Source organism: Cupressus sempervirens, chromosome 2 (genome assembly GCF_028749045.1).
Source record: "Cupressus sempervirens isolate cs-2001-9-10 chromosome 2, ASM2874904v1, whole genome shotgun sequence".
Taxonomy (NCBI): Eukaryota; Viridiplantae; Streptophyta; class Pinopsida; order Cupressales; family Cupressaceae; genus Cupressus; species Cupressus sempervirens.
In genome coordinates this window covers 262,822,663-262,966,841 of record NC_143119.1, presented here as the reverse complement: position 1 = coordinate 262,966,841, position 144,179 = coordinate 262,822,663, and the positions used below count along the sequence as shown (strand labels likewise).

Genomic DNA, 144,179 nt, shown 5'->3' with positions numbered 1-144,179 from the left:
CTATCTATAAATTTGAACCTTTCTACCCAATAGACTATGACAAGCACTCAAACCACATCATACAATACTTCATCTATGAAAGGACTAATATTGAAGTTTTTAAAACATTGTTATTTCACCTCCACCATATGAAAATCTTGAAACCAACTTATCCTATTAGGACTATGATGTTTAAGCCTTTTTAAACAATGACATTGTACCACTTCTTCTAATATTAATTTATCAATAGTTCCAACATCCACAATAACCTTACAACACTTACCTTCTAATTTGAATATATTCTTAAAAATATTTCTCACTTTTGAACATTCAACATCCTTCTTTTTCTACTCCAATAGAACTCTCCTAAGCATAAGAGATTCTCCCATCTTAGGGCTTAACATGATCTCATCCCATGCTCCAAGCCTTTGCTCCTCATGTGCCATATAACTCATTTCACCCATTCTTTTTATAAATCTCTAAGGACATTTAAAAGCTATATGTTTGATCTCTCCACACTTGAAACAAGTACCTAAAAAATCCTTGATGTAATTACATCTTTTAGATGACATCTAATAAGTTTAATTGATCCACGTAGGTTTTATCTCATCTTCAATTGCCTACTTCTCTTTTCCATTTCTACTCACCAACTTTTACTTCCCTATAGGGTCTGTATGTTTCCTTCTCTTTACCTTGTCTTATACCCTCAGGGTGTATTGATAAGCATCTCCCACTACATTAATCCTCATATACTCATCTCATCTATCAACCTTCTCCCTATTATTCTCTCAGTGTCCAATCTTGATTGTTATCTTGTAAAAATCCTTAGTATATTCTTGCACACTAATATTCTTTTTCTTCAAGTTCTACAATTTCTTGAGCAATTCCAATTCATACTCCTCACGAATAAATTTGGTCTTTAACCTTACAACCATTATTCTCCACCTAGTGATATTAATTTCACCATTATCTTCTCTATCTTTATATAAACCTTTCTACCATAAGGTAGACTGGCCCTTCAATTTAGTGTGTGCTAACATTACCCTCTCTAGATCTCTAATATCCTCAAGCTCAAAGTAATTTCCCAACTTTACAATCTAGTTTGTAAAATCCTTAGGATGCAATGAGGAAGAAAATTTAGAAACCTCTCTTTTATGATTTTTACTAGCTTGTATCATATCTCTCAAAAATATCTCTTCATCAATAGGTGCCTCAGTACTTATAGTATTAAGATCTTCAGTAGCATCTTGACATTCCTCCTCTAGCTCAAAATTCCTCCTCGATCTAGCTAATGCATTTTTAAGTTTAGCCCTCCATCATTTTTTCTAGTCTTTTTGGGTCCATTCTTATTGGAATAAATTCTCTTGGTACTTTTGTGTAACTAACTATGCTCTATGATTTGGTTATAATGCTTCATTACCTCTCATACAATGATCTATTGAATGCACTTGTAATCTGCCTCTAATATGGTGATCTATCCACCAAGGGGACACCTCAATAACTCAAATATCAATAAAAAATAATATCCTAACCACTTAATGTAAGTCCTTAATTACTGCAAGCCAAATTCATAATCTACCACCCCATAACTAATAATACCAGGGCTTCACAATCTTAGGAACATAGATCTGCAATCACAAGAGTAAATATTGCTATGATACCACCTCATGTAATCATGGTAGGATTTTTCCCAATGGAGATGGTCCAAAAAATTCTTTCTAAGTCAACATAATGAAATTAACAACATAAGATCAACAAAAACTTGTCAATGAATAAAAAGCATGCAATATCATACCTTCACATTATATAATATTCACAAAATTTACAATAGATTGGCTTGCAACTTGCAATGGTTGATATAAGATTGTTTTAAAGTGAAGAGCCTATAATGGATCAATCATTATTTTGTCAATGATGTCAAACCTACTATCTACTGGTGAGACAATTTATTTTTGGTTTAAAAGCTATCATTTAGTTGATTAATGAAGAGGATTTGAAAAGAGGAGATAATAATAACACCTAGAGAAAGGTTGAGTTATTTGGTATGTAAAAGAAGCACTAATACCAAGTAAGACATTAATATTTTAGTGAATTGTTTATCTACTTAAAGCCTAAAATTAAATATTACTCAAGTGAAGACTGGAAGAAGATCAAGTATGAGAAGTGTCTATTGAGCCTAGCTAAGCAATCAGTGCAAGCCAAGTAGAAATCAATGAAAGCCGAGTGAAAAACAAGAGGTGTCGAGCAAAGATGAAAAACAATACAAGTCAAGTGATTATCAGTATATGCCAAGTAAATTTTAGTTGGTGCTAAGCATCAATAAACTTTAGTGTTCACCAAGTAAACTAGTGTTAGCCTAGTAGAAGAATAGTATAGAAGCTGAGTGACAACATATTGATGTCGAGTGCCAGTATTTATGTTACATCAAAGATTTGATGAACCTAAGTTGACTATTTTGTTTTCTTGAATTGTGTGAAGAATTTTCTAAAGGAACCAAATGGAAAAGTGGGTAGATTCATTGTATCTTACCTAATCCTAACTAACCCTAAAATGAATGATTGTGGTAAAATGAAAAAAGATCTTAATTCTCTATTTAAAGAGAGAGCTAGTCAAAAGAAAAGGTTGTCATGTGCAAGAACCTAAGGAAGACAAGGAGTCTAGGGTATTGCTTCATTTAGTGGCCAAACATGAGAGATTTCAATTCACATGCAAAGAAAGAAGGCCTAAGAGTATGAATGCTTGAACGGTGAACAAGCTATCAGAGTTGAAGTGTGTGAATGCCAAGTAGAATGGAGGACTGAAATAAAGATATGTAATCTACAAGTAAGTTGTGATTTGTTATCAAATCAAGCCTTACTATAACTTTATAATCATTGTTTCAGTCTAGGGTAAATCTTTTGGATTAAGGTTGACCTAAAAGTCATTTTTAAATCCTTTAACTGGGTGACATTCTAATGGAATGATTTTAAGTCCTCTAACAAGGCTCACTCCTAACAAGGTGATTGAAATCATTTAACAGTGTGTATTGTAACTTTTAACAAGGTTGGCCTTTCACCGAGCATTACTTTAGAAGAGTAAGAATTAGTAGCATGCTAGTGGTGGTTTTTCCCAAATTGGGTTTCCACATAAAACCCTTGTGTCAAATTTGTTATTCAATATGTTATGTTTCATGTTTACATTTTTGCAAAGTTGTTTTGACCTAGGATAGTAACCTGCACAGTTTAAGATTTGTATGATCTAATGGATGCATGCATAATAAGGTTTTATGGATATCAGTCTAATAAGCCTTCAAAAGTTTTATTTGTACAACTAGACCTTGGATAACTAATTCACACCCCCCCCCCCCCCCCCCCCCCACCCCCACCCTGAGTTTTTTTAAAGAATTCTAACAATTGGTATCAGAGCCATAGTGCTTAAGAGGACTAGTTTGAAGGTACTAGAAGCAAAAGATCAAGATGTCTAAAAGAGAGGTGCCCAAGCTTAACAAGGAGAACTTCCTTGCATGGAAATTTGTGATGAAGCTACACCTAGGAGGTCTTAAGACTATGCACAATCTACCATCACCACTAAGCATGCCAACCCTACTAGAGCCCTAACTATTAATGATCTAAAAAATAAGAAAGAACACAATCTGACAATTTGAAGATTGCCTCTACCCTAAGTTATTCTAAGTTTGATGACGTGAAGGGTTGTGATACTACAAAGAAGATGTGGGATGCTCTTCACACCATTTATTGAGGTGATGAAAATATTTTGAGGGCCACATCTAAAAGTCTCATAGTTAAGTTTGATAACATGAGGATGCAAGAAGGTGAGAATGTTGCTCAATATTGCTCTAGAATAAAAGATGTTGTTAATGCTATAAGAAGAGATACTATTAAAATTGATGATGAGACTATATTAAGAAAAATATTGAGAACACTATTGCCTATCTATGCTATTAGAGTTTCTATCATACAAGAATTAAGATGTATACCATGTTCTAGTCTGACTCTTGAAGGTTTGGTAGGTAGGCTCACTGCCTTTGAGCTCTCTAATTTTGATAATTTTAAATATGAGAATGTTGGATCTAATTTTAAAGCTAAACTATCATTAAAAGAACCTAAAGAGAAGAAGAAAAAGGCAAAACATGTTTCTAGTGTTAGTGATATAGATGAGGAGGATGTAGAACAACTTGAAGCACTACTAGCAAGGATATTTCATAGAGAAAATGACAAATTATAAGGTAAGTTACCTATCATGTGTTTTAATTTCAATGAGGTTGTTGCTACTATATGTCTAGAGAAGAAGAACAATAGAAATGGAGACAAATACAAAAGTAAAAGAGATGAGGACACCAAAGATTACAAAGACAAAGGCAAGAAGTCTTGCTACATTGCAAAAGAGGAAACCAAAGATGGATTTGATGACCATGATGATGAAGTGGTGTATGTTGCAATGAAGGATGATTCTAATGAGGATGAGGCAACTACACTCACGTCTTATGTGAACAAGAGTGATAGATGGATCATTGATAGTGGGTGTTCACATCACATGACTGGAGATAAAAGTAAGTTCATTGCCCTAAATTATTATGATGGAAATAGTGTAAGGTTTGCTAATGATGCACCTTGTCTGATAAAAGGAAAAGGATCTATCAAACTCGTAGAAAAGATTATACGTGATAATGTTTATTATGTTGAAGGACTTAACTATAATTTGTTGAGTGTGTCACAACTGAATAGTTTAGATTGCAAAGTTGAGTTTGAGAACAAGATAGCTAAGATCTATGACATTGACGAGAAACTAATTACGAAAGGTGATTAGACTAGAGATAATCTATTTTATTTTTGACATGAATGATGCTACTTGTCTTGTTGTAGAATTTGATGATGTGTGGCTATGGCACAAGAGGTTATGTCATGTTAACTTTGATAACTTGGTCAATATCAGTAACATGAAAAGAGTTAGAGGTTTTCCTAAACTTAAGAAACTTGAAAATATAATTTGTAAATAATGTTAGTTAAGAAAGATGACAAAATCTAGTTTTAAAAGTAAGACTCACACCTATAAAGAAATTCTTGAGATTGTTCATACTGACCTGTGTAGCCAATTAATGTGTAAAGCTACAAGGGTGACAAGTACATTATCCTATTAATTGATGATTATTCTAGGATGATGACAGTTATATTTCTGAAACATAAATATGATGCTTTCCAAATGTTTCGGTGGTACTTAGCTAGAGTTGAAAAGGAGACATGCAAAAGCTTGAAATATTTTAGATCTGACAGAGGTGGAGAATTTACATAAAATGGGTTTAAGATGTTCTATAATGACAAAGGAATCAAAAGAAAGATATCTACACCTAGAACCCCTCCACAAAATGGGTTTGTTGAAAGGAGGAAAATATATGTAATGGACTATGCTAGGACACTCGTGATGGAGAAGAATGTTGCTTTGAAATACTAGAGAGAGGTTGTAAGTACAACTATCTATACCTTGAACCATGTACAAGTCAAGAAAGGTACTCATTCAACACCTTTTGAATTATGGTATAGATACTCACCCAATGTAAAATATTTTAAGGTATTTGGAAGCAAGTGTTATATTCTTAAGGATTTTAGGAGTAGTAAATTAGATGCTAAAAGTGAACAAGGTATATTCCATGGCTATTTCACAAGAAGTAAAGCATATAAGTGTTTAAATACTAACACTAACAAAGTTGTGAAAAGTGCAAATGTGAAGTTTGATGAATATACAGAGGTACATGAAGCTAAACCTATGAAGGAACTTGAGGAGTACAAATCTTTTGTATACTTTTATGAGGGTATGCCTGCTGATGAAGATGTTGTAAATCAAATTTAAAATCAACAACAAGTTTCAATGACTGTCGAGTCACATACAATGAATGTCAACTTGTATTCAGGAATTGGGCTATAGTCAGGAGCCAAGTTGCAGATAGAAGTTGGGACTCATTCTAATTTTGAGATAATTGTACATGAAAGAGATGTTGAATTACCTAATAGAGAAGTGCATAATGATTCAAAAGTTGGCAGAAAGTGCACAAGTAGTGGAGCATTTTTGTTAGGAAAGAATTTAATGGTTACCTAGACTAGTAAGAAACAAAATTGCATATCTTAATCTACTGTTGAAGCTGAATATGTGGCTACTATAGTAAATTGTACAAACATTGTATGGATCAAACAACTACTCAAAGGTATGAAGGAGGAAACCACTGAATCCATATTACTTTATTATGATAATACAAGTGATATAAATATATCAAAAAACCCTATGATGCATAGAAAGACTAAGCACATTGCAATTAGGTATCATTACTTGAGAGAGTTAGTTCAAGACAAAGAAGTGAGGATGGAATATGTGAATAAAAAAGAGTAGATAGCTGATATCTTCACAAAATATTTACCTAAGGATGCACATGGGTATCTAAGAGGTAAATAGGGGGGATACCCCTATCCAAAGCTACTTAAGAAGCATAAGTAGTGCTCGACATCAACCCAGCTGAATGTTGTATCTTACAACTTGATGAAGTGGATATTACTTTAGGAGCTGCCTAAAGTAATGAAGGGACTAAATTAGAAGATTTATAGTTACATGTAAGGTGATAAAGGGATAATTTGGAATTTATTATATTTGCATATAGAGATCTCAAGTCTTTGGCATTATTTTCAAAGAGGGAGAATGACCTATTGAGGGAGATAGAAAACTGAAAAAATACATCTACCCAATAAGAGGGAGAAAGTACTAAGGGAGATATAAGATTAGAGCGGACAGAGATAGATACCTAAAAATTAGAAAGAGGGAGATATAAGTTAGAGGGAGAAGATATAGTAAACAGTAAAGGAATTTGACAAAGCTCACATTACCCTAAATAGAGGAAGGACATATACTACACTGATAGAGAGAGAAATTGCAAAGATTTATTTTCTTTTTGATGTTGTTGTTGGTATTGGTTTGCCATCAATGTCAAAGAGGAGGATTGTTGATATAAGATTGTTTTGAAGTGAAGAACCTATAATGGAACAATCATTATTTTGTCAATGATGTCAAACCTACTACCTACTAGTGAGACAATTGCTTTTTGGTTTGAAAGCTATCGTGTAATTGATTGATGAAGATGATTTGAAAAGAGGAGATAACAATAGCAACTAGAGAAAGGTTGAGTAATATGGTATGTAAAAGAAGCACTAAGACCAAGTAAGACATTGATATTTTAGTATTTTTTTTATCTACTTAAAGTTTGAAATGAAAGATTATTCAAGTTAAGATTGCAAGAAGATCAAGTATGAAAAGTGTTTGTCGAGCCTTGCTAAGTAATTAGTGTAAGCCAAGCAGAAATTAGTGTAAGCCGAGTGAAAAACAAGAGGTGTCGAGAAAAGATGAAAAATAGTGCAAGCTGAGTGATTGTCAGTATATGCTAAGTAAATTTTAGTTGATGCCAAGCATCAATAAACTTTAGTGTTTGCTGAGTAAACTAGTGTTGGCTGAGTGGAAGAATAATATGGAAGTCAAGTGCCAACATATTGATGTTGTGTGCCAGTATTTATGTTGAATCAAAAATTTGACGAACTTGAGTCGACTATTTTGTTTTCTTGAATTGTGTGAAGCGTGTGGAAGATAACTATGATGAGCTGGTGGCATAGAATTCAAGGTAAACCATTTTGAGGTGTATTCAAGGAAGATTGTAGAAGAGGTTTCTAAAGGAACCAAATGGAAAAATGGGTAGATTCATTATATCTTACCTAATTCTACCTAACCCTAAAATGGATGATTGTGGTTAAATGACAAAAGATCTTAATTCTCTATTTATAGAGAGAGTTGGTCAAAAGAAAAGGTTGTCATGTGCAAGAACCTAATGAAGACAAGGAGTCTAGGGTATTGCTCCATTCAATGACCGAACATGAGAGACTTCAATTTGCATGCAAAGAAAGAAGGCTTAAGAGTAGGAATGCTTGAAGGGTGAACAAGCTATTAGAATTGAAGTGTGTGAATGCCAAGTAGAATGGAGGACTGAAATAGAGATCTGTAATCTACAAGTGAGCTATAATTTGTTATCAGATCAAGCCTTACTATAACTTTCTAATCATTGTATCAATTTGGGGTAAGTCCTTTGGATTAAGGTTGACCTAAAAGTCATTTGTAAATCATTTAACTAGGTGACATTCTAATGGAATGGTCTAAAGTCCTCTAACAAGGCTCACTCCTAATAGGGTGATTGAAATCCTTTAACTAGGTCACATTTAACAGTGTGTATTGTAACCTTTAACAGGGTCAGTCTTTCACAAGGCATCACTTTAGAAGAGAGAGAATTAGTAGCATGTTATTGGTGGTTTTTCCCAAATTGGGTTTCCATGTAAAATCCTTGTGTCAAATGCGTTATTGAATTTGTTATGTTTCATGTTTACATTTCTACACATTTGTTTTGACCTAGGACAATAACCTACAAAGTTTAATATTTGTATGATCTAATGGATGCATGCATAATAAGGTTTTATGGATATGGATCTACTAAGCATTGAAAAGCTTTATTTGTACATCTAGACCTTGGATAATTGATTCACCCCCCTCTCAATTATTCTAAATAATTCCAACAACAACTTATATTCTTAGGCTTTTGTGCCCATATCAAAAAAATATAGATCTAAACCTTAGATATAACCTTCCAAAGGTTATTCTTACAATCTCTACTAAGTCCCCTAAACAAAGATCAAATGCCTCGATATATTGAGCCTTCACAATTAAACAAGTTGACCAAATTAATTGCATCTTCCATGAATAAGAAAACATAACATATAAATATAGTTCGAGACCCAAATCATAAGGATGTCAATGCAAAAGTTATTAAAATAAAGTGTGATCCAAGAGAGACATCATCCAAAGACCAAGGAACATCGTTATGAGCCACAAATCTTCATCAATAAATAAATTACTTTAAAAAAATGAAAAAATCCAACTAATTGTTAGAATGCCATTAAGAGTACACAAAATCAAAGAAGAATCTAGAATATATCCACCACAAACATAAGTGCAACATGATGATCCTACTGCGAGGTTCATGATAAAAATGATCCAAAAAAAGGAGTGCCCCTAAAAGTAAATAAATTGGCCAAAGAGAATAAATTGAAAAGAAAATATTTTTGGTTGATGAAATAATGTAAGGATTATCCTACATCAAAGTTGGTGTTGATACTCAACTTGATGATAGATAGGCTACAAGTTTATTTGTCGAAAATGCATGTTCAAATTTGCAAGGACATATAGATGAGGTGGTAGATGTTATTTTAAATGAAGGTGATTGTTCTCATGCATGGGGAGAGAAAACCCATTAAAGGGCCTCCATATTGGTAGTTGGAATATGAAGGTGCAACCAACTATGCAATTAAATTGATCAAGAATATCGGTAAACAAGAATACGAGGGGCCTAATTTATAATAAGGGATTTTATGTTTTTTTTTGCAAGAGTGGTGCAATAGGATGTTTAAATATAAGCATGATACTAGTCAAAAAATCAATTAGATGGAAGGATAAGTAGATAAAAAGAAAGGACATGAAATGATTTTTTTAAGACATCAAACTTATTAAGGGATGAGCCAAGATTCAAGATGAGGTAGGTCATGTAAGGCAATAAGGTAGATGGGAACCAAGTTTTCTTTAATAAGTTAGAGATATTTCTAAGAGGATAAGAGATAGTCCACAGAAAACATCAGGGGGGATTTTACAAAAGATGAAGACATATTTCTACCTTCAGTGTAAGGCGGCTTAGAGTTTCTTTTGGTTGGAAGTGTGATGCAAGGGCATCAAGTTCATCTTGTGGAAATATGGTCAAATAAGGTCTAGTGATAGGATTTTGGTATTTTTTAGTTTTTTTTTTTAATAAGGTCATAATAGACCATATTTAATGTGATAATTTACTATGGGTTAGTTTGTGTTGAAGTTGTCATGATTTTCCAAATCTTGAAAAATATATCTTGTAGCATGCAAATAAATGCATAATATGGGGACCCAAGGGTTATGAGAGTTTAAAAGTTAGTATTCTCAGTTTGGTAGTTTGTTTAAGTTTATAAATTATTTTAGAACCTCATGGAGGGTGTATGGTCATATGGAAGATGTTGTACATTAAGAAAATTAATAAAATATTTGATTATTTCCAAAATAATTTGATTTATTGTTGTTTTAGCATTTGGCACAATTATGTATTGATTCCAAACAATCTAAAATGAATTGGAATATGTGGGATATGAGTTAGCTTTACTTTGAATCTGGTGCCATGTATTTTGGTAGAGACACAAGTGAAGTCATGCTTGTAGTTATTTCCACCAATGCCAATTCCTCTAAATTGGTAATTTGAATATTTGGGGAATTTATTTAATGATTTTGAAGTTATTAGGTATAGAGGATGGTATCTTTGGTCAATGATGATGCCCTAGGCAGGTAACAATGTATTTTGTGCAAGAAAAAAAATCTAATTAGTGAAGTACACATAGTATTTAAGAGGTTTGGTAAAAAAAAAATCTATCTTGATATTTATTTATGTTGTATAAAGTCTAAATGGGTATCCAAAAATGGTTGAGTATCCTCTATTTCAATCCTATATGGAAGTTACTTTATTTTTTGCTTCAATTAGGCCTTCATAACAACATTAGCAATCTATTTTTTAATAAGATGTTCGACCAAAACAACATATGTTTGTTTTCAAAATATTCTAAATATTCCAAAAGGGTATTACTTCTTGGATTGAAACTGTTTGTGGGAAGCTATGAGCAATTTATTCATTTTGCAGGGTGAACTGGGGCTCATGATCATATTATCAGTTAGGTTTTGGGTGATATGTTCCAAAGTAACAATACCTATTTTTACATATATTATAGAGCCCCCAAAAGGGTACCCATAATTTTTTTTTGTCTTGAAATGGTTTACACAAAGAGTTATGTGTCAAAAATCCTCAAAGCGGGGCTACTAGAGTTTAGGATGAATTATGTGAAGGGTTTAGTAGTTGATATTTTTTGGAGTTGCCAAGGGCTTCAAAGTGATGTTTTTGATTGATCTAAGATATCTCTAAATTAATTTTAGCCTTGTGGGCTTGGAGCCCCTATTTGGTATTTGTAGCCTCTAAAGCAATGGGCCTTATGAAGGGAAGGCATAGAGTTTGTGAAGTGTCATGATGATGGGGTGTTTTAAAACAAACCTTATGAGAAACCTTGTTTATTCTAAGATATTCAAGTGTTAAGAAGGTTGTCTTGAAATGAGAAGTAATATACGTAGTTGAATTCTTGAGTCATTGATCCCTTTTGTTGTAAAATGTGTGCACTTATTATTGAGATGCCTACATGTTGTTGATAGTGAACCCTATCCTCTACACCAGTGTACAATCATAATTCAATGTCAATCAAAGAATTTTATGTCAAATCCTTACATTGATAAACTTTATGATTCTAAGAAAGTACTTGAAGATAACATTCACAAGTATACTAATGATATTATTCTAATATGATGCATTCCTTATAAGCTCTAAATATAAATGATCTTGGAATGATTTCTCCTTGTTCAACTATACAAGCTAAATATTCTATGAATGCTTCTAAATGCCAACACACAATAACATAAAAAAAAATATAGAAAGTTGAATAAATGTGCACTAGGTTAGTGCATAATTACTAGTTAAACAAGAAAAAAGTTTAGATTTTGTATTTGATCTCAAATATCTCAAATTCAATCTTAAATAATATAAAATTAAACCTAAATCAAAAAATTGATGGAACTATTTGGATATTGGAAAAGATTCCAGATGGAATTGTTGTCATTTACTTTAGTTCATGGTTTGGTATTAATGCTTTTTCATTGATGTCACTATATATATATATTTATTTATTTTTGTTTTTTTTTTTGCATAGACAATATTCATGAGTTGATCTCTACACTTGATCATTTCACTGAAGGCACAAGTTTGAGAATGCAATCATACATAGATAGGATTATATTCTTGGATATTTCAAGATGATAAATATGTCATCTCAAGAATTGAAGTTGTTATTTACAAATGTTATAGTGAATCTATCAGAGATTGATCACATATAGTTTATATGTAAACTGTTATGTATAGTGTGTTATAATTAGTTAGACAAAAAATAACAGTTACATGTAAGTATAATCAATATCACAAAATAATAGAGCACACATAAATGGATAGAAGACACAAAGATTTAATGTGGTTCTCCTAATTCCCAAGCTACATTGACCAAACAATGAGTCCAATATTACTATCCAATAAATTCAACTGGTTATAACCTTCAATCTCCCTTGTAGCTCAATACTGCTACAACAAGTTGTATATCCACTTTTGAGAAGCCTGACCCTAAGCTAATATCACTTGATTTATGTCATCTTAACAAGCTACATTAAACATACTTGATGAGTCAACCCTGGGAAATAGTTAAAAAGTGCATTACTTTCCTAATTATTCACCCCAAATCAACACAATGTCACATTATTTTCTTAGGAAAGCTTCAATGAAGTTGAATCTTGGTATGCAAAGCTAGCGATTTTATATATATATATATATATATATATATGTATTTAGTGATAGAATTATTTGCAGAATGAAGACATAGAAGACAAATGTTTCTTTAGACAAAAGATGATGAAATGTTTCATGGTAGACTTAGTCAAGAAACATGTTACTTTGATTAATGAGCTTAATTATTGTTGTGGTAGCATGTTGATTAATGTTTTTATTACATGATGTGATTTATTTTAAATTAATGATTCTTATTAGGCCAACCTAATGAAGAGTTATGAACTTTTATTAGAGAAAGTAAATGTTGGTGAATTAAGGGTATGTGATGGGTAAGTATGCTATGATGATGATGTGGAGTTGAGATTGCAAATGTGAATCTAATGAAAGGTTGTAATACATATAAAAGTCAATGATCAAATCTCAGAGAACTTGAGAAGATGTATGAGTGAAATCTAATAGAGTTGATGCACTTCATTAGATACTAGCATAGATGAGTATATTAGCCAATTCAATTTTTTAGTGGATTGGTGTCCATAGTGGATTGCATTCCACCTTTCTGGTTGCTGTCTAGATCAAGATTATTACCCTCATTATAATTAGATTGATGTCCAAATCAAGGTTGTGTCCCTTGTTGTATTTGAGCAATGAACTCCAAGCAAGTGCTTGAATGCATGCGCATCCCCCATCAACCTTTAACAAGGTTTTATATGTGCTAACACATAATCTAGCGGGTTTGATCCCCACCATAGTTTTTCCATAACAAGGTTTCCATACCAAAAAATATGATGTTATGCGTTATATTGCTATTTCTTGTTAGTTGCACTTAATTATTTAGATCTATGTGTTATGGTGAATGGTTAAAGGTTTTGAGGTTACCACCTCCCCCATCAATTATATATTTTGCATTTTTATTCCCAACAAAAAGTTCCTTACAATATGCCTATTATATCATTTGAATGAGGTGATTATTTAGTCCAAGAACTAAGTGGTGATAATTGCAACTCTTAGAAACAATTTATTAAACAAAGATCCTATTCATGATTATTCTCTTTGAAAGTTCATTTTAAGAAGTGAGTTATAAATGAATACATATATAATTTATGGCACAAACACAACATTTTTTATGTTGTTATAAACTATGACCTTAATATAGAAATGGAAGATATAACTAGAGGATTAGCAAAATGGAAGTATGAAATACTTATGATATTAGAGGATGCTTGAGGTTATTTTCTACATAAGTATCAAAGTGTAATATGGATAACTTTTCCACTTGGAATCATTCAAATTATCTCTCTACTAATCAATATAGTTATTTAATGCACCTAGGGAGCAACTCCTACATTTGATGCAGAATAACAATTGACACAAACAATTAATTTAGATCAAATTCTCTAATCAATTAACTTCATAGTTCTAAGTAAATATAAAGATAACATTCATATGCATACAAATGACTTTACATATATTTTCTAAAATGAATGCCCCTTATTGAATTATAAGAATCAATTATACACTAATACCTTTAGATTAAAAAAAAACTATAATAAACAATATAACAAATCCCTCTGGAGTACATAAGGTATAATGAAGTACATAACTCAATCCCTCTGCAACTCAACTGCCTTTTACGGATCCTTTTCAAATTTTGAATCTAGCTTCATGGCGGGCCCTAAGCCTCTTGCCCCTCCACCGTGCTCGAACTTGTAGATGGTGTTAGCCCTGCATAGGGATCTAGACACCCTAATAGAATGGTGTGGGGCAGTAGATGTGGAGATGAAGACAAGCTCTAGCCCTAGCCCCTTGGGAAATGGAAAACTTATTGGTGATCCTGTAGAAGCCAGAAAAAAGTTGACATTTGGTACCCCTCATGGGTGGAAGAATGTACTAGTGGGTACCAAAGGGGCTAGTGATTCGATGGAGGATCCCAAGATTGCGCACAATGATAATGGAAAAATGATCTCCCTTCCAGATACTTTGGTGGACAACGTCACTTCTGGCCTCAAACTATGTGTTGTTGGTAGATTTGTTGCCTTCAGACCGATGATAGAGATGGTCTGAAAGTGGGTAGGCCAAAAATGGAAGATTAAGGGAAGTGTTGGTATTTCTGCAATGCCAAGCGACCTTTTTTGTTTCAAATTCACTACGGAGGAGGATATCAATTTAATACTCTCGAGAACTTGGTATTATGGAAAGCACTACCTTGCCTTAACAAGGTGGTATCTAGGCTTTGATGCGAGGGTAGAACTCAACAAGCTAGCCCCTGTTTGGGTATGACTACCTAGATTACCCCTTGAATTCTGGGATGAGAAGAGTCTAAGGTGGATAGGGAATTCCTTCGGTCATTTTGTTACTATGGACACAGTGATAATGCAAAAATCTAGATTGGTGTATGCCAGATTTTGTCTGAATGTGGCATTAAATCAGGCCCTTCCGACTATGGTCACTCTAAAAACTAAATGGGGAGAGAAATACCAACCTATAGAGTATGAGAATGTGGGACTTTTATGTTAGAAGTGTGGACAATTCATGCATGTCATAGTGGACTGTAAAGCCCAGCTACAGAAGGAGAAAGAAAAGGAGGGATCCTCAAGAATCGTAAAAGAAACAATTGGGGAATCCTTGGAAGCTCCACGACTGGACGAGGTTGTTGCTAGCACTCAACACCTAGTGGCTAACAAGGTGTAGGATACCCCTATAACAGGGTCTGGGGGGCTAAGTGAACCTGAAGTGGAGGAAGCTTTAGATGAAAAGAAGAAAATGGAAGAGTTGGAAGAGTATCCATTGACACAAGAGATAGAGGAATTAATAAGGTCACCTTTGGGAGGACCTAAGGAAGGTGAAATAGTGGTACACCACTCACCCTCCTAGTTATCCAACAAGTTTGAGAAGCAAGGGATTATAGAAACAAAAGTCTATAAATTGTGTTACCCATGAGAGGGTATGCGCCCCTATAAAAATTATGAAGACCTCTCCAACAGAGATAGCAACAAAAGTGATGGCAAGTTTAGATAAAGCGGGAGCTAAAAAGGAACTAAGCCCCACTTCCCCACAGACAGGTGATAATGAGGAATGGGAGGTTCAGAAAAGGAAGAAAAGGGGGGAAGAAACCAGATGTAGGAACATGTGGTACAACTAGAAGACCAAGTAGTAGAGCAACTAGGATAAAACAAGCAATAAGGGACGTGGCCAGTGGTAAGCAGCTTACACTAGAGACTATAATAAGAGGTAAGAAATGAAATTTCTTTCTTGGACTTTAAGGGGGCTAAATAACCCTCAGAAACAATATGCTTTGCAGTAGTGTATATTCCAAGAAAAGGTTGACTATGTGTTAATCCAAGAAACCAAAATGTCTAGTGCTAATTTTGGTAGGCTAGTGTGACATGTTTTGCCTGGGGCTGCCTTCATGCATGTGGATGCTGATGGAGCCTCAGGGGGTATTACTACCATGTGGAACCCGTGTTCTATGACTGGATTTGAGTTATGGAAAGACAAATTTTTTCTAATAACTGAGTTTCAAACTAGTAATCAAAGATGAGGGCTTATCAATATCTATGCTTCTAATAATAAGATAGGGAGAAAAGAAACCTATGGAAATATGGGAAGGGCAATGGACACTATTAAGGAAAAATAGATAATGCATATGGGAGATTTCAATACTCCCCTCTACCACTCAAAAAAGTTAGGGGGAAATAGAGACTACTCTGAAATCTTGCAAGATCTTCATGATTTTATGGGAAAAATGGATTTAATAAATGTAGACTTGAGAAGGAGCCCATTCACATAGACTAATAATAGAAAAGGAAGTGATCTCATTCAAGTAAGACTAGATAGACTATTGGTGACAGGGAACTGGAATCGACTGAGTGATTCCTTTCTGGAGAACCTCACTAGAACTGCTTATGACCATTCCCCTTTAATCTATCACTGGGAGGATGGTATAAAAGGAGGTCCAAAACCTTTTAGGTATGAAATAATGTGGGAATCCCACCTAGAATTCAAGGATCAAATCCAAGAATGGTGGAACATAAGGATAGACGGTATTGCAATGTATATACTAACTCAAAAATTAAATAATATAAGGAGAAATGTTAAGGGCTGGGCTAAGAGTTCCTTTGGAGATTTGTTCAAAGTCAAAATAGAAGTGGAGGAGAAACTTTAAAAATTGCAGGGGAAATTGCTGAGGGTAATAATTCAGAAGAAGCTATGCAAAAAGAAGAAGAGTACAATAAAAAATGGAAGGATATCATTTTGAGAGAGGAAATATTTTGGAAGCAAAGATTGAGAGTTGAATGGTTAACTGAAGGTGACAGGAACACTACCTTTTTCCATAGGTTAGCCTCGAAACATAAAAGAAGAAACACGATCAACAGGTTGGAAGGAGAAGGGGGAGGAGATGGGAAGACATGTTGTGGAGTACTTTAGCAAGGCTTATAAAAAGGAAAATACAATAGGAAATTAGGTAATAAGAAGAAGTTTGATAAACACAATCCCACAAGTGGTTGGAGAAGAGGAAAATAATAGAATTCTATGGAACATCACGAAGGAGGAAGTGAAATGGGAAGTGTTTTCTGTGAAAGCTTACAAAGCCCCAAGGCCTGATGGTTTCCCCCTAGTGTTTTTCCAGCAATTCTAGGAGGTTATTAAAAATGAGCTGATTTGGGCAACCAAGGATTCCTCTAAAATGGGGAAGATACTAAAAATGATAAATAAAACTTTTATTGCTTTGGTCCTTAAGACTCCAACACCTATAAGGAGTCTCCTTGATTTTAAACCTATAAGCCTTTGTAACACGGTTTATAAGGTTTTTGCCAAAGTAATGGTCAATAGGATTAAGCCCTTCCTAGATAACATTATAGGAACACCACAAAAGGGGTTTATGCTAGGAAGACAAATCTTGGATGTTGTGATAACCACTCATGAGATCATACATTCAATGGAGAGAAATAAAAAACTTGGTATGGCCTTTGAACTGGATATCTCTAAGGTGTATGATAAGGTAAGATGAGGTTTCCTTTATGATGTTCTTAAAAGAGTGGGGTTTAATGACAAGGTCATAAACCTTATTAGGACGATGGTGAGTACTGTCCAGTATGCGGTCCTACTAAACAACTCTCCTTGGGGTAACTTTGAAGTGGGGAGAAGATTAAGGCAAGGAGACCCACTATCTCCCTACCTCTTCATTATGGTGGCAGAGGTATAGGGGAGATCATTCTCCAAACTAGTAAATATGGGTTGTGTTCAAGGTATTAAATCTGCCACTGCTGTTGAAACTGAAGTGTTACAACAATTTGTTGATGAAAATTTTCTTTTTGGAGAATCCTCTATAATGGAAGTCGAAGCATGAGAGAGTATCCTTAGAAACTACGAAGATAGCTCAGGTCGGAAATGAACTACTCTAAAAGTAAACTTTATTTTTTTAACACTGATGTTGTTATGTAGAGGAAGATCAGGGACATTTTAGGCTATCAATTTGCTAACCTTCCAAATACTTATCTTGGTTTGCCTTTAACCACCAAGGAGGTAACAAATGACTTCTGGAATACCATTGTTGAAAGAATCCAAAAAAAATTGGCAAGATGGAAAGGGAAATTTCTTAGTAATGCAGGAAAACTATAGCTACTCTCTGTGGCTCTCTAGGGCATTCCAATTTACTTTTTATCCCTTCTTAAAATAAACCAAAACATGGCAGACAAAATTGAGAGAATACAGAGGAACTTTCTTTGGTCAGGAATGGAGGAAAAGAACAAATTGAATCTTGTCAACTGGGAGGATGTTTGCAAACCAAAGGAGGGTGGGGGGGGGGGGTTTGGGAGTGAGAAGATTCAGAGATTTGAATAAAGCCCTTCTCGCTAAAATTGGATGGAGTTGGGGAGAAAATAACATGGATTGGAGAAATATCATGAATGCTAAATACCTATCTAACTCCCTTTTTACTCATAATCTCTTTAATAATGACCTCTCGAGAGGATCCAAAATATGGATGAATATTGTTAAAAGTAGAAGTATACTGAGGGAAGGGGTGAGGTGGATTATAAGCAGTGGGCATAGCATTAGGTTTTGGGAGGATAATTGGATGGGGGGGGGAAACCGCTGGTCTACAACAAATTTAGAAGACTAATGGAAACATTGAAGGTAGAGATGGGGATGAGAGTAGCAGATTATTTGACCCTAGAAGGAAGTGGAAGAAATTATGAAAAGATACATATCCTAAGAGGATATTCAACTACTTAAAGAACTTGAGGAGTTGATAGAAGCTCAAAGAATCCCAATGTTAATGCAGGAGGATAAAGTGGTGTGGGAGATAACTTCTAGTGGCCATTATATTGTCAAATCTGCTTACAAACTCCTCTTTTTGTAAGGACCTTTGTCCCACAATATGGTGTAAAGTCTGGATCACTAATCTTCTACCCAAAATCAACTTCTTCTGGTGGACTGTTCAACATGATAAGATACTATCGTTGGAGAAACCTAAAAAAAATGGGTTTTTTTTTTATCACAAATAGATGTTATCTTTATAAAGAAATAGAGGAGAGTATCTCCCACCTTTTCCTTGAATGCTTGTATACACTAAAGATCTGGTCATTGGTTTGGAAGAAATTTGGACTATGTTGGGTGCTGAAGGAAAATTTGATTTAATTTGTGGAAAATTGGGATTGTCCATTTTATCACCCCAGGCTAGTATTCCTATGGAGAATTGTCCCACCATACATTTGCTAGCACATATGGAAGGAAAGAAATAATAGAATTTTCTAGGAAGAGGAAAGCCTATGGAAGTAGCTATGGGAATTATGGAGAAACTACTGAAAGAAAATATAATGATTACCAAATGTAAGGTACCGAAAGAAGAGCCAGGAAGGAAAGAATGCCAAATAGCATAAAGATGGGGCGTCCACTAGAACTTTAATCATTTTGATAACTCTAAGGTAATAAGGAGGCAAAAAACAAGATGGAAACCACCATTAATAACATAGCTTAAATTAAACTTTAATGTTGCTACAAGAAAGGGTGTTGGGGCTGTCGGTGGAGTGCTAAGGAATGGAAATGGTGAAGCACTACTAGCCTTCCGATAAAGTTGGTGGAGGAAGTAATAACATGATGGAAGCGATGCCTCTACTTTGGGGCCTACAATTGGTTAGGGATATGCAAATAAAGGAAATAACTATAGAAGGTGATTCTAAATTAATAATTGATATGGCAAAGGGAGTCTCCTAGCTAGGTTGGAATATCCAAAATATTATCACAGATATTAGACATATCCTAAATGAGATGGAAAAAGTCTAGTTACAACACATATATAGGGAAGGTAATATGGTGGCAGATGCTGCAGTTGCCATGGGGTTTGAATTAAAGGAAACGATGTGTTGGAGAAGCATGGATATCCTAAAGGAGGAAATTAAGGCCCTGATTTGCAAGGAAAGGGGGAGAGTAAAAATTGAGAATGACTAGACAAATAAAGATCAATGCCAAATTTGGCAATAACATATTTAGGAAGGCGAAGCTTGCTAAATTTAATAATAAATATAAGGGAAAGATGATAAGACATTGTTGTACAGATTGGATAATAAATTGATGCAATTTGAGGCAAGAGTTACTTTATAATTATGGTAACATAATGCAAAATTTAAAATATTTTCTTTTTCAAAGTACGAAAAATATCATTACAAATATTGTTAAAGATTTTAGGGATGTTAGAGTTATGATGCAAAGTACACACGAATCCCATAATGAGAAGGGATGGGATTTTGAAGCGCCTCAAAAAATTGCTTGTAGGATGTTTTGTTAGAGTTGAGGAAAGCCAACTCCGAAGACGCCCAAGATCACCTACATGCGAGAACTTGTCAAAGAGAAGCCAAAGAGAGGAAGAGCATGGAGCAAGGGAAAAACCCTAAATGGACATGAGAGACAATATGTGCAAACACAAGAAGAATATGTATTTACAATATGCACAATGTGTTGTTATGAAAATACAATGAGAGAGAGGGCGCTTATAAAGACCTCATGGAAGCTTGTAGAACAAGCTAGAAGGTGGTAGAAGATAAGGATGACAACTCAGCACATATCCACAAAAGGTGGAACATGCTAGAAGGGAACAAACTCCCGTGTTGTCAACAACTAACCACTACATGCATTAAATACAAAATATTAAATAAATGCATTTACCTAAGTAAGCTTAAGTAAATAGAATAAATAATTAATACTTAATTAATCATTTACTCTAACACCCCCCCTTAAGTGCAACTTAGGGAAATGCCTTAAGCTCACAAAACTAAGATGAATGCAAAATGGGTCCCGGCAACAAGGCCATTTTAGGTACCCAAGTACAATGCAACAAAAGATGCAACCTCTGTGAATGGGGAAAGAGAGAGAACCATGTGGGAAAAACCCTCCCCCAAAAAGAGGTAAGAACCTAGTGAAGAACTGAAGAAGCCTCCAACTAGGGAAATGTCCCCTAAAACAAGAACAAAGAGTGATCATGAAGAGCATCACTGAAGCATGAAGAAGCTGCAAATCTGTCAAACTGTTGATATGAAGAACCTCCATGGAAGAAGAAGGCACGAACCAAGCATGTCTATATGGTAGATGATCCATCTCACCAAAATGCATAGGTAGCCAGCCACTGCAATCGCCTTGTATATAGGATCAACCACTGAATACATAGTTCACACTATCGAACCATCAAACCATGAATGCATTAGAAAAACAACATAACTCCCCCTTAATGCAGACAGGGTGTGATGACAGGCAACTGAGAAGGTGGGCCAAAGTTTCCTGCAGACGAACCAAGAACGAGGAGAGAGGAAAAGAGGTACAGACACCTATAAAGACACAGTCTAACTGACTTTGCATGGGGCTAATGTTGTGGAAGGGACACTCACTTGACAAAGGGAGAATGCCTAAAACAGCAAACAATAATCCCCCCCATGGTGCTTTATGAAAATAGTGCAAGTACAACTAACTCAAAACAACTTTCATGACCCCCAGAATGCAAAAGTGGCACTTTATCTCAGTGCAATAGAAAAAAGTGCTTCAAAATGATAGCTACAATGATCAAAATTGAAAAAGAGCTACAACAAAAGAAAGTACAGCAAAAAACAAGAGAATCCATGCCAGGAAAACGATCCTCGGGCCTAAAACACTCAAGATATCTACCATAGAGAAAAAATGCTAAAACTATGATAGAAAGAGTAGAGGCCAAAAACTAAGGACAAGGACTACATTTCTGAAAAGGTGACAGAACCAGCTTTCCAAAAATATAAAGTTTTCAAAAAACAGGCATGGGATGCAAAAGATATGCTTGCCGGAGTCAAAAATAAGACTTCGAACTTCAACTGAAAAAATGGGCAATGAAAAAGTATCAAAACCTAAAAATACCTGCACCAAAATTTCCGTCTCAAAACCAACTTTTTGACGCTTCTTTCGGATTGGAAAAATACCTCCGTATGCAAAAGTTATGGCCAAAAAACCACAAGTAGGTTCAAAATAGAACTTGGAGAGGTGCATGCAAGGTCTTGGATGCCGATGACATCATCAAGTCGCGTGATTAAATTTGACGGCTAGACATCCGTCACTGCAAAAAAGGATGCCACGTGGTGGCATGTACGGATGATGATGTGGTAGGGGCCACGTGGCAAACCTGCCACGTGTCAGTCTAAAAATTGCTGACTGTGCTTAAAATGTTGCAGAGCTGGCACTGACTGGAGGCGGAGCTGTCGGAGCGGCGCTGGCGGAGGAGACTGGGCGCTGCACCGGTCGAAAGTGGCGAAGACTGAGCGGCGGCCGAAAAAACCACTAGCGGAGGTCTGCGAGAGAGCGGCGCCGGGGTGGCCCGCGGGCGGCCGAGGAGATGAGGAGTCGGGCGCAGGTGTGGCGCGGGTGGCCCCGCGGTGGCCGCTGGGCGGTGCTGTGGTGGAGCGGCCCTGTGCCCCCTTTTTTTAATTTTTTAAATCGCCGTGCATTCGTACGATCCGTATGGAAGGCCCTGATGTAAAAAAAAATTTGCCTCTCGGAGCTCTGTCTCCAAATTCGACAAATTTTATATGAATCCTGACTGCAAACGGCCTTTCGGATCCAATGGTGATGTCCGTTTGGGATGAAAGTGCTCCGAAAAAATGTTGATCTCCCGATTTGAAGAAAAAATGCATAAACAAACTAGGGTTTGTGACTTCAAATCACGGCTTCAAAATTCTTCAACGAAGCAGTAGCAGGAAGGCTCTGGTACCATGTTAGAGTTGAGAAAAGCCAACTCCGAAGACGCCCAAGATCACCTACATGCGAGAACCTATCAAAGAGAAGCCAAAGAGAGGAAGAGCATGGAGCAAGGGAAAAACCCTAAACGGACATGAGAGACAATATGTGCAAACACAATAAGAATATGTATTTACAATATGCACAATGTGTTGTTATGAAAATACAATGAGAGAGAGGTCACTTATAAAGACCTCACGGAAGCTTGTAGAACAAGCTGGAAGGTGGTAGAAGATAAGGATGACAACTCAACACATATCCACAAAAGGTGGAACATGCTAGAAGGGAACAAACTCCCGTGTTGTCAACAACTAACCACTACATGCATTAAATACAAAATATTAAATAAATGCATTTACCTAAGTAAGCTTAAGTAAATAGAATAAATAATTAATTATTTACTCTAACATGTTTAACGGCCCTAAAGATGTTATTTTCAACATCACAATGTTGTTATTGATGAAAAATAACCCCACTGTCAACAAGCTTGAGGGTAAGAAGGTTCAGATGCAAATTATTGAGGTTGGGGGGTCAGGAATTAGTGAGGAAGAAATGGGTGGGGATTTGAATCAATTACAGCCAACAAAGATTGAAAATTTTAAGGATAGAATGACAACTTGGTTCCTGTTAAAAGAAGGGGGATTTCTTCTGTATATGTAGGCAATGACGGCTTATGAAAAAAATTGTGCTCTTCAGTTTGTGAATGGTTGGAATGATCACAGAGTTACCATAAATGGTATCACATTCCAAGTTAATGAGGAGGTTATTGCGATGGCCACTGGGTTGTCCCTAAAAGGGAAAAATGGAAGAAGGTTACAAAAACTGTAGACGAGGCCAACATGAATAGTTTTTTTGCTGAGGATGAAGAACCTATCTACTATAGGGGAGGCTTTTAGAGGGATAAGCTACCAACTCCTTGGGATGATGTTTATCTGGTGATCATGAAGTACCTCACGCTCAAAGGCAGGTTTGGAGTCTATTATTATTATCACTTCCCTCTCCTGAACCATTTTAGAAATAAAAAATTTATTTCTATTTTGTTCTTTTTGTTACACTCCCTTGAGGACATGATAAGTGATGTTAGGGAGAAAAGAAGTAAGGGTCATAATTTCACTATCATTCACCAAGGTCCGATTTTTAGACTTTACCAGTTTCATCTTGCCCTCTATCCCCCTAGGGTTGTTATTGTTGATAATCAATGCCATCACCAAAATTCTCCTCTAAGTTCTAGCACTGGAACTAGAATCCACACATTGCACCCTTCCCCTAGTAGGGATAATAAGAAAAAGAAAAACCCAGATCCGATGTTGGAACAAAAGGGTAGTAAAAAAATCAAAATTGAAAAGCCAGTTGGGGTGGACAGGGAAGTCAGAGGAGGAAGAGGGAGGAAATGGTAGGAGAAGGTCGAGAAGGTTAGCCAAAACACAAGCAAGGTATAAACAAAAGGCAAATAGATTTAGGGTCGAGGAGGCAGAAGAGGAAAATTCTGACAATAATGAATGAGAATTGGAGGAGGAGAAAAATTCTAACTCCAAAAGAGAAAAGGGGAATGAGGAGAAAGAAAAAAGTGAAAACTCTGTTGATAACACCCGAGTGTCTACTGGTAATGTCAATACCACTGAAACGACGCATGTGTTAGCTAGTTTTACCTTGTAGCCCATTACCTTCTGTAAGGACAACAATAAAGTGGATACCTCCCCTATCGCCATCTCTTCCCCGACAGAGGAAAAAACCAATGTTTTTATTAACCCCCAGGTTTTGCAGGATGAAAACTAGCCATTGACAAAGACTAAGGAGGCACATAAGAATGTTGAAAAATGAATCAAGGAGAAAGAGGAGGAATAAAATGAGAACAATGCACAGAAAGAGAAAAGGGTCAAATCTTTAAAAGATGGATTTTATTCCTCCTCTAAATTTGCCTTGAAGGTTACCCATGCTGCTACTACTACCCTCCAATTATTGCCGCAGGGGAAGGACGAGACGGGGCTGGACATGGAGGACAACAAGCTCCTCTATAAGTTTCTTGCTAGGGATTGGGCTAGAGTGCTTTTGGCTGGGAAAGGAAAAGATAAAGATTAAAATTAATGTGGTGGTTTCTAGGGTTTTTTTTAGCCCTAGTTGTTTATTTGTTTTCGGTTGCTACCTGGTTTGCTGGTCTACAACTTATTCTCAAACTTGGGTTGGCTTGTTTATGCCAATAGTTTTATATTCTAAACTTTAATAGTATGTTTAGTACTATAGTATTTAGAATTAGTATAGATGATACTTTGGTAGATGTAAATGATTGTGTGCTGTTTTTTGACTGGGTTGGTTTGTTTATACCAACAGTTCATGTTTTGAACAATCATAGTATGCTTAGTACTATAGTTTATGATTTAGTATAGTTGACACTCTGTTAGCTATGTTTTTCATATGGTGTTTTTTGGTTGATAGTTGTAGTTCTCTGTAGTAAGTCACTGTCATCTGCTTGTTTTACTGGCAGTGTGCTGGTTGACAACTTTTTGGATGTAAGGACTGACCCCCTTATTTTGATCACTTTTTATTTCAAAAACATATCAAATCAATGTATATTACATCTACTTCAACAATCTATAATAAAGATGAAAACTGTAAAATTAAATTTATAGTTATATGAAGATATATTTAAAATAAATTAACTCTACATAGAAATGAAAATATAAAAAAACAATTATATAAAAATGAGTCCAATTGAAAACACCATAATACAGATTAAATTAATAATAATAATAATAATGATAAACAAAATCTTAGAACAGAAGTGTGTTTGAGACCTCCAATAACAAAGAACACAAACTAATGGAAATCGGCATAAACTTATAGGGAGTGCAATCCGAAGATGCTTCGGGTATTTACCAATTTGAATTCAACTTGAGAACGTTACACTCGATATAGTAAACCCCGACGAGGGGAAAATCTGTACATAAATCCGGACTTCCATGGAGTTGAGTGAACCCAACTCGCCACGACATAATGAACTCTGGGAAGAAATCGAACAATCTGAACGGTTTGTGAACTAGAGAGAAAATTGGAATGCTTTTTTTGTTGCCCAATTTCATTCTCATTTGGTTTTGGTATTGTTAGAATTTCTCTATATCATAATCCTTTAGGATTCTGATAAACAAGGGTATGCGAAGTCTCATCTTATTGATATTCGCTGCCGTGTGGGTTATTTTGTGTTCAGTTATTTGGTGAGTTGTATGTATGAAGATGCGGCGTCATCATCATCATCTGTGCTTCGGAAGCTGTGGGGAATAACATCCATTGAACTTGAATGTTCAAGACATGAACCCACTTTAGAGATTGGCTTTGAGAAAGAATATGATATGGATAATGACATCAAGGAAGAAGATAATATGGAGGTGTACGCCATGTTAGAGGCTGCTGCGATGGTGTTTATCCAAGCTTACAAGCACACAAACAGGTCACAATTTTGCTCTTTAATAATTTTACGGGTTTTCCTCAAAATTAATTCTGGATGCATCATGATGTGTTCTCTAAACTCGTTCAAAATTTGGTTTTACCTGATATTTAAGTGAACACGGGGACCACTTTGTGCAGAATGCTTCTTATCAGGGCTTCCAAGAAACATTTCTTATTGTCTGAGAGCTCAATTGGAAATTATATAAAGGCTTAAATCATACTAAAAACTAAGGTCGTAATGTTGATTGTGATTTTTTTAAGATAAGGATGATGCTAGTGGAGCATTTGCTTCGAGGGGCAAAATATGCGTTTGTTGGCTTCTAAGAATTGTAATTAGACTAGGGATATGCATTCTTTTCCAGTGGCGGCCATCCTTACGTTTTCTATTTTCAATTTGCATTGCCAAGGTGCCCTTGCCCAACTGTTAGCAGACTGCTATTAAAGACACTCAATTCAGTGACTAAGCGATTCTTCTGGGCAGGCAGAGAGACAACCGGATTTTTACTCTTTGCAGATATGGGTGTTTTCTCAAATGATCGGGTGTAATCATCGGGCCACTGGGATAAACTGTTTTCTGTTGAACAGTACATAGCACCTATTGAAAAATTTATCTGCAGCTGAGCATTGAACTTGAGAGTCTTAAACTACAGTTAGCATTTGAGCACCAAGTCTTAACAGGGCCAAAATTAAAAATAATTTTTTGTAATTATCTCCTGCTAGGGATGGATAAATATTGCTGAAGTGATGACTTTAAACAGTACAAATGTAAAGATGGGGAATTAGAAAACCAAGAAGATGCTTTTTGGCTTGTTGGTCAACCCGGTGATACTTTACGTATGTCAGGTTTGAGGCAGCTGCATGTGAGAATAGAAATGGAGAAAGATAGAAAGATTTTAAAAATATCTTATCATTAGCCGTCTCAAAGTTATAACTGCTGTTTCTTATGATATCTTATGGAAGAAACAGGTATTTAAACAATTAGAGGCTTCGTCAGTTCTTAATCTATTTAAAGAACATACAAAACATGAAACAATATTGCTGGCCTAAATTGATTACAGAGGAAAAACTAGATACAAGAAAGATCACATGGATGGAGCAAAACGACAAATGAATTAAAAAATGGGATGTTAACATACAAAAATGTCTGGAAACCAATGAGGAAATAAAAAAAAATTGTGGGGGAAAATTCAGGAATATCATGTGGTCAAAGCAACATGGATGGAAAAAACCCTTCAATAACAAAGAATATAATCCCATGGGAGACCATGAGGAAAAAACATACATAGGAGCAAATATCAAATGAAGATTAAAAATGACCATAGCTCAAATTAGGACCAGTTCTCATCATTTGTGGTGTGAAACAAGTAGATGGTTGAAATGCCAAGGAAAAATGGGAAGAAAGATATGCATATCTTGCAACAGAGGTGTCAACTTTTTAACACAGATTTCCTAGCATACAATGACATCCATTCCAGCTATGTGGATATCTTAGAAGTGAACAATTTATGTACCCTATTTGAAGGAGCACAACTAGACAAGACAACAAACCTTGTGATTAAAATACATTGTCAAATAAGAGATCTAAAAAAAAGGTTTCAAAGTGCTAAGACCTCGGCATCCCATTTTTAGGGCGTTTGCTACTTAGAAAGTCCCATAAGCTGCTTTGGCCTTGTGGACATCATTAAAATCATTGAATTATTCTAATTAATTCTTTAAATCAATAATGAAGGAAATACTTGTTGTATTGGACAAAACTTGGGAGTGTGCTACTTGAAGAGGGTTCTTAGTTTGTGAGCTAGTTTCCTGAAAAATAGATCATAATTTGAATGATAGATCAATCTTGAAAGCAATTCTATGAGGGGATCTTGAGACTCATTTGTAAAAATATTATTTTCATAGTTCAAAGTACGAACCAAAATATTATTATCAAGGTTGCACGGGGATAGGGGTATTTGGGTACTTAGGGTATGGGTACAACTATTTTTCAAAATAGACGACGAGGGTACATGGGTACATCAATTTTTTTTAATATAATTTAGAAGATCTGAAAATTTAAGTTATAACAATGATTTTAAAAATAAGAATAGCGATAAAGTTTGCAGATGTAATGTATGGTTTTTAGTTTCAGAGTTGCAATATGTTTGCAATAGTAATATATGCTAAATATTTAGATGCCTAACAAAGAAGGCAAACTTTAAACCTGAACAAGGAGATCATAAATCATATAACAATGATATTGCAAATGATAAACTTTTGACTTGAACAATGATATAGTTTACTTGTAATCAATATTGTATCAAAGTTTCAAACCTATGTTCCCCTGAGTTTCCGAGATGGGGACGGCGGGATGGGTTTCCGGGATGGGAATTTTTTTTTTGGCGATTTTGAGGATGTGGTGGGTGGGTGGGGGTGGACAGCAAACGGGGACAGCTATATATGTAGGGAAATTTTGAAATATACACTGAAATTTGCAAATATACATGTCATTCATATGAAACTAAGCACAAAGCATGTCATTTAAACGTTATAGAACATTAACATACACCATTTGAATGCCATCTAGGAAATAATAATCGATTTCAGTACTTAATTGTCAATATGCATATCAATATGTGAACAAAAATATTTAAATATAAGTTTAGTAATGAACAATATCATAAAAATCTGGAAATCTAAATACGCCCAAATGTTAGAGGGCTGCCATAAAGTTTCATCATCATGTTCAAGTTCAACATAGAAAACAAAATATAGAAAAATGAAGCAGATTGCTGCTCAAGCTCTTGGAAGCAAAAAAATACCTCTTCTTGCAAAATGAAATCCCCAGCCAGCTGCAACACACTCCAACTTGACATACAAAACCAAACAAATGACAAAACAACCACAATGTGGCATTTTTTGATCTTTTAGGGCATTTGGAGGGCCAAAGCTCATTGGACGACCAAGTAGGGACAAACAAAGTTAAGTTTTTTGTTTAATTTCTTCTTTAAGCTTCACCAAAAACAGGGACGGCTGGCCGTCCTCGGTACGGTTAGGGGACTTCTTGACGTCCTAGAAGTCCCCAAGTTCTAGGGATGTCCCTTGCATGTTTTGCCTAATTGGGGATGGTAGGGGGATGTCCCATACCTGCCCCCCTGTCCCAGGGATGTCCTCATCTCAGAAACTTTGGCTTTCTGGGAGTGGATGCATCCCCAGGCTACATAGTTTCAAACTGATTATGTATTGAATTAAGCTTGACAAACAACAAGTTGATACACAAACAAAAAAGCAAAATAAAAATAAGAAATCGTAACCAAGATCCTTAGCTACAATGCTCTCCATTGAGTACCTGTTACTAGGGTATGAGTACTCGGTACTTGGGTATGTGGGTACGCATCCTAGGGGCGTGTCATGTCCCTTTTTCAAATAATTAAAAATAATAATCTTTGCTAAGGTAGGCAAGCTCAAAAAGGTGAAGTTTCGGCAAAAGGGGCTAATCTTTAGAAACCAATGGACTAATAAATAAAAATTATTATTAAAATATGTTTTATTAACCCCTCTTGGACGTGAGTTAGGGTTATGCCCTCTTTTAAGGGATTTGGAGGCATTTTGGGCTCATTCCAAAATTTGATTTTTGCTCATTACTTTGTTGTTCTTCAGAGGCTGCCAAACCTGTGGAGAGGGAGACCCAAGGACGGGAGTTTGCAGGTTTCCAGGAAGGCTAAGGACGGTAGTTTAAAGCCATTCCATGTGCAAGCTCATGCAGAGTTTGCCCTTGTGCTGAACAGTGCAAATTTGTGAGTTTTCGGGTGTGTTTTTTGTAAGAGTTTGGTGTTTCCAGTTGAGCATTTCATATTAGTTTGGGTTGCTGCTATATTTCAGACTTTTAGATGTTAAAATAGAGCTGAATATATGTATTGGGTCGTGGTTAAACTTCTGTGATAGTTTATTAGTGTTTTGTGGTGTTTCCGGGCTATTTTGTGTTATTTTCAGGAGCCCGATGAGCATTGTTTTTGCCCTCCGTTTGAGAGCTGTTGTGTAAATGTTATACAGATCTGGAAATGTCATTTTTTAGGTTGTTATGTTGCTTAAATTTTTGTAAAAATGTCCACTTTCAGCTCTATTAATAATATGTGAAGCTATGAAGTTTTTGGCACTATTTCGGGCATACCCGATTTGGGGTTTATTGAGAAATTGGTGGATCTTTGAAATATTGGTTGTTTGATTTTAAAAATCTCATTAGAGGCTTGAAATATCATATAAAATCAGAGGAAGGGACATTTCAATGGTATCAGAGCCATGATCTTGCCAGCCTGAGGGTTTGTAGAAATTTGCATGCAACCAAGTGAAAGAGAAAAGAGATATTTGCAGTGAGAAAAGAATAAAGAAATTTTGATCAAACCTCTAGTTAAAAGTAAAAGTACAAAATCCAAGGAAGGAAAAAGTATGGCTGATCAAGATGAGATGGCAAAGAAATTTTTCCAAGACATCCAAAATACTCATAAGCAAACAGTGGATAGTTTGGCAGAAACTAGAGAGGCTTTGCGGATATTGACAGAAAAATTGCAAGGAGTTGCATCTATTAATGAGAAAGGGAGCACTTCAGAGGAGCCAAGAAATATGAAACCCACACCCTCTAAATCAACAAAAACTATTTTCCTGCCTGCAGATGAGCCACCAGTACCAAATTCAGCCCTTAATCCCATGGAAGAGGTTACAGGTAACTTGATTGCATTAAGAGCTACTTACAATGGCTTAGATGATGACTTTCGCAGTTCAGTTCTTTTTAGAGAATATGTGTATATGATGAACACTTTGATGCCCAAGAAAGAGTACATGAGGGAGCATGACATAAGTGGAAGAGAGCTCAAAAATAAAATAAGCAAGTTTACAGCACCTACTTTTGATGGAACAAATAAAATTTCAGCTAGAGCATGGCTACAAAAATTACAGACCTTCTTCACACTTAACCCCACGAAGGAGAGTGATGCTGTTCAATTTGCAAGTTTACACTTGGAAGATGCAGCCTATGATTGGTGGTATCATGGAATGACTACTCAAGATCATGACCACGTAACTACATTTGATGATTTCAGTCAAAGAGTGATAGATAGATTTGACCTCAAGGATGATGAAGAGTACTTTAAAGAATTGTCAAAGTTGAAGCAAACCAAATCAGTTAATGAGTATATAGAAGAGTTTCAAAAAGTGGCTGTTATGGTACCTGATATGAGTGAAAAGAGGATTGTTTATCTTTTTCTTGATGGTTTGGAAGATTCTGTTAAGGGTTTGGTTACGGCTTTCTCACCCTCAATCTTACAGGAAGCTATCAAAAGAAGCTTGCAACTTGAAACTTGCGTGCCTATGAAACCAGTCACTAATCAAAAATTCCCAAATCTTGGGCAACATAAGGGGAATTTTCAGAAAAAGACTTTTCCAACACTACCACCAAAAGATGTGATAAATGTGGCAAAAAAGAAGGTAGATGAAGAGACTAGGAGTGAATTACGAAGGAAAAAGCTTTGTTTCACTTGTAGAGAACCATGGGTTCCGGGACACAGATGTTTGGGGAAAGGTCAAGTGCACTATATTGAAGTTGCTTCAGAATCTGATTCAGATGAGCATGAGGAATTTCATGACACTAAGGAGGAGGAAGAAGAAGAGAAAGAAAAAGAAATTAGCAAAGATGACACTTTAGCAGCATTATCAGGAGTCCCAAGATACCATCCCTTTCGAATTCGAGGGGTACTAGCAAGGCAAAGGTTGACAGTTCTTCTTGATAGTGGGGCAACTCACAATTTTATTGATGAGGGATTTGTCATGAAAAGAGGGCTTAAAGCAGAAGATTTTGAGGGATTCAATGTTATTGTAGCTGATGGATTCACTATGCCTTGCACACGGGTGGTGAAACAACTCAACATGACCTTAGGAGATTATGAGTTATATGATGACTTCTATGTGGTTGGTATTGGGGAGATAGATCTTGTATTGAGTGTTCAATGGTTGCACTTTATTGGAGGCTATTGCATGAACCATCAAACTATGGAGTTTAAATTTCATTCCAATGGGAAAGAAGTCATATTGAGAGGCCTATTGAATGGAGCACCTAAGGCGGTCTCTTCAAAGAGGATGGAGAGGACTTTTCGAAGAGGATAAGTAGCATGGGCAGTAGGAGTCATAATCCATCCAACAAGCTCTCCAAAGAATCAAGGTAATTTCCATTTTGAAATTCAAAATATTCTTGATAAGCATAGTATAGTTTTCAATGACTTGCCTCCAGGATTACCACCAGATAGAGGTTTTGAGCATGTTATAGAGTTAGAACAGGGTGCCAAATCAGTTATAACAACCCCATACCACCATCCAAGAGGTTATAAAGAAGAAATTGAAAAAACTATTAAAGAACTCCTGGACATGAGATTCATAAGGCCTAGCTCTAGTCCATTTGCATCATCTGTGGTACTTGTCAAGAAAAAGGATGGTACAATGAGAATGTGTATAGACTACAGGGCTCTAAAAAAGAAGACCATAAAAAATAGGTATCCCATACCACACATAGATGATCTCATTGATGAGTTACATGGTGCTGTATACTTCTCAAAAATTGACTTAAGATCAGGGTACCATCAAATCCGAATGAGGAGTGAAGATGTGGAAAAGACTGCTTTCAGATGTCACTATGGGCACTTTGAATTTTTTGTTATGCCATTTGGCCTCACTAATGCACTTGTAACATTCCAATCTTGTATGAATAAGGTATTCAGCCAGCATCTTCGAAAATTTGTTTTGGCATTTTTTGATGATATCTTGATTTACAGTAAAACATGGGAAGAGCATCTAAAACACATAGACACTGTTTTGGGAATCTTGGAGCAGCAATCCTTCTATGCTAAGCTATCTAAATGTGAGTTTGGTTTGACAGAGATCCTATATTTGGGACATATTATAAGTTCTAAAGGAGTACAAGTTGATCAACAAAAAATCCAGGCAATTTTGGATTGGCCTCCACCCACTAATCTTACACAGTTGAGAGGTTTCTTTGGGTTGTGTAGCTACTATAGGAGATTTGTCAGGGGATTTTCGCAGCTTGCTGCCCCCTTGACTGATTTGACAAAGAAAGGAGCTTTTGTTTGGACAGAAGAGGCACAAAAAACATTTGATAAGCTTAAGGAGGTAATAAGTTCATGCCCTGTGCTTGCAATTCCAGATTTCTCTTTACCTTTTGTTGTTGAATGTGATGCTTCTGGAGAAGGTATAGGGGCTGTCTTAACTCAAAGGGGACATCCAATAGCATTTGAGAGTAGAAAATTAAATCAATCAGAAAAAGGTTACTCTATCTATGATAAGGAAATGTTGGCAATCATGCATGCACTTCATAAGTTTAGACAATATTTAGTATGTGAGAGATTCATTGTAAAGACAGACCATAATAGCCTCAGGTTCTTCTTGAACCAAAGGGATTTGAATGATCGTCAACAAAAATGGGTAAACAAATTGCAAATTTATAATTTTGATATTGAATACATGAAAGGAAAGAATAATGTGGTTGCTGATGCTCTCTCAAGAAAGCCCACTTTGTGTTCCTTAACATCTATCTCTGCTGATTGGAAAGTCTCCATAATTTCAGAGTATGCTAAAGATTCCTTTGCCACCAAGATTTTGGATAAGTTAGTGGATGATAACAGGTACAAGGTTGTTGATGAATTGATTTATTACAAGAATAGGATCTTCTTAGTGCCAGGATCAAAAACTAAGGAGAGGATATTGAGGGCCTTTCATGACACACCTTTGGCTGGTCATCAGGAATACTTCAAGACATACAAGAAAATTCGAGAGCGGTTTTCATGGAAGGGTATGAAGGAGGATGTCCTTAAACACATTAAGGAATGTATGGTATGCCAACAAAGCAAGAGTGAGCAAAATTTTCCTGCAGGGTTGTTGCAACCACTTCCTATTCTTGAACAAAAATGGGAAAATATTTCCATGGACTTCATCACTGGGTTGCCCAAGGTTCGAGGTAAGGATTGCATATATGTGGTGGTAGATAGACTAACTAAGTATGCACATTTCTTTCCTATCACATCTGATTTCAAGGCATCACAACTGGCCGAATTGTTCTTTAAGGAAATTTTTAGATTACATGGCTTGCCTAGAAACATTGTCAGTGACCGGGACAGTAGATTCTTCAGCTCTTTTTGGAAGGAGCTCTTTCATTTGGCAGGAACTGAACTCACTCCCAGTACTAGCTATCACCCTCAAACAGAGATAGTTAATAAATAGATAGAGGGATATTTGAGGAACTATGTTTCAAATCAACAACATGCTTGGGTGAAATGGTTGCACCTAGGGGAGTATTGTTACAATACATCTCATCACATGTCTATTGGTATGCCTCTTTTTCGTGCTCTTTATGGTTATGATGCCCTTTCCTTTGTTGATCTAGTATTTTCAGATAGCAGAGTACCTGCAGCAAGTGATTTCGTCAAGCAAAGCCAAGACATAATAAGGTTCCTCAAGGATAATCTACAACATGCATAGAACCAACAGAAGTTGTATGTTGATAGGAAAAGGATTGAAAGATCTTTTGAGGTGGGAGATTTGGTATTTGTTAGGTTGCAGCCATATAAGCAAAGCACCTTGAAGAGGAGTGGGGCAGAGAAACTCAAGCCAAGGTTCTATGGGCCTTATAAGATCATCAAGAAGGTAGGAGAGGTAGCTTATGAATTGGAGCTCCCACCAAACAGCAAAATACATAATATTTTCCATGTATCTTGTTTGAAGAACGTTCTAGGCCAGCAAACCATAGTATTTATAGAATTACCACCTCTTGATGATGAAGGGAAATTAGTTTTGATAACAGAAGAGATTTTGGATACAAGAGAGAAAAGATTGAGAAATAGGAGCATCATAGAGCATTTGGTCAAATGGAAAGGATTACCACTGAAGGATGCAACTTGGGAAGGAGCACATATTCTTGAGAATTCCAACCTTCATTGCTTGAGGACAAGCAATATTTGGAAGGGGAGGACTTGTTATGTCCCCTTTTCAAATAATTAAAAATAATAATCTTTGCTAAGGTAGGCAGGCTAAAAAAGGTGAAGTTTCAGCAAAATGGGCTAATCTTTGGAAACCAATGGACTAATAAATAAAAATTATTATTAAAATATGTTTTATTAACCCCTCTTGGATGTGAGTTAGGGTTATGCCCTCTTTTAAGGGATTTGGAGGCATTTTGGGCTCATTCCAGAACTTGATTTTTGCTCATTACTTTGTTGTTCTTCAGAGCCTGCCAAACCTGTGGAGAAGGAGACCGAAGGACGGGAGTTTGCAGGTTTCTAGGAAGGCTAAGGACGGGAGTTTAAAGCCATTCCATGTGCAAGCTCATGCAGAGTTTGCCTTTGTGCTGAACAGTGCAAATTTGTGGGTTTTCGGGTGTGTTTTTTGTAAGAGTTTGGTGTTTCCGGTTGAATATTTCATATCAGTTTGGGTTGCTGCTATATTTCAGACTTTTAGATGTTAAAATAGAGCTGAATATATGTATTGGGTCGTGGTTAAACTTCTGTGATAGTTTATTAGTGTTTTGTGGTGTTGCCGGGCTATTTTGTGTTATTTTCGGGACCCTGATAAGCATTGTTTTTGCCCTTCGTTTGGGAGCTGTTGTGTAAATGTTATACAGATCTGGAAATGTCATTTTTTAGATTGTTATGTTGCTGAAATTTTTGTAAAAATGTCCACTTTCAGATCTATTAATAATATGTGAAGCTGTGAAGTTTTTGACACTATTTCGGGCATACCCGATTTGGGGTTTATTGAGAAATTGGTGGATCTTTGAAATATTGGTTGTTTGATTTTAAAAATCTGATTAGAGGCTTGACATATCATATAAAATCAGAGGAAGGGACATTTCAGGGTGTGGGTACATGTACCCATGCAACCTTGATTATTATGGAGTAGAATTGAGAGTTTTTACATGGCTAAAATTTCAATAAATTATCTACATGAAGAGATAGTTGCATAGTTTTCAAACGAAGGTACAAAAATTGCTCACCATTTAAATGTTTTCAATACTCTTATTTGGTAATAATTTATTATTAGTGTAAAATTGAGGATGAAGACAAGATAGTTACATCTATCGTGTTCATTGCCTAAATCTTGGAGTCATAGTCATTATGTTCCCCAAGTTTTTGGGAAGAGGGGATGGGTAAATAGGTTTTTGGGATTTTTTTTGGCTGGAGCAGGTCTATATATATATATTCAAACATTTCACGAATTTCAGACTTACATAACATTGTCACATTCATCATAGCAATATAATTTAAAATTATTAATTCCATTCATCAAGTCAGTATAGAAAATAGCATGATAGCATCAAATCAAATAATTTTAGAAGATAGTGCCAAATCAAATCATCATTTATGAATACTAAAGTCTAAGAATAGGCATATAGGATGGCATCAAGTGAATCAAATGAGAGAATCAATCTACTTCTGGGTATTGAAAAATCAATCTGCCATAGTTGGGCGATAGATTTGGATTCTAGAGTCCTTGCGTGAGGTTTTTGGAGAGGAATTAAATTTATTGTGCCAAATCATTCCTAGACAGGTAGAAACCGTCTTGTTTGAGCAGTAATCAGCTACAACAATGTATTTTTGGGCGCTTATTGCTACTGTGAGAGTATTACGAAAGATGGAACCGATGAGTATTTCTCCACCGAGTGGTAGTCATTTCTAGGTCTGCGATATGAATATTTAACAGAAGTCTAATTTACAATCATTTTCAGGTCCAATTTGTTGAGTAGAAGTTTGAATTTTCAGTCAGATTTGGATGCCAAGTATGTAATGGCTTCCAAAAAAATAAACTGTCAACATTTGTTATGCTAAACATAACATATTTTTTATTTCAATGATTTCCAGTGCGCGGGGGCTGTGAATGGGCAAAAAATCACCATTTATAATTATTTTTGAATTAAATTTTATTTTGAAATCGAAAATGGCTACACGGTCCCCGAGATGGTTAATGCCATCTAGAAATGTGTTGACCATTTATGGAGTTTTTGGGATGCATTTTCAATTTTCTTGCTTGGGTGGGGATGGCTTGGAAATGTTTTTGACTGTCCCCAAGTCCTCGAAATAGAGATGGGCTAAGGGTTGGGAATGCATCCCTAGGTAACATAGCTTAGTCACTTCTATTGGCTCTAATACAATTGAGACCTTTGTATTTGATTATGCTGTGGGAGCTTTGTTGTCTAAAGAGGTGCCAAAAAAAAATCTAATACATAAACCTTCACACGAGAAGCAATGGTGGCTAGAGGTCGATCCATATAAAAAGTGAAGGAATCAAGAGGTACATCGAGATTTTAGCCAAAATGCAAAAATAGTTGTGTTCCATGCTGTTTTAGGGATGAGATGGGGGGATGATAGGGGAAATTTCAGGGATGATAGTGTGAGGGCCATTTTTTAAGAAATGATAATACATGTATCTATGTATACGTGATGTAGGAGCTTCCATGGGTGTATGCCAATCTTTTATTACCAAATTTTATTTTATTTTATGCTTCTTTTTCTTTGTGGTTTTCAGCCATAGGCATTTTTTCTGGGAACTTGATTTGGGCACACTTGAAGCATAAGAAAACTTGGTTATTCTTTTGGTTGGGTATGGTATTAATGGTATCATAAGATGAAAAATGGGGCTAAATTATTATATTTGATATTTTATTTATTGGCCCAAATTCTACAGTTTAGTGATTAACATTGAAATGTTATTTAATTATATTGTAAAATGTTACCATTTCCCACATATGTTGAGGGTTGAATCGGGAATTAGAGAAGTTACTTGAATGATTACAAGAGCTATCATAGAGCCCAAGAGTTAGAAAAATTGAATGCAATTGTCGAGATACATTTTCAGGTATGATTATTTGCAGGAACTGGATGCCAGGAGGAATCCAAAGGTTCATTTGGGCTATTTGGTACATTTATTTATAGCCAAGAACAATAAAATCTAATTGCGAGGCATGGAGAAAGAAATGTTTATAAAGGGTTTCAGCAATGAAGTCGCAAAGGAAGATCCCAATGCCAAATCCGAGGGTTGCAAAGGACTTGAAGGTGTATTTGCAGGTGTTTCAGGCTGATTAATTCTAGTTTTGATTTGTTTTGCAAGAAAATATAGTTTGTAATGAATTTTTTCAGTTTATCAAGATATGGTTTTCAGAATGTGGGCTTTTAGAACTGTTTGAAAGAAATTTGAGTTGTTGAACTAAATTTCAATTCCAAAAGCTTGCAATTTGAGTTAGGAGGGTTTATGTTGATTCTTGACTACAAAGATCAATGCTCCTTGGAGCATTGGTCTTTGATATGCATCAATATGCATGCATGTATACACATATGATGTATGTACATATACACACATATACATACATATGTATAGATACACATATATACAAAGACATGCATAAATACACCTACATAAAATATAATTTTATATATTCATGTTACATAGGAATATGTGCCCAATCAAATTCTTGTCCCCGTCCCCTGAGCTGTTTCGGGGAGGGTGGGATGTGAGGGGATGACCCCTTTCCATCCCCTTTGATTTGGCTTTTTTAGGAAACATCTTGTAACATGTATGCAAAATTGGAGATGCTTAAGAATACAAAGGGGATGTTTGGTTGTCCTTGGGATGGCTGGCCATTCCTTGTGAAAAAGTAAAAAGCTATACTGATTTAAGCTTTTGGATTGGAAATGGGTGTGGTGGTGCCACATAACCTGCCATGCTTGTTATACTCCCTCAAATCACATTTTGAATGCAAAACAAATAAAACCTTGATTGCTGCAACATTGTTGGGGACCTCCATTGTTGCAACACCATTGTTATTCATTGTTTGGTAGTACAAGTTACATGTGAGATGATTCGAGGGGTTGGGACTTCTTGTTTGGTCCTTACACCATCGCCTTGTTGCAAATGGGGACCCCCTCTTTTTTGCTTTAATAAGTAGGGGTCGTTATCGTTGGTGGTTTTAGTTGGCAATATTTTCAAATCTCCAAGTCCGGGGTGAGTTTGAGCAATTTTGGCTCGTTGGGAAGCAAGTTTTGTTGCAAGTTTGTGCAAACACTTTGGTGCCACTTGGACGAATTTTCGTAGCCCAATTCCAAGTGGAGAGTGGAACTTTAGTTCGGGAGAGAAGGGTTTGCGTGTTTGACGAAGTTTGTAAGAGAACTAGGTCTTGGGGAAATTTCTCATCTTCTCCCTCCTGGGGAAATTTCCCCACTTCCCCAAGAAATTTTCCATCTTCAAAAATTTCCCTAGCTCCTCATTTCTCTCAAAAATCTCAAGACTCCCTCGTTAGGCAAGATGAAGTGCAAATGCTTTAGGAGGTCTATATTTGATTCAATATTAGATTGATGAGGGGAAGAAATTGACATTTTTCCAAAGGATTCTCCTCCAAGGGAAATTTCCCATCTTCGGAAATTTCATCACATTGAGTCTCCCAAGTTTTCCCATCTTCTAAGGCATTAGAAGGTTGATTTATGGCATGAGGGCAACACCATGAACAAGAATAGAGCAAGGAGTCGCCAAGGAACGCTCAAGTGAGGAAATTTTAGGAACATAATTTCCTAGGGAAATTTTCCATCTTCGGAAATTTCCGTATTCTCAGGATTTTCCCCAGCCAACTATCTGAAAAACAAGGAAATGCTGAGAGGGGGAGGGTACGAATCAGTATTTCAAAACATTAAACAGTAAGAAAATCAAAATAAAACATGATAGACATAGGTTTATCTCATGGAAACCCCTTTGGGTAAAAACCACAGTAACATTAAACTCAAAGAAAATGGGCTGCAACCCAATATAACAAGAGCTTCAACTCTTTGGCTTAACCAGACACACTTAAGGCTCCAACCTGAACGAACATAAACAATCATCTTTCAATAGGTTCCAACCCACGACAAATAGAAAATAGACAACAAGATTACAAATTGTTTAAAACACTGTTTCATGAGATGATGAAACACCCAATGAGCTGATATACAAATCCTTCAAAATCTGCAACATTGAACACTCTCCTGCATATAAGTTCCCTTTACTGGATTTGCAGAAAAACTCCGGTTAAGATTCCTATTCAGTGACTTAACTAAGATCCAAGTGCAACTATCATACTGCTGTCAGCATAACATGAACACAGAAAAAAGTCCTTAAGCTCACACTCTTTATCGTATGACATCCGACCTCCTTAGCATAAAGTGGATAGCTCGCCACATTACGGCAGAACTTCATCGATTTTCAGGCTGTTAAAATCTGAATGATTGTTGTAGATGAAATAACATTGTTTGTGATTTCTCTATCTTTTCAAATATCACAATCTCTGGTCATTTATATTTAGAATAAGCCTATGAAGAGACATGTTCCTTCAAGGACATGTCTAATCACTAATTATATAATTAATGTAATAACATATATATATATAATGTATATATCTCATAAACACATTATATCTCATATATAGTTATTCATAGGTTTATCCAACTAAAGATAAAACTTTAACACTCCCTCTTAGCTAGGAAGGATAAACATATGATAAATATTACACCATTGGTAGTATTAGGAAATCACATCAAGGAAATCTTTGATGAGGAGACTTTCATTATATAATATCATTTGGGTATTGGCCTATCAGAATATCAACACATGATGTTTACCAAATACTCTTTTGATATCTTATAATGTAACATGAGTATTGGCCTACTAGAACATCAATCAAATGATATTCACCAAGTACTCTGAGTAATGGCCTATTAGAACATCAACTAAATTATATTCATCAAGTACTCAATGCGGTGATGGCCTATCAGAATGTCAAGACAAGATATTCACCAAATACCTATCATATTTCTATACAAACAACTTATAGACAGTCAATTTAATGACGTCTAACACTTAGTTGTTGATTTACAAGATAAAGCCTTTCATGATCTATTTCAACATTTACTCAAAATGTATATCATGATATAAGTTATTGTAAGGTCGTCACCTTCCAATAACTTCTACAAGTACAAGTGATAATCATTTGGAAGTCATCACTTTCTCATGATGTGCATAGGAGGGTTCCCATACATGTGAAGTCACTACGGATACTATCATGTAGTGTTGTCATGACATCTACCATGAATCATATCAGAGAGTAAGGTTTTCACATCAAACTTATCTCTCATAGACAAGAATGTAATACAAAGGATTGCACTTGGAAATTCTTTTTCATGAAGAAACACTAACCTTTTGACTCCTTGTCAAGGTTACTAATAAAGTGTCAAAACTTCCTCTAAGTCTATATCAACTTTTTTTTTGGACCTCTTGGTACAAAATTCTCTCCAAAGTAATGAGATTCGGACCCAGCTCAGACTTGGCAAGGGTAACTCGACTCGTGGCCCGGCTCGAACTCACCTGTGACTCGACAAAGTGATAAAACCCTTGAAATTTAGAGATTTTTTTGGATTTAAATTAATTCCATGCACCCATTATTGAATAAAGAGTAAAGACACAATAACATCATAAAATAGAAGGTAATTTGATCACATACATAACATACATCAATTACGTAACTACAAAGGCAAAAAAAATAAAAATAAGCCGAGTCAGATGAGTCAGGCGAGCCAGGCGAACTAGGCGAGTCAGCTCAATTGACCCGCCGAGCTCGGGTCACAGGTCATTTTGACCCGGTTGAGGCAACTTGACTCGCCGACTCGGATGACTCGCCCGACTTGTGGCGAGTCTCATTTCTATGGTTCTCTCTGATGAAGTGTCAGACTCCCTCTGAATCTATTATCATCCTTCTAACCCACTAGCAACAAGTCATGTCATGCTTCCCTAGTTTAATATCTTGATAGCATAAGGCCTTCCAACTTGCTTGAAACTTTATCCCAAGAATCCTAGTACTCTAACTGCCATAATTTCTAATCACTGAAGAATCCATCTTGACATGGTCTACTCCCTCAAAATTAACACATCCAAGATCATCAAAAATTTGACTGAAGCATATTTTCTATCTGCTCCCTCTCTTTGGTCTAAGGTTGCCTCTACTGAACTGTTAGACTCCCTCTTAATATAGAAGGATACTTCATAGCCTTAATCATCAAAGATATCCAGCATGATCGTCAAACTAACAAATTCGAGATCAAAACTTCTTTGGAGCTACTGTCATAAGATTAAGTTTTGTACAATATTTAGTAGCATGTGTAAAGTACCAATCTTCTTTTCCTGCAAGAACATCTCCAAAGAAAAAGAAAAAGATCAAGCTAAATAGCTCTTACAGTATGTATAGAAAAGAGAGAATATAGTGAGTAGATAAATGCAATACTTCAAGGCTAAAGAATATTCATCTATGCATTCTTGATACAAATTGTTCCAATGAGGATCCAACAATGTGAATGGAACATTGATTGTTATTCCCTCCTACAATGTGAAATTCCCAATCTTATATCTTAGAACAACATATTTTTCTAGCAACTAGGACAACTACGATAGGAAAGAAATTTAAATCCATCAGTATAAATATTTCACCCTCTCAATACCACTATGATGTCCCCAATCGGGACTATCAAATTTGCAATGTTCTGATGTTAGTTGTAATGTTTTTGTTCGAATCCACAATGACTTGCATTGACTAAACTCCAAGTTCTTATTTTGAAGCTTTAGACAATTTCTCAAAGTCTGAAAACCCACACTAAAGTCACACTTAAGCCCTTCATTATACAAATTTATTAAGTGGTTCAGGCTGTATAGATATTGCCTAATTTGACTGCTTCCATATTTTGCATATATTTGTATTAGTATATAACATCTATTGTCTCTTCTATTATCTCTTCCTACACAAGCATGTCTGTTAGAATAATTTATTAATTTGATGTCCTTAATTTCTTCAATGTATATGTTATGATAAATATCTCTAATACATTAATGGCGTGCCATGGATAGGACATGAGTGACACCTGTGATTCACATGGAGGCTGCCATTATACATGGGCATGAACCATATTGTTATTTGGTAGCGTACCCAATGTTTCATGTGCAACATGCATCGACATAGCAAACAACTACCATTTCCTTCGAAGAAATTCTATCAAAATATTACAGCACTTGCTGATATGTTTGAAGTTCTCAAGGAAATCTGATATGTGTTGTATTCTAATGTCTTGCTCATAGAAACTCCATATCCATATTAATCATAGACCATCAAATTTATAAGAAGATGTTTTCTTATAACTCTTGTATGACATAATCTGATTGCAAGTAGATTTAACTGATATTGCAGACTTATATGGTTGTGAAGGAAATTACAAGTTCTTGACTTTTGCTTAATTTTTCCTAATAACTGACCATGACAATATATGAAACCCTTTTTTAGCAGGGCTAATTATCTGCCTATCGCAAAACTCTTTGTCAAACATTAGTGATCACCTGTGCATCACTCAATTCATCTCGATGATAGTGAACTTGTGAAACTTCTTTTTCTTATTTATCACTAAATGTAATCTCCTCAAGGTTTGTCGATATAGTCAAAGACTAGAAGTTTACATATATTCAGTTTGGACGTACTGTCCCATATCATATCATGCAGATGTATATATCCTCTCTTTGCTGGTTTGAATGTCTGAGTGCATGGATAAATATAAATGGCTGTTGGAAGCTATCTTAGGGTCAAACTTGACATATCTGGGATCGGTGGATTTACACCAAGAAATACCATGAGTATTGAAATTAACAGCTTGATGAAACCTTATTTAATCTCTCTGACGTTGTGACATTACAAGGGACCCAATAATATGTCTATTATTTTCACCACAAAAAAAAACTTAACTGGAGGCATTGATTCTCCCCATCAAAGAAGTATATAATTTCTTATACTCGTATAGTCTGGAGATTACTTTATCTGAACCTTCCACCAAAGATTACGACCGAATCTGCTAGTGGGGTAATTTGCTAGAGACACAAATTAAATTGAAGATCAAAGATTCGTTTGCTATATTATAATCCTTCGATTGTATTGATAACTTGATTATTAAAATAGTCTTCAGGTATCAGTCAATATGTATTGATAGATAATATTCATTCGTTCCTTTATCATTGGGAAGTGTTAAAATTGCTAATATGATTCCAGGATATATCCTCTGCTGATTGCTAGTCGATTAAGACCGTCCCTTAATTACTTGCTGATACTATTTCAGTGATCTTCTGAAGTAATTCCTTCTTAATTGAGTATAGTTTTCTGCTGGTTGAGAATTTGAGATTTCTGATTAGATCTGATAATGTATTGACTGTCTATGCTAGAATTATAAGTGGTCCCAATCTGATGCCCTTTTAGAACTTGAAATGTGGAGAGTCTACATGAAGTTTCACAGGTAGACTTGGCTTGTAATATATTCTTTCTCCTTCGATAAAGCCTATATTCTTTATATATGACCCCTTAATCTGGGGATGTTGACGCCTCCTCCAAATTGAAGGGTCTGCAAGTAAATGATGTCAAATTGTTTTTATAATCCCTACTTTTTCGATTTTCCTTCACACCTTGACCTTCCATGTAGATCGTGGAATACGATGGTGTGTTGATGTCACAGTTATCAGTTATGACAAGGAACTTTTCAAACATTGCTTAGAAGATCAACACAGGACATTGGCAGTTATCTGCTCCACTTTTTATATGGAATGATTGTTATTTATCTATGTCTATGTTCATCCTTTTGTTGACTTGTATGCGGTCCTATAGTGTACGTTTTAAGCGTGGGGTAAGTCACCTGCTCTTCTTATTACTAGTGCACACTCCTTTAGTGTTTGGTCTTAAAGTCTTAATCCTGCGTGCTTCTCAATTGAGTATAATACTTGGTGTAGGCAGCACCAAGTATCCTCCACAGCTTATCCCTTACGTTGCCTTCGTGGTTGTGTCAGATCCAATGTTATTATATACTGATATTCTCAGCTTTTGTCCATTGATGATGTCATTACTGTTCATTTTCATGCAGATTGCATGCTGCTCATACATCAGTCTTACAACTGTGACATATCGACTTTAGCATTCATGGACATAACTGGTGGTTATTACATTTTCTGCGGTTGTCATACCAGTTCCGAAGACACCTTTCTCACTGCCAATATATGATTGTTCACATGCTGCTAATCAACCATAATGCAGATCGACAACCACTACACAGATTCCATAACTGGGAGTTGTCATCATTGAGATGATAATATGCCTATAACAAATATCTGTTCAGATTGTACCAAGCATAAATTTCTGACGACAAACATATAATGCTTTTTCTTTTTCTGGACTGTAACAATTTGACTCATGGTGTTTACATATTGGAGTACTTGTGACAGGTAAAGTTATTAACGACTAGCACAATGATGTATGCAACCTGGTCACAACTTAGGAGAAAGAGGCTTAATATGCTCTAAAATTCTCTAATTTTCCAGTGTACATAGAAGGAAGACAATGGATGAATTGAAGTAGCAATCAATCACGGACAATCAACAAGAGTCACAATTTTATCAGATGGAACCACGCCTCAATGCTCAAATCAACCAGAAGATGAATTGTACCAAATTAATATGCTTCCTTTTCAGAAATAACTTTGCATAATAGTTCTGAAACCTCATAGGCCTTGGAGGGAACCTGCTCTGATACCATGTTAAATTCTGAGTGATTGTTGTAGATGAAATAACATTGATTGTGATTTCTATATCTTTTCAAATATCACAATCTCTCGTCATTTACATTGAGAATAAGCCTATGAAGAGACACGTCCCTTCAAGGGATATGTCTATTCATTATTTATATAATTAATATAATAACACACACACACACACACACACACACACACACACACATATATATATCATAAACACATTATCTCTCATATTTAATTATTCATAGGTTTATCCAACTAAATTTTAACACAGGCCAGCCAACTGCTCCTTTATCAGTTCTAGAATATTCTTAAAACTTCTTCTGTTGTATGTTGAAATACTTGGCTAATCAGTAAGAGTTCAGTCAGCAAGACCCTCAGTCTGCAAGTCACACTCAGAGCTGTTTGTACTCTACTATATACCCATACGCCTCTGCTCATGCTTTTTCTCAACATGCTTCAGTATCGTTACTCAACACCAGAACTTATACATATTTTCATGTATCTATGCTTTTTGTTCCACTCGCAATCAGTTTTCAAGACACCTGATTTTCTCTGTCTCGTCCCCCCTTTTGAGCGCACACCTGCACCTTTTGTGTTTTATCAGAAAATGTCTTTTTGCCTTATGTCCCTATCAAAGAGGACATAAATATTGTCTTTTTAAACTGACTTCTTTTCTTGCAATCGATTCAATCTTACCTTTTAAAACGAATACTCATTATGTGTAACAACCACTTTTCCCGGGTCTTAATTAACAACTAACATATTAAAGAAATACAATTATTACTTCATTTTCATAGGAAGATAGTTCTATTAGTTATGTTCATGTGAATGAGATTAACAGTTACAATTACTTAAACGGAAAACTCATAACTAACATCTGAAAACACTATCAATGAATTTAGTAAGGAAATTAAAATCTACATACTATGAAATTTGAACCGAAAATCAATGTAGGGATGCTTCTGCAATCACCCAGATTAGTCCACATATATCACTTAGGATCAATTGACGATTACCATCAAATACCACTATATCAAAATCAAATGACGATTACTATCAAATACCACTATATCAATATCAAATGACGATTATCATCACATACCACTATATCAATTAGGGCATCACATACCACTATATCAATTAGGGCATTAATTACCATTGGATCATTTAGGGCATCAGATACCACTATATCATTTAGGGCTTCAGATACCACTGAATCATTTGGGCTTCAGATACCATTGTATTATTTAGGGCTTCAGATACCACTGTATCATTTAGGGCATCAATTACCATTGGATCATTTAGGGTATTAGATACCACTGTATCATTTGGGGCACCAATACCACTGTATTATTCCTTTCTTTCCGATTGCTTAATTGTGGCAACAGCATAAGATTAGAAGATATGCTCATAATCATTATTCTTATAAATGAAAGATTGAAATAACAATTCATCAGATAAATCTATCTCTCACAAATAAATATATTTCACAATTAGTTAGAAGATCAACCGATCTAATTGGTTGCCAATTATATTGTCGATAAGAGTTGCTTTCATTTAAAGAAATAATTGTAACGATGATACAACTTAATTAATCTTACCTTCTACTTGCATATACATCATAAAAGTAAAAATGTCGGTTTTCGACAAATGTTTGAATGCATAGCTTATTTTTATCTATTGCACGTCTGACAACTTGTGGAGAGGGGAAACATTATCAAGGGCTTAACCACCCAACCTCGGACCATAACTTATCCCCACACTATCTCTAACGAGAAAAACCCTCCCTACCCAGAATAGACATGGAACACCTTGTCAGCCATTGAGCATCCTAGTATCTAATCACAACACTCAGCTTGACAACAGGAGAATACAATAAACATGATCATGCATGAACTATTAAATGATTCATTTTAAAAATGATAAACATTGTTATGTCACATCTGATTCTGTTTCATGTTATTGCAGATTCCTTTCTCTCACCTCTTCACCCTTTTCCTTGGTTATACAGTCGGGTGAGTCCCAGGTGTTTGAATTTCAGAGCAACCGGCTTTTTCTATTGATCCTTAATTGATAAAAGAATATTATATGTTTCCAGCTTATCACAATCTGTGATTTGAAAAAGATGTTCTTAAAGATTTGCAGAGATTATTGTTTAACTCTATTGTCCAATGACATAATGATACATGAATTCATAACATGGTTAGTTGGCTTTTATTCTTCTTAACTGATGATATTATAAACAAGGGTGATTTGCTTCATAATCTGGATTTGTATCTAACTGCTATAAAAATCAGATTGCAGTAATAACTGTTATAAAACATATTGCAATGTTGGATTTGGATATTCCACATGACCTAGATAAATCTGGAAATGAAGTCTGGAGTCTTGCTAGACACTTGTATATCGGCTCTTCTTCAAATTGATTACCGGGCGTAATCATAGTGTGTAAATGAAACCATCAACTTCAGTACACTATCAACTTCAGCAAGGAAGAACAATATACGACAGACTTGTAACAAGAAAGGCGTTGCTATAAACTGCAGAGATTTCAAATGGAGTTTGTAGAGATTCGAAAGGCAAGTGAAGCCTAAACTATGAGCAAAGGAAAGACGGAAATAATGGAGAAGTCGAAAATGATAAAGGAAGCTGATCTTGAGAAAGGTAGTTGGGTGCTTGGAAAAAGATATCCACCTCTCACTCATGACTTCTATTAAAAGGGAAAAATGTGATTCCTTAGCTTCTGTAACATAAAGAATATCTTGACTCTTTGAACGCCAATTAAAAATGCCAAGTGTTAAATCGGTTTTTAAAAGAAAAGAAAGAATAAAGGTTGGAAGAAGATTTGAAGATTATAAATCGAAAATATTATAGTTTATATCTATCTACATACACGTAGATATATTTGTGAGGTGGCATCATTATATTATGGTGTCACTTTGTATTTAACTCTATGTGTACGTACTTAAGTATATATTAAAATAATATTGTGGAAGATCATCAAAACTTTTGAGATACACATTATGTTTAATTATATAATTAATGTTTTAAACGTTTATTTAATAGCTCATGCGGTTCCATCGATTGTATCTCGATGTTCAAGTTGCTAGGTTCTCAATCATGGTGATTCACGATTCATACCCATTTGCCTAGTGATGGTGATGCTCCTATGCCTAATTCTTTTCTGACAATGCTTCCACCCCTTCGACATGCTTCTTACAAGAAAATTCTCCGCAGTTAAATCATATTACCATAACAAGTTATTTAATCATAAATAATCATAACGGCTAACCGCCTTTTCAATTTCATGAATTCATGATAAATAATCAACTACCATGTTATCTTCACATGAAATTATAACGACTAACCATCTTACCATTTCCCAGGATTATAACAAATTTAATTGTCAACTGACTTCATGTGAACCTCAAGGGCTATACGAACATTTTAAATTAGGTCAAAAATTGGGATGTAACATTATGAGTTTAGCATTAGTTTCTTGTAGACGCCTTGCGTAATCATTAGAGCATCACACTAAGGAAGGGCCAAGGGGCTTATCATAGCTGAAAGGCGTTAAACAAATTCCTGAGCATAGGACGAGCACATCACATATGTCCACACTTAAGAAAACTTTTTTACTCCATACATGCTTTTCAAACAGAATGCAACTGCACATGAAAGAAGACAGTTTCACACCCATTATTCCCATCGTTTTTGACATATGATAAACACCCATACTTCATGTAGTTGAAACGCATATAGCACACAGGATTCTTGTAGGGCCAGCAGAGAATATTCATCATCAAATTGAAACACTTGCGTTCCCAGGAAATTATCAATCCACAACCATGCTTCTAAAAACGATTCCTTTCAGGTATGCTAGCAATAGAAAGATGACTGACGGACAGAATGAAATGCATAGACATGTAATGTAGTCTGATAGCCATTACAATTACAGAATAGCTCCTGCGTACTGAAATGCAAAGATTTTTCATTATGACTCTTCAAGTATCAGTTGAACAAAACCTTAAGGTCCAAACAAGACTCGAACATCTCATGATGACAAAAAAATGCCTGGAATAAACACACATGCTACGTTCCACAGATTGAGCAATATGCTAATTAAGAATCGCTAGCAGAGAAACTAGCTGGTACAGGAAAACCGTGAGCAAAATTGAAAGTTGTAAACATGACACTTGGCAACAAACAAAGCTGTGCGAGATCTGATCACAAAGAGATGCCAGCATAAATGTGAGCAAATAACATAGAAGCATATCACACGCTAGCTCAAATTGTTTTCCAAACTGTTTAACCTTGATCACTATGCAATTGACATCAATGACGAAAATACTAACACTATCATCTTTTGTTAATCATCAAAACCATCCTACCTCTCCTAAAAAGAAATCCAATAGAAAAATTGAGGAGAGAGAAAGTGATGAAAATTAGAATTAAAAACAATTTAAAAATAATAATAATAAATGGTTTTGGATTCTGATGAGATTAAAATTTGCCTCGACTTTGCCAATTGGTTGGTTTTAAGTTGGGATAGATTTTGTTTATTATTGATGTGATTTTATTTTCAAAAATTTTCACATGTTTTAATGCTTTTCTCCTTTGCTTGGCAAGGTGAATTCAAGAAGGAGAAGCTAGAGGGCAAGTTGATGATGAAGGCCTTAAAATTTTACATGGTTACTACAAGGAGATGGCTCAAGCCCAAGGACTCAAGTGAGAAGGAAGGATTCATGTTCAGGCTATCAACCTGCAAACTCAAGTCGGAATCAAGAGGAAATTCATGAAAGCATAGAGGATCCAACTACACGAGGATATATTCAAGGAGAAACAAGAAAGATCAAGTTCATGACTCCAAGCACAACATAAGGATGCGAGGTGGCAATTGTTTGCCTCCTTCAATTAGAAAATTTCAGTTTCAAGCACAACCAATCGAATCATGCCAAGTGGCCTATTTTCTCATTGGCTATCAAAAATTATTGTAAATTTTCTATTGGCCCGTGAATTGGTGCCTTCATGTGATTGGTTGCAAATTTGGCAACCCTAATTGCGGTTTGTGGGAAGAAACCTCGATCCTTGATCTTGAATCAACCTTGGCCCTTCATTGTCATTGAACTTTTATAAAAGGCCAAGACCTTTTCATTTGTAAGGCATTGATTTTAGAGATTAGAGGAGAGTAGCTTAGAGATTGGAAGTAGTAGAGAGCTAGGAGATTAGAGTAGGATAGCTAAGGGAAAGACTTGATTAAATTGTTGCTATAATTCTTGTCGAAGTATTTGATAATTCATTGTTGTTTCTTCATGGTGGGTTACTTAATATTGCTTTGTAGTATTGCATGGTTTCCTCGATCTTTCACTTGGAGTAGATTTATTTTCAGATTGAAGTTGTTTAGTTGAATGGAAGTTATTATGGATGTTTTATTGTTTAACTTGAACAAATTGAGGCCACTAGCCTCTTGTTGATGGTAAGGGTGCCTTGTGTGGTAAGCCGATGAAAACACTTAACTTCTATTGATGTTCAAGCTTTGGTTTGCATCTAGATGAGGGGATTGGAGAGAGGATATTGATTTGAAAATCATTCATGTATTCCTTAGAAGCTTGCACTAGGTGAGTGGAGCCACTGGTGAGATTACATCTAGTAGAGTCCAAGTCTGTCCATGATTCCTTGCATTCCTATTTAGAGGTAGAAGTAGTAGTAGAAGTTATGTTTAATCTTAAGTGGAGGGGTTGGAAAATCAAACTACATTTTTGTTGCACATTGTAGACCCAGATCTATAGAAGTGCAAGAGTCGATATCCATTGGCTGAATAACGCAAGTCCCTTTGTGATAACCAACATATCACATCATAAAACTGAGTGAAGTCCATATTTAAGAAGGAACCTTGAAGTCATTTCATGATCCTCCTTTGCTAGCTTAGCATTAGAGATGACCTTATATCAAGAGAGAATTGAGTATTTGGTGTTTTTCCTCGAAACAATAAGTATTTGATTCTGCATGTTGTAGTGGAACAAAACTCCCATTAACAAAAAATGGCACTAGAAGGAGGGCATGAATAAAGTTAATTCATGGAATTGTCAACAAGTGAACTTTCATGTTGTATTTGAGATTAGAGATCTCTTGAAAAGTGAAAAATCCAAAAAAGTGAAAAGTTGAAAAACCAACAAAATTGAAAATTTGAAAAATCAAAAAATAAAATAAGAATAGGTTTCTCAATGGATAGGTAGGTGGATGTTCTTCCCATTTGGTTTGATTTGGACAAGGGGTTTCATCCATGTGATTTGACTAAACTTGTAGAAATAGGGTAATGTAGGATACATGACACCACCGAACATGAGGAGATGCACTATTTGATATTTCTCTTGAGGGTGGACTTGACACTATGAGGTAGAATCTCTTTTTCACAATTATATGAGCATATGGTACTTGTCGATTCCGAAGAAGAGTTCCTTGAGTTAAAAGAAGATATCAATAGGAAACCAAGAAGTGGATATGGAGAAAATACTTGGTGTAGTGTGCATAGCCTTTTACATTTAGAATCTACTTGTTCATCTTGTCAAGACACTATTGACTTGATCAAGTTTCAAATGGGTTGGTATGGGGAAATATCTGTGGTGGGTGACAAGGATTTCTTCCAGCTCCAGAGTTGGATGCCAAGGAAGGTAGTAGTCATCACTCAATTTGGGAACCAAAGGTTGAAGAAAGAAATTAGTTGCATCAAGGAGGCATAGATGGCTATAATGACAATGATAATCAAGAGCAAGAATTTTCACACATCATGTCACTACAAGGATTGGAAAACAAAATCAAGGACATAATCAATTTCAACGAAGGAAGAGGAGACAAAAGAAAAACATCTTGAAGAACTAGAGCGTAATCAACACAAGTTTGAGGAGGTGATCCTTGGTGAACTTTCCCTCATGCTACAAGGACAAATTCTTGAAGATGAATTGCAAGAAACTTTGTGTATCCTTGAACTTGGAAGGCAGTCAAATGGATGAGTTAAACAAGGAGTTACAAGATATCACATGGGAATCTAAATATGGAGAACAATTAGACAGAGCATTTCTAGACATCATCACCACCAAGTTCTTTGGGCGGTGCTAAAGGATATCATGAAGGAATTTATTTCATTGCCAAAGCTATCTCAAGATGATCAAGTTATTGCAATGTTCACCATCAACTTTGACCTCCAGAGACTTCACCACTTGAGATTGAATTTGATGAACTTATGAGGATGTTTGGTGAGAAGATTCCTTCCGGGCTAAGATTGATAAGACTCTACATGAAGAATTGCAAGATGTTTGTAAAGAGAAATCTACATGCAACACCATGGGGGAAGATGATGAAAAAGAATTTGGATTGGTGTTACTGTGGGACTTTTCATTTGAACAATTTGGGGGGATGTTTGAAGGAGAAATTATTAGGGAATCCTTGATTTTTGAGGATGCACTTAGCTATACACACAAGGATGCATGGTTCATGCTATACAAGGACAAGCCTCCCAATGCAATATATCACGGATTTGATTATAATGTTGATCCTTGAACACCCAACAATTTGATGCTGACACTAGAGGGGGAATCAACTACCAACTGCGACCTCCTGAAGCTGTGGATGATCAACAAGGATTTCAACATGAATTATCGTTGGAGACATACCAGGTTGTTTCTTTCTTTGCTTCTAATGTTGAAAATTTTGAAAGTTATTATTTTGATTATGGAGGTTTAGGAAAGAAAACTTGCATTTGGATTGACCACAAACCGCACGAATTGCATCAACTGTTGATTCTACATGATAATTTTCTTGAGTTTGAAAATGGGGTAATAATATTAATTAGAGTACAAAGATAAAAATGCCAAATTGAGAATCCTTACCCAAGCATTGCCACTCTTGAACATCTTGAGAAACCATGTTAGATTGAGTGTATATATTAGTTTGGTTTGCGTCATTCCTTCGGGATTCTTGTACATAGTTAGAGTAGGTTTGTCTTGGACCACTTGGTTCAAGAGGATTAGAGTAGGTTTCCTTTTCATTGGTTAGAATAATTGTTACCGTGTTGAGTCGGGAAGTTAACTTGCCCAAAGTTATTTGACTTGAGATTTCTTTGAGTGGCTTGGTTAGTTGCTTGTCTTAGTTTGCTTTAGAGAGTTAGTCTGTAGGTTTGCTTTGAGTCATTTGATCCAAGTAGTTTAGTAGTTGTTCCCTTTAGTTGTCTAGCCTTCTTTAATTTAGTTGTTTGCTTGGTTAGTTTAGCTAAAGGGATCCAAATTTGTGAGAAAGGCGAGGTGTTAGACTTAACACTCTGGTATTTCTCCCAGTGGATTTGTTCGGTATATTTCTTGGATATCTCTTTGTGAGGTTTACTTAATTGGACATTCGACTCCTACTAACCTTATCTTGCGAAAAGGATTTGTAGTAATTTTGGATTGAATTCATTCATTGGGTTTGAGGCATCTAACTCTTTTGGTTACAAAGTTTTGCTCACACTTAATTGCTCTGAGTTCTTTGGGAGTGTCAAGGTGAAGTTGGAATTAGTAAAAATCATACACTTGCTTTAGCGCTACTGTGGCTTTCCAAACCCTCTACAAGCTTTACTGCTTGTAAGACAAAACAAAAGATTGAGAAGAAAGAAATGCAATATCAAAAGAGAAAAGAGAAAAGAAAAAAGAAAAGAAAACAGAAAAAAGAAATGGCTTGGCTTTGGGTGTGCGAATATCTCTACTAGTGCTATAAAAATAATCACTAAAGGTAGAACAATGTTCGTGATTGAACACAATGATAACCTTGTCGGGGCTATGGATGCTTGACTAACAGCGAGGCTCTATCTAGGATGCTTTTGGCATAAGGATATCAAAATTGCTAAGTCTAATAGATTTGTGAGGCTTTCTAGGTTCTTGTTAAGCAGGGAATGGATACACTTGCACACGTGTGTAAATTGAGGATGAAGGCACTCAACCCAATTCGTGGTTTCTTTCTAATGCATTTCCTAGTTGTTGGATAGATAGAAGTGAAGTCGATCAAAGGTTCTTGGTTTCACACAAGTTTTATTCTTGAAATGTTCAGGAATATTGCTTTGGGTGAGTGCTAGATGTTGTGCGGTCCTGATACCATCGTCCAATTGCAAATGGGGACACCTTCTTTTTTGCTTTAGCAAGTAGGGGACATTGTCGTAGGTGGTTTTAGTTGGCAACATTTTCAAGTCTCTAAGTTCGGAGTGAGTTTGAGCAATTTGGCTCGTAGGGAAGCAATTTTTGTCTTAGGTTTTTGCAGGCATTTTGGTGCCACTTGGAGGAATTTTCATAGCCTAAGTCCAAGTTGAGAGTGGAATTTTACTCTAGGAGAGAAGGGTTTGCGTGATTGACAAAGTTTGTGAGAGAACTAGGTCTTGGGGAAATTTCCCATCTTTGGAAATCTCCCTCCTGGGGAAATTTCCCTTCGGGAATTTCACTACCTCTTCATTTCTCCCTAAAGTCTCAAGACGTAGAGCCCTTTGGGAAAAATTAGTGTTACATCGGTGCGGGGGTGCAAAGGGATGTTGGGACGAGTTTTGGGTGCGGGAAAAAAGGGCCTTAATTTGGGGACGGGCGGGGGTGCGGCAGCAGGAGTGCAAAGGGGGGGGGAGGGGGTTGCATAGTATATATAATAATATATATGACTAAAAATGCTAATTATGAAATGATACTTCAATATATATTATATTATATAACATACCAAATATAGTTGAATAAAGAAAATTGAAATGCGATTCACAAATCATAAGTTCAAGCTTGAAACTTGAAACTTCATAACCATTACCAATGACCATTTAACAAATTAACTTTAGTTCAAGATGCAAGATTCAAAATTCATTGTTCAAATATGAATATCATATATCATAAAGATGCTCATGATGAAAATGAGCTGAGTAGCATGAAATAGTGAAATGAAATAATGTATCATAGCCATATCAAAGTGAGTACAATCAACAAAATGACAAAATGTCAATAATGAGAATGGAATCATCCCAAGTGCTCTATAATCATCCGCTATACTGAAATCTTCATTGCTGGAACTACTAGAGTTCTTGTGGGTAAGATCTTGATCCTCTAAAGGAACACCAACTAGCCCTACATTGGCTTCTGCTACATTGTCATCCTCATCAATCTAAGCTAGATCCTTTGGCTCCACATCCCATTGTGTTGCAAGGCTGTCTTTGTACTCGCGTGTCTTGCGATCTTTGAGCCGCAAGAAACCATGTACAACAATAAACTTCTCCTCTCTCTTAGAGGTAAGTCTATTCCTCTTAACTAAGTGAATGAAGTTATAGGTGGACCAATTCCTCTCTGCGGTTGAGGAGCTAGACACCTGAGATAATAAGGTTGAAAGTTACAACTTACAAGTTACAAACAAACGTTCGTACAATTTGTAACAAATGATAAATGGTAAATCAATGATCATTGAATCAATGAATCATAAATTAAAATCAATAAAGTAGTACTCTTAAAGTTAAAATTATAAAGGGGTGGAATTAGTAATTAGTATTACAAACCTGAGAAAGCAGTTGGATGGCTAGTGAGGTGATCTTTGACTTCTGTGACCCATGACATTTCCACCACAAAATGGGATTCTTTTGTGCCATAGTTTTGAGATCCACATTTGCAATATTTGAGTATCCTACAAGTTTACAACATAATATTAAAATAACTTAAATAATAATAAAGTTATAAGTAAAGTAACAATTAAAAGAACTTATAATTGTAAAGTGTTTAGAGCATTGAATCAAGATTTAAGGATTACCTGAAAGACTAGCAAATTTGGACCACTCGGTGCAAATCTCACCAGCAGTCTCAATATCATACATCCTGGCAATGCATCGAAAGAACCCATTCTTCACCTCAGCATCCTGAAGTGGTGTGACTCTACCAAACCTAGGTATGTACCACTTCAGGTTCAATGCATAGGCAGCCATGTGCAAAGGAGTGTTCAGCTTCTCCAACCTGCGGTGAATGATAGGCTCAATGTGCTCTGTATAGAATGCTAGAGTGGGATCTCTCTCATGCACAACAACCTTCATCTACCCAAGCATGGAATCAATGCACTCATAAACCTCTCCAAGGCTAGGTGAATCTGCATCTCCATATTTGATCACCTAAACACTGGAGTAATGATGGAGACTATGTATTTTGCGTCACTCTAAAACTAATCACTTTTCACTATCTCCTTTACCCTCTTCCCCTGCTCTGTTCTAGACTCAAGCCATTGATTCCATTCTTGTGTCATAACCATGAGTTGCATGGCTCTTGCAACTCAATCATTCTCTCCAAGAGAATATAATATGATGCATACCTAGTCTCAACTAGTTTTAGGAATTGCTTCTTTGCAAAGCTCCTGAAAAGTGCATGTGATGTATGGTGATTGTAGATAAACATCTGCACCTCTCCCATCATTAACCACTTTTCTAATCCACTCTATTTTCCCCATGTCTTTGAGTGCATTGTTCATGGCATGCACACAACATGGAGTCCACCAAATATGCCTATAGGCTGCCTCAACAAGCCTCCCTGTAGCTTTGCACACATGTGCTGCATCTATCACAACTTAGACCACGTTTTGTGACCCAACCTCCTCAATGGCTTCCCTAAGCACATGAAATTGAAAATCAACATCTTTATGATGCCCTGAACAATCAACTGCCCTCAAAAAGTATGGGCCCTCGGTGCAAGTAACCATAATGTTGATGAGTGGACAATGACTAATGTCACTATCACTATGACTTGTAGTTGCTTTCCGTTTCTCCCTACTATTATCCCCTGCTGAACTGTGTGTAGGTGAGGAAAAGGATGGTGTAGGTGACATAATCTCTGCTCTTTGATGCAAGATACGAGTAGATGTATCTTGTTGCCTTTGTAATTGCTGTATACCCTGTACCTGTTGCCTAGCAGCCAAAGATCTAGGCAATGGAACATCAATATCATCAAGAATGCCCCATAGTTTGTTCAATTCAATTCTCTATTTCACATTCTCAGGATTTGACAAGAATATGCATGGGTTCACACCATAACCAGTCCAAAAAAGGTGTGAATTAACTCTTGTAATGCTGCCAAACCATTCTGTGCCACATATATTACACTTCCATTTATGTGTGCCACCACTTGAAGGTGTAGGGCGTGTAATTTACATAACAAACTATTTTAGAGGGGACTTTGAATCATAAGGACTTCTAGCATACTTTGCCAAAATCTCTGAAGGGCAATCAATAGAAGACACGCCTAGTGCAACATAAGGAGGCTCTTCCTCAGATTGATCTTCTAGATTAGCCCCATGATGACTTCCCTCGGGCTCAGGCTCATAATCAGATGCACTTGCCTCATTAATTTCTATGTCTTCTCCACTTTGGCCAGATCTAGATGCCATTTATAAAACTGCATTTCACAAAATGAAAATAAAATTATAAAAATGATCATGATACATTTCAGCCCAAGCAAAAATAAGTTATACAAACTAGTTTCAGCCTACTTAAAACTTTACTATTTAATTTTAGCATTTACTATTTAAAAATATTATATATACAAAAAAGGAAGCTAAATAGTAAATACGTTTCAGCATATTTTTAATTTTTATTTTAAGAACAATGAAAAAATTAAGATAAATAATAATAATCATAGAACTATCAACTATCTACTATCAACAAGATTCAAGAATGAAACATTGAAAAATTTAAAGTTGAAACTTGAAAGTAAAACTAAATACTAAATTAAAAAATTATAAATTGATTTCTAAAGTAAAAAAAAATTGTAAAATAAAAAAAAAAATCTACTTTGAACTTGAGGAAAGGGTAACGTGACTCGCGGCGAGTCACGTGAGTCAGCGAGCCGCGCTGACCTCGTCGAGTCACAATGATTCGTGACCCGCGAGCGGAGAGTCACGAGGAGTGACTCGCGTGCCCCGACCCACCTTGACCCGGCCGCGGCAGGCTTGAAATCCGGCAATTAAAATATAAATTTTTACAAGTTTTTTTAATTTATTTTTTTACATTTCTCACTCATATAACCCTAAAAGGGCTCCCATAACAGTCTATAGTGAAAAGAAGAAAGAGAGAAAGAGGTAGAAGAGAAATAAAGTTTTCTTATTTTGCAACCAGCTGAAAGGAAGAGGAGAAAAGCTTGCATTTGTGACATTGGAGCTTGCATTTAGATCATCAAGGAGTTTATAGGAGCTCTTCTCAACACTTCCCAAAGCATTTGAAAGAGGTAAGACTTGATTGTTTAGATTTTGATGTTTTCTTGTCTATGCTTATGGGTTTTTTGCATAAATTTTTTTTGTTTGTTTATGAGTTTTTTTTTTACTTTAAATCTTCATAAAATGCAATGCTGAAATGGTAATATTTGGTCTAAAATGTCTTATTGCAGCAACCTTTACATTTTTCTTTAATTAAGTCATAATGGCTTTTGGAGGTAAAAAAACCCAAGCTCTCTAAAGGCAACAAAAAAGATGTGTTGGAAGTTCACCATAGAATTTCCGGGTAGAAAGAGAACTCAAACAAAATGCCTATTTTGCAAAACCATTAATAGTGGGGGGATAAATAGATTGAAATACCATATTGCTGGCATACGTGGTCATAATACTGAGCCTTGTGGAGCTGCAACTGTTGAGGCTTAACGTTTTTGTTATGTAGCCTTGGAAAAATATGAACAAGAAAAATAATTAAAAAGAAAACAATTAGAAGAGTTAGCTCAGATTGGTTCTAGTTCCCTTCCACGCTCATCTGCAAATGTTTCTGAGTCAGTAGGCTGTGTTGGAGAAGGTTCTTTCCGTCCCCCCTATCGTCTTAGTGCTTCTGTTGCTCGTGCTTTTTCTACATCTATTCCTTGCACTTCTAGTGATGCTACTGCTGCTGCCCCTTCTAGTAGTGCTGGCTTTACCTTTTGTCCTAGAGTTAGAAAATCTAGTAGGTTGGACAATTTTTTTGTACCACGTACCACTCTCGGTGCACAACCCTCACTTGAGAGCATGGGCTGGAATAGGGAGATACATGAAGCTAGAGTAAGAGCAATTTGCAAGTTTTGGGTTTTCTGCGACATTCCATTTATAGCAGCCAGGTACTTTAAGTTTTCAACTTTATTTATTTTTTATTGTTTTACGTTTTAAGTTTTAAAATTTATATTCAATTTTATACTTTTAACTTGATGTTGAAAATTTGAAATATGCTAGTTAAAATATTTTTATAAATGTAACAGGACTCCTTATTGGTAGGGGATGATTGATGCAGTTTCCATCTGTGGTGCGGGTTTCAAAACCCCCACTGAAAATGAGTTGAGTGGCCCCCTCTTGTTAGATATGGTTGAGGAGATGAAACTTGAGTTGGAGGACCACAAAAAGATTTGGAGACAAAAGGGGTGTACCATCATGACAGATGGATGGACATATAGGAGGTCCAGAACCTTCTTAAATTTTCTTGTTTCTAGCGGAGGTAATTCATCATGCTCTACTTCTTGAAGTCTAAAATTTAATGTATACTATTATTGAATAACGAAAATTTTGTTTTATTGAGTATTAATTCTTGAATGATAATTATTTTGTTTAATTTTTACTTTTAGGATCCACCATGTTTTTGAGGTCCATAGATGCTTCCTCACGTGTGAAAAATGCAAAATTCTTATGTGAGACTATTGAGGAGGTCATAAGGGAGGTGGGGGAAGACAATGTTGTCCAAGTGGTGACTGATAATGCAGCTAATTATGTTGCTGCAGGTAAAATTTTAACTTCTAACTTTCTAAGTTCTTCTAAAAAAATTGTTTTAGTTTTTCATTAAATTTTGAAAATTAAAAGTTTTTTAATACATCAAATTTTTTTATTTTTTACTAACTAATTTAAAATTGCTGCAGGAAAACTATTGATGGAGAGACACCCAAAAATCTTTTGGACTCCATATGCGGCCCATTGCATCGACCTCATATTAAAGGATATTGGCAAGCTTGTATGGGTGAAATCATGTGTTACCAAGGCCAAAAATCTTTGTAAGTTCATCTATAATCATGCTTTGGTGCTCAACACTATGAGGAAATACATGAAGAGAAAAGAGTTGGCTCGTCTTGGTATCACAAGATTTGCCTTTAACTTTATCACACTAAAATCCTTGCTGACTTCAAGGTTAGAGTTGAGGTGCATGTTTGTTGGTCCAGAATGGAGTTCCTCCTCCTTTGCTAGTAGCCTTGCAGGGATAGATGCAACAAAATGCATTTATGATGATGATGGTTTTTGGGAGCCATGTTCGAAGATTGTGGAGGTAATTTAAAATTTAAATTTTAAATTTTAAAAGCTTAAGTCTTAAAATTTTATAAATTAATTTATCTCATACATATTTTTGTTTTATTTTCATTGTGCAACTTTGCAAAGTTTCATCATTCACTAAATTGTTTTTTTGTTTAATTGTTTTGTAGATCACCGAGCTCCGTGTAGCCCTCCTACGAGTTGTTGATGGCGAGAAGCCCTCTATGGGCTACATTTATGAAGGCATGGATAGGGTCAAGGAGGCTATTAAGGCCAAATATGTAGGAGTTGAGGAAAACTATGGCCCTATTTGGGACATAATTGATAGGAGATGGCAAAATCAGCTTCATAAGCCCATCCATGTAGCAGCCTATTACCTCAATCCGGCATACCATTTCCGTGATGATTTTAAGGCAGATGAGGAGGTTCTTAGTGGCCTATACACGGTGATATCGAAGATGTCCCCTAATCCCATAGATATATTGCTTGAGATGGATGCCTATAATAATGCATCGGGGCCCATTTTTTCAAGTCAAATTTGCAAAGAAGGTTGTATAAAATTGCAGCTTAAGCCTTATACAATCTAGTTTCTAAATTTCTAGCTTTAAACTTAAAGTTCAAATTTTGAAATGAGACTAATATTTTTTTGTTTTCCTTTTTTCAAAATTCAGATAGATGGTGGCAAATGTTTGGGCCTTCAACCAAAAACCTTTAGCAAATCGCCATCCGCATTTTGAGCCAGCCAAGTAGCGCTTATGGATGTGAGCGCAACTGGAGCATGTTCGAGCACATCCACTCGAAGAGGCGTAATAGGTTGTTTGTGCAGAAAATGAATAGGCTAGTCTTTGTCCACTACAACTTGCGCATTAGGATTAGGGAGATTTTGGATAGTGACACCTCTCCGATTACTCTAGAGGAGGTTGATCCAGAGTTTGATTGGATCACTGAGGCTATTGATCTTGTCTTTGATGATGAGGACCTATAGTGGCTTGACTAGGTAGATAGAGAGGGCCAGGCTGAGGCTGTGGCTATAGCAGCAAAGGACCAGAGAGCGCCAGTTGTTCCTAGTGGCACATCACAGACATTGGCAGAGAGTACAGTTGATCCTAGAGGCACCTCACAGCCTGATGCTATGGCTATTGAGACATCCAGGACCTACTTTAGACGCCTTACTAAGAGGCATTTTATAGATTATACTGAGCCTGAGGTTGAGGCTAAGGTTGGGGATGAGGATGAGGATGATGATGAGGATGACGATGAGGATGAGCCTGAGGATGAGGATGATGATGAGGACTCCGACTAGGAGCCATAGCTGTAGACTTATAGTCTTGTTTTAACTTTTTGTTTAACAGTTTAACTTAATATATGATCAGCATTTGGAACATTTGAATTTGATGATGACTATTGAATCTTGATGTGTTGGATTTCATAATACATAATAGATATACATTTTGATGGTTTGCATGGATTTATCATTTTATATATGATTCTATGTTTTACACTTTTACTTTTATAATGTTTCCTTCAAGCTTCAGCTACTGTTTAACTTTAAAGCATGTCTAAACTTTGAAGTTAAACTTTAAACTTTAATTACTAGTAATATAGTATTTACTTTTAGCAATTTACCTTTGTAGTATTGTACTTATGTAATCGATGTTTGACTTTTAAGTTTTAACTTTAAGTATGTGCATTATGATCAAATTATCTTCTATTTAATGATGTTATTGTGTCTTTACGCTTTATTCAATAATGGGTGCATGGAATGTTCTTTAAATCCTAAAAAATCTCAAAATTTCGAGGTTTTTTCACTTTGCCGAGTCATCGCCGAGCCGGGTCAGGAGTCAGAGCCGGGTCACGAGTCAAGTTATCCTTGCCGAGTCCGAGCCGAGTCCGAGTCTCGTTACACTGCTTGAGGAGACACTTGCCAAATCAAATCTTCTTGCTCCTCTTGCTCCTCTTGATCTTGCAATCCCTTGCAAAATCACCCACTAAGCTCTCACAAACTCCTCAAAACTCTTTTGCTCACTTAGCTCCTTGCTGCTCCAAAACAACGAAATGAAAATGAGGTCTATTGGTCTTATTAAACCTTCAAATAGACCACATGGTACCCACATCCAATCAGGTTTAGCATGCATAAAAAACAATTCTAAAAATAAATGCAAAAATGTTTTTTTTTCTAACTTTTTTGGCCATTCAGCCGGCCGCACCTCACGAGCACCCTGAGAGCACCCCGCGAGCACCCTGGGAGCATCCTCGTACCTGAGCACCTGCCACGCACCCGGGTCTCGCGTCCCACCCGGGTGCTCGACCGGTGCGGCGATGCAATTTTAGTTGGCAGGGGTACCCGGGTGCACCGGGTGCTTTGGGTTTTTGACCCGGGTGCGCACACCCAGGTTAATAACCCAATCCTGTCGAAGTTCCTCGTGTAAATCAACCATGTAAGATCTTTCCTTGTTGGAAGTTCCACTTTGGGTAGGAAGAAGGGCATAATGATCTAGCTAAAGCTGCTTGGAGGGGTTGAATTGCAGCTCTAAGTGGATCCTCTTCATCTCTTTGCTCATCAATTCCTTGACTGTTGACTCCTATTTGGGCGGCTGCAGCAATTGTACCAATTGGATTGCTCTTGACTTCCAAGCAAGGCATCCAAAATGAATGCTGTGTTATCTGGTTCTTGGTTACCTCTTTCACCTCTTTGACCCATGTTCTCAGAATGTGATGATTGCTCAAAATGGTTCTCTCAGTGTTGTTCTTCTAGATTTGAATGCCTCTTTCAATGAAAATCTTCCTCCCATTTCTTTAGTCTTTCCTGGTGTCTTTTTTTCTCTCACTGGTGTTCATAGAAGAACATTGACCCATTGGATGGTAGGAAAGCTATGCTTAGATATCACTGTAATAGATTGCCCTTTTTTTAATTAATAATCTAATGTTCTTTCTTTTTGTCATCTTTTAGACTAGAAAAAAGGTGCAGAAGAGGTTTGTTTTTTTGATGGTTCAGCTGGAAACAATAATAACTAGCAGCAAATACAAGTTCTGGATCAACACATGTAACATGCAATATTGGAGCAGAATTTTATAGATTTAGATACTGATAAAAATAATGGATTTTTAATAAATACAACAGCAACCCAGCTCGTTAAAAATCTCTTGTTGACCAGGAACTACTGCTGTTATTGAATCAGACCTGCAAACTCCCAAATTTGGACGCGACACCTCCAATTTTGAGTACCAATTGCAATGAAATGATGGAAGAATGTCTACAGTCCCTAACCACCCAATTTGATCTGATCAAACCTTCTGAACCTGTCTAATTAGCTTTTACAGATCTACAAATGCCCCTCTTATTGAATGATTTAGTTATCTTATTGAACCCACATGTTGCCTGCAGGGTAATAACCTCAAATTTGCCATACTATAACTCTCAACAGCGTCAAAGACATCATCAGCCAGGGGTTTCATTCTCACTTACCCAGAAGAAAGCTTCCCAAGAAGGTGCAGTCTAAATTCCAAATCTGAATACCCTGAATAATGCCCAAATGCTTCAATATTCCTTCAAAAAGGACACCCACTTCAGCCCTAATTCCCATGCCAAAAATGAAGGAAAAAAACATTTTATTTTTATTTTTATTAAAAGCCTTAAGTATCCTTGGGTTGGACACCACATTATGCCCCCCTTTTTAAATTATTAAAAAAAATCCTCGACTCCCTAAGTTGGACACCATCTTGAACCTTTTCTTAATTAATTTATTAATAAAATCAGCTTATGAGTCTCTTTGTTGGGGGCTCACTCCTAGGAGTCCCCCTTTTTAAAACGACTTTATGTTAAAATAACATAATTGAATTAGTTTAATATTCACTTAAGACCTTACTTTAAAATAAAATAAAATCTCGGACCACCTAAAATATAGAGTTAATAAGTCCAAATCTGGATAAATTGCCACCAGAGTTCCCTATGATCATGCCCATTAGCCTAAGGAAACCTGACTGAACAGGCTAGCAGTTCACCTTGTCCACTAGTTTGGAAGGGGACATTACGATATCGTCATCCCCTTAGTGTCCCCAAATGATTGCCCTAGTATTGTTCTAGATGAATGTGTCCCCTACCACATACATGCACACAAATATAAATATATATGTATGTGTGTATATAACATACATATGTATATGTATATACATGCATGTAATTATGTATATATATAGACATAATGTTGATGTCAGGTTTATACCACTACATAACATATAACAATCAAATACTTGATATATAATACCAAACACTCAACCCTCTCTTGAAAAGTAAATACTCACAAAGAAAATGAGAAAACTCCAAGGTTCCTTACACTTGTGGATACTAACTCAGTTATGTTAATGTGATTTGTTGGTTAATCATGTAGGCGGGCTTACGTTGTTCTTTCAAGGATGTTGAACTTTTGCTGTGATGGTGATGAAATCTAGCTTTACAATGTATATTGACTTGACTTTCTCAATTTACTTTTCTGATATATCTCACTTCCAACTTTGCTCTTCAAAAACTCCAACTACTGAACTACTTGCTGCTTTACTTTCACTCCAATGAATGGAAAAATTAGCAGATGGATAGGGATCAAATCTGATGAAAGCTTACTAGTGGCGCTAGCTCCATAGATGCAATGATTCAAGGGAAGAAAGACTAGATTACCATGCAAGGCTTCCTAACAAGCCTCTAGGATGCTAGTGGCCTAGTTTATGGATCCCTATTAAACATCCACTAAAATCACCATACAACTATCCATCTATTCTTACTCTTACTTAACAACTTTCTTGAAATAAAATTTACTTTAGCAACTTCAATGGAATCTAACTTTAACTATTGGAAGAAGAAACCATGCAATAACACCAAGTGTTCTTAATCACCATGCAAGACACAACAATGATAAGAGAAGCAATTTTGGTATTATCTAAGCAACAATTTTCGTTAGTCCTTTACAAATGAGGGCAAATGGCCTCATATAGGGGCCAAAATTACAACCGACGGTAGAGATTAAGATTCAAAATCAACGATTTAGATCAAATCCTAAACACCCTAACTAGGGTTGCCACCCCATTGCCCAATGAGAAGATGCCATCTCATCAATGGACCTTGACCAATGAAAAAAGGGAAAGTGGCAACTAATGAGATGACACCAAAATGGTAGCCAATCAGAATCAGACACCTGTTCCAACCCAAGAAGAAAGGAGAATTTGCCACTTGGGCTTACATCAAATGATCCTCTAATATAATTCTACCCTTTTCTTTCATCTTCTTAGCCAAGGCAGTGAACTTGGCTAGCTTGTCGTTGGCTTCCTTCATGGGAGGGCAAGGCGTGTGCTACATCTTGAGCTCAGCTGAATTCATCATGTTGCTTGCTGCTTGCAATGTCTTCTCATGATCCTTCTCATATTCTTTCACATATCTGATAAATGCATTGATGGGGGCAAGGGTGCCCAAATGCTTCTTCCTGATGGCAACCTTCCCCAACTCATCCAATCTCGATTCAAACTCTGTCTCATTGTCGTTCTCCTCTTTGATATCTTCAAAATCAAGTGCAACCCCAACATCGCTCATCATGGTTGAAATGGAAGTGTCAACGCCTGGGCTATGTTGTGCAATATCATTCCATATCTCTTCAAGTGTCCTCAATCTAATGGTCAAGGCAACATACCAAGACTCCATCGTACTCATTCCTACTTCATCCACCAACTTGGTTCTTTCCAAATATCTCTCCGGTAACCCAATAACTGCCTATAGCTTGGGAATGGCGAAGCCCTTGACTAGAAGGAAATCCTTCCACTCCCTTTCAAATGCTCTAAATTTGTCTCTAATAGCCAACAATGACCTGAATGTTGAGATAAAGGAAGGCAAGAAATTTCGCCCATCATGAATTATATCACTGATCCAATCTTTGATTTTGCGCAGTTGAGCCGATAGCTCTTCTATGTTGCTCCCACTGTCTTGCGGAAGGGCTGCCTGATGTAACTATTGGATAGGCTAACAATCTCTCCAATACTTGTTTTCGGCCTCCAACTTTACAATCCTCTCGTTTGTCTTCCTCAACCTTTCTCTAATTGAAACCATGCCTTCCTGGATTTCCTCACACTCCATGTCATTTGTGATTCTTCCCAAGTTATGCTCTACTATCTCATACTCTTGGGCTACAATCTCATCCACTGCCTTGCTAACCTTTGGTATAGCAATCTGAACTTTTTGGTGACCCTCATCATCGCTCCTGATTTCTTTTGCCACCATTTTTGCAATTTGTTTTTGTTTCTCATTATCTTCCTTTTCCACTAACCCTTGAATATCTTCAACTATTCAAACAATCACCACCTCACCACTTGGCATAAGCATTTGCCTTAACCATAGTGGTGCCAAATCTGGATTCAGTTCGACTAGCAAAGCATCACCAACGGCCTTAGGCGCTTGGCTTACTTCCTCAATATCGATTGGCCTATCCTCTTCTTCACTAGTGACTATCATACCACCGCCATGTTGGTTCTCCGAGAAAGGAGAGTATTCAATACTATCACTATAACTACTTGATTCCAAATTAGAGCTCACCTCTACCGAGACCCTTTGTCCACTTGTATTAACCTCTTGGCTCTTAGCCTCAATTATGCTCTTCCTTGATGGTGCTCAATTCTGTCTTTTTGTTGGAGGCTCTCAATGTTCTTTACTTTTCTCAACCTCCAAATTTCTCTTCTTGCTCTTAACTGCTGGCTACTGCCCCCACATTTCTGTCTGACTGACTCCACTAGACTTTCTTTCTCCAGTTTCACCATCTCATCAGTAAGGCGTACCTTTCGACTTTGTAATTGCCTTAACTTCTTATTGTACCATGACTCAGTGTGTAAATCGACTGTTGTTGTAACTGCCTCTAAGGAAGGATCTTGATGATCATCTCAATCCATTGGACCCAATTTTGTTCCATCCACTGTATCATAATCTTCTCTTAGCACATTTTCATCATTTTCCAACTGATCGGGAATATCAAGGCCTCTCCATCTGATTTCCCTCATCATGCCCATTGACAACCTTGAGAAAGCTAGCTTCCTCACATGAAAGTTATCCTGTGCATTGGTCCAAAAATCTTCTATAGTAGGAATATGTTTGAATGTGTTCTCGTGAGATGCCTTGATAAGACCATTATGATCGAATCCCTTTCTTGCTCTATACCAACCTAGATAGTACCGCTCTAACTCCACCACTGCAAAGGCGACAGGATTGGACCAAGTATCATTGCCTATTCCAAATGAGAAGGTAATCCCTGCCTTGCCTTTAAGTTTCATCATCTTGTCATAATGCTCAAATTCCCTGGCTAACTCCATCAAAACTATTCTGTCGGGTGGGTACCTGGGAAGTCTCTTGGGACAAACTATACTTTCCGCTACTTTGATATATGTGAATTGCAGAAATTGGATGAACCAACTCCCATACTTCTTAAATTTTGCTTCCACTTCTGTTGAGAGCCTCCTAGTAGGTTTCCCTTGTAATATTCTTACCGTCTTCATAGCAAAGGCGTCATAAAACATCTTATAATATTTGTTGTGCAAATGAAGCTGTGGATAGCACTCATGCACCAAACATTGCCCTAACTCATTGCCAATCATTCCTAAGGCCTTAAGTCTAGGATGTTCATATAGTCTCGCAATCAGATAGAAAAGATAGGACCCCATGTAGAATTGTTTTTGAATTTTTATTGTCCTTAGTTGCAACTCTAAATTTTCACTTATAATTCTAGCCCAATCAAATTTTTTCTTTCCATTTTCAATTTCATCAATAAAATAGTACATGCAATTCTCGAATTGCATACCTTGAGCCACACCCATGATTCGGTTGAGAAGCACAATAAGGTCACCATACTTTGATTTGAAATCTGTCTTGGTGAGCTTTGACGACTTGGTAACTCCCTTCTTGCCTTCGTGTAACCAATTTTGCTTTAGATGAATGAAGTAGGCATCTTGATTATCTTGAAAGAACTTGGTTGTTTGATCCATCATTACCACTGTCATGCCTTTGTGTTGGAGAATATTGAATAATTCTTCGACCACTTGTCCGTTGATGTTAGCCAACACTCTCTTCCCTTCATCAAAAATGATGGACTTGGTCACAATATCAAACCGAAATTTTCACTCCATTACCAATTTCGGACAAGGCAAGGTAAGAGGGAAAGCCGCCGTGTGTACAATTCCGCTCTTGTAGATCTTCTTCGCCATGGGGGATTGTCCTTCCTTCAATCTATCCTTTAGCTGTACCATGTTCACTGTGCCAATATTTGTATCACTTATTCGCCTCACTTTCGAGAAGAAGGTGGTCTTAGGCATCATGTCTTCCTTGTCTTTTTTGGTATTCATTCCCTTTGGGTTCTTGCTTGTACTAACATCCACCATCCTAGACACTTATTTCTGCCCCTTCGCTCTAAATGATATGGACTACACTTATAAATCTCTCAACGTCTTTCTATCTATGGAATCTAACTTATTTCTGCCTCTCCAAATCCTATCTCTACACTTTTAATTGCCTCTCCAGCTTAGGGGTGGGACTACCACTTATTTCTACCTCTTCGTTACTTTAGGATGGACTACACATATCTCCCAACTTCAATCCTAGGGTGGTCTAGTTTATTTTTGCCTCTCCAAGTGTTCTATCATGAAATCTACACCTATATCTCGCAACTTCTTCCTATCAATGGAGATGATGAAGTGGTGGATGAAAAGTACAAGAAGAAGATAAGAGAAACGAACCAAGCAAGAACAAGGAATAAAATCCGCCTTTAAAACCAATCTTCACCTCTAAAGATGAAAGAAGATCTTACCTTAAATCTGCCTTTTACCAACAATCAGGCCCCTTCAAATTCATATATGATCTCAGAAATTTCAGTCCTCCAAAATGTGAAGCCTTAGCAAATGGATTACTTGCAAAAATCTGCCCCTTTCATCAAATTTCAACTTCCTTGCCAAAATCGCCCAACTAGAAGGAAAATCGCTTCCCTAGGGTAGAAAAGTCTGCTCCAAGTCGGAATTTGGTCCTAAATTCGCCCACAATTTGCAAAAATCAAACCTCAAAGCACCTTTTCTCTCCACCAAACAAAATCGCCCCAGTTGAAGGAAAAAATCGCTGCCCTAGGAGGAAAATCAGCCTTCAAAAATTGTCCAATCTTGCCTCTAATCAGATCTTCCCCCACAAATTTTCCTTAGGGCAGAAATCGCCCAGCCTTTAGGAAGAAATTCGCTGCCCAAAAATGGAAATCCCCAATCCAAAATCGCTGCCAAAGGAGAAATTTGCCCAGCTAAAAGAAATCGCTCAACACCAAGCAAGAGGAGTGGAAATGGAATGAGGAAATAAGAGGGGGGAAGCCTCTTCTTATATCCTCTTGTTGACGTCCAGAGTGGGCCGACCTGCCTGGAGGAAAACAAAAACTTAAGTTAAACCCCCTAAAATGGCCCAGTTTTAAATAAAACATGAAAATAACCAAGCCCCATAGGGAAATTGACCCTTTTAATTGCCAGTTTGACCCAAAATTGAAAAATAGAAACAAGCTAAGTCTAGGAGAGTCAAAATTTTCATTTAACAACATTTTGACAGTTAAAATATCATCAAAATCGAATCTAGCAAGCCAAAAATCAATTTTCAATTCCAAATTACCAATTTCTTTTAACATTTCTAAAATCTTATAGGCAAAATTTCAACCAAATTAATGAGATTTTGCAATACAATCTCAAATTTTTAATAAAATAAATCCTTTCCTTGGCAATCAAAATTCAAACTCTAAATTCAATTTCACTATAAAATTTCTCTTTTTACTGAAAAAAGTTCAAAATTTTCCAAAATGACTAAATCTAAAATTCATTTTTGAAAATGTTCAAGCTTGTTCAATTAAATCAAATTTTCAAAATCCGTCTAAGTCCAAAATTTGCAATTTTATCCTGCCAGATTTTGTTTTAACCATTGAAAAAATGTTGCTATTGAAACCTGTTAGGCCTAAGGACGAAATTACATGTTCTAGAAAATCAAGTTTTGTGCTAGGTGAAAATAAATCAAATCCCCTCCTAGCCTGAAGGCGTCCAAAGTGTAAAATTGCCAATTCTTTGGACAACTCCAAATTTTGCTAAGGCGACTAAAAAATTCCCAGGACTCTTAAAAATTGCCAAGGCTTGCTCGAAAAAGGGGGGTTCCCAAAATTTTTGGGGTGATGGTGTGAAAACCTCACAACACATACATGCATATATTTGTGTATATATATATATATATATATATATATATATATATATATATATATATATGCTTAGTCATAAGGTTTGCTGAATTTTGGCCGTGAAACTCAAAATTCAGTAGATTTCAAAACATGAATAAAAAATTTGCTTGCTATTCGTACAAATGAAGGGTATAGTTTGCTTTTAATAACATACATTAAAAAATGCTTTTTATAACTTCTGATGATGTATAGGCCTAGGCATGGGTAGAGGAATTTCTATGGTGAGGGTGTGTCAGGTATCAAGGTGTACAATATTACGAATTATATGTTATGAAAATTAGTAGTGCAAAAACAATATAGAGAAGATTAGTTTCACCGGACACAAAAATTTACGTGGAAAAACTTGGTAAAATTATACTTGGGAAAAAACAATATGCAAATATCCTTCAAAAACATTTAATCACCAGATCTGAAATGTAGGTAAGTAGAGAGAATCCTAAAACATGTAATCATCAGCATCCTTAAAATTAAAACCGCTGTCCCGTATGAGATCCTATCAGTGAAACAAACATATTCTCTTTAGGGACTTGAGAAATGGTTTGGTTTTTAAGCTATCTAAAAAAAACATCATTGGCCTAAATTGATCATGGAGGTAAGACTATGATGTAGGAGCATCCTGGGGTTGTTCGCAATCATATGTTGGCGTTGTAGGAGCATGGAACTTGGATATTGTGGGTCTTATGTGTTGTGCAATTGGGATTATGTTTAAGGCATATTGGTGGACCTTGTCTTATGAGCGCGTAACAATTGGATGGATCGTGTTGGAGTTAGAGCTCTTTTGGTGGTTGCTAGTAACATGTTTCTTATTTTTGGGGCGGACTTTGGAGATTGTTTTTGTGAGCTTTGATCCGTGGGAGTTGACTTGTGCGATCTTAGATGTGGATTATTGGATGGCATGTGGTCCTTTGTCTAAGGCTGCACATTGTTATTTTATCCTACTAGTTAGTTATGGTTGTAAACTTGAGGCTTGTCCCAAGTGTTTATTTAATTTAGTTTGTCAAGCTGAGATTGTGGCTTGAGTGTTTATTTGATGTGAGTGTTTATTAAATGTAACTTGGTAGGTCGACCTGTGGCTTGTTTTAGTATAAGTAGAGGGTCTTGTGATGTCTAGAATCATTATTGAGGGGAGTAGGCAGTAGCTAAGAGGAGCAAAGTTTAGCAGAGCTAGCTAAGTGTGGGCTTGGGAAACAAGAAGGTTGTTTGGTGTCTTGTGGGTACAAGTTTAGATTCTTCTTGGGGTTTCTTCCAGATTGTGATCTGTGCTAGCTAGGGTTTGGATCTTGCGAGGTCTTGCAGAATTGTTTTTGTAATTGTGATATTGCTATTAGGATTTAACTGTCTAGTTTTTAAGTCAAACTCATTGACCCAAGTATCATGAGTAGCGATTCAGACATGAATCTATCTTTCATGAGAATAAATGGAACACTTAGGACTCATTTGATCTAGGTGATGCACACAGAGGTGAAGCACCGGGACTTCCCGTGAGATCACCCATCCCAATACTACTCCAACTTGAGCGCGCTTAACTACGAAGTTCCCTCCATGGTTAAACCCACTTTGCTTGCAACCCCATTTGCAAAACCTTCACCAAGTGTTGTGCCTTATGAGCGATTCATTGGAAAGCCCCTTAAGCTCATCAATTGATAAGTAGGAATTGCTTCTGTATTTGGCCGTAACCCAGAAGGCCTTACAATTGGCCATGTTGGATGTAAATCTTATGATTCTATTATGAGAATTGGTGTTGTTTGCATCTAAATCTCTGTTATTGTTTATATTCCGCTGTGTGGTTACTTGTTGGGAGTTAGGTCATCTCCTTTGGATACTCACCTGCCTTGCACTATATCAAGTGGTATCAGAGTGAAGGTTTGATCTAGTTGATGATTGTTAGGGGTTTTTTGCAGAGGGTTTTTGAAGATCTTCGAAGATCTCTTCAAGAAGATTGGACCCTAGGGCAATCACAGATCATTGTGATGGTGTGGAAACTAAGATTTTAGAGAAGGTTAGATCAGATTTTAGATCTGAGATGGAGCTGATGAAGAATGATATGGTTGCTGAGAGCATGAGAGCTATATCTGGTGTATCGAAGAACGTGGGTACTGAAGATGGTTATGAGGAAGCTGCTGATGACTTCAAGGTTGTTGGATCAAGTGGTGAGGAAATAATTGATCGCATGGAGAGATCTGTGGAAGACAAAATTGGACAGTTAGATAGACATGAAGCTTGGTTGAAGCTGAAGCATAAGATGGATATTTCTAATTTCTCAGGTACCTTGAATCCTGAAGACCTGATTGATTGGATTGGTGAGTTGGAAGATTATTTTGAGTTGGAGGAAATTGGTGATCTTCTCAGAGTAAGGTTGGCATAGACTAAAAGCTGAAAGAACATGTTGCACTGTTTTGGAAAAAATTGCAGTGAGAGAGAGAGGAGGAAGGTAAAATGAAGATCACTAGATGAAGATTGATAGTAACAAAATTGAAGGCTAAGTTCATTCCTGCTTATTATGAACTTGAGTTGTTTAAGAGATTGTAGAATCTGAAACAGTAGGATTTGTCTATGAAGGATTGCTCTGAGGAGTTCTCCAAGTTGACTATTCGGTTTGGACATAGAGAACTTTTTAAGGAAAAGGTGGCTAGATATATTAGTGGCGTGAGATTCAATATTCAGGATGAGATTGGTATGTTGAAGATTGATTTAGTTGACAATGCTTATTGGTATGCTTTAAAGGTAGAAGATAAATTAAAGAGAAGACATCAAGGTAATTCTTGAGGGAAGGAAAAAAAGGAACACTCTCTAAAGGATAAACAAATTGCTGAGGATGAACCAAAACTTGTTGAACATAAGAGAAGGGCAGGTAGAGGTGGACTTAAAGGTACTTATTTCAAATGTGGTGAAGAAGGACATAAAGCTTTTGAATGTCCTAATACTGATGGAAAGGTCAATGATGGAAGAACTGTTGTGGTGAATGAGAACAAGGACTTGGTGAATGAGTTTGAGGTGGAGGATAACTTGCTGGTCCGACGAGTATTTTTTGGTAAAAAAGTAGTGGAACCTTGTTAGAGAAGAAATTTGTTCAGGACTTGTCGTAAGTTTGGAGGTAAATATTAGCATGAATGCTGATGGTGTTCCTATGGGGGAGTAACCTAGCAGTGTCAGAGACATGATTCAATGGTTGTGTGTTGCATTCATTATAGAGTTTGTCATTAATGTCAACATACTGGTTATTTTGTGAAGATTGGCAGAGCAACAGAAAAAGTTTGGCTTCGCCCATTTCAAGGATTGAAGATCAGCTTATGCGCACGTGGGATTATATTCTAGAGTATGTCTAGATGCTACAATTAAGAGTGCACAAAAATATGAAGACTGGAAAAAGTTATGAAGGATTTGGTGAAGACAGCTTTCAGACAAAGTTTTTGGAAAGCAGGTACTGATGTTTTGATTTTAACTCCTAATAGAGATAGAATCTAGTTGAGTGAGCTAAGATAGAGGTGGAATACATACTGAAGATGCTTTGGTTAATCATGTGTAACATTCACTTTTTCCGGGTCTTAACTAACAACTAACATATGAAAGAAATACAATTATTACTTCATTTTCATAAGAAGGTAGTTATATCAGTTATGTTCATATGAATGAGATTAATAGTTATAATTACTTAAACGGAAAACTCATAACTACATTTGAAAAATACCATCAATAAATTTACAATGGAAATTAAAATCTACATACCATGGAATTTGAATCGAGAAATCATTGTAGGGATGCTTCTGTAGTCACCTAGATTAGTGCACAAATATCAAAATGAAATGACGATTACCATTAAATACCACTTATATCAATTAGGGCATTATTACCAATGGATCAATTAGGGCATCACAAACCACTTTATCAATTAGGGCATCAGATACCACTGTATCATTTAAGACGTCAATTACCACTGGATCATTAAGGGTGTCAGAGACCACTGTATCACTTAGGACATCATATATCACTGTATCATTTCTTTTCTTTCCATTGCTAACTGTGGCAATAACACGGGTTTAAAATATATGCTCATAATCATTATTCATATAAATGAAAGATTAAATTATCAATCCTATAGATATATTCCATATTCAGTGGGAAGGTCAACCAATCTAATGATTACCTATTACATTAACGAGAAAGATTGCTTACATCAAAGGAGATAACTGAATTCAATGATATACATTAATCTATCATAAAAAGTAAAAATACTTGTTATCGATAAATGTTTGAATGCTCAACTTATCTTTATTAGATGCACATCTTGATATCTTGTGGAGAGGGGAAACATTGTCAGGGGTTTAACCACCCAACCTCGGACCATAACTTATCCCCACACAATCTTTGACGAGAAAGACCGTCCCTACCCAGAATAGACATGGAACATCTTGTCATCCATTGAGCATCCTGGTATCTAATCACACCACTCGACTTAACAATAAGAGAATACAGTAAACATGATCATGCATAAGCTATTAAATGATATTATTCCAGTTTTAATGTTTCATATTTGACTTTTATTTCTATGTCATTGCAGACTCCATCTCATCTCTTCACCTTTTCCATGACTATACAACTGGTGAATCCTAGGTGTTCGGATCTCAGAGCAATCGGCTTTGTTTGTTGATTTTCAACCCATGAATATTATATATATATATATATATATATATATATATATATATATATATATATATATATATATATATATAATATTCATGAATTAGTTGAAAATATATATATTCCAGCTTATCACAATCTGTGATTTGAAAAAGATATTCTTAAAGATTTGCAGAAGATATTGTGTTAATTCCAATGTCATAATGATTGATGGATTCATATCATGGTTACTTGGCTTTTACTTGCCATGAACAATTCTAAATTAAAGAGGATCAATCTTATAATATCAAACAAGACATAATCATGATAAATACTGTAGCTTATTGTTATGTAATTCGATGTTATTGCACCATTGATCAAGAAAAGCCATATTTGAAATATTGGATTTTGGGTTTTCCACATAACCTGGATTAATTTGTAATTGATGCTCAACTACTTACCTCTTCTTTGCTTGCAAAACATCTATCAATCTTAGCATAAGAGTGTTCACGATTTTCCTCGGAATAAATATGAACAAGGTAGTCAGGTGTTGTAGGAAATAAGAACAGAGTGCTGCTTACCAATTTTGTATCAGCTCTTCTTTGATTTGCTTCCAGGCATAATCATAGTATGTAAATACAATGTCAATCTTCAGCATAGATGGAATAACATGCAGCAGTCTGTATTAAGAATGACACTGCTATAAATGCAAAGGTTTTTGAATGGAAATTGCAGAAAATCGATTGGTTTTTTGCAAAGTATCGTTTATGGAAAGAAGCCAGAATGAGCTAGGAAAATGCTAGAAAAATAATAGAAGTCGGAAATGTAATTTCTTGTTGCTCCTGTCTCTCCCGACCTTATGTTATAAAAAAAAAGAATTAAAAGACTCTTTGGCTTTCATAACATAAATAATATCTTGGCTCTTTGAACACCAATTAAAAATGCCAAGTGTTAAATCGGTTTTTAAAAGAAAAAGAAAGAATAAAGGTTGGAAGAAGATTTGAAAGTTTAAAATCGAAATTATTATGATTTATAGTTATCTACGTACACGTAGATATATTTGTGAGCTGACATCATTGTATTATAAAGAGAATAATATTATGATGTCACTTTATATTTATCTCTGTGTACGTACATAGGTATATATTAAAATAATATAGAGAAAGATCATTTAAAATCTTTGGAGATACTTATTATATTTTAATTAAATTATTTTATGTTTTAAATTATTTATTTAATAACTCATGCAGTTCCATTGATTGTATCCTAATGTTCAGGTCACTAGGTCCTCAACCATGGTGATTTACGTTTCATACCCATTTGCCCAATGATGGTGATGCTTCTGTGCCCAATTCTTTTCTGACAATGCTTCCACCCCTTCGATGTGCTTCCTACATGGAAATTCTCTGCAATTAAATCATATTACCATAACAAGTTATTTAATCATAAATAATCATAACGGCTAATCACCTTTTCAATTTCATGAATTCGTGATAAATAATCAACTAGCATGTTATCTTCACATGAAATTATAACGACTAACCATCTTATGATTTCACAGGATTATAACAAATTTAATTGTCAACTAACTTCATGTGAACCTCAATGGCTATATTTTAAATAAGGTTAAAAATTGGGATGTAACATCATGCATATTCAGATGATAGGTGAGTATGAAGTTATGAAGACTGTGAGCCAACAGATTACTTGTAGTTGTGAAAAAGATGTAATATTGTAATATAACGTGTAATTTAATATCTTAAGTTCATCCTATATTATTATTGTAAATTGGGAAAGTCTCAAGGCTGACTCAATTTGTTTGAGGACTTGATATGTGTATAGCTATCAAGTGCGGATAATATGATATTGTGTATTGTGTGAATGTACATGCGAATATCTTATGGATCAGAGAAGTGATTGGTGCAGTTGAGGATCGGTGAGCTTACAAGGAATTGTATTTGGCAAGAGAAGTTGCTGTTGGACAATTGTTGGTGTACACTTGTATTATTTAGTGGGGATAGTACAACTGTTTAGATAGTGGGTCCTTCTGTGTTCCTTTCAAATCCTAATAGGGTTGACACAATTCCTAAGAGGGTTCGAATCTCCTAACAGGGATTCAAAGTCTTCGAACAGGTTCTCATATGTACTAAATGTATTTTATTGACTCCTAACAGGGTCCATCCTTTCACAAGAAACTTTTATATTAGTACATCATCTTGTGGACATCATTCCCACTAGTGTTTTCTCTCTGATCGAGGGTTTCCCTAGTTAACAAATCTGGTGTTATTGTGTATGGTTATCTTTCTATGGTTGTTACATCTACTATTTGTATGTTTCAAAATTATTAAGGATATTGAGAGTTGTTTTAATTGCGTAACTAATTCATGCTCCCTCCTCTCAGTTATTTGGGTGGACTCTACTTTCTAACAATTGGTATTAGAGCACTATTTCTTTATCTGGATCAGAGGCTTGATGCTTCTCCTATGGGGGAGTATTTGTGTTTGAGCTGAGTTAGAAGGACTCTTGGTATTGGTATGTAACAATGTCTTTGGACACTTGAGCTTGCTATAGACCATACTTAGAAAATTGACATAATGATACCTTTGTCATTGATGTCAATGGGACAAAGTAACACATGAAAAACATCCTTTGATATGAATGTTTGGAGATATCTTATGGGGGAGTGTAACACATGAAATATCTTTTGATATGTATGTTTGGGGAGAGTAACACATGGAAGATTATCCTTTGGGGGGAGAGATGTTCCCAAGGGAGAGATTCATTTTGATTGATGAAGAAGATTTGAAAAGTTGTTGATTAACACCTTTCTTGTGCATGATGGTTACCGTACAGATGACATAGAGCAGATGCAACAGACACATTTGGTATTCATGGAAACTAGATGTTTTTCATCTATGTTGCCATCAATGCCAAGTGGGGAGATTCTTAGCATGAATGCTGATGGCATTCCTATGGGGGGATATCCTAGCAGTGCTTGAGACATGATTCAGTGGTTGTGTGTTGCAATCATGACAAAGTTTGTCATTGATGTCAACATACTAGTTATTCTATGAAGATTGGAAGAGCAACAAATAGAGTTTGGCTTCACACAGCTTGAGGAATGAAGATCAGCTTATGCGCACATGTGATTATGTTCTAGAGTATGTCTAGATGCTACTGTTAAACGCGCGTATGGAAATATAAAGACTGGACAAAGTTATGAAGGATTTGGTGAAGGTAGCTTTTAGACAACGTTTTTGGAAAATAAGTATTGATGTTTGGATTTTATTTCCTAACATAGATGGAATCTAGTTGAGCGAACTAAGATAGAGGTTGAAGATATGCTTAAGATGCTTTGGTTAATCATGGATATTTAGATGACAATGAGTATGAAGTTATGAAGACTGTGAGCCGATAGATTACTTGTAATTGTGAAAAAGATGTAATATTGTAATGTAATATCTTAAGTTGGTCCTATATTATTATTGTAAGTTGGGACAGCCTCAAGGCCGACTCAATAATTTGTTTTAGGACTTGGTGTAAAGGAAAGGTCATTTCCTTGTGGATAAGTATCTTGTTCGAATAATATGACATTGTGTATTATGTGAGCCTACATGCAAATATCTTTTGGATCAGAGAAGTGATTGGTGCAGTTGAGGCATAGTGAGCTTACAAGGAGTTGTATTTGGCAAGGGAAGTTGCTTTTGGACAGTTGTTGATGTACAATTGTACTATTTAGTGAGGATAGTACTGAAGCTATTTGGACAATGGGTCCTTCTGTCTTCCTTTCAACTCCTAATAGGGACTCATAAGTATTGAATATATTTAATTGACTCCTAACAATGTCCATCCTTTCACAAGGAACTTTTATATTAGTACATCATCTTGTGGGAATCACTTCCACCAGGGTTTTCCCTCTGATCAAAGGTTTCCCCAGTAAACAAATTTGGTGTTATTGTGTATGGTTATCTTTTTTATGGTTGTTGCATCTATTGTTTACATGTTTTAGAATTAATAAAGATATTGAGAATTGTTTTAATTGCATAACTAATTCACCACCTTCCCTTTCAATTATCTTGGTGGACTTTCTTTTTCACAAAAAATGTTGGAATGTAATTGTGGATGGTGGTAGTATGGATAACCTACTTGCTAAGGAGATGGTTCAGAAACTTGGTTTGAAGAGAGTGAGACATCCTTGTTGTTAAAGGATTAGTTGGTTGCAAGATGAACATGCTTTGGAGGTGAGGGAGCAGTGTCTTGTTACCTTTCAGATTGAGCAATATGTCGATATTGTTGTGTGATATTGTGGACATGAATAGTTGTCACATACTACTTGGAAGACCTTGGCAGTATGATTGCAGGGCGATGCATGATTGTGTCAAGAATGTGTTTACTATTGAGAAAGGTGACAAGAAGCTTTCCCTGATTCCTTTGTAGATTGCATAGCTTAGTAGAAGGAACCTGAGTGTTGGTAGGCGAGTTGAGTTGAAGGATTCTTGAAGGATTAGAGATCAACATGGCAAACAGACCTGTGGCACATCGAAGGCAGATGTAAAGTTGCCCATTGTAGGAAAAGATTTGTAGAAGTGGAACAAAGAAAAGAGTGTACAAGTTGATGTAGTAGAGGACATGTATGTAAAGAAACAATTCAGGGTTTATGTGCTAAATCTCCGGAGATGTTCTTCCAGCTACTAAGAAAATTCCTTTTGTACTTGGGGTGTCTAATGTAGGAGCATCCTGAGGTAGTTCGCAATCCTATATGTTGGCGTTGTAGGAGAATCGAGTTGGATTTTGTGGGTCTTACGTTTCGCGCGGTTGGGATTATGTTCGAGGCATATTGGTGGACCTTGTCCTATGAGAGCATAATGATTGGATGGATCGTGTTTGAGTTAAAGCTCTTTTGGTGGCTGTTAGTAACATGTTCCTTATTTCTTGGGCGGACTTTTGAAATTGTTTTCACGAGCTTCAATCCGTGGGAGTTGGCTTGTACGGTCTTAGATGTGGATCATTGGATGGCGTATGGTTCTATGTCTAAGGCCGCATAATGTTATTTTATCCAATGAGTTCGTTATGTTTGTAAACTTGGGGCTTGTCCTAAGTGTTTATTTAATTTAGTCCATTAGGCCGACTTGTCTCTTGAATGGACTTGCTAGGCCGATTTGTGGCTTGGTTTAGTATAAGTAGAGGGTCTTGTGATCTCTAGAATCATTATTGAGGGGAGCGGTAGTAGCTAAAAGGAGCGAAGTTCAGCAGAGCTAGCGAAGTGTGTTAGAAACTAAAGTCCACCAAGATAACTGAGAGGAGGGGTGAATCAATTATCCACCTATTGGAACATTTATTAGCCTTATTAATTCTTAACCATGTGAGCAGTATAATCAACAACCATAAGAAGATACTCATATAAAATAACACTAGATATGTTAACTAGGGAAATCCTTGATCAGAGGGGAAACCCGGGTGGGGACGGTACCCACAAAATGATGTACTTATATAAAAGTTCCTTGTTAGAGGATGGAATTTGTTAGGAGCCAATGAAATATATTTAGTACATATCAGTCCCTGTTAGGAGACTTTGAATCATGTTAGGAGATTCCAACCTTGTTAGGAGTTGTAGAAGCCAGATGGACCCACTATGCAAACAACTTCAAGGGCAAGACCACCGAACTCACTGTCCAATTGGTCTTCGTATTATTCCTTGCAGAATAATAGAAATATATAGCTCCTTCTCTGTCCTCTGACCGACCGAACATCTTCTGATCTTGATACCAGATCACCAACTTCGCATCCAATATTCCCTTGGATTGCTTACTCGCATTTACCAAATACTTCGCATATCACAATTGAATTCTTGCTCATATATCACACTTTACACAAGGAAAATAACCTTCTTTTGTACCATATCCTCAAAATAATTCCTTGAGTCAGCATTAAGGTTTTCCCAGTCAATTATTATAGGATCTTTTTAAGATAACTAATTATTTCACAATTACAAGATAACTAATTATTTCACAATTACAAGATAACTAATTATTTCACAATTACACAACACCGTTGGCTCACAATCTTTACAACTTCTCACACGTGCGATCTCTGTCCTTGCGCACTCACTGACATCACCATTAGGATGTCTTCTGCCACTATTCAACTTCGCACATCAAGATTCTATCTCGGTTAGGAGATATAATCTAGCCATCAGAAACTGCTTTTCAGGTACTCTGTCTGTATATTGTGCTTTGTAAATCAGGACTATCTTCTTCATGTTTTTGACTCTTTGTATGCGTTCTTGTCCACTTCTTCAGGACAAAATGTAGAGTATGTCCTTAACTGTGCTTGACCTAATTATCAATGTATAGTGCGCACAACCTCATTCTCTGTCTGCTACTCTGTCAGTCTTTACAAAATCCATACTATGTTGACATCAATGACAATTACAATCATGAATGCAACATGTCAATCATGCTAACAATCTCCACAAGTGTTCTAGTAATGCTTAGAATACTCCCCCAAAGGAATACCATTAGCATTCACGCTAAAAGTCTCCCCCTTTAGCATTGATGACAACATAGATGAAAAACATCTAAGTTCTAAGAATACCAAATCAAGCTCTGCTGCTGCTGCTCTTGTTCTCTTCTTTTCAAATCCTCTTCATCAATCAAATTTGAAACTCATTGGAATATTGTTTTGTGTACATCTCTTTCTTAGGATCGACATGTTGTTCACACTTTGATTCTCAAGAACAACTTCATCTATGTTTTCACAATCTTACTTGGATGGAAATCAATTGTTAACAACTCAACCATTCAATGTTTCTCCCCATTGATGTCAACAATACTTCTCCCCCATACATAGGAGATATCTTCTATGCAATCTCTCCCCCATTTATAGGAGATGTTTTTCATGTATACTTCTCCCTCATTGGCATCAATGACAAAGGCTTCATTATATTAGTTATGTGCTCGAAGTCTTCAACTAGCTCAAGCGTCTAGAGACACTGTTCTATACCAACTACCAAGAGTCCTTGACGACTCTGCTTATCTCAGATACTCCCGCATACAGAAAACATCAACATTCAGTCCAAATAAACAAGAGTGCTTAGTACCACTAGAGTAATGCAATCTCTGCATCATCTACTCAGAAGTAGGCAGGGGCATAACCCCAAGCATACCTCACAAATACTCAAATGTATCTTTAGGCAAAGGTTTCATAAAGATATCTGCAATCTACTCTTTTGTACTTACATATTCTAATTTGATCTCTTCCTTTGCAACTTTCTCTCTCAAAACATGATACTTAATGGATATATGCTTAGTCTTAGAATGCAAGCAACACAAAATTCTTAGACATACTCACTGTACTTGTGTTATCACAATGTATGATAACAGGTTTTGAAAACTCTATCCCAATATCCTTCAACATTTGCTTCATCCACATAATTTGACTACAATTGTTTGCAGCTGCTATATACTCTGCTTCTGCTATTCTCTGTGAAATACAATCCTATTTCTTCCTTAGCCAAACCAATCTTCCTCCAAGAAAAAATGCTCCACCACTAGTGCTTTTTCTGTCATCTATATTGCATGCCCAATCTGCATCAATATAAGCACACAAAGTGAAATCACTTGATCTATCATACCATAGTCCAAAATCAGGTGTACCCTTTAGATATTTGAATATCCTCTTTACTTCTTCATAATGAGATTTCTTAGGATCAACTTGAAATCTTGCTACTATCCCTATTGCATTTGCTATATCTGATCTGGGGTGAGTCAGATATTGCAAACCTCTAACCATAGATCTATACTTCTTCTGTTCAATTGTAGGTGTCTCATCTTTGCTAGATAATTGGTGACCGATTATCATAGGTGTACCAATAGGCTTACAATTTTTCAAACCAAATCTTTTCAATAAGTCTTTCAAATACTTTGCTTGTGATAAGAAAATACCATCACTATTTCGCACAATCTGTAAACCCAAGAAAAAATTCATTTCACCAATCATACTCATCTCAAATTCATCCTTTATTTCATCAGCAAACTTATCACTTGCTTCATCATTACCTTGAAAGATTATGTCATCAACAAATATTACAATGATATACAATCCATTCTTAATTTCTTTCAAATATAAAGTACTATCTATTGTACCTTTAGCAAATCCTAATTTTGCGAAATATTGTCCAATCTTGTATACCAGGTTCTAAGTGCTTGCTTTAGACCATACAATGCTTCCTTCAATTTGCATACCATGTCCTTTTCTTCTGTCAAAGGAAATCCTTCAAATTGCTCAATGTAAACTTCTTCTTCAAGTTCTCCATTAAAAAATGTTGACTTAACATCCATTTGATGCACTTTAAACTTCTTATTGGCTGCATAAGCCAAAAACATTCTTACTGCTTCCATTTTGGCAACAGGTGCAAATATTTCTTCATAATCTATACCTTCTTGCTGTGAATATCCTTTGCATACCAGTCTAGCTTTATTCCTCACAACTTCACCGTGTTTATTCATCTTATTTCTGAATATCCATTTTGTTCCTAAAACATTCCGGTCTTTAGGCCTAGGAACCAATTCCCATGTCTCATTCTTCACAATCTGATCTAGTTCTTCCTTCATTGCTTGAATCCAATGATCATCCTTGTATGCTTCATCTGCGCTCTTTGGTTCAACTTGAGAAATCAAACATAATTCCTCATGTACTCTGTTTCTAGTCATTACTCCTTTATCTTTGCTTCCAATAATTTGGTCAACAGGGTGATTCTTTGCCAAATTTCTGTTTAGTGTAGGAGTTGCTACCTCAACTCTTATCTCTTCTCTTGGTTCTAATCTCTGTTCAATAATTTGAACATCATTCTGCAAATCATTGTTAGGCTTAAGGAAAACTACAGTATATTCTCTAGCAAGTTTAGGATTATCTTCTTCTTCATTAGAAATATAATCCAACATTCTCTCTTTAACTCCAAACTTATAATCTTCATCACTTGTTGGATCAAACTTACTGATATCATAATCTCTTTTTATGTAACACTTACTTCCAAAGATTCTGAAATACTTTACTAAGGGTGTATGTCCAAACCATAGTTCATAAGGAGTCTTGTTTGTACCTTTTTTGATTTGTACCTTGTTAATAGTGTATATTGCTGTGTCGACTGCTTCTCTCCAAATGTCTTGGATCCATCATTTTCAAACATCATTGCTCTTATTTCTTTTGATACAGCCTTGTTCCTTCTTTTTGCAATCCTATTTTCCTTAGGAGTTTTGGGTGATGATAACTATCTCTTGATTCCATTCTTTTCACAAAAGATGTTAAATTCTCTAGAAGTAAACTCTCCACCTCTATCTGATCTCAAACATTTTATCTCTACACTAGATTCATTCACAACTCTATTCTTAAACACCTTAAACTTCTCATATGCTTCAGACTTTTCTTTAAGAAATACTACCCACATCATTCTAGTGAAAATCATCAACAAAAATCATAAAGTACCTTTCACCATAGAATCCTCTTGTTCTGGTAGGACTACTCAAATCCGTATGAACAATCTCCAACTTTATTGTGGTAGTGAACCTTTGGTAGGAAAATAAACTTTCTTCTCCTTAGCCATAACACATTCTTTGCAAATAACATTAGTAGGCTTCATGATTTTAGGTAGATTTCTAATTGCAAATGTACTACTAGCCTTCACAATATTATCAAAGTTTATGTGACAAAACCTTTTGTGCCACAACCAGCTATTATCAACCTTTGCAACCAAACAAGTCATCTCAGTAGGGTTCAATTGAAACACATTACCTCTGGATCTTGTACCGGTTCCAATCAACTTACCATCTTTGTCTTTGATAATGCATGTCTCTCTGTGAATTGCAACTAATAACCTTTATCAACCAACTGTCCAACACTCAATAGGTTATGCTTTAATCCATCAACAAAATAAACATGATCAGAGTTAGTCTTGCCACCAAGGGTAATAGATCCTATCCTTGTTGTAAGCATGCTTTTGCACCCGGCACTCGAGTTTTTAAACTTTGTAAATTGGTCCTGTGGGGAAATTGTTTCAGTTCCTTGTTGGTTTTTGTTGCTAAAAATGTGTTTGTAAGGTTTGTTTGGCGTAGATGCAGTGTCTTGATATTGTGTTGAACTCGAACTTGAACCACGGTTTTCAAGTTTGAAGGTTCACATGGTTCGAGGTTTAGAATTGGAGGTTCAATTTTAAGACTTCAAGTTCAGAGTTCAAAATTGGGGCTTGTAAACCCAAAGACTCAAGGTTCGAAATCCAAAGTTCAAAGATCAAATGTTTCAAATGCAAAAGTAGTGGTTCAACTCCGAGATGTAGATTTACTGATTCAAAAGTATGCAGATTTAGACACAACAAGTTCAGATTCAGGGTACAGTCCAAAGTCTGGATTCAAGTTCAGAGCACCAGTTTGTTGGTTTAGGCATATAGGAATAACATAAAGTTCAGTGGTCCAAATGGTGCAAATTCAATAAGCTCAAACTCCAAAGTCCAAGATTCAAATTTAAAAGAGAATCTTCATAAAATTACTGATATGAGTGACACCTATACATGGAGGACATTTATATTTAGATCCTGATTGTCCAGATGCCAAGAACATAATTCAAGAACACAACTCTTGATCTAGGAGGGAATGGCTTGAGGTCCAAAGCTACAAGCAATACAAAGGTTATTGCAATCATAGTAGTGCCATGAGAGGGAAAGTCAGCCCTGAAGGAAGTTTTGTGGAATCACTAATCCCTGGTTTTGGTCTTAGTGAGTGCGTTAAGTCTCTTAAGTGCGAAGAGTGCTCTTCTCTGTTGAGGTTCATGGGACCCCACCCTTGTAATATTAATGATGGCGAGGCTCATGTGATGATCATAATGATTTGAGACAAACTTGTCAGCATTAAGATCATTGTAAATGTAAACTCGACATTCAACTATGCTCTATTCTGGTTGCATCTTTGTCTGTGCAAGAGATGAATTAGATTGAAGATGTTCGTGAACTGTGATATGGGACGACATCTGAAGGACAAACACTTCATTTTATTAGAAAGATGCTTATATGATAATGAAGTTGGTTCTACTTCATGGCCCCACAAAAATTCAAAGACGAACTCGAAATTTCCTCTCTGCACGAATTAATGAAGTCTTCACAAGTTAGCATCAATGAGAACAGACTCTCATGGTGATCATGTGCCTATAGAGGCCAATAGAACACCGAGCTCACAGTTCTGAATTTGTGAGGTGAATAGACCACGCAGCTATGATGCAAATTGTTTGATAAAATGCTCGAACAAAGGAAGAGGTGAATGATTTGTTTCCAAAAGCTTGAGGGTGAAGCTTATAAATCTTGGTGGTAGTCATATTACCTTAGATGTCACTGATGGCCATGTGGACCCAATAACAATTAAGGGATTGAATCAGTTTTTGGAAGGCGTAGTTTGAAAGGGAGTTTACAAAGGTAATGTATAAAGGACTTGATCATCAGATATGAGTTAAACCCCTAGATCCTAGTATCCTAAATTGTAGAGCTAATACATGATAAGAAAATCATTGTAGAAACTGATAGAATAATCACAGGAAGTGAGCCACTATGTGATTTATCTCACATAACGCTACCCATGTGTGGTGCAAAACATACAAGAATGAAATTGTTAAGAGCCTCACTATGAGGTAAACCCCGATAGTGCATTTACCCACCAAAGTCCTCAAGACAAATAGTGAAGGTTGTAGCTTTTGGGTACCATGGGAGTCCAGCTTGAGGTGTATATCACAGTGAAGGATATACTGTCAACATGGAAGGTACTTGCATTCACCATTGGGCACCTGTGGAACATGGGCATGAGTTGGAATAAAGCCATCGAGCAATCTGAGCATATGATAAGTAGATTCAAATGGAATTGGTTGTGCATTGAGTCAAGAATCTTATATTCTGATGGCTTAAAGCATTTAGCTTTGTTACATATTTCCTCACAAAGATGATGGTTTTGATTAAATAAAAAGAATGTGTGGAAATCAGAGGTCAATGAGCATTGAGTACAGATTGGTCGGGTCTAGTTACATTCAAAATGGCAAGACAATGAATAAAGATGCGAGCTCTATCAGTGGTAAAATATACGTCCTCGCAACATAATCATGGTCATAGGCATGATGATTTCATATTACCCAAGGATGATCAGGTTTCTCCTATTTGCTAAGACAACAACATGCATTAATAGGTAACATATTGCATTGTGAAGATGGTGTCAAATCTACGAAGACTGGACAAGATTGGTGTCATAGGGCAAGTTACTAGTTGTCACGGGAATACTCAAGGTAGAGAGTCACAACCTCATGCACTCGGCAAGCCAAAACTTTTCCATGGATCCAACACATGGTAGATGTATGCTAACTGTTTGATAGAATGCCGCTAGATAACCAAACGAAAGATATTGTGAGTTGAAAGCTCTTATCAACACCTGAGTTTGAGTTAAAAATTAAAGTTATATGACACTTATCCAAATTATATAGGCTCTTGATTTGATAAATGTCTTCATTGCTATCCTTATAAACATAGTGTTTATAAAACACCGAATGTCAAAAGGAATGAAGGGATAAAAACAAATGTGATAAGGGAAAAACAAAGGTCAGTTTTAATAATTGAAATAGAACTTACTGAAAGAGGAGCATAAATATGCAAGGGAAAAATAAAATAGGGGTTCTTTTTCTGGAAGTCCTAAGGCTGCTAGTGAGAAGGAATAGATGTTCTGATTATAGTAGAAAAAGGGGGATATTGGATGCACAATATTTTCTAATTAGTTTGATAAGGTTGCAGAGATAGATAATCTGATGGTTATTTCTATTATGTATTTGAATTAAATGGAAAGTTATTCATCCCATATCTTATGGTCTAAGTGATTATCTTTCTGACTGGAACCAATCTTATGGTTATTTCTTTCTTATTCAAATATAGTTTTGTTATCATGTCAAGTTAAGGAGCTTTTTAGTTTGTGCATTCATGTTCTGTGAATTGAGATATTTAATCTCTTGATTCCTCTATAATAGGGAGGATTTAGCGGGTGATCTTTGGGTCATTTCTTAGTTCTTCCTCTAATTATCTAAGTCTGAAAATACATTCATTTCATAGTGACGAGTGGATGTAAAGAGCCTTTGTGTCTTCAGGTTAAAAACATTACCCATATTAAATTCATTGAATATCTTTAGAAGGGAGCCGAGCTTTAGTATCAAAATTCAGAGAGCGTTTGCATATAATATTGTAAACGACTTAGTTGTTAGTTTTGTTTGTTCTTCTTTCTAGGCATTTTAGAATCAAGTTCTTTCATTATTGCTAAAGGACAAATATGTTTACTAACACGTGTAATATGACAGGTTGCATTGTTACCAACTCTAACAATTCCTCCATCGTAATTTCTACATTTAACAAACTTATTCATATCTCCAGTCATATGATGTGAAGATCCAGTGTCTATAATCCAATTAGATTTCTTTTCAACTTGTGAAACTAGGGCTTTTTCTTCTCTAATTTCATTTTCAGAATTCTCTTCTTTTATAGCCACAAATCCTAATTCATCATCACTTTACTCTGAATTCTTTCCTTAGACTCATCATCTTCATTTGCATAAAAACAATCTCTAGGTCTTCTAGGCTTGAAATTCTTTTTATACTTTTTCTCTCTTTTAGGGCACTCAGAAGCATAATGACCAAATTTATTGCAAATCCAACATTTAAAGATTTTTTTACCATCTGGCTCTCTTCTTACAAACAGGGCTATTCCTTCTTCAATTTTCTTATCTTCTTCAAATCTGGATTTGCTGTAGCTAGCATAGTCTCCATTGGTGCTTGCACTTCTTGATAAAGAAGGATGGCCACTTAATGCACTAAAAGCTGTTTCCACTCTAGGCAATTCTCCGGATTGCTTCAAGCTCACTTGCTTCCAACCTTCCAAGTAAAGTCTCTTTGGTAAACTTCTTAGTGCAAGGTATCACTTGCTCAATCATCTGCACTATTTGTTTGAATGGTGGTGTCAATGTTTTCAAAATCTTCTAGATAATTTCATCTTCATTGTTAGATCCTTCACAAGACTTAATTCCTACAACAATCTCAGAGATTCTACCAACATAGCTTCTCACAGATTCATCTTCCATCATTTTTGCATCTTGAAACAAACATATCCAATTCTGTAGTCTAATTCTTTTAGCATGCTTATCACCTTCAAAAGTAGATTCTAAGGCTGTCCAAATTTTATAAGATGTCTCTAGTGATTTTACTTGACTGTATTCATTTTCAGGAAGAGCTGACAATAATGCCTCTCTGGCAAGCATATTGCACATGAATAGATATCTTTCAACTTCATTGCACTCCTCATGTTTGTTTTCTTCCACAATCTCCCTTTCATTCTTTGTCATCGGCCAATATCCTAGACCCATACATAGCAAATGAGTCTTCATCTTCTCCTTCCGGCCTGTTATAGTTAACTCCATCAAATTTAGGACTTTCTTTTCTGAAGTAACCTGCCATTGATCTCCCAAAGCTGTTAAGCTTTCTCTTCAAGGATTTGATGCTCTGATACCAATTGTTAGAAAGTAAAGTCCACTAAGATAACTGAGAGGAGGGGGGGGGGGGGGGGGGGGGTTGAATCAGTTCTCCAACTATTAGAATATTTATCATCCTTATTAATTCTTAACCATGTGAGCAAATATAATCAACGACCATAAGAAGATACTGATACACAATACCACCAGATATGTTAATTAGGGAAACCCTTGATCAGAGGGAAAACCTTGGTGGGGATGGTATCCACAAAATGATGTACTAATATGAAAGTTCCTTGTTAGAGGATGGACTCTGTTAGGAGCCAATGAAATACATTTAGTACATATCAGCGCTTGTTAGGAGACTTTGAATCCTTGTTAGGACATTCCAATTGTGTTAGGAGTTGTGCCAATCTTGTTAGGAGTTGTAGAAGGAAAATGAACCCACTGTCTAAACAACTTCATGGGCAAGACCACTGAGCTCATTGTCCAATCAATCTCTGTATTATTCCTTGCAAAATAATAGAAATGTATAGCTTCTTCTTTGTCCTCTAACCGGACCAAACCTCGTCTGATCTTGATATTAGATCACCAACTTTGCATCCAATAATACCATGGATTGCTTACTTGCATTTACCACATACTTCGCATATCATACTTGAATTATTGTTTATATATCACATTTTACCACAAGGAAAACAACCTTCCTTTATACCATATCCTCAAAATAATTCCGTGAGTTGGCCTTGAGGCTTTCCCAATTAATTATAATAGGACTTCTTTAAGCTAAATAATTATTTCACAATTATACAACACTGTTGACTCACATCTTTACAACTTCTCACATGTGCGACCTCTGTCCTTGTGCACTCGTTGACGTCACCATCAGGATGTCTTCTGTCACTGTTCAACTTCGCACATCAAGATTCTATCTCGGGTAGGAGATATAATCCAACCATCAAAAATTGCTTTTTAGGTACTTTGTCTGTGTATTGTCCTTTGTAAATCAGGCATATCTCCTTGCTCTTGTCTATTTCTTCAGGACACAATGTAGAGTACGTCCTTAACTGTGCTTGACCTATGTATCAATGTACAATCCGTACAACCTCGTTCTCTATCTGCTACTCTGTGAGTCTTTACAGAAACCATACTATGTTGACATCAATGACAAACACAATCATGAATGCAACATGTCAATCATGTTAATGATCTCCTTGAGTGTTCTAGCAATGCTTAGAATACTCCCTGAAAGGATTACCATCAGCATTCATGCTAACAAAGTGTGGGTTTGGGAAACAAGAAGGTTGCTTGCTGGCTTGTGACCACAAGTTTAGATTTTTCTTGGGATTTTTTCTTGATTTTGGTCTGGGGTAGCTGGGGTTTGGATCCTGCAAGGTCGTGCAAAACTATTATTGTAATTGCTTATGTATTTGGCCACAACTTGGAAGGCCTTACAATTGGGCATGTTGGATGTAAATCTTATGATTCTATTATGAGAATTGTTGTTGTTTGCATCTAAATCTCTCTGTTATTGTTTATATTTCGTTGTGTGGTTACTTTCTATGGGCCAAGTCATCTCCTTTGGAGACTCACGCACCTTGCACTACATCAAACTAGATAGATGAAAGAACACTTGGATGAAACAAAACGTCAAATTGATGAAAAAAATGAAATGTTAATATGCATGAGCGTTCAGATAACAATGTAGAAATACAAAAGCTTGTGAGTGATAAATTCAGGAGAATCATATGGTCAAAACAAAATGTGCACAAAAAGATTACTATATCAAAGAATTTAATCCCATGAGACATCATGAATAGAAAGCATACGTAGGAGGAAATATTAAATGGAGATAAAAAATCCTTATAGTGTAGCCTAGAACAAGTTCTCATTATTTGAGATGTGAATTGGTAGGTGGATGATGCCTAAGGAAGAATGGAAGGAGAGGATATGTCTATTTTGAAATGTGGGAGTGGCAGAGATAGAGTAACATTTTATCAAGGAGTGCCCAACATACAATGACATCTGCTCCAACTAGAGTCCTAATTATAGGCAACTTACCAAAATTTAGGAAGCATGACTGGTACAACTACATGTTGTTGATGCGAGTTTTGTATCACTTACATAACATATTAGTAATTGGATATTTGATATGGAGTATCAAACGTACAATTCCTCTCTTGAAAAGCTATTGCTCATGGGATAATGAGAATAACTCCAATGTTCCTTACTCTTGTGGATACTTGCTCAGTTTTATCGATGTGATTTGCTGGTAATCACGTAGGCGGCCTTACGCTATTCATTCGAGGATGACTTGGACTTTAGTGGAATGATAGGGATGATGATGGGTTTGTGAAATATGCGGGTGGCAGATAATGTTGATGGTGACGATGATGGAGGATGTGTCTGCCAATGGTGATGTTGATGGGAAAGCGATGGTGGTGGAAGGTGAATGGATGTGTTCTGATACTTGACTTACTTCTCTAACTTCCTTCTCTAAGCTTCGACTACCTAGCTACTCACTATTCTACTCCTACTCCTACGAATGGAAGGTTAGCAAATGGACGGGGATCGAATCTAATGAAGGCTAACCAACGGCCCCACTTGCATAGATGCAATGATTCTAAGGAAAATGAACTAGTTTACCACACAAGGCTTCCCAACCAGCCACTAGGATGCTAGTGGTCTAGTATTGATCCCTATCAAACATCTACCAATGCTACCATACAACTATCCATCTACTTTAACCTCACTTAAACAACTTCAAATACAACCAACTTTAACAACTTGAAAGGAAATCTAACTATGTGTAAGTAGAAAACATGCAATAATACCCAATGTTCTTAATCACCATGCAAGTCACAACAATGAAAAAGAGAGCAATTTTGGTATTATCTTCGCAACAATTTCTCCAACAACTTACAAATGAGAGCAAATGGCCTTATATAAGGGCCAAAAATACAATGGATGTGGAGATCAAAACAAGATCAACGATCTAGATTGGATCCTCAAAACCCTAAATAGGGTTGCCACCCCATCGGCTAATGAGAAGCTACCACCTCATCAATGGACCAATGAAAAAAGTGCAAAAAGTGGCAACCAATGAGAAGGCACCAAAATGGTGGCCAATTAGAAATAGACATTTGTCCTATTCTAGAAGAAAGGGAAATTGCCACTTGGGCTTACATCAAATGATCTTCTAATATAAATCTTCCCTTTTCTTTCATTTTCTTAGCTAAGGCAATGAACTTAGCTAGCCTTTTGTTAACTTCTTCCATAGGAGGACAAGGTGTGTGCTTCGCCCTGAGTTCTACTGACTTCACCACGTTGCTTGCTGCTTGTAGCATCCTTTCATGATCCTTCTCATATTCTTTCGCAAATCCAATAAGAGCATTGAGAGAGGAAAGAGTGCTTAGATGCTTCTTCTTGATTGCAACCTTTTCTAGCTCATCCAATCTTGATCCAAGTCTTATCTCATTGATATCCTCTTCAGAATTTTATCTCCCACAAAATTCGGCTCCCACAAATTTCAGCCCCCACAAATTTCGCCAAACAAGAAGAGTGCAGATTTGCTCTTGCAAAATCGCCAACACCTTGAGAAGGAGAAGTGAGAAGTGAGGAGGAAATGGGAGAGAGGTCTCCTCTTATACCCAACTTTCTTACTCTCTCCAAGCTAGCCGACTTGGACCCTGGGAGAAAGAAAAACAAATAATTAATGCAAAATTATGGCCCACAATTAAATACTTAGCTAAAATTAATTTTGCCATGATGAAAATTAACTTTTTAAACTGCCATTTGGACCAAAATTGGAAAAAGAAAATAAATAATGCCTTAGAGGTGTTAAATATTTCCATTTAATGAAGATTTAGTAATTAATACGTCATTAAAATTAGATTTGGCTAGCCAAAAGCCATTTTTCAATATTAAATTACTAATTTCATTAAAGGCTAAAAAGGTTTTCAAGGCAATTTAATCCATTTAAGCCAAATTTTGCAATTTAAATCTCAATCGATTTGGCTAAGCAATTTTAGCATTTTAACACAAATAAAATTATTTCTCTAGAGCCTAAAAATCGATTTTGCAATTTGACTTCACCATCACAAAAATTAATCTTTCTTCACAAAAAATTGAAGATTTTCCAAAAGACCAGATTTAACAAAAAATTTCATTTTTTGAAAATTATCCAAATTTACACAATTATATCCGAATTTTCAAAAGAAAACGTCTAAATACAAAATTTATAATTTTATCCTGCCAAGTTGGAATTAACTTTGAAATTTGTTCGGCCTAAGGATAAAATTGGTGGCTCTGCAAAATCTAGCTAAAAAAATCGGGTGAAAATAAGCTAAGTCTCTCCCACTGGCCTAAAGGTGTCCAAGGCTCAAAATTTTCAAAACTCAAAATTGTTGGACAATCCAAAAATTTGCTAAGGCAATTAAAAAAGGGGGTCCCCAAAATTTTGGGGTGATGGTGTGAAAACCTCACAACACATGTTCAACCCATTTCAAAATTACTATTTATAGTGAGTTTGTGAACAAACTTAACCACAAGTAGTGACAGTTCATTATGACTTCACATTCCAACATTATAGTGACTGCCATCTGTCATTTGATAATTGAGTAGAGCTAATCATGTCGGGTTGGAGAAGGTTTGTGTTGTTTGGTCTACTCGTTTAACCATGACCAATGACATAGATCATTGTTGCCCTCCCAAACATCAACGATATGTGCCTACTGTCTCCTCAAGCACTTCACTTCTAAATAATGTAGATTTGTTGCCAAATAAATTCGATCTGCTGATTGTGTGTGCATATGTGTGTTTGATAACAAGGAAGGAAGATTCAATCTTTCTTATACCTATTGGTAGTGCCCCTCCACCAAGAGTCGAGACTCCCCAAAACAACACAACTCAATGAGAGGGAGATAGAGTTCCAAGCCAACCCCATTAGTGTTTATCAATTATTAACAAATTGAATTTGCAAGTCGTCATATTAATTATATTTTTCATATTTAATGAATTGAGTCATACAAATGTCTAAGGTTGATAGGCCAATTAGACATTTATGTTATCTAAGTTGGCCTGAAGGAAATTGACCATAACTACAATAAAATTAACAGTCCCTCTTAGCCAGGGAGGAATTCTTCTCGATATCTGAGTTATGGAATGACATTTAACACAATTGCTCTGAAAGGGTGAAATAGAGATCATCATAGAGGTAGTCAATGTGATGACATCCATCATGGCTACACCAATGCATGGAAGTGAATATGAACACAAGTGCCCATCACGGAGTCTTTCAACGTGATTATTTCATCTCATCATGATAATCACCATGGCTACTCCTAGAGAGTGAATAAACAAAGGTGCCAAGTCATAGAGTCTTTCAACATGACATCCACCTTGGCTACCAGAGGGTGGATCCACTATGGCTACTCCTACAAGGTGGAACAAGGGCTTTCACCTCAAGCTTCTCTCTTATAGAGAAAAATGCATTAACAAGGGCTTGCACCTCAAACTTATCTCTCACAGAGAAGAGTGCATTAACAAGGGCTTGCAACTCAAACTTCTTACTCTCATAGAAGAGTGCATTATAGTACATCTCTAGAAATCACTAATGCTGAGACTCCCTTTCAACAAGAGCTTCATTCTCCATAATTCCAAGCTTGTCTCAAAAATGCACAAGCTTTGCTTTGGCAAGGGGCTTGGGGAGAATATTGGCCATCTGGTGATCAATACTAATGTACTTCAATTGAATAGCATTCATTTATACCATTTCCTTAATATAGTTATATTTGATCTCCACATGTTTTGACCTATCATGAAATAAAAGGTTGGAGTTTGCATCACTCTTGGTGAATCTCGAACTCACAAAGTACCCATCTATCTAAGAATGTCTAGATCTAGGTATTGGTTTAAAGGCCTTGCGGCTTATACACATGGAACTCCATCTCATGAATCATAGTTGTTTGACTGCTATAATTTCTTGATTACTAGAGCAACCATTTCGACATGGTCTACTTCCTTTGAACCAATATGGCCAAGATCCTCAGAAGTCAACCGAAGAAAACCCTCTAGTTGCTCCCTTTGTCACAAAAGCATACCCTGCTCACATGGTCCCAATCATGGGAGATGTCTTGCTCCAATAGACTTTTATTATCTGGCATGATCCACATACGTTTGAAATTGCTAGATCCGAGACCACTTTGGGCCTATTATTATAAGATCAAGACCTAGACAATACATGAATATGATCTTCCTAAGAATAAAAAATTCCCTCACAGTTCGCTTCCTCTCATTGGGAGATCCCTCTTGTCTCAACCTTGCTATAAAATCTTTGATGCTAGCATCACTTGCACAAATGACTCGACAATATGCCTAATGAATCATTCTTCTCTTCCTCACACCTGTACTCTCTTCTACTAATAAATGCTTGAGAAGCACTTATGGAATAAGAAAGCATTCCAAGAGTATTATAATTTTTCATGATTGCTTCTTCTAAGTCGTCAAGCCTTTTGCATTCAAGTGCAATTTCTAGAGCTTGTTGAAACTTGCCATCCAAAATGCATTTGTTTAACATCCTTTCTACAATTGACTCTAGTCTAGGGTCCATCTGTGTTGCCTCCTCATCAATAACTTTAACAAGGAAAGTATGCACATAATCTGAATCTTCTGCTACATTGAACATGCCTCCAACACCCAAAGTATAAGACAAATAATCATTAACCTCCCCAAGATAATAAAAAAATCAAACAAATGCTCATCAACATCCTCCCTAATGCAATTTGCTTCTTTCTTCCTTTTGAATATTAGTATTAGTGTTAGAGAGTTATATGATCCAACATAACTTTATAGATGACATGGATACATAATGGCGCTACATATTATATCCACCGGACTTATAAAAAGTGCAACATTGTAATCTTCGTTGCAGAGATCATATTGTAATACCTACTAATCAATATACCATAGAAACTTGCCCTTGTTGTAATTTGTTGTTTTGCAATCAGTCTCTATATTGAAGGGGTGAACAATGACTCTATATTGTTCCTAGAGAAACAATTTCACAAACCCATCATATTGACAATCAGAGACAATATCATACATCTCCCACAACAGTTTGTTGCACTTTGGGATTCCAATAGTGACATTCATGTGATACATTTCAGAGTCTCGACATTCCATAATCACAAACACATTATCGAGTCACAACACCACTAAATTTTATATATACTTATCTTGATGTAATTTATCCGAGTAAAGCTACAAAACATCAACACAAAAGCTTCACTGGCTAACAACATTTCCCAATAACTTTCAGGATTTTCTAAATTCTTGGCCCAAACATGGGCATTCTAGGGTCTATAGTAATTTATGGAAAATTTCTCCATCCACACTTCTATGGAAATGTGGAAGGAGAGACATAGAAGAATATTTGCTAATGAAAGTTTGGATTTAACCTCATTTCTCAGTAAAGTGGAAGCATGCATTTTTGAGTTGGAAAATAATAACCTTAAAAATTCTCATAAGGAAGAGGGTTCTTTCTCTGAGTAGGATGCATAAATGTACAAAAACTGGTTTAAGCTTATTAACCCACCTTTGAGCTACTCAAAAGCAAATAAACAAGCTAGGTTGGATTTCAATTAGGAACCCCCTCCAGTAGGAGGGGAAAAACTTAATTTTGATGGGGCTTTAAGAGGCAATCCAGGTCTTGCTGGATTAGGATGTATTATACATTCCAATAGAGGTTCCTGGATAATTAAACGAGCCAATCCCTTAGGGGTTCTTTCTAATAATCTTGCGGAATTAGAGGCCTTGATCGAAGGTCTAAAATGTAGCTTGGAAATGGACATTAGAAAGTTAATCATTGAAGCAGATTCACAAAGAATTCTAAATGCCTTAAGGAAAATAAGTGCTCCTAATTGGATATAAAATTCAAACTTGAATACACGTTAAAGATAGTTGATAAATTTGAAGAAATTAGTATTAAACATATATATCGAGAAGGAAATAAAGAAGCAAATACATAGGCAACAAAGGAGCAATTGGTGAGGATTCTCTCCTAAAGAATAATTAAGTCATCCAATCCTAAACTTATAACCTAAAAATAATACGCAAAGATCAATAATCTTATTATATTACAATCATACAAAACAATGGAGCCATATAAACACATGGATTGACATTCAATAGGATTATCCAAATTACCATTTTACACGAGAGGAAATTGAAGGCATTGTCTAATGCCCGGATAATCCATCAATGGCTGAAATGTTGTTAAACATTAAATCAATTAAATTCATTATAATGATAAAGGTGTAATAAGAAATGATACCATGGTAATTAGGCAAGATATAATATAATTGATAAAAAGTGAGACTGTCATGTATGATGGAGTAAGCTATCAATAGGGTGAACAACACTAAGTATATTACATTTCAAATTAAATCAAAATTTGTATCTATTAGCTTGAATATAATACTTTAGTATAGAAATTAGCAATATAAGTAATCATGAGAATCTTCAATTAAAATAATTATTTGGTGATGATATGTTATGAACTATACATGTTTAAAATGGGTTTATTCAATATGTAAATATTACAACTTGATAATGAGGGTAAGGTCAAGATCAAAATACTTCGTTATCACAATGGAATTACATAGGAAGCTTCCTCTTTGAAGTAAATAAAAATGTTAACCTTTCGATGCATTTAGACTCTGGGAAATTATTATTTAGACTAAGATTCGAATGTCATGTTAAGATGGATAACTTAAATTAATACATATAAATATTATAAGACTTTTTATCGATTTCTTCTAACAACAATATTGGTCAAGAAGAAAGTGTATGTAGACAAAAAGTGAAGAATCAAATACAAAGACAAAGCAGCAAAAGTGCACTATAGAGAGAAACATACAAAGGAAAAGCTCAAATTGCGTGAATTGAGGAATAATCCTTATAAACTTCATAAATTTTGTAAATAGCAAAATGCCCCTATATTAATTTGTGTATCTTTAATGGACATAAGTCCTCAGGCAAGATTGGAGGCTTTCTCAACTCCTTTCTTTCCTACCAATACTTATTTTAACGGAGGAACCATGTATACACTTTACAAATTAATAATAAAAAGTTTAAACTTTGGCCTTTTACCGATAAAAAAAGAAACAAACATATTAACTTTTAGATATTAAATTAAATTATGTTAAATTTTTTATTTATTAAATAAAAATATATTGATGTTTGAGACTTCTGGATACATATTTTCAATATTTGAGACCCGTGGATACATGTTTTCAATATTTAAGACCCATAGATACATGTATTAGACATTTTGATTTGGATATTTATATTGATAGACCACGGTTTTGATGTTTGAGACTATTGTTATAATATTGTTATACTGATTTATACTGCTGTTATTATCATTTATGTTTTTATACTTCTTGTATCTTGAGAATTTGTGATTTATTTGCATATTGTCTTATTATCAATTATTGTCATATTTCTTTTTCTTCCTGTATCTATAGTATGTTAATATAATATGAAAAATTCATATGTGTATATATATATATATTTTAAATAATTACTATACTGCCATTCCCTATTTTTGTCCCTTTAGGAAATGTCCCAAAAACATGTTCCCTGCCGTCCTCCCGTCCCCATCCTTGAAACACCATGGAATATATAAAAAAGGGGTTAAAATGTTGACATGCAGGTTAAATGCGAGTTAAAACACATATTTCACACCATTTTTGCCATAAAACCATTTTTAATTTACTACATTTTGTAATTGAATTTTGCAAAAAAAACAAGTTTCTTTACAAAATTCTAGTTTAATTACTTTCATAGTTGCGGAGTCAAAATTTTTGGGCTTGCTTAATATTCTCTGTAGTGGCCCCTAATACACTTTGGCCTATTATAACCAAAATTATGCCCTATTTAATATACTTGTTGCCTAGACTGAATGTACTAAGTTTCATCGAATGAAATCTACGTTCTTCCATTATTTGAAGTAAGGAAAGTTATGCGTCGATCATACATATTACACAATCTTACTATTTATGATCCTTTATGTCCATACTACCTTTATTACCATTTTAGTCCAAGAAGAAGAAGATTGGATATAACCAAGTTGCTTAGATACCAGTCACAATAGGTTCCCTCAAAATTCATAGATCCAAGCTCTTATCCTTTCTTAGGACTATGCGCACAGGCCGTTCAGGGTCGCTGATCCGCATCCTATCTCTGGAATCAACTTATTGGATGTATTTGGACTGACCTCTTCTTGGAAAGACTCCAGTCCCTTCATCTTTAGGTATTAAATAGTAATAAATCTGAACATATGTGTTTGTGTGTGTGTGTTTACACACACATATATATATATGTATGTATGTATGTATCCAACCATATACTAGTTCTTTATGCTAAGAAGATTCAGATATATTATTCTGTGATCAGTATTAATTCATTGCTGGTTCCCTGTGATATTTTTTTTATTCCCTTTTGATGGACACCAGTCATTCTCCTTATCCTCCCCGCCCGCTCCCCCCCCCCCCCCCCTCTCTCTCTCTATATATATATATATTTATATTCGACCATATACTGGTTCTTTATGCTAAGAAGATTCAGACATACTATTGTGTGATCAGTATTACTTCATTGCTGGTTCCCAGCAATATATTTTTTATTCCCTTTTGACACACACCAATCATTCTCCTTATACCTTGCATTTGGAATGAATAGTCACACTGATAAAATATGTATCCTATGCTTATTCATCATCACCTTCCTTACTGTTGATGAAACAGCATCTGTCGGATTATATCTGGTTAGACATAATTACACACTTATGCACTTTCCCAAAATACCAAATCCAAACAAGAAGGCCAGCCTAAAATAATAAATAAAATACAAGATACTTCATAAATGTAGTAAAACATGCACTACCACTTGTCACCTGGATTCCCACCTGCAAAGATATGCTCTTTAAACCTTATTTTGTTAAGATTATAGCTACAGTCGGATTGATTTAATCTTGACATACAATGTTGATAGAATATATTATATATATAATATAATAATTATACTATATATATAATACCATAAATATATTATATGATATATATATTATACATATATACTCTAAATAATACATATGTTATATTGTGATTTATATTGTTAATATATATTAACTAATAATGCTTAATCATAGAGACATGTCCCCTACTCTTATATTTATAAGAGATTGGGATATGCGTTTGGAACATACCTATAACAATGGCAGTGTAATTACATTTGCAGAAACCGATCCATGTTTACCCAACATGGTATCAGAGCCAAATTGCAAACGTAAGAAAGGGATTAAGGAGATGCAGAAAAGAAAGGATATGGAAGGGAGATTCACATCTTTGCAGACTCCCACCTGACGTCTGTTAAATTGTGCCTCACTAATAGGTAACACAAACAAGATCTCTGACCAAATACATATTGGAGGTGCAGAGCAAAGTCCATTGTCCACACTCATGTACTGACGCATGATGGAGTTATATATTAATAGCAGAGGGATAATAGTATCACAACACCATACTTATATTCATAGTCGCAGAGAAATTGAATACGGTTTCTTGGACAAATAATCAGGGAAAGACTAACTCGTCACAGGAGAAGAAGACATAGGAAGCAACACAATATCATTTATCGCAGACAGAAAAAGAAGCTGAAGGAACAGTAGGAAGGAATGAAGGAAACCCTACAGACAAGGAGGAAGATGAGTATTATTAAGTACAATACATAGATAAAGATAAAAAGATAGCCAAAATTATGAGATAGGAAAGATAACTTACATGAAAGAGGACAATACAATAGACACTTCGAACATGATATGACTGATTAGAAACAGCAAGACGTTAATATCTGGAAGAGAATAACAGGAGTCAGAGGAAAAGACTCAAATAATAAGATAGATCTTTAACAGAAGACAATCAGAGAAAAAGAAATGAACTGTGCAGTCAGTGTGATCAAATAGCAAGTCCTGGCCTACACATGCTCAGCAATCCCATCAGTAATGGTGTATGCAAGGAATATATATTGGAATCTACAATCCATAAATTATTGTCCAATTCACCAAGAGTATGATGCAGTCAGGAGTCGTCTTAAGTCTTCCAGGGGGGGATATTCTTCTTTACACTTTTTCAACATTGGATCTTCTTAAGAGAAAATCTCATCATGGCATATGAGGAGCATCTGCTTATTAGGTTATTATTGGTTGAAAGCACCCTTAATATTGATAGCAGCTAATTGTTGCAGAACATCGATTTAAGAGTTGACAAGATGGTGATAACGGGATGTACAACAAATTATGTTTTTGATAGGCTTTATGAATATTATGAGATGTGGTGCAACGTATCAATGAACAGTTTGGCAATTACATGACCAACAATCCTTGAAATGGACAGAAATAATCCAGCGGGCGTCCAAGCCATGGAATAATAATAAGGGGAAATTTATCACTCAAGATTATGAGAACAATTACCTTAATGAATAATCATACACCGATCAACTAGTGGGGAAGAAACAGTAAGGAGAAGATATTATCAAACGTAACATATGGAAGTAACTAATTGCTTGTGTAATAAGATTAATTTACTCATAAAAGATGTGGTGGTACTAATTATCATTGGTCAAAGAAATCGATATTCTTATGAAAGAGTAATGTGAGCTAATTAATAAGAAACAGTGTCAGATGGTGTGATAACTAATAGAATATTAGTTCATTGATTAGATTATTCATCAAATGGAGTGAACTCCTCCAGACATAAGACCAATCTCATATAAGAAAACACCTCACCCATGGAAGAAGATATATAATGATACAATATCCATGTCTGTAAACAAATTCTCTGATATGCAGAGAAACTTTCATAAGTCAAAGCCTCAGTCAAACTTCAGCAAGGCACTAAATTAAATGAAAACCAATTGCCACTGAGAGGATACATCTGATACACACACACACACACACACACACACACACACACACACACACACACACACACACACACACACAAGAATAGGGCTAATGAATGTTGAGGCCAACAAGTAGTTTTTGAGGTATATTGTACTTGCTGGAAACAACAGATAAATCAAACTAGGCCTTCACTTGTGACAACATCAAACAAGGAGAGATAATTTAATCGGTGAGTAAGGGTGACCAATAGAAGTATAAGTCCAGGGAAAGGAATATACACTAAATTATAACAATAATAGATGCATCAGTCACCAAGTCGGATAAACATCCATAATGGGTTACTCTGCAGATGATTCCAGTATTGATGACATAATATTAGCTAAGAACTAATCCATAGGAGATTATCGATATAACATTCATCACACAGAATGGAGGCTCAGAACATGCATAACAATGAGTCAAATATTAGTACCACTATGCCTATAGTTGCTACAAACAACATCTCTACTGGTGCAACCATATCAAGTCAGCAATTGGTACTGGGGAAGCTATCTCTCTCACACGAATGTGAGTTTGAGTGTGTTGATTTTGTGAAGATCATGGATATGTAAAACTTCCTTTTCACGTCCTTGAGGAATTATCTTTTGGCTGTCGGACATGTAACCACAACTATTACAAATAAGTATATCACACAACAGTTTGGAGTTTATATTACCATTACATATTGGTAATATTTAGTTTATATTACCATGACATATTTAATGTCATGTAACTTTGAGTTCCATTCCAATATGTAATATTCTTAAGAATATGCTTTGAAGATACCATTACTAGGTCTCCAAGTTAGCATAATGCTGCAACATGACGACCTGGCCAAAATTTAACAAGTAGTTTAGCCTTTATAAAAAATATTTATTTAACATTTATCCATCTAAGCTATGAATTAAAGTAGAACATATTTTGGTTCATAAGGATAGCCCCTACACCATGAATGCTCATGCCAAAAAAGCTTAAAAAATATATTACACTAGTTCACATCAAAGATGTGTGGAATGGAATTATGCCACCAAAAGTCAACGCAAGTGTCCTCAGATTCCACTTATCTTACATTATTACCATCAATAAAAGCTATATGCATGTTATCATATTTATTTTACTCTTCTAGCCCTTAATGTGTAATTTTATTACATGTTTACTGAAAGAATTCGTTTTATTGATTATTTTAATGTTCAATTTGCAGGACAAGAGATATCTTTCAAGATCTTAAACCTCTTTTTGGTTCTGTTTCACTTATTCCTTGCTCTGTTCTTTTAACTGGGTACACTCTCACTCTAGTAGCTTTAATTTGTTGAACTGTGAAATTGCAGGCGTGTCTTTCATTCTTCTTCTTTCACATAGATCTGTTCCATGCTTCCTACAAACAAGTAAATATCGCTTTTGTCCATGAGCATCTTAGTGATAGACTCAACTTAGTTGCTCCAATGCATGTATCCATTTCCTCAGGTTATTGGTGTGTGGCAGTGTATGCTTGCAGGTTCACGAAGGAGAATCTCTGGTAGCTCAAGATACACTTGAGGAATTTTTTGAAGGGTGGATTTTTTCCCAGGGCGAATTGTGTTACATACTCTTGGAAGTAGAAAGAAGAAAATCTCCTTGGGGTAGAATCTGGACTTGTTCCCATCTATCAAGAGAAAAATACATGCAGATCATTGAACTGTATACTTTGAGTGTGCTTGTGAAGGGCTTAAAGAATGCACAGCTTGCGCTTAACTGGTTGAAGAAGGCAGACCTATCAGAAGAAGAAAGGCAGGTTTGTTTCTAAAGTTGAACTAAATAACTTTTTTTTGAATTCCTTCTTTTTCAATTTTATTTATTCTTTGTTTCAGAAAAAGACATCTATATGATTACTTATATAAAATCTAAATTTTGTTGTAAGAAATCAACTTGTATTAACTTAGTTCCTTAGTTTCCATTAGGTATGTCAGTATGGCCTGTTTTTTTGCCCTTTGGGTACATTCGATGTGAGTTTTAGTCCCCACCAACATATAGGATAGAACATTCAATATCTCAGGAAGAAACACTGAATATCAAATCTTCTTGAACAAAGACACCACTTATGCTAAGATTGCAATGAAAGATCATTTGGTGACTCCAAGGTTCATTTTTAATGTGCTTGGTGATAATAATGTGATATGTTGGTACCACAAGGGGACTTAAACTGTTCAATAGGGCATTGTCATCTTGACATTGATTGATATGGCATCACAATGAGCAAGGAAAACATATTTTGACTTCCAATTTGCGATTGAACTTGAAGTTGTGAATCTACACTATTTCTACTTCTACTGAAGGATAAATAAAGGGTGAATATGCTTGGACTCTACTAGATGCAGTTGTTTCATCGGGTCCACTCTCCTAGTGCAAGTTTCTAAAGTGTGTTCAAATGATTTTCAAATCAATACCATTTCCTTAATCCCATCTATGGATGCAAATTAAAGATCAAGTATGGGTTGAAGTTAAGTGCATATAATTACCACTCAACTATCCAAGGCAAACTTACAATCAATAAGCAGGTAGTGGGTTGGTATATAATCAAGTCATGCAAGGATGCATTCACAATTACTCTTATTCACTTAAATTGCTCTAGGAAAATTCTAACTTAATAACTTGAAATCAAATCTATTCTAAGTGAGGATTGTAAATCACCATGCAATACTCCAAACAAGATCACGATGATTCACCATGTAAGACACAGCAATGAATTGTAGAGTGAAGTATATTAGCAACAACTTTCCAAATATTCTGTGTTACGAATGAGAGCAGTGGGATTTATAAAGAAGCCACTGTAACAATGAATGAGCAAGATTAAAATAGAATCAATGACCCAGATTAATCCATATAGAATCCTAATTAGGGCAAACAAAACATCCAATGAGAATGAAAATGAGAAAATTCAGTAGCTTGAGGAGTCATAAGAGAAAGGAAAGTTGCCTAGTCATTGTACAACTCATCATCCAAATGATGCACTCTGTTTTCCCTTTCCCTTTTAGCAAAATCAACAAACTTAATCAAAACAGCACCATGTCAATACTGGGAAGACTGCTATGCTGTAATTCAATGGTCTCTAAGTTCTCCATGCAGGTATCCAATATGCCATCCCAATTTGTATGCCTCTGTAAATCATTTATGGAAGTCATAAGTGAGAGAAATCCATTCAATTGGCTCTTCTCAAGTGAGTGCATGTCTCCCAAGTTGACTGATTCCATCTTTTCTTTCAACTTATCCAAACTTATTCATTGGAAGCATCAATGTCAAAATCAAGCAATTCCTTGATTGCAACAAGGACCTTCAAACAAATCTCCAGAACACAACTTTCAACATTCACACAATCCGACTACACATACTCAATTGTAGACTTCCTTATGATTAGTGAAAAATGCCAATAACCAAAGTCATATGCACTTCCTCTATCAATTTCTCCTTGAGCAGTGACCAATGCAGGGAAACTCCTCAATTCCTCATGACAAGTAATCATCTTGTTTTCAATGGGCTGAAATTCCTTTCCCATTTCCTAATTCTTGCACTTATTCATCAACACTGTAGTTCTCTTGTATGCTTGAACTATCTTGGTGAGGAAAGCTTCTGCCTTGTTCTTGATGTCACTTGCCCATTCCTTCACTTCCCAAGTAAGTACCTCACACTGCATCATAAGTACCATGCCAATCTTGATAACATATGGAACAAGTGCTGTAAGTTGCACTCTCTTGTCTTGATAAACTCATATATTTATTTCTGTATTCCTTTAGCACCATAATTTCCAATTTCAGATCTCCTTTCTTTTCTGACTTATCCATCCTTTCCTCAATGGCATCTGCAGTACCTCTCAATTCCTAAAATTCTTGCTTCTTTATTGTTTTCCCAATTTTGAACGAGGGGATGTGATAGTCTTTCAGAGTGATCTCATCTAAAGTCTTGTCACCAAGTGAGACAACCACATGCAAAATGCGAAAGCCAAATGCCTCCCTAGTAGTATTATGAATTTTCTTTGCTTTCTTAGGTTCTTTCCCCTTACCAACACTGTTAAATTTTTTATCAACGTCATCCATGGGGTGTACTCCTTTTCTTCTTCATACTTTCCTGTAGCCACTCAGGAACTATGGACAAATCCATACCTTCTTCCATCTGTTCACCCTCATTCTCTTCAATGCTAAAATGATCTCATCATCAACCTGCTGAGTGTTGAGACTAGGCTATCTCATATCATCTCCTAATTAACTACTAGCTGCACAGTAGGGGATAGTGCCAGGCTATGCAGACTTTGTGGATGAAGTTGTCGCCTGATCTTCCCGAGGTAAAAGCTTTGTATCTCCACCCCTCTGAACTCTATTCCTTATTTTGTATCTTTACTTCCCTTGTTGATGAAGATCTTGCAGTGGGACTATGTGTGGTAGACTCATGCCTTTTGCTTCCATATTCCTAACTAACAGTTTTTTCAATTGCAGCTTGAGATGCCTCTCCCACATTATCCTTTTTCTTTGAAATATGCCCCCCATCCTGATTGCGTAATCCTGAAGTACCAATGATTCTTTCTTCTCCTTTTGAGGAAGAATCCTCACTTTGCATTTTATTTGAGGGTAGCACCTTGCTTCCTTAACCTGTATATCCGTTGCTCAACCCATGTTCTTGATTTGTCTACCACATCTCATATCAAGATGGCCAAATCTGTGATGAATTAGGTGATGCGTTGGGTTGTTTGTCTCACAGTTACAGTGGGGATATATGAGGTTTCCATTATCTTTTACTCGAATGAGAATTGAGAAAATGTCATACTAATTCATGAAGTCCAATGACATCCTGGACTACACATTTCAACATATAGCATATTTGTCCATTAGATTCGCTTATTTTTCTTCAATGTCTATCTTATGTCTATATCTCTTTCCCTTATGAGTGGATTTTCTGGAATGGATCAGATTCCTTCCTTGCCTTGTGTGGCACCAAGTTGAAATATTTGTAATTCTGCATTAACTGCTCTTGCCTCCTCTAATGAAGGACATGCTTCAAGCAACTTCTGTAGTGTGATAGAGGAAGGTGTTACTTGTTTATGTTTATCCTTCTGCATACTAGCAAACTCTGATAATCACCTGGCGAGTTCTAGTAAGACCATTTTATTCGTAGGATAATTAAGAAGTTTGTAAAGTTTTGAAGAATTTCCTTGGATTCTAATTTAATTGAAAGTTGGAAATTGGATGTACCGATATCCATAATTTTTAATCAAAGCAGTGGCCTCCCTACATAACCTCCTATGTAATCCACTCTGAAGAGTGTGTGTGTGTGTGTGTGATGTTCATGGTGAAAATATTGTTGTACTTCCTATGTCTAGCTTCATGTAGTTGTAACTCAGGATAACACGCATATGACTTGAATTGTTCCTTATCATTTCCTATTGTGCCCTTGCATATAAGACCTGGATAATATTTCTTGGCAACAAATAGATCACATAGAAAATCATATAAAATGTCTTAGTTTTTTCTAAGTTACTTAGCTGGGTGTCCAGATTGTGACTAATCATCTTTGGCCAATTCACCATTATAATTCCGAAAGTTATTTCCTCAATGAAGTAAAACATTCAAGTCTGAAATGAAGTCCCTTGGGGTGTTCCCATGATGTTGTTCAACATGAAAAACAGATCACTATACTCATCTGTGAAACCTTCACTTGCAAGCTTCTTAGGCAACTTAGAATGATGCTTTCTTGGTTAGCTGATCCAATTCTTATCAATGATATCCATGCATGCTTCAGGCTGCTTCTCATACAATACTCGAGCCTCTTCCTTAGTCTTGATCTACGTTTTTGGTAATATGGAATCCCAAAGCTCTCTTGCACTGCCACCTCATTTAAGAATGCAAACACCTTTCCTTTAACTTTGATTTTCCTGCTCTGAGTCACAATTCTTTACACACTCCACCATAATTTCATTGCACTGAATTGCAGATGGAAATCCAACTACATGGTAGAGGCCACTTTTTATTGCGCTAACTGCTAAGTCTGTAGGTAGACGATCTCTTGTTCCAAACATTCTTCTCTTCATTCTTTTCATATCCATGTGCTTCTTATTTGTATCCAGAATCCTCCCCCACCTGGAAACCATTAGGGACTCAGTACAGAATTAATTTGACAGCTTTGCTTGTAACACCTTCCTCGCTGCTATCCCTTTTATTTCCATCATATCCCTGCTTGACGCTGGAAGTTAGGATGCATTTAGAGAAGACTTAACAAAATAATGAATTTCAGACCTTTAGATCCTTGATTTTAATTTAATGCCTTGGAAAATTCATGCTTAAAAGGCTGCAAATGGAACATGGATTTGAATTAGAGTCTTAGGACAATGAAAATGATCAAACTTAGTCTTTTAAAATGATAAGATCAAACTGTACTGCCAAAGAAAGAACTCTGATTTTTTCTGAGGACAGCCCATGGTCAGTATGAAGACAAAAAAAATCAGTCCTGACACTTAAATTCATTACAAACCACGGTCAATGGTTTTCAATATTAATTAGGATTTAAAATACAAACCAGTAGACCCACTTCACCATAATGTCATATTCAGATTTTTTGAGGACAATTCTGAAACTTATCTTCCGGATTGTTCAAATTTTGTAGCTCCAGTTGGATGATTTTAGTATGTACACACACACACACACACATATACATATATATATACACATATACTTAAAGATATTTATATACATATCTATATTATTATTATTTATATATTTGAGAAAGAGATATTATACATACATACATATATAAAATTTGTAAATATATAATTATAATGATTGCCATTATGGATGGACATGTCCCATGAAGGGACATGTCTATATTTCATTCTCCTTATCAATATAAGTGATTGTCGCATTTGGAAGAGACATACCAACCCGGCAGTGCTAGTACATTTGCAGCGATCTTGGAAAAACAACATGGTATCAGAACAGGAATAATACATATCGATATCATCTTTCCAGTCATTGGATCAATCTATAGTCACCGAAGATTAGGATTCATGCCTGGTGTTGTGTCTGTCAATGATGCATTGAGATAAAGAATTTATATCAAGGTTGCTAATAATATCAACAGGAGGAGGTAGATATTATATTGGGTCTGAACATAGTAGTTTATATTGGGAGCATTTCAATAACTCTGGCATTGACATTTTAGGTCTCCCAAGTTTCTTGGCGGCAATAATATAATGGAGAAAGTTTAAACATTTCACACGGAGGAAGCTTAAACATTTCATTACACTTATGACTGTAAGGTGATATCATTGAATAGAGTGAATTTCAAGATTCTTTTGGCAGTAAAGGCGGATTTGTGCAATCAACAAATACTCTTGTGGTAGACAGTAACTCTTAACAACTGGCATTTGATCTCCTTTAAGAAAACCAAGTGATCAATCATTTGCGAGATGAGAGTCATACACTTAGTATACTTGAAATTTCAGAATGTGATCACAACACAATTGAACATTATGATACATCAATATAGTCAAAATCTTGTCGATGCAACCTTAATTATTTATTGGTGCAAGAGGCGGACTTCAACGATGCTGTATATGATCTCCAAATGATGCTATACTATTATTGTTAAATTCCTCTTGCAGCATTCATTGAAAAACATAGACTTTACAGAAATGAATTAAGTTATTGTCCTGTGACCAAGATATCGATCTCTCTAAAATGTTGGCCTAGTTTTGGATGTCTAGAACTTTCCAAGAAACACAACTACAATCAACATCAATCAAGTACATACATCTGTGCTCATGTTCGAAGTTGGAAAGCGTAAGCCTTAATCATGGTCTTCTAGACTAGGTGTGTATAGAGGAGTGCGAGCAGCTGAGGCAAATAGAAGGATTAGAAGAGTGTAGGTGGTTGGAAATATCAAATCCACAAGCTCGCAGCAGGATGCCTCTCTTACAAAGTCCAGAGGGTTTGCAAACTCTAGTACTCGGAGGAGGATGTGACATTTCAGCATTTGAAGGTTTTCTTCAAACTTTAAATAGAGAGAAATGGCCAAAGGAATCTGGAATATGTTGTAGCAGAGCGCCTGGAATGGAGGCGATATATAAACAATTGCAGTGGACATGAGTAACAAAATCTAATGCTCCTCTTATTTCCCATGGAAGCAATAAACATGACGAAATGGTTATATATAATTGGTCACCCTTAATGGTTTGACATTATTCTCCACTCCTTTTAAGATGCTACCCGTAATTCAGGCAGTTGGACATTTGTTTGTTGTTTTAACTTATCTCCCCTCATGTGGGGTGTCAGATTATAAAAGGAGATGAAAAATTACATACTTTCCACCTTTGATGGTACATGAAATTATCTTGCAATGTACTTTTAACCCAAGGATGATTAAACTGACGAAATTCATACTAAGATGGCACAATTATCAAATTGAACACAACTAAAGTGTAGACATTGTTGAAACTAGAGCCCATAAATCAATGAAGATAATCGACAATAATAAAGATATAAAACTGAAACAAAGACACAAGGAACATCCTGGGAAAACCCTTTGAGAATGAAGGGAAAAACCCAACAACACGACACATATATCTTTATTGATAATAAAAGTTCAAGTGTACAATATCCTTTGGTAGCAACGAATATGTAACAATAGGAGAGACTCTTCACATTATAACCAAAGGTCTCTTCAGATTGCCATAACTCCTATAATTAATTATAACTCTTCGAATATTCATGCCTCAATGCATGTGAATGACACATGTCATTTATATTTAATATTACAAATTAAACTTAAGTGTCCTTTTCAGCTGAATGTAATAATAATGGTAATAATGTTAATATTTCCAAAGAAAAAGGTCTCTATCACAGCTACCCTCTTCAACACTCCCTCTTAGCCAAAGAGAGATCTTTAGTTGAACAATCACAAAAGACTGCAACCAAAATGTTAATGATGAAGTCTCATCCCATATATCCTATAAGATTCATGAAAACCTGTAACAATCAATCACATTCATGGAATTGCTCGACATTGTAACAATTAATCACATTCATGGAATCGCTGAACGTGAAACCTTGTAACAATTAATCACATTCATGGAATCACTCAACTTGAAAAGATTTGCAGGACTCACAGCTAAGCCTTTATTCACGGAATCTCTCAACATGACATCCAACTCCCATCATGGAATCTCCCAACGTGATCACATCGTGGACTCTTTCAACATGATGTTTACTATCGCATCATGAAAGATTTATCATAGCTGATCTTACAATCTCATTTATTCACACAAGAATAGAAATAGGCATAACATAATAAGACTTTGTTCCATTTAAGTCTCAAATTTTACAAATACCACAAGCATCACAAGCATAAATGAGAACGAAAGGGGATTCCATAAATACTCCCTCCTAAATATGAAGCCTCCCTCTGAAGCTACAATCTCCCTCTAAATAACATCTCCCTCTTGCTTAAATCAACCTATGGCCCTTCTTGTTGATCCTACAACGATGAGAGATACAAGAAAAAAATCAGTTAGAGATACTAATACAATAGCATACTCCCTATGAGGCTGAACTTCTCCCTCAGTATTATCATGTTCATTAATCTCTCATCATTAAAAAAACACCTTGCAATCATGGCAGATAAAAATTAATCCATCACAATTTCTATTATATAGAATGCTTATGTCTTTGTGTCTAACAACATACAACCTGTTACATACGCAAGAGTATTTCTGTAATCAATGAACTATTTAGGGCATCAATGCAAAAAAAAAAAAAAGAGCTTATCACAATAATACTCACACAAACTCGGTTGATGAGCCCTCCTCTTTAGAGAACGTTCTTATACAAAAAGCATAAACTCTTAATATTCTGTTGCATCTTCTAAGCTTAAAAAACTACAAACATACAGTCTTATCATCACTAACCCCAAACAAAAAATTATTTCCTTTTGGCATCTAGTAAGTTCATGCGTGAAAATATTTTCCATGATTTGAGTCTGGTTTCTTGCAAAGTAGAGACACCTTGATCTCTGCTCAACAAACTGCTTTGAAGTAGCCATGAGTGCCGCCAATGTTGCCAATGAAGCTTCCACTGAATCCTCACTTAACATATTCTTACTATATGCTCCTCTTTTATGATGATGAGATTTTATTGAAGCCGCCCAAGGTATTCATTAATATTCTGAGTGCAACCACACCCGAAGACGGTTATAACCAAATAGACGTTACAAAGAGCATACAATACCAAGCGCATTTGCCAAGAGTTGGGCATGAAATGAGTGACAGATAAAATAATAACCACGAAGGGTATTCGCGGAAGCCATCCACTGACAAACAAATAAATTGCATTCAGCTCTCGATCTGCTTGCACTTCTGTGAACATATTATAGACTCCCTATTCTGATTGTATCAAAATGGTCAATTTAAATAGCTCCCACTCCTTCGAAAAAGGATATCTTAATGATCAACTCTTTTATTTGCATAAGATCATTAAGACAGGAACTTTGAACAAAACGAATGCGAACTTTGCACTCGAAGATTCCTTGTATACGGAGAAAAAAAAATACACTCTTATTTTTCTTCTTAAAAAATGTCTGAGAGTTAATCACCCGATGATTTACGATCATAACGAGCATTGTGAAATTGTATTCAAGAATGAAATAAAAATAAACATAATGATCTTCATTCTAGCATGTCAACTGGTTTCTCCTCATAACGTCTTTTACTTGGTGGAGCCTTTGGTTGTGACGGTCACACAAAGAAGGCAATTACTTTCCCTTTAAAACAAATTGCACTTGGAATAGGACTGTTAGAATGAAATGCCAGCTTAGCAGTGTCGAAGAAGACTTCGCACCATGTGTGATGAGAAACAAAACACTCGATATGAGTTTTGAGTGAATGCAATTTCCTTGAGTGCAGGAGATACAAAACATCAAAATAATCATGGAGACCACCGGTAAATAAATAGAGACATTAAAAATCCTTAATCACTAAGAGAATGCATCGATCACAATAACAATAGAATTACAGTCGGATGACCAAGAATAAACATGAAAAAACATCTTAAAAACTTCAAGATAAGCTGCCGACACAACTATTAGCTTCAGCATATCCAAGAAAATGATACATGCACGTCTTTGAATAAAAATAATATAATAGAGACAAAAATGAGAATACCATTCAAGAATGAAAGAATGAAGCTATCAGCACTTTTAGAACAACTTAAAAAAAAAAAGATGCAGTGATGTCCCCAAAAAAATACTTATTATCACATGCATATAAAAAATATCAATCCTTCGACCATAGAATCACTCGATCAAGATAGCATGGATCTGGAAAGAAAAACAAGAAGTCAACACTAGAATGTAAAGTTAAACAAAACTTAGAAAATCCTTGGATGAGATAAGATAAATTCGGGACATCACTCCACAAGATTACAAGAAGGATGCACTGATACGAATAAAAACTTCATCATGGGCTTGATGAAGTTTACGAAATGAGACATGCAAAAAAAAAAAGAGTATGCTTGATTCTATAATTAATAAGCATCGCAGGTTCTTGAAGTAAAATAAGAATAATCAATGATAGCAAATATATGCCAAAACTAATCATTTGAGATAAATAATGCTATACGAGCAGGCAAAAGAACTCAACATTTCTTTTTTTTTGGCTCTGATATCATGTTGAAACTAGAGCCCAGAAATCAATGAAGATAATCAGCAATAATAAAGATATAAAACTGAAACAAAGACACCAAAAATATCCTTGGAAAACCCTTCGAGAATGAAGGGAAAAACCCAACAACACAACACAAATATATCTTTATTGATAACAAAAGTTCAAGCGTACAATATCCTTTGGTAGCAATGAATATATAACAATAGGAAAAACTCTTCACATTATAACTAAAGGTCTCTTGAGATTCCCATAACTCCTATAATTAATTATAACTCTTCAAATGTTCATGCCTCAATGCATGTGAATGACACATGTCATTTACATTTATTATTGCAAATTAAACTTAAGTGTCCTTTTGAGCTGAACGTAATAATAATGGTAATAACATTCATATTTCCAGAGAAGGTAATATTGATGACGTGCAAGTATTAGTAGTTTGGGTGGGCTCCATTAGACATTGGTGACGAAGCCACTTACTAAGGAGTGATTAGAATATCGAGCAATGAGTTTGGTAAGGTAAACAAGGTATGATATATATTTAAAATTCTTGTTTCCATTATGATTAGTTATTTGAAGATATTGTTGTATAGTTGCATATATATAAATGTATATTTATATATGAGATAAGGATTAATTTAAAGTCATTAATGATTAATAATTAATAAGATTATTTCTTGTTATGGTTACATATTTTTCTAGGATAATTTGTGTAATCAAAGGAAAATTTATAATTATTATTGAAAAGACGATTCTAATAATCTATTTGAATGAAACATATGTATATATGTTCATAGTATAAACTTTATCTATATTTTATTGGAAAGATCTTATTTTGAGAATTATATTAGTCTCTCTCTTATTTGTATTTCAATATGTACTATAAGAGCTATGTGCCTTGATCTTTTACTTCGAGAATGTTATTGCAGGAAGAGGGAGGACAAACATTTCATTAGAGGCAACCTTGAGAGAGAGGGAGCAGATAGAGGATGTGATTTAGTCAACCTTCGATGATCTCGGTCATATTGATTAGAGGGTGTAAACCATGTTGAGATGGATTCTCCAGTGATCAATAAATTGTAGCCGTCAAGAGGATTGTTATTCATGAATATACCTCGTGACTGTGATTTCAATGAGATCACCCCCTGTGTACATCATGAAGAAGTGACGACTTCTAAATGATGTTACTTGTATTTGCAGAAGTTATTGAAAGGCGATGATCTTACAATAACTTAATTTTCTATTATGATGGATATCTTATGATGTCTATGCAGATCATGATAGATTATACTTTGCATGGTAGATGTTTATATGGTAGGCATTATGAGAATGTGTGTGCACATACCTTATAAATGTTTTTTGAGTATATGGTGAATGTTATGCAAATTGATGCTCTAGAGGGCCATTACACAAAGTACTTGGTGAATAGCATGCAACTTGATGTTCCAAAAGGCCATTACTCACAGTACTTGGTGAACAGCTTGCATCTCAACATTCTAGAAGGCCATTACTCAAAAAGTATTTGGTGAATATCATTTGTTGATATTCTGGGAGAGCAATACTCATGATATTCTTAAGGATATCAAAACCTTTTGATTACTTGGTTTATATCGAATGTCGATATTCTAGGAGACAAATACTCATGATATCAGATGTGATATCAAAACATTTTGAGTACTTGGTGTATCACGTATTGATATTCTGTGAGACAAATACTCATGATAGCAAATGTGATATCAAACCTTATTTGAGTACTTGGTGAATATCATATGTTGATATTTTAGAAGACAAATACTCATGATATCAAATGTGATATCAAAATGGTGGATATCTTCTGATCAAATATATCCTTAAGATTTGTCATTCCTAATATTACCAATGGGGCAATATTTGTCTTGTGTTTATCATCCCTAGCTAAGAGGGAGTGTAGAAGTTTTGTAGCTTCAGTTGGATGATTTCTATTGTGTGTATATATATATATATATAGTGTATAAGAGATATATACATATATACTTAAATAGATTTATATACATATTTATATCATTATTATTTATATATTTTAGAAATATATATATATATATATATATATAAAATTTGTAGATATATATATAGTTATAATGATTGTCATTATGAATGGACATGTTTGTAACATCTAGATTTTATGGGTCTAAATTAACATCTATCATATAGTTATAACTTCGATTTCATAGGAAGGCAATTACATCATTCATGTTCATGTGAAGAAGATTTTACCGTTAAAAATAGTTAAACAATTTTTTTTAACTAAATACTTGAAATACCATTAAATGAAATTACTTCTAAAATTGAAAATCACATACCTCAAAAAAATTGAGACTGAAAATCAGCAAAGGATGCTTCTGCAACCACCCGGATTGGTCCACAAATACACTATAACAATTTCACAAGTCGACTATCATCTAAAAACTACTATCTCAAAAATCATTTGATGATTACAACTAAATACCACTATAATTTAAATTAGGGCATCACATATCATTTTACCAATTACGGCATCAATTACCATCGGTTCATTTAGGGCTTTTGATACCGCTTTACCACTTAGGGCTTCCGCATCTACGGATTCAATTTAGGGCTTCCACGACGACGGATTTAATCTAGGGCTTCTGCGACCTCAGATTCAACTAGGGCTTTTGATACCACGGATTCAATTAGGGCTTCCAATACCACTGTATCATTTAAGGTTCCAGTTGTCACATAATCAATTAGGGCTTTGGATTTCCTTTCCTTCCGATTACTTATCTGTGACAGTTTCTCAAGATTAGATAAATACTTATATTCAATATTCATTTATATGAAAGTAAATGATGATAACAATGAAATACTTCAATTTAATCTTACCTTCTCATAAACAAAAATGATAATACCTATTTCCGATAAACAATTGAATGCATGACTTATCTTTGTCTGATGCATATCCAACAACTTGAGAGGGGTGAAACATTGTCAGGGGCTTAACCACCCAACCTCGAACCACAGCATATCCCCACATGATCTCTAACGAGAAAGACCCTCCCTACCCGGAATTGATAGGGATCATCTTACCATCCACTGGGCATCATGATATATAACAGACCATACGACTTGGCAGCAAGAGATCACCTTAACAGGAATATGCATGAGCTATTAATTAATTCATATTAAATGATAAAAAGGTCATAATTGATACTGGTTCATGTTATCGATGATTCCTTCCTCACACCTCCTCACCCTATTCAAGCCTCCAAGCCAATGATTCCTAGGTGTTATCAAGTTAAAGATCACAATTATATTTTACAACTTCTTCACCACATTCGGGTACCTTACCTGGTGATTTCCTTCTGATTGCATTATCTCATTCTCGGTTAAATATATAATTCAGGATGGACCTGATTCTAAACTGGTTGATTTACTTTCTTATCTTGGATCCGGAGATAACTCAAATAGCTCTACATATTCGGATATATATAAAAGAAAGAATAAGAGAACAGACTTTATAATTTCAATGTCCTATCAAATTTGGATGCATTTGGATTTAAACGCATTTATCTGAGTTTTACAGCATGGTTCTCCAATGATCAAAATACAAAAGGTGTAAACACATTTATCCTTAGCTTATCTCAGTTATAAACATTATTTCAATTTGTTTAATAAATTTGATCAGAGAAGAAAAAGCCTTCCAAGGAAAGATTTACTGAAAATTGCACATTCAGATGTTATAATGATGAACAATCTTAAGATTGGAACTCTACTATAGCAGCCGGCTTCAAACATTACTTTCATTATTAAGAAAGTGAAGGCAGAATGGAAATATGTATGGCTCCCTTCATAGTTCGTTTTCTCTATGACATACCCTTAAACAACAATGACTATGCATGAGCTATTATCAATTATTAAAAATAAATGAAATTCGAGTTGACAGATTTCTCAAGATGGATTCAGATTAATGCATGCAGTTTCAGACTTTAAAAAGGAAATTTATGATATGGCAGCTGACTGATCTCAGAAGGTCATACTGATTAAAAAGAAATCTTATTCGACTTCACTCACTGTCATGCAATAAGGTTGATATAGAGGCAGAATAAAGAGGTAAAGAAAAACTTAAATCTCAATTCATAGTTCCTTCAGTAGTACTAGCACACATATATTTAAGGTGAAGAGCATGTACGACCGCTACAGAATCGATCACCATGCATTATCAAATAGTATGGGATGGAAAATGATTTCATTGAATACATATTTGCAACCTTATGTGACTGAGATGTTTAGATGCTTGGGAAACTCCAAACCGTGGCAATCTTATTCAGCTGTATGCAAGGTAAAACCCACTGTTACCACTGCGACTGTATTGATTGCTAGCTGGAAAAACTCGGATGTGAATGACTCAAGAGCTGAAATTAATAATGGACGCCAAAGCAAGAAAAATGAATGCCAAGTTATGCTGAAGATTGTCAATTAGCCAACAAAGATGGTTGCCGAGAATGTTTTAAGGTAGCATAAATAATTTTGAGCCGACCTCACAGTTACCCAACAGTTATAAAGAACCCTTACGAATTCCCTCAAATCGATTAATTATGCCAAGTTATATCATTAAAGAATATTAAATTAGAAATAATAGAGTTGAAAGGTTGTAATTCAAAAATAACTCAAATATTATTATAATTCGAAAAATTATTAAAATCTTATAAGTACTTTAAAACATCATTTTATTAAATTATTAAAATATAAAGATGCCAAAATATTTTTATATTCAAAAGCACATATATAAACTATTATTAAAAATAATATGACGAAAGATAATTTAAAATCCTTTAAGAATACGTTTATATTTAAACTTAATTAATTAAATTAAATTAATTATTAACAACTCATGCAGTTCCAGAGATGTGTCCTGTTTCAAATCGCTAGGTCCACTACCTGTCTGTCCAATGATAGTGATGCCTTGCCTAATTCTTTTTTGACAATGTTTCCACCCCTTCAACATGCTCCCTGCAAGGAATTTCTCTGTAATTAAATTATAAATTATATAATCTTAAATAATCATAATGGTTAACCTTTCATCTTAATTCTACGAATTCGCGATAACGATCAACTAATATGTCATCTTCACTTGAAATCATAACGACTATCTTACCATTTCACCAAATTATATCAAATTAAATTGCCAATTGACTTCATGTGAATCTCAACGTTTATATTTGAAGCTAGGTCAAAAATTGGGATGTAACAATGTCCCATGAAGGGACATCATTCTCCATGTAAATATAAGTGATTGTTGCATTTGGAAAAGACATAACAATCTGGGAGTGCTAGTACATTTGCAGCAATCTAGGAAAAACAACACAAGTGAATTTGACCTTCAAACTTGATAATTTTTGTTCAAGAATATCCATACAACACTCAACAACCACCTCTTAAATGATCTGGTGAGTTAATGAATGATGAGATATTTTCCCATAATCTCCTCTATTTATGTTGTTTTCAAATTTTTGCTACGAAGACCTTGCAAATTTGCAATTGATCTGCAATTATGTCTTGAATGATTTAGGAGCTTATAGATTTTCTATGTATTGGTACGAAAATACACACCTTCAACCCTACAATGCTGGAATAATTTTATTTTATTACTTTAATGGTCATCTTTTGTGTACAATGTAATTTAGTTAGATAAGGCCTATTACTCAATCTTCTTAACTTTCTTATTCGAAATCTTCTATTTTGTACATTTGTAGAAATCTCTATAATGATCTGTTTGATCATTTGTTAACATGTCAAATATGTTTACCAATTACTTTGCGTAATATGGTATAAGAGCAAAGGTAGTTTTGTGGAATTTTTTAATATCTTAGGAAATAATTAGTTCTAAAATTTTCAAGAATTTTCTTCTGAGAGCTTGCTCTTAGTTTTCAAATCCCAACTAGGATTTGCATGTTTTTCTGGATCATTTTTGTGGCAAAATCTTGAGCAGCGTTGTTGGGCTTTCTTTTTGAGGGCTGCTTTTCTTTTATTGCAACTGCAATCGTGGCATTATCAAACCTGTTTCTGAACCATTTTTACTGCAAACAAAAATCATTTTCTAGATCCTCATCCATTTTTCTACAACTGGTCTCTTTATCTAGTGCATTTAGGGCCGTACGACGACCATTGCTGCATCGTGTGACCACTTCTTGGAGTTTCTCGACTATAATAATAGTTGTTTTTTGTTGCTAGTGACTGTTTTTTTGCACCAAGTTCTAGTTTGTTCATGGTTGCCTAGGGTTTCCTCAGTTTTGACTAGGGTTTTGACCCTCTAGTTGAAGTCAATTTTTTATTTCAGATTCCTTCTGGGTTTTTTGAGATCTCAACTGGGTAGTCATTTTTTTTGGAGTGCCTCAAATTCCATGCCTCCAAATTTGTACTAGTCAAAATTTTCTTCTAATTTTAGATTCTTTCTGGGTATTTTGAGATATCTTCAGGGTCTTCGTCAGATCTTTTTGGGTTAGCTGTAATTTCTTCTTGAAATCGGTGGCAGCTATACTTCATCATTTTTTTGAAGTTTGTACCCGTGTTTGCCTCTGTTTTCCACATTAGCTTTCATTGTTTTGAATTCGTGCTATTGCCTCTTCTTTATTTTCATTTTCTATGCATTGGGAAATCTGGAAGAGTGTCATTGGGCAACTTAATGTTAAAGGGCAATCAAAGAATTAACGACAAAAAATATATAACTTCTAGAAGGAACGCATGTTGACAATCTTTGAATATCACCACCTTGAGAAAATTGTTTTGGGCACAAAATTTTTTCCTACAACAGCCCAAGCCGACCAAGACAAGTTTGATGTTTGGAATAGAGAAGTTGTCATGCTTCTCAAGCTCTTTGTTAGATATGATCATTTGCCTCAAATTCCTTCTAGCAAGTCTGCAATTGACATTTGGAAGCATTTGAAGGAGTTGCATGAGATATCTAACAAAAGTTGAGGGTTCTTTCTAAAGAACCTATTGTTCTCCATCATGATGAATGAACGCATGTCCATACACAGGCATCTCATGAAGATTAATGACATTCGAGATCAGCTCAAAGCTACCGGTCGAAAAATGGAGGAAGAAATGGTAGTCATCACCTTGAAGAGTCTACCAAAATCTTACAAGCACTTTATAAAGACTCAACATTACTTCCACTAATGTTTATTTGAAATTTCCATAGTTATGCAGTAAAAATCTGTTGTAGGATCATTGGAAAGAACAATTTAGTAGCAGTGCCACCTCATCCTCCTTAGAGAAAACATTTTCAGCCAAATCCTTCCACAGGGATAATGGTAAATCTCAACACTCTCAACCATCTCAATAGAAGGGCTCAAATTACTCACAAGATGCTTCAAAGGTGTAGTGTAACTACTATCACAAATATGACCATTTATTTAAGGATTGTTGTAATCAGTTGACTTCTGAACAATGGAAGCATGGAAGATCTCAAGCTAAAGCCAATATTATTGAGCACACAGAGAAAAAAGAGTCTTCCTTTTATATGCCTTCATGGCTAAAAGACTTGCAGATCATGTTAAATCTTCTTCTTGGTATATGGGTTTTGGGGCTTCTTGGCATTTCACTCACATGCATGATTGGTTTATAGATTTTTCTCCCTTTACTCATTCAATTATATTTGGAGGAGCAAACTGTTGTTGGCAAGGGCAACATACAAATACGATTCAGTGGGGGGAATCTCATTTTCCTCGATGTGCACTATGTTCTTTGCATGGAGCTAAAGCTACTCTTAGCGAGTCAGATCATGCAATACTCTCTGTAGCTTGATGAGGTATTCAATACAAACAAGTGCTCGATTGTTGATCGTGCGATACACACTACTGTTGCTATGGTCATTGAGGATCATGGTCTATATAGACTTGTAGATATTAGTGATTCATTTGAGCTTGACTTTCCAACAAAATCATCTTTAATCACTAGTCTTTGGCATCAACTACATGGTCACATGTACATTTTCTCTCTTCTCAACTTGTTCAAGATGATTTAGTACTTGGCCTTCCTGGAATTCAAACTTAGAATCAGCGAGTTTGTCAAGCCTGTCAGGCTAGAACACAATAGAGGACGTCATTCAAGGATGGTGACTCATGTTGAGCCTCTAGGGTACTATAGTTGGTCCATGATGTACGTGGTCCAATGAATACTTCTATTATTGGGTGCATGTGTTTCTTACTTTTTGTTGATTATTTCAATAGAAAAATGTGGGTGTACTTTCTTAAACAAAAATCAGATGCATTTACTGTATTTCAAAAATTTAAGGCCTTAGTAGAAACAAAGCTTGGTTCTATTATTTCTCTTAGGTTTGATAATTGTGGGGGTGTGTTGTTCCACTTCGTTCTCCACTTTCTGTGATGAGCATAGAATAAGATGTCGGTTAACCACATCATACACCCCATAACAAAATGACTTCGTAGAGCATTGCAACCCCACCATTACAGAAATGACTAGGTCTTTGATGCAATGCACAAATGTTCCTTAAAAATATTGGGCAAAAGCAGTTTTTTACTGTAGTCTATCTCCTTGATTTGTCTCCTAGAAATGTTGTTAGGGGCAAGACTTTTGAGGAACCCTGTACTGGTTGAAAACCTAGGATCATCTATCTAAAAGTTTTTGGCTCTTTAGCATATGTTTGGATTCCAGATACCCAGTGCTCCAAGGTGGATTCCAAGAGTTAGAAGCTCATGTTTACAGATATAGTTGTTGGTCATTTTTGCCTTCCGGCCAGAATCACTGCATTTGAATTTGACGTAGTAACGTTTACAGGTTTTAAATATTCAAATATTCAAAAGGGGCACAAAATACTTTACGCTCAACCTTATAATATTTCTTTCCCTGTGCATTTTAATGTTTCTGCGGGTTCGCAAGTCCCCATTGTCAGATCTCGGAAAATCAACGGTTGGCGCTATCTCGCTATGGGAAGTTGCACGTTGTTTTGCCATAGCGACATAGCGCCTTTTGGCCGTGTGGCCGGTGGGTCCTCTCTTTTTTCCTTGTTTCTCCAACGCCGAGTTTTGATAGATCCTCGGAGGGCGCTATGGCGCTATCGAAAAATCTGTGTTTCTCGCCGTTAGCGACATAGCGCCCAGACGGAAAGTGATACTGCGGCAACATCAGAAGGAAGGTGGGTCACAGTTATGCCCTGTCGGATATCAGTGATGAAATTTGGCACACATTGGCAGTTGGTCAATTTTTTTCATTGGCTAAGGTATGATTGTGTAGAATGTGGGTCCTACTTCCCTTGGCGGGCCGTAAACGAGGATTTGTCAGACAGGCTGGCATGTGGCCAGTTTCTTATTGGTTTGGTATACTGATAAGTCGGATCCATCTTGCTTGCCACCAGATTAAGGAAAATCAACGGTGGGCGCTATCTCGCTATGGGAAGCTGCAAGGATATTACCCATAGCAACATAGCGCCTTGGCGACGCGTGGCACAGATGACATCATGGGCCCGCCCTTCTCCAAAGTAATATTACAGCTCGTCCTCAGTGGCAATTGTCATGTGGGTCATAGTACGATGGTGGTATTTCGTTGGTCCACTCAGCCAACTCCGTGTGCAGTCGTGCAATCTTCTTGCTTGCCATAGATCTAAGGAAAATCAACGGTGGGCGCTATCTCGCTATGAAAAGCTGCGAGGATATTATCCATAGCGACATAGCGCCATTGTGCCACGTGGATCAGTGGGACCAGGTCACGACATGATGAAGATGCCAGGTGTGCTGAGTGGTTCATGGGCCCAAGTTTTCAAGTTTTTAAAAAGGAGATAGCGCAATAATACGATGAGTCTTCACGATTGTCAGATCAGTCTAAATCCACGGTGGGCGCTATCTCGCTATGGGAAATTGCTCGGAGGATACGCATAGCGACATAGCGCCTCGGCGACGCGTGGCCGACAGTTAGTATAACGTTGTGGTCAAGTTTTTTCAAAGAAGATGGCGCGGTTAGTAATGAAAGAGGTGGTCAACTCGGGAAGACCCGCGGGGTGGCAAAACGAAATAAGCTCGACGTGGCTCGTCCTGCTTGCGAGTCTAGTTTGACTCATTGGCTTGCTGATTCACGAGCCAAAATGATGGAAAACTAGGATTATCTTGCGAATTTGATCTCTGTAATCAATCCCAACCAACCCAGAATGAATGCAAAACTAGGAAGAACACTCCACCTCCGATCCAATCCATCTACCTGGTCAGAGTGGCTTAATGGCGACGTTTCTATCTTCTCAAGGCATTATTTGACACAGAAGATCAGATATCATTGCGTCTGGATCTGTACCCAAATCAGACTTTCTCCTTGATTATTCTCTATGGGACTTCAATGCAGTGGTTGTGGAATAATTGCAGGGAGAGGACATCTTAGTTATGCCTGAACTATAAAGGCAAATTTTGTAAAATTTTGTGGGGTCGACCTTTCTCTGTTTTCTCTGTTATTGCTCTGCAGATTCTCAATGTAAATTCCCCTGTGCCTCTGAACTACATGATTTTCTGCCTTATCTCTTTCAACCATTGGTATGAAAGTGCAAGAACTCTTTGCCTCTTATTGGTGTTTTGTAAAGATCTATGATCTGCATGATTGTATCTCCTTGGCCTATGAATGATAATATAAGTGAATCTCTCTTTCCTTGTGTCATTTATCTTGGTCTTCCGATTTGCATGTGATTATTAGATTAAAGCAAGTTTGAATGTGTATATCCTTAGTTTCATTCTGGTTCGATAGTGCATATATGGGTAGAGATTGGTTTGAACACTCTATTTTGGTGCATCACCTCTTTAGATTAGATTAGGTAGATTCGCTTCATGCTCTCTTTCTCCCTTTTCCTCTCCAAGAGTAGTTAGGTGCATCTTGATAGTAGGAGGAAGCCGGCCTTCTCTGGAGACTCAACCTCATTGAGATGACCCTTACTATAAAGGTTATCCAAACTGACTTTTGGCAATCCGTCAAACACTTAGCATGCAACCATAAATGCGTGAAGGCATAATATTTGAAACTATTCACCAAGTAAACGGATGAACCAAAGCAATAGTTACCAACAATATTTAAGAAAAATTCACTGTTATTAGCATTCAGAGACTGATCCGTACAAACTCTAGTGGAAATAGCAATTTTTGTAATATTTCAATTATAGGTAACAGCATCTGGGCATACACAGTTCTGATCTTAATTCTAAAACAATGAAGCAACATCAAGAACCTGGGATTTGAAGAAAATTCGCCAACAGCTGCTACCCACTCCAACATGCCATACTTCAGTTCTGATAATTTCTTTAGCAGCTAGGATAGGATCAGTTGTATGTATCCGCCCCTCACAACCCTGTTTGCTGCTTCATGTGTATAGGCGTCTGCCAATTAAGAGCAGCATGGACCTCCATATAATTACCGCAGGGCCTGAAAATTCCCACACGGCCTCTCTATGTCTGATCGCAGGCCTTCAAACTTGGATGCAGGGCTTTCCTGGGACAAATGCAGGCCAGCCTAAGACGTTTGCAGCTTACAACAGGTCAAACCGTTGCCTTGTGAAGTGATGACAACCCTCCGGCAGCACAAAACCAACTCTCAACAAGAATTCAGAAAGCACTAATGCAATCATAGCCTCTCAGATTGAAACTCTTCCTGCCAGTCTGCAACCCTTCTGGACATTACAGTATTGCCGCACCTGTACGGCCCTGGTACGATTTTTATATACAATATCTCAGCCCTCCAAACAGTTCCCAAAGTGATATATGATGAATCGCCCAGTGTGCATTAAATGGCCCCCAAAAATATCGAAGGCAATTCTGGACAGTTTGTTCAATGGAGATAATTTTGTGTCTTGTGCCTTGGTACGGCTTTGATGTGTACAGCCCTGTTCAACAAATAATTGGCTGTGTATTGGATGCCCTTTTTGGTATAATTTGAGACGCCTTAGGGTAATATATAACCCTTTCTTGAGCAAAAATTCAGACTCCTACGCTTTGGATAGTTATGAGCAAAATATGAATTCAGATTTGATCACAAACTCATCCGAAAAATGCACAGATTCTCCTGAACTTGAGCAATTAATCCTGTAAAGATGATGAACTCCAAACCCTTGCAAGAACTCAAATTCTCACAACTTCTTCTCAGATTTGTCCTTCATGAAATGGTTGAATACCATCTCCAATGAGCAACCCTTCAGAAGATATCTCACTTCCTCAGTTATGCAGATCCAAGGGAGTTTTCGTTCCCAAAGACCTAATGGAAATTTGCAGACCGAAGACCACAAATTGCTCCAATGTGATAAGAAGTTGAATCCACAAAATCACCTGTTCAAATGAGTGCCTCCTGCCCTCTATTTATTCACTTTTTAAGAAGTCACTGGAAGCTTCTAGAAACATCTTTTATAATATCTTATTATAATGCACTTTATTATTAAATAACTTTTATAAAATTAAATAAATAACTTTATAAAATTAAAAGTGCAATCTCAATTCAACATTAGAACAAGTAGGCCCCACTTACTAGATGTAAGATTAATTATAACTCTCCGAGAGCAAAATGCAATCATCCGGCAACAGGATGACTCTCTCTCCAAAATCATTTGCCTACGAGAGTTAATGATAGGCAAATCTACTGTAGAAGTCATGTCGCTAGAAAGGGGACATGACACTCATAGTTCAAGTCCCATAGCTTGGAGGTTGTTTCCATGTTTCATGAGGTCGTCCTTAGGTAGCAACTTTGAACAAGGGTGCAGACTTCAGTGACAACAATAGTGACAACCATAAGGCTTACTGGCTGATTGATGTAGATATTGGTTATCTTATCTTCAGTCGAGATGTTGTCTTTGATGAAAAACGACGACCATTTCTCTCTTCCTTGTTTGAGCAAAATTTTGAGGATCAACCTTTGAAGGCTTTTGATTTGGGTATTTGTCTTCCGTTAGGTCCACCTGATGGGGATGATACCAAATCTGAATTTGATGATGCACTATTTGATTGTCCTTCAGACGATGCTAATCTTCCACCTATTGCATATCCTATTCCACCTCCAATTATTCCTCATCCTCATGTTGGCATTGTTGGCAATTTGGCTAAGGGTAGTTGATAGGGTTGGCATTTATGGCAACATATCACTCATTTTGATATGGCAGAAGTTTTGGTTAAGTTTGATGAAGGAATACTTAGAAAATTGACTATGTTAGAGAGCACATGTGAAAGATTGGGGAAATAAATGTTTTGGATGAGTTATGGGTAGTCTACCAGAGACGGGTTTGACTAGACAGAACAGGGTGAACATCAAAGTATTGGTATTTTGGTTAAGGCATTATTTTGCCTTGCAAAATAATTATTTACCAAGGTTGGGATGACATCCTAGATGTTAACTCCCTCATAGAAGAACCTAATTTGAAGGTTTGGTAACATGCAAGGAAGCACAAGGCCTATTGGATTAAAGTATTTGGTATAAAGAACTTATCTTTTTATTTAGTGATGTGTGCCATTGTATTGTAATGATATAATGTTTATATGCAAACTCTGTAGGATTGGTATAGATGCGAATTTGATGAAGAGATCAAAATACAACAGTTGTATGATTGTTTTGTGAAGAGGAACTACAAGGACTGATCAGATATTGAAGATATCAACAACAATCAAAGGATTTTGTATTTATCTCTATTGATAGCTTTGTACAGTTGTATATGCATGTTTGAGCAGTGGGCTCATCTTGCACAAAGTATTGTAATCACAACTCCTAACAATGTTGAGGCTTCTAACAAGGCCTAGTCCTCTAACAAGGACATATACACTATACAAATGTAATAGACTCCTAACATAGTCAATATCTTTCACAAGATATTTTTGATTAGTGGACCGTTTTGTGGGTACCATCCCCACCGGGGTTTTCCCTTGGTCAGGGTTTCCTTGGTTAACAAATAATGGTGTTATGGGTTTCATTGTGTTATGCTTATGCTTACTTTTTAGTTTGACCATCTATGCAGGTTTAAAGATTGTTAATGATATCCATAGTTGGGAAAAAGTTTGTGGAGCACTGATTCACACCCCCCCCTCTTTTAGTATTCCCTCTATCTAACAATTGGTATCAGAGCCTTGTTACTCAGGGAAGGCCTAACAACTTGGGTGAGATCACTGTGGATTTGGAAAAATTGCAAAAGAATCTTGAAGAAGCTCTTGAGGAACTTGATACAGTTACTGATGAAAGAAATAAATTAAAGGTCAAGCTTAAAGATGCACAAGATTTCATTCTGAATTTGAAAGAATAGATAGAGAGTACTAGAGTAAAGAAGAATGAATTACATGATCAGATCAAGGACGATGAACTAGCATCAAGGCTTAAGAAGGAGAATGAGATTTTGAAACATGAGCTTGGAATTACAAAGATGAGGATATGTTAAAAGATGAGAAGAAAAGTCAAATAGATTTGAAATTTTTGAGAATGCAGATTTGAAATCTCAACTTATTAAGGTTACATTTGAAATTAAGACTACAATGTTATAGTTTGTAGAACTTGAGAAATACAATATTATTGTTAAAGGAGAACTTACACAAACTAAGCAACATCTTGAGAAGTTATATTCAAGCATCGAAAAACTTAATGAGTAAATCATGGCATAAATACCTATTGGAGACATGACATGGATTGGGTTTGTTGAAGGAGAATCATTTAAAGGATTTGAAGTTACTTAAGGACAAGATTATAAAGCAGATCAGAGCAAAGAAGTACCTAATCAACTTAAACAACCTGAGGATACAAGGAGACAATTCAATGGAAGATGTTTTGCATGTAATTAACTTGGATACATTAAGGACTACACAGGTAAGTATTCTAAACCCTTTTCTGGTTATTTCTATAATTGCTTTATTGATGGTTATAGATCTAATGAATGTAGGAAACCTATATTTGATAATAGTATACATGAAAGGATTAACCCTGAAGCTAGTAAACCATTGGAAGCAACTAATATTATCATAAATGGAGTTATGTGTTATAAGAGCAACAACTTTGGACATATTGCTAGAGATTGCAGATTACAAACTAATCAGTTTGGATTTAGATATGGAAACAAAGTTATGGCATGTCGGATTTGCGACAATGTAATGTCCCTTTTTTAGCATTCATAGCATGATGTTGTCGTTAGCCTATTTCCCCACAGTCCCATAGGCTAAACAGGACATTAAAGGGACTTAGAGGCCATTTGGCCTAGATAGTTTCAGTTGCAGGTCTTTCTGAGGGGTTTTGAGGCAACTTTGGGCATACTTACTATTTATAGTAAGTCATCTTGGACATGGTCGGACATCCAGGGGCAGCGCTATGTCGATGGTAATTGTTTAAAATCAACAAGAAGACTTGTTTATCACTGATAAGATTTGTTATGCATTAATAAAGCCATTTTATAAAGTTAAATTTAAATATTTAACTTTATTAATGCATAGACTATAATTTGTGGGAAATATTTAAATTAAAAGAGTCCCCTTTATTTTATAACACATTGGAGACATAAGTTACATAAAGGGAGTTATGTTTTATCCCACATTGAGAAAACGAAGGATGGAGCTCTTGTGAGAACACTATAAAAGAAATAGAAGAGCTTCTTTTAAACAGGCTTGGAAATATCAAAGAAATTGGGGAATTTTCTGGAGATTATGTCTCAATAGTTTGAAGGAAGAAAACCCTTCAAGCTGAAAATCTTGACACCATTGAAAGATATGGTTTTGAGATTCAATATAGTAGCAATCCGAAAAAGAAGATACGAAAAACTAGTCCGAAAAAGCAGAACCGAAAAAGCAGGCTGAAAAAGTGGGTACAAAAAAGCAGTCTAAAAAAGCGGAACTGAAAAAGTAGGCCGAAAAAGCAGTTCGTAAAAAACAACGCAGAAGGGGCAGCATTGAAGGAAATTATTACAGCCATCTACAACTAGGTTGTTTTGTTAGTATTGTTTTTTAGGGTGTTATAAGCTTTCAGCTATAAGTGTGCATTATACTAGCATTATCATTTTGTAATCCATGTAAATGCCAAAGTCTTGGCCATATTTCATGAGCATTGTAATTTTCATTGCAATTAAGAAGATAATAGTTGCTGGTGTCATTTAAGCAATTTAATATCATTATTTATCAGCTAGTTAGTTTGCATACCAACTGTTTGTAAAAATGCCAGTTGGCTGTAGGTGTTCATTTCTCATGCTTAGACCATATATATGCACTGAATATTGTCAAAATTAGTAGCACACTCATGTTAGGTCATTGTGTAGTCCATTGTAGTCTTCTAGCACAAGATTTTCATTGATGCAAATTGTAAAAAAGTCACTTGAAGCTAGCTGAAATACTATATCAGTCATACGTCCCTTGCATGTGAATTGTTTGATGAAATTCTTTGAGCTTTCATCAGCATTTTTGAGGGCAGATTTGAGGAGGGTTATTACAGTGGTATCAGAGCTTGCTTGCAAAGTGTTTGACAAAATGTCAAACAATTGAAGTATAAAGATTTTTTGGTGTTTGAAGAAGTTATAACCTATTGGGGTTATTACAAACAACTTGGGTCATACAATGAGATTTTGCCAAGTACTCAGAAAGTTTGCAGACTATGTTTTTAGCGTTTGTCAACCAATATCAACATTTTAAGAAAACATATTGTTATTGATTTGATATACTTGAAATTTTTTTGTAGGAAGTCTCCTTACATTGAAAAGATACTTCTAGAAGACATATAGAGATACAAATTAATTTCACTTAGAGTATCCTAATGTTTGGAAATTGTTCCCTATGGATAGGGATGCATTTCCAATATAGGAGATGAGTAGCAAGGGTCAGGGTATGAGTCTCCTAATAACTGGGACAATGATTGAGGTGTCTTGGTTTCTGTACTCATGCCTGATCTTATCTATCTTACATTTGTCGTCATCAATGTAAATCAACCTCATAAGAGTGTACACAATTTTTGGTATCCATTTCTAGATATTTTTAGATTCATTTTTGTTTTCTTTTAGCTATTTTCAGTTTATATTTATTATTTTATGAGAAAATGTCATAGACAACTTGAATAAATTTAATCTGGGCATGCTATTATGAAAAAGTTAGGTGATCTGACTCATTGAGTGCTAAGATAAATCCGAAAGTAGTCTAGCCATTTACAAACTAGTGTGTGTTGGCATCACAACTAAAGAGTTATTATTGTTGGCATCATAATAATGCACTTTAATTTTCCTTTTCCTTTTAAGTAATTGTAATATTGGGTGTTGTGGTGCTTCTTGTCCCTATTTGGTTGGTAAAACATTGGATAGATTAATAAATGGGCAAGATGCTCATGTATAGTTTACAAAGACAATGTTATTAAAACCATTTTAGTATCGAAGGAATAAAAGAATATTAGAAACATTTTAATACTTACAAGATACACAACATTGGCCATTTAAGGAATTAATAAATACGATATTTGGAGATACAATTCTAATAGAATAGGGAGTGCAGATACAAGGATCCCACTAGACAGACCACCTCATGTTGGATGCCCAGTGTGCCTACCACTTGGGGCGAAGTGGATGAGTGTCAACTCTTGGGTTGTGTGAGGATTGCTACAGGCCAACGTATCATAGTCATTGCTATAAGAGGATGAATAGTAAAACATGAATACGAAGTGCAGATAAAAGTATCCCACTAGGTAAACCATGCTGGGTGGCCAATGTTCCTGCCACTTAGGGCCAAGAGGGCGAGTGTTCGCTCTTGGGCTTGGTATGGGATTGCTTCGGGCCAACTATCATGCTCCCTCATTCAAACTAATTGCGATTTGATACTAAAAACAAATATATATGTGACATGGCCTACCTAATGAATAATGATAATTATGAGTATTTGTACTCATACATATGTTTGCTAACCCTAATGGAAATAATTGTGGCATATATCTCCAATATTGTTTAATATAGGTGCAAGAGTTAAATCAGGTTTTATTTTGTGTTACATTGCAAATCTTTGCTTAATTTAAAATAATCTTCTAGCCATTGAGGCTTCATGTGAAGCTAGTTGATCGGTAAAGCTGTTGAGATAATTGGTTCATGTGAAATTGATTTATCAGTAAAATTGTTGAGATATTTGATTCATGTGAAATGAAACTTCGGTTATTAGTTATTATATCATGTGATATGTTAGTTAGCTATTATGGTGGAAATTGAAAAATGAATATCTTAGAAATTGAAAATGTTTTTCTGATATTTTATTTATATTTTAAATTATGGAAATATGTTATTACTCTGGAACCATTTCCTTTTTGCAAGAGCACGATGAAGGGGCGGATTATTGACAAAATGGGAGTTAGGAATGGGACACCCAAGTCCACTGTCAAACCATCAAGTATGAAATCTAACCACCTTGATCAAGGATGAAATGACAAGACAAGAAAGAATGTACAAATGATGACCATGAGATGACCAATTAAATTATAACATTATAAAAACAAAAATAAAAAAGATTACTTTTATTATGTGGATGGTCTCAATATATTCTATCATCTTAGTATAATAATATCATGTCTATACTCATACTTGTGTGGGTATATATATATATATATATACACATGTATGTATGTATATATATATATATGTATGTATGTATGTATGTATGTATGTATGTGAATCTCTAATTTACCCTATATATATGTGTGTGTGTATGTATTTACATTGATGGGGACACAACCCAAGAACAAAATGGACACAACAGAAAAGGGAAATTATATTAACTGAGAAAATAAGCTAGTACAAATAGTACAGAGAAAATAAACTTCAGAACATGCCCTATGGGCTCACAATAGCATAAATCTGGAGAATATTTTTCCTTATAGCACCTCCTTTCAAACTCCACTCCGAACTACCTTTTACAATGCCAGAAATCTCCTTAAATAGACCCCGAAGGGTTAAGGACTAGGAGTACATTCTAGAAAGTGCTAGTAGGCATCCACCGACAAAATAGAAGGTTCCAGAAGCTGCGTTAGAAGTCGGTGAAAATCTAGAAGAATCCAGAAACGGTAGCCGAACTTCCGGGAGGCATAACTTTTGAACCGTAGCTCCGATTGACGAACCGTTTACATTTTCGGAAAGCTCTCGAAGCGCTCTATAGCCCTATGGACAGCTTCGCTCGTCACCCATTTTTCGACCCTTTTCAAGGTCATTTAATGCCCCAAACCTGACTTTGAAGCATTCTTAGGAGGTCTCCAAAACCCAAAAAACTGCAATAACTTTCAAACCGTGGGGCCTTTTGACTTGATTCTTTTTCTGGAATGCTCTAAATCACAATTACATTCATCTGGCCAATTCACACCTTCTAGTTTACCGAAATGATGGCCCAAATACATGCTCCTATTTTTTTGGGATTTTCAAACGCACTGATAGTTGAACTATGAGAGTTGGAACCTTTATTTGAGCCAAATGGGTATCCAAAAATGTAAAGACATGAAATAGAAACTAAGTCTAAGTACATTTTTTTTTGGGTGACACAGGATTGCCCTTATACCTCTGGATGCTCCTGCATCATACATGTATATATATACATACATGTTAAGGCTACTCGAAGAAGCATGAATACAAAGAGCGACATTAGAATATATTAAGGCATGAATGAAGATATTTGTTGCCACCCTTATTCTTCTATTTCAAACCTTGGCAATGGTTTATTTATTTGCCTTGAGCAGCCACCTTTTTCATATCTCTCTTATGTCATTAGGCTATATTTACATTTCTTTTCATTCAAACCTGAATTAGAAGGCCTTGCAAATGCCTTGCCACCTCAATCATTCTTGCGTAACTGAGCTTGCACACAGTTGTCTCTTTGGTTATCTTGCTCGCCTCATTAAGAATGCATTATATACATTGCCTCTCAACCCTATCGAGCATTTCTTCCATGCATTTTGTTTTCACAGTAATTCATTCTTGTTCATGCTATGTTTTCTTTGCTCTTTCCAAGCAAGATTGTGATCATAATTGACGACTGTCTCTGAATTAGCCAAGCTTGTGAGATATTTCAGCATTCCTTATATTGGACAGAATTGAAAGCTTTGGTAGCTCTGAGTGGGTGGCATATACCCGACGCCATCACATTCATATTTCCAAATTGCACTTACTAATCTCAAGTCATGTATTACATTTTATATACTGTTTATCGTGCTCAAGTCATGCATATTGAACTTGCTGCCTTGCCTTATAGAGAAGGCTTCTCTATCTGTTTTTCCTTGGAATCCAGAATCGGGATGTTTCAGCTTGAGTATTCTTCTTTCTATTAAAATCTTGTCACAAGAAATGAATTATCTGGTTGTCAAAAGACCTTGCTTGTGATAGCATTTTGAATGTGATAGAACGGATGTTTTTCTGTCGAAGAGTGCTAAGTCATAGACATATATGGTCAATATATCTTTGAGATGGGGTGCTGCTCCATATGATAAAGAAATAATCAGAATGAAAGCTTAACTCATTTATGATGCCATAGGCCAGAACTGGCATGAAAGATGGCATTTTATATACTCTATGAACCAGATATCACATAATAAACCTCCCCAGAATTCATCCATGGGGACTGGCATGGTCGAGACGAAGGGAGAGAATGGGAAGAATCCTGCAATGAAAAGTGAATACAATCAGTAACAACACTCAAAATTCAGCAACTAAGTTAGCTCATGAAAATCCTTTGTGTAATTTCTTGTTGTCAAGTCGAGCGGTGGGTGATCGAGCATCTTTGTTGCCCATTTGAAATTCTTGGCCAAGATAGGTTAATGGCACGATTGCGTTGTGATCACCAGAGGTCAGAATGCTAACGGCTAGAAGATAGGTTGATTGGAAAGTGTCCACAACCTCGTCAACTGACTAGTCGACACTCTAACACCAAGATCCTCAGTGGCAAGATAGGGGTGTCCCACTTCTACTCCCAAGGTAGGGAGGGCATTTCTCAATTGAGATTATGTGGGGATACTTAAGGTCTGTGGTTGGGAGGTTAAGCCCATGGCAATGCTTCTCCTCTCTTCCAGATGCCAAGACTTGCACAACATAGGGACATCAACATCTGCTTATTCTTTGGTATCTATTTCATGTTTTTTGTATTTTCAATTGATGTACATAACATTATCATGTATTTCTTATTTTTAGATGTCAAGAAATTAGATGCATGAATTATAAGGGAAATGCTAGTTTTTAACCGAATATCATGTGAACCTAATAGTTGAAATGATCGTTAGTTCCTACTTATTTGGAAATATAATTTACGGTCAACTTGTATTTTCCCTTTCATGTGAAACAGTAGAATAACTGATATAAAGTGTGCACATAAATATGCAGACACAATGCATACATGTGAGTACACACTAGATCCTTCTTATTGTCTAGAATACATCTATTGCTTTGTAATGCTCCTTTTCCCAATGCACTAGATTTCACCCCAAAATTGCAATTTTGACATAACTATCCTACTAGGTTAGGAATGGTTAAATAGTTTCAGAAAATTAGTATGTTACATTTTGTTAATCAACATTTTGATTGGTAAAGTTGCCCCTCTATCTATCTATCTTGCATTTCTTATTTTAATGGAATTTCTGATTTTAGGGCAAGATTTAGGGCAGTCCCAAAATGGAAGATTACATGTTATTCAGAGTGTCACTTCATTAGCAAATCTAGCAGTAAGGCTAACTTCAAACTTTAAAGTTTGTCGTGGTTTGTGGTTTGGAAAAAATGGCCCGCAATGCTAGATAAAATTGGTTGATGTTATATTTTATTACCTATGCTTTATTTACTTTTAGTTTTGAACTAATAAGGTAAGCACATCACAGATATTTTACCAATTTGCGTTGTGTAGTGTTGCAATGGTCTAATTTGAAGCAATATTTGTAATTTATAAATCTGAAAATGTTCTATAAATAAATAGGCCTCCAAAATGAAAGTCTGTGTTTTCTTTCTTTATACTGACATTAGAGTTTGCATGTGTATATTAAGAGATGCTTCCTATATTTTGTTCTATAAATTTTCATTAGTGTTTTTTGTATTTAAAATCTCCTGTTAATATACCAGGATATGGGACTGAAGATAAGGTCAGTTGTAAGTATAACGGAAGCAAATTATGATACGGGGCCTAAACAAGAGGCATCTAAAGGTAAAGATCATTTGCTTAATAATGTAGAAACTGGAGTCCTACAAATGGGCAAAGCTTCTATAGAAAGTAACAAGCATTCAAAAAGTACTGAAACATGTGGAACACTTGAGCAAAATCAAGCTGTCTCAAGGATGTCAAGGTTGCTTGAATCACTTTCCTTGTGGTTTCCGACAATTCATCTGAGGCTGGGAAACCTGTACATAGCAATGCCTTGGAGCAATATCATATTTATTTTTGGAACAATGTTTCTTCTTGCTTATGGATTGAAAAGGAAGCGAGAGTTTGTGAAGAGGTATGAAAATTGAGATTTCTTTTCCAGTGTTTACTCTTTTGGTTTGAAGGAGAATCATTTCAGGTCATTTTCATATGTGAAATATTCTTCTTCCCTCTATGTACACATCCTTAGTTTATGTGACAAATTAAAAATTTCCTTTCCATCCATCCATATCTATGTTTATATGTTCATTGTTCACGACATTACTTGCTTTCTTGGAATGGCTATATCCATAGCTGCTTGCTTACATGCATTTGAGGCTTATTATTATACTAACATATAGACGGCTACAATGCAACTATGTCATCTCTCTCTCTCTCTCTCTCTCTCTCTCTAGCTTTTCATCCAACCACATTGGTCTACTTGCTTGAACCTTTAAAAACAAAATATTTTGCATCTGCCACGCAATTAATACACTCCACTGTTAATGTGATTATTGAGCTAATAGAATATCTTTTTTTCGTATGTACTGTGGTAATTTACCACACATACTTTAGATAGAGTTTGTGTCTATGCATGTATATATGGACTCGTTTCATAGCTTTCTTAATTAGATCTCCCTTGGAAAAGAAGTGCATTAAGCAATCATCTAGAGGAATTCTTAGTTCTAATGTTTGGTACAAAAAATAGAGATATTTTGGTAAGATCTATGATATTAAAAAAATACTCAAATGCAATACAATACAAACAAATTTGAGAATAATATTTTATAATGACATACATTTTTCTTGTATAACAGTTTCATCTTACTGGTGTTGTTTACAATTATCTCTTTATGTATGAGGTGTGGGATGCAATGCAGGCAAAACATTTCTGCTACAGCATCCACAAGTTTAGACTTTACCATTAATACAAATGCATCTAAAAAGGCACCTACTACATTGCATATAATTAGTTTTAGATTCAGCACCTGACTTACTGACTAATGTGAATTGAAACTATTTTGCCTTCATATATTTCTTTTGATCGTGCAGAAATCTGAGGAAACGATTAGGAGCTCTTCGTAGGACATTGATTGACTTTTGGCAACTTGCATTCAGTGTACAAGTGAATCCTCTTGCAGCTGTGCAGCCTCTCCCTTCATCACCTCATATTGGCAGGTAGAAATTGTTTGTTTATGTCATCCTCTTCTATATAATGGAATGGAACATGCAGATTTCTTGAGTTGCATCTGGAAGGTTTGTAGAATCTAATGATGAAGTACAAGAGATAATATGAAGTTGGCTTTCTTTACAAAACACCCATCTCTTGATTTGGGTCATTAATTGGTTCTCTTTGCCGCATATTCAAGTTATACAGTGGCTGTATGATGTTATCACATACTTGATTGACTTCCTTGGAAACAAGCATGCTGATTGTTATTTTGGAGACCATCTTCTGTTCCAGAGGCTGCAAATTAAAATTTGGGATTCATTCTTGCATACAAAGCTGAAAAATAAATTCTATAAGACATCTTGTAGCCTGAGCTTTTATCGCTCAAACATTTTTATTATCCTTATTGGGATGGTTTTTTATGTTTTCCATTTATTAAAATAAAATATTATTATGTGCTTGATTCTTCGTTTGTCAAAGTTTTATGCCTATGTCATTGTAGTGCATATTTTACACTTGTTTACATATTTTTATCCAATAAAATATTGTACATGCTTGATTCTCCTTTCTCAAAAATTCTTGATATAGTTATGATAGTGTATATTTGACATTTTATTACAGCGTTGAGAAACTAAATAACCTGTGGTTTTGAATTTCTTTTGAAATTTGCAAATAACAAATTTTCTTGTTTTTGTTACTAGGTCTTTGAATAAAGAGCTCTTTCACGATTTCCTCAGTAAACATGAGTATAAAACAGAGAAGAGGAAATGTTTTTAGTGCAAACTTTGCTTCCCCTCCTATTGAGTTTCCTAGAGGAGGTAAATGTACTAACACTAGTAATTTTTGTGTTTTTCAAATAACATTCTCAATGCATATTTATATGTCATCTAAGAGGGATGTCTCCGTAGAGACACGTCTCTTTAACTCTCATTAGTTATGAATAACATTTCTCTATTATGATTAAGAAAGTGATAATAACTCTTATATATATATCTTTAATGAATTTTATCCGACAGAGGCTACAAAACATTAACACACTCTCTCTTAGCTAGGGAGGATAAACACATTACATATATTACACCATTGGTAATATTAGGAATGCCAAATTTTAAGGATAAAAATATCAACCATTTTGATATCACATTTAATATCAAGAGTATTGGTCTTCTATAATATCAACACATAATCTCCAAATATTGATATCACAAGTATTGGTCTTTGAGAATATCAACACATGATATTCACTAAGTACTCAAACAAGGTTTGATATCACATCTAAAATCATGAGTATTGGTCTCCAAGAATATCGATAAATGATATTCACCAAACACTTTAAAAATGTTTGATATCACATTTGATATCATGAGTATTGGTCTCCCAGAATATCAACACATGATATTCACCAAATAACCTTTGAGTAGTGACCTTCTAGAATGTTGAGATGCAAGATGTTCATCAAAAATTGAGTAATGGCCTTCCAGAACATCAAGTCGCATGATGTTCACCAAGTACCTTGTGTAATGGCTCTCCAAAACATCAATTTGCATAACATTCACCGTGTACTCAAAAAAATGTTTACAAGGTATGTGCAAACATTCTCATAATGTCGATCATATAAACATCCAACATACAAAGTATAATCTATCATGATTTGTATAGACATTGTAAGATACCCATCATAATAGAAAATTAAGTTATTATAAGATCGTCACTTTTTGATAACTTTTGCAAATACAATTGACATCATTTGGAAGTCGTCATTTCCTCATGATGTACATAGAGGGTAGGCCCACTAAATCATGGTCATATGCATGATAACAAAATGATGTCAAAACTTTACTTGAAGTCAAAACTCCCTTTGATTTTGATATGATCAAGATTTTCAAAATGAATTGAAACATATCCTCTACCCGCTCCTTCAGATGGTTGTGTCAGCCTCCCTCTGAATCTTACATCAATTCTCCTTTCAATTCTCCTTTTCCTACAAGGACATTCTTAGAGGAAAAGATTAAGGCACATAGCTCTTATGTAAATATAAATAAGAATGTTAGTAATTTAACTCATGTCTATTAGTAACAATAATTCTAACATAACTCTTTATTTTATATTTTTAATATTAGAAATAAGATAAATCCACATATATATATATATATATATATATATATATATGCAAATAATTCAATATTAGACTTTTGAAAGCTTAATTTTGTTCATATGTGTAAGTTTCCTTACATATCTTGTCAATATCACAAAATAACATGGGTGAGTAGACCCTACCTCCACATGTGGGGTGTTCCATACGGTGGCGATTGAAATGGGTATCGTTCCCTTCTTAACACAATTGGAATAAAACATATGATATATTGTACCTTTGAGTCAGGTCCAAGTTTATGTGTGGGTTCAATGACCTTAAGAAGTACCGAAGATACCCTTTACCGCCGATGCTTATCCGCTTTATGTTGCTTTGCTATTACATTTGTCTACTAAGAGTAGCGATCTATTATATGCCGTGGATGCCACGTAAGGTTCTTACTGTTGACTGTACTCTAGTGACTGGCAGTACAGTCACTACATGTCCAATGTCACTGCCTTCTAAGAGACTTTGATGTTCGTGATTTTCAATGTTTTTCCTTTCTTATTTAGCGCTTGTAGTTTATTAATGCCCAATTGACTTTACACTCACTGATTTGACCTTGGTTTTGTTCAGTGTATAATTGTGTCTAGCCAAACTTCTAGATAAATAGTTTCTCTATCAAGTAATTATAATTTGCATTCCTCGTCTCCGCTATAACATGAGTTTCCATGACAATATAGGGAAAAGTTGCACCAAAGTAGAAGCGTAGAGTGGCTTGTGTTTGGGATGTCACCTAAATCATTTGTATATATGTGTGTTGTCATTTTGTCATATTTATGATTGCAAGCTGCTACTATTGCCACAAATGACACTATTGGAGCCCTTGAGTCTCATTACATAGTGTCACTGAATCTTGTATTGGAAGCCCACACTTACCCAAATCATTTATAGATATGCGTTTATTATGTGAACGATTGTCTTGATGCAGACAAAGGGTGAATAACTAGGGCCAAAGGCTCACCCAGCTATCCAAACCACCCTGCAAGAGTTAACACAACAGAAATGAACACAAAGAACAACAACTAAAGGAGGAAGAAGAGTGAATTACTTTTATTGATTCATCAAAATATCTTCAAACATACCCAGCTATATGGCCTTCTGGGTTACGACCAATTACAAATACATTCACATTCAAAGATCCAACTGCAAATTCACACTTTCAGTTTTGCTCTCTAATCTTCTTCCCAAAAGCTTACCTAACTCCAAGCCTAAACACTCTATATAGACTTGCGAAAATGGCTTACAGATTATTCTAGAACATTACATAAGAGGAAGGTCGACCCAACAACGGTTTGGATGCATCCCAAGAAAATATCTTAACATAAATGTCGTGAACAAAATAAATCCCGCAAGTCGGCTCGCAGAAATCACATTCAAATGTTGACACTCGGCATACACTAGGTAACTCGGTGAATGAAGAGTCGCTTGGCGTACACTGGGTAACTCGGTTAATGAAGAGTCACTTGGCATACACTAGGTAACTTGATGAATGAAGAATCACTTAGCGTACACTGGGTAACTCGGTTAATGAAGAGTCACTTGGCGAACACTGGGTAACTAGGTTAATGAAGAGTCACTTGGCGAACATTGGGTAACTAGGTTAATGAAGAGTCACTTGGCATACACTAGTTAACTCGGTATCAACATGCAGAATGAACAAAAAATGAGTAGGATAACAAGGCAACCCAAGATGCTCTTGTATTAGACAATCGTGGTTGAAAGGAATGATTCTCTTGAATCATTGAGATGTCACAATTTGAGTGGAATCCAACTCAAATTGCAAAATCCATGAAGCATCTTCAATAGGCCTGTTCTTCCACTTTACCAAATATTCACAGTAATCTTTTCCTCTTGTGCTCCTGCGAACTCTCTGATCCAATATCTGTTCAACTTCTTCAATCTGCTTCTTAGGATAATCTTCTAATACAACAATTTCATCATCCGAGTAATGATACTTATACAAATCAGCAATATTGAATATAAGAGATATATCCATGTCATCAGGTAACTCAACTTCATAAGCATTACCACTGTTAAACTTCTTCAAGATCTTACAAGGTCCAAATTTCTTCATCTTCAGCTTATTGTATGTTCCAACTGGGAATCTTCATTTCTTTAGATGAACCATCACCTCATCACCAACTTGAAAATCATGGTGTCTTCTAGACTGATCAGCATTCTCCTTATACTTCTGATTACTTTGTTCCAACCTCAACTTCGCTTCCTTATGCAAAGACTCCATAAAATCAGCAAATTCTTCTACTGCAGTGCTTTTCTTTTCTTCACCAACAACATCTCTCAAATCTGATATACCTCTAGGATGCATTCCGATAACAATCTCAAAAGGTATATTCCCTATACTCCTATTCACAGAATTATTACATGAAAATTCAGCTTTTACCAATACCATCTCTCAATTATTCGGCTTATTCCCAAGCAAACATCTCAACAAATTTCCTAAGCTTCTATTCACAACCTCTATCTGTTTGTGGATGGAATGTAGAACTGAATTTCAGCTCAGTACCCATCTTCTTCCACAAAGTGTAAGGTCCCTCCTTCTATGTAATTATCAATACAAATGCTTTGTTAAAACTGCTATATGAGATTGAAATGGGTAAGAAGTAATGTTTTATATTGTGAATGCCCTAATGAAATTGTGATCAGTTAATTCTTCTAGGTTTAAAATGCTTAGTAATTCGAGAACTACTACATTATCTTGACTGTGTAAATATTAAAATTTTATTAATAATACAAGGCATTTTTCACCCAGTGATAAGGGTGTTGATTTTGGTACCACGATGATTAAGTTTTATGCTTTCAGGTAGTTCAGTATTCCTAAATTAGTGATGTTATGATGTTAGGTAGATGCATGCCTAACGATGATTATTCTAGTATGTTAATCCAAATTAATGAATAAGTTATGTTATATTAATTTTGTGTATATTGATGATTAAATTGAGAAGAAATGAATTAAATGATTAACTATATGAAAGGTTCATGATTTGATTTATGTAACTATACATATAAGTTTCAAATATATGTATGTGATTTTCTTGAACTACTGATGTGTGAAATTAGTGCGTAGGATATTTAACCGAGAAATCAAATGGAAAGATGAGATTAAACCCCTTGTAATTTGTGCTATATTGCATTGTCATTCTTTGAAGGTTGTTATATAATCTTAAAATTCTCCTAACTTTTGATTGGTTTCTATTAAGTCTTTAAAGCCTAAAAACATTAAATTTAAGTACTCTAGGGGTAAGGGTATGGGTTGGGAGTACTTTCCACCCCTTAGCCTCTTTGGTTGACTTTTATGGTCACTCAAAAATCCTACTTTTGGTTGATTGCAAAAATTGATTGCTTCCTTCTTGAGTTGGTAACCGTGACTCCAC

The 144,179-nt window shown here is 35.8% G+C and overlaps 1 protein-coding gene across 4 annotated transcripts; it reads left to right on the top strand.

Moving 5' to 3' along the window:
• Window positions 1-25,532: 25,532 nt before the first annotated feature.
• On the top strand, window positions 25,533-139,664 carry APEM9 (3-phosphoinositide-dependent protein kinase-1). 4 transcript variants are annotated; one of them, XM_089813380.1, is made up of 7 exons: window positions 25,533-25,766; window positions 25,944-26,183; window positions 104,707-104,784; window positions 104,988-105,276; window positions 137,206-137,579; window positions 138,536-138,661; window positions 139,355-139,664. In XM_089813380.1, exons 1-7 carry the CDS (start codon window positions 25,699-25,701, stop codon window positions 139,428-139,430), a joined length of 1,251 nt encoding a protein of 416 aa, XP_089669506.1. In that variant the 5' UTR covers window positions 25,533-25,698; the 3' UTR covers window positions 139,431-139,664. The 4 variants fall into 4 exon arrangements, with proteins under 4 accessions (XP_089669506.1, XP_089669507.1, XP_089669508.1 ...); XM_089813381.1 differs by lacking the exon at window positions 139,355-139,664 and adding an exon at window positions 138,861-139,119; XM_089813382.1 differs by lacking the exon at window positions 139,355-139,664 and adding an exon at window positions 138,853-139,119.
• The last annotated feature ends 4,515 nt before the right edge of the window (window positions 139,665-144,179 follow it).

Excerpts from the sequence above, each read along its gene's own strand:
- APEM9 (XM_089813380.1), top strand. The coding sequence starts at position 25,699 with ATGGAGTTGAGTGAACCCAACTCGCCACGACATAATGAACTCTGGGAA. Across the intron at positions 26,184-104,706 it reads GCTTACAAGCACACAAACAG|GACAAGAGATATCTTTCAAG; the intron begins GTCACAATTTTG and ends TTCAATTTGCAG. Across the intron at positions 104,785-104,987 it reads TGCTCTGTTCTTTTAACTGG|TGTATGCTTGCAGGTTCACG; the intron begins GTACACTCTCAC and ends GGTGTGTGGCAG.